This window comes from Erpetoichthys calabaricus, chromosome 17 (assembly GCF_900747795.2).
Source record: "Erpetoichthys calabaricus chromosome 17, fErpCal1.3, whole genome shotgun sequence".
Lineage (NCBI taxonomy): Eukaryota > Metazoa > Chordata > Cladistia > Polypteriformes > Polypteridae > Erpetoichthys > Erpetoichthys calabaricus.
This window is the reverse complement of record NC_041410.2, coordinates 9,382,184-9,526,362: the sequence shown is the minus strand read 5'-3', so window position 1 is coordinate 9,526,362 and position 144,179 is coordinate 9,382,184. Positions and strand designations below refer to the sequence as shown.

General features: G+C 41.6%; 4 protein-coding genes across 4 annotated transcripts in view; 2 read left to right on the top strand and 2 right to left on the bottom strand.

Moving 5' to 3' along the window:
• The window catches only part of LOC114667551 (kinetochore-associated protein DSN1 homolog), a 19,926-nt gene extending 18,977 nt beyond the window's left edge, over positions 1-949 (bottom strand). The window contains exon 1 of the mRNA XM_028822888.2: positions 494-949. Within this exon, the coding sequence (XP_028678721.1) occupies positions 494-564 (71 nt within the window). The 5' untranslated portion in view covers positions 565-949. The remainder of the gene's footprint in view (positions 1-493) is intronic.
• Positions 950-2,589: 1,640 nt separating this feature from the next.
• Positions 2,590-37,595, top strand: mvb12a (multivesicular body subunit 12A). Its single transcript, XM_028822893.2, has 10 exons — positions 2,590-2,793; positions 9,207-9,293; positions 9,985-10,071; positions 16,570-16,666; positions 20,007-20,136; positions 20,970-21,110; positions 26,229-26,329; positions 29,336-29,394; positions 30,122-30,178; positions 36,733-37,595. The coding sequence occupies exons 2-10, from the start codon at positions 9,207-9,209 to the stop codon at positions 36,805-36,807; spliced, it is 834 nt and encodes a 277-aa protein (XP_028678726.1). The 5' UTR covers positions 2,590-2,793; the 3' UTR covers positions 36,808-37,595.
• Positions 37,596-49,293: 11,698 nt separating this feature from the next.
• atp13a1 (ATPase 13A1) lies at positions 49,294-117,727 on the bottom strand. The gene is made up of 26 exons (XM_028823929.2): positions 117,308-117,727; positions 108,990-109,079; positions 103,186-103,376; positions 101,807-101,879; positions 95,019-95,174; positions 92,756-92,825; positions 92,236-92,342; positions 91,925-92,054; positions 90,552-90,607; positions 85,644-85,770; positions 85,403-85,540; positions 85,118-85,238; positions 75,662-75,819; positions 74,857-75,032; positions 72,244-72,354; positions 71,686-71,811; positions 66,063-66,171; positions 65,432-65,631; positions 65,240-65,336; positions 58,352-58,533; positions 55,871-55,985; positions 54,129-54,325; positions 53,291-53,433; positions 52,885-52,996; positions 52,559-52,702; positions 49,294-50,690 (listed from the first exon to the last, which is right to left on the bottom strand). Exons 1-26 carry the CDS (start codon positions 117,683-117,685, stop codon positions 50,580-50,582), a joined length of 3,618 nt encoding a protein of 1,205 aa, XP_028679762.2. The 5' UTR covers positions 117,686-117,727; the 3' UTR covers positions 49,294-50,579.
• A 5,518-nt stretch (positions 117,728-123,245) lies between these two features.
• LOC114667925 (coiled-coil-helix-coiled-coil-helix domain-containing protein 5) lies at positions 123,246-134,018 on the top strand. Its single transcript, XM_028823451.2, has 4 exons — positions 123,246-123,323; positions 125,119-125,259; positions 129,556-129,707; positions 133,837-134,018. Coding segments are annotated over exons 1-4 (321 nt in total). The 5' UTR covers positions 123,246-123,321; the 3' UTR covers positions 133,863-134,018.
• The last annotated feature ends 10,161 nt before the right edge of the window (positions 134,019-144,179 follow it).

Here is a 144,179-nt window from a genome sequence, read left to right as displayed (position 1 = left end):
CCACCCACCTGGATTGGGACCCGAGAGCAGCGGGGGACACCTCAGCAGCACACTGGAACAGTGTACGGTTTTTGACGGTGGCTGGAGTGTCAACCCTGCCACCAGCTCCCAATTTTTTTCTGTAAATTGAGGGCCTTCTTGCAGGGTTGTATGCAGATTAACGTCATACCCAGGACGAAGCAATTGCAGGTTATGAATCCTCTTAAATGCAAACCCAGCGAGTTTCCATATTACCTTGACAGTTCTTTACTTTTTATAGATATTCACCTTGCCTTGCTATCTGCAATAGATGTAATCCTGCCTTTTCATCTAGCTTTGAAAAACATAGGTTCCATTTTCTTATATATTTTTGAGGCTTACGGCTCCAACTGCGTTTCTTTAAGGTACCCCAACGCTTATGCAAGTTGTTACGTTAATGGAGTTTTGGGCGCCACGGTCCAAGTTCACACGTATACATTCACGATTAAAATAAACTAATTCAAAACACTCTCACCAGGAATGTTCACTGCTTTGTGGCGTTCGTGTTGATTCATTTCTTCGCCGCTGTCTCGTTGCCTCAGCCATTCTTATTCTTTCCTCTTCTTTTCAAAGGACGGCTATAATCACGCCCTATTGTGTATTCGTTTTTCAAACTCTGCCCGCCAGTTTATGATTTCCTTATGACGTAAACATCGTCGCGTGTTAATTGCGTCACGGTGCTCGCATGTGTCTTGGGAAGTGTAGTTTTAGCTGCGTTTCTTACACACACAGGCTTACCTGAAAACTACTTATGGAGTAAGATCGCAGTCAAAAAATAACTCGTAATAATTTAAGTCAAATTTACATTTCACACGTCTCAGTTACGCTTGCGCTTCTGAAAGTTATAGTCACACTTCATAACTACTGTGCGGCTTCAGTATTAAACCTTAATCAAGTCTCTATTTTTAACGTTGTGATCATGGCTATCTCGTAAAGCAGGGGTAGGCAACGTCGGTCCTGGAGTGCCACAGTATGTGCAGGTTTTTGTTCCAACCCAGTTCCTTAACGAGAACTCAATTATTGCTGATGAAGCACATATTGCTTACGTGATATTTTAATGCTTCATTTTAGTGGTCTCGCTTGTTAAGGTTCTCCAACCTTAATTGCTTATTTCAATCTTAAACTGCCGCATTCAGTGTTTTAATTGCTCCTTATTAGCAATAAGATGTAAAACAGGGGTAGGCAATGTCGGTCCTGGTGAGCCGCAGTGGCTACAGGTTTTCATTCAACCCAATTGCTTAATTAGAAACCAATCATTGCCAATCTCAGACCTTATTTAATTTTATGGCTTGTTAGTCTGTGCAATGTAAGGCTTTTATATCGTAGATTTTTTTCCTTTCCAAGGATATCATCCAAATGATTTGAAGCCTAAAACAGATCATTTTCAGTCTGTCACATTTTTCTATTAAGTGTTTTATTAAATCAAACCGTGCATGTGAACACACACAGATGTAATTGGAAAAAAGCTAGCTGGAGAACTGCTGGCTGCTTTGTCTTTTACATCTTATTGCTAATAAGGAGCAATTAAAACACTGAATGCAGCAGTTTAAGATTGAAATAAGCAATTAAGGTTGGAGAACCTTAACAAGCGAGACCACTAAAATGAAGCATTAAAATGTCACTTAAGCAATATGTGCTTCATCAGCAATAATTGAGTTCTCGTTAAGGAACTGGGTTGGAACAAAAACCTGCACATACTGTGGCACTCCAGGACCAACGTTGCCTACCCCTGTCGTAAAGCATTACAGACGTGATACCCTCATTTTAACATATGTAAAATGGCGTTACTTTGTAAGATTTGAAAGTGGCCACATTATGCCATTAAACAACAGTTCATCTGTCAAAATCATGGCGTTTAACTTAATAAGAGTAATTTTCTGATGTAAACTGGCAGTGTTAAAACATATCAAGCAATTGCCAAAGCTATCAGAAAAACAAGACAGAAAACGCCATGCCTCTAAAACGATAACTCAAATGAACCTCAAATGCTATTTGATCCAACCGGTGCCCGAATCTCGCAACACAAATACAAAGGCTATCTTGTCTTTGGAAAGAAAACGAGACAGATCTAAAGAAGAAATTCAGACGATTAATTTATTCATCTATGGTCTATCATAGAAATCGCATGCTGCCATCCCATGTTTGATATTTCTGAGTTGACATCGAGAGAAGTCAACCAAAATGATACCTTTTATTTTTCCAACTAAAAAGATTACAATATACAAGCTTTCGAGGAAACTCGGGCCACTTCTTCAGGCAAGATGTAATATATAGACAATAGGCCAGATACAACAATGTAAACGAGCAGGAACAAACCATATTGAGTACAAAAACTGTAGCAGCATTTGGCCACCGTAGTTTAAATAAACGGTAGAGGTTTACCAATCAAAAATTTCATATATACGCCGACACGTACTAAACGTAATCTAACCGGGTAAACTGGATCAAACTTTTGCACAAAAGGAGTTTGGGAATTGTAGTCCATCCTCCTGCGCGCTTGCTTCAGAAGGTTACTGCGCATGCTCGAAATAGAGCATCCTGGACTTTGTAGTTTTTAATGACTGTTTCCGGTTTCCACGTCAAAGTTTGAACAGCCCACCCCCGAAAAAAAAGTGTGACCAGGTAGCTGTACCTACAGAAGCGGTACATCGAGGACGTCCAACAGAGACAGCCAAGGGACAAAACAAAGGAAAGGGGACTGTTTGAGGAAACCGTTTAAGAGGTTTTGGCATCGCAGTTTACGACAAGATCGGATCAAGCGAGAAGGAAACAACGGTGGGTACCGCATAAAGTAACAAAGTAAAAAAAAAAAACTTCCTGGTTTCGAGGAGAGCCTTTACTTTGACTCTGAGTAACTAATGTGTGCGACAGAGGCCGGGTGACAAACACACACACACACACACCTACCTCTGTCGTATCGTCGAAACTACAGGAACCTCGCACACTCCGCCGCCTAAAAAAAAAATAAACTTCAAAAAAGCGTCAGCAAACTGAACAAAAAACGAGACTTTTCTTACTTTGTGACTCGAGATCGTAGTTTTGGACTTTAGGTTCTCCTTTCGTGTAGTTTTGGGACTTGGATGTTGTTGCCGGCTCCTACAACATACACACGTAAACCGGCAATGGTCAAGTGAACGAATGATGTCGTGTCGTTTGGGGGGACATGAGTAGTCTAACGATGGACTTAAATTGTGTTTAAAGTGGGCGGCAAGGCAGCAGAGTACAGCACAGCTGCTTCCCAGATCCACCCGTCCAGGGTTCAAAACCCGATCCGTTCACTGTCAGTATCAGGTCATGTTAATAGGTGGCACTAAATTGGCCATCATGGAAGTGTGTGTGCCCCGCGATGGACTGGCATCCCGTCCGGGGCTGTTTCCTGCTTTGAACCCAGTGATGCTGGAATAGGCAGTGCTGTGTGACCCTTAACTGGCTCAAACAGGGTTATGCATGTTGTTATATAATGTCAGAAATACAAAGTTTAAAATGTAGTTGTTTTCAGATCACTGCATTTCCTCCCAGTAGTGATACTGTACATATTAAATTCAAATCCTTGATGCTTGTCTACAGAATAGTTAACAAGTCAGCACCTATGTATATGCTGGCACTTGTGAGGTCCTATGCTCCTACTCCACCACTCGAGTGTGCTGTTGAACAGCATCTGGTGACACCGCCTCTGTCTGCCATCAAGTCTCAATCCAGACTCTTTTCATGTGTACCTTCTAGCTGGTGGAACAAGCTGACCCCCTCCATTCAAAATGCTGACTTCCTCAATGTGTTATAAGAAGCTTTTGAAGACTCTCTTGTTCCATGTATTCCTGTCTAACTGATGATGGATTCATTAGGTTTATATAACGAAGGAATTCAGTCTAGCTTGCATTTAGCTGTGAGCTCTTCACTTGTGTTATGTTTCAGCCAAGTGTCTCTTTCATGCATGTTTTGTTCATGTTTTAGTTTCTCGTGTATGAATTATATGGAAAGTATTGTAAAATCATTCAAAAATTCGATTCAAATCTTGATGATTTAGACCTCCCTGAGTCCGATTTATTTTCTTGTAGGTTGAGTATTGTAATCGTGCAAAAATCTGATTTTGATAAATCTCGTTGTTTTAGACTTACCTGAGTCCGAATATACCATTTTTGGAATTATGTCTGTGTGTCTGCCTGTGGGTGTTTATGTAAACACGATAACTTGAGTACACTTTCAGTTAGGTCAATCAAATTTTGTATACAAGTATTAGGTACAAAATGTAAATTTCTACCAACTTTTGAGCTATTTCCGCTAGCCGGAAGTGGTACTTTTTTTATTCATGCAGCTGCAGAGTCTGAGTTTAATTTGATTTGTCATTGATGGTTCTTTAATATACATAATATAAAAATATAATCATTGTCTTGTGGTTTACTCTTCAAATATCCATCCCCATATTTGAGTATGCAAGAAAATCCAGGGGAGACCACTCCCGATTTTTATGTTAATATTTTTGGTTATTTAGTTTCTATGCTTTGTCTTTTATGTTCCACATGACTTGTGGGTTGGCGCCCAACACGGGGGGCCACCTTTTCAATCACATCAAGGGACTGGGAAAACCCATAATCTGTTGCAGTTCATTGAATGTGCTCTGGGTGTGGTGTGTTTTGCCAGATTTGTGATTGTTCTTGTGCTCCTGTGATATATGATCATTCTCTGAATTGTGTACTGGGACTTACCTGCCTCTGGTAATGACTTGCATACCTCTGCGAGACATGGGCGCTATCCAGTGACCTGAGATGAAGACTGGACTCCTTCGGTACTCTGTCTCTTTGGAGAGTCCTTGGTCACCGCTGGTTTTGACTTTGTGTTGCTCATGGAGTCCCAAATGAGGCACATGACCTGCATTGTGAGGGAGCGTCAGTTACGGCACTATGGCCATGTGGAACGATTACCTGAGGGTGATCCGCTCACAGGACCCTCATTGTTGAGGACCCGAGTGGCTGGACCAGGCCAAGGGGACACTCACGTAACAACTGGCTGTGGCAGATCATTTCTAGGGGGTGAGATTGGACTGTGTTTCTGCCTGGGGGAGTTGCCAATCAGGATCCCAAGCTGGTTCGTCATGTGGTGGGTGCAGCAATTTGCTGTAACAGTGCATGCTCCCTAACCTGACCTGACCTGGACTGTCTTTCCAGGCAACTCCTTTTGCCACTTGTGCTCCTTGGAGCTTAATTGTACTGCAGAGCATTTTGTGTAAAAATAAATGGCTTTATTTATAAAGATTCTTTGTAACTAGCCAGGGTTTAAAGGTTCCCAATACCACAGTGGGCATTTTTGAGTAATTCTGGGACTTAGGAACACTCTAGTTCATAATAACATATGATGATCAATTTTTGTAACCCTGTGTTGTAGCTCTTGTTCCTAAACAGTCCCCTCGGACTGATATTTGCTTGATTATGCTCACCTCTTTTGTAAGTCACTTTGGATAAAAGAAACCAGTCTGAATTAGCTTAAGTCGGCATAAATTCAGGATGTTCATAAGAAATATAATGATGTGGTAGAAATGCATAATAGACTAGAACACTTATGTCAGATATTAGATATAATATCAGTGGGTAGCGCTGCTGCCTCGCAGTTGGGAGACCTGGGGACCTGAGGTTCGCTTCCCGGGTCCTCCCTGCGTGGAGTTTGCATGTTCTCCCCGTGTCTGCGTGGGTTTCCTCCCACAGTCCAAAGACATGCAGGTTAGGTGGATTGGCGGTTCTGAATTGGCCCTAGTGTTTGCGCTTGGTGTGTGGGTGTGTTTGTGTGTGTCCTGCGGTGGGTTGGCACCCTGCCCAGGATTGGTTCCTGCCTTGTGCCCTGTGTTGGCTGGGATTGGCTCCAGCAGACCCCTGTGACCCTGTGTTCGGATTCAGCGGGTTGGAAATGGATGGATGGATTATTCAAAGTTATTATCTGTCTGTATACCTGCATTGTTATCACTCTTTAATGTAATATTTTCTTTATCAGTATGCTGCTGCTGGAGTATGTGAATTTCCCCTTTGGATTAATAAAGTATCTATCTATCTATCTATCTATCTATCTATCTATCTATCTATCTATCTATCTATCTATCTATCTATCTATCTATCTATCTATCTATCTATCTAATAAAATGTGTGCTTCAATGTAAATGTTCAGTGTCTAAAGATTATCGGTTGTAATAGAAATCTGTCATTTTTCTCTCTCTGATAGATGTCAATACAGGGCTAGATCTCTAGTAAAAGTCAAAATCAAAAAATAACATCACATTCATAATCACTGACCTTCAAATAGTCTAAAACGATGCCCCACATGCTTATATTACGTTTAACCTTCTGGGAGTGGCACTTAGAAGCCTAGGACCACCAATAAAGAATCAAATATTAAAAATATGACCATATTTGTGATCAGCAACCTCAAAATTACATAAAGTGTCACTCCATGTGCCTATAATTTTTTTCAAAGTTTTGTGAAAAAATGTAATTGAACCCCTCGGGTCGGCTGATGTGGCCTGCTCAAATTGAAGTCCTTCTAATCATTTCTGCTGAATACATTTATTGGTTTACTTTTTATCAGAAGGGTGTAATTTCCTGCACAAAATATGGTCCAAAAATGGCATAAAAATGAGGGTCTAGCGCTCCAGTCCTGGAGGGCCGCAGTGGCTGCAGGTTTTTATTCTAACCCTTTTCTTAATTAGTGACCTGTTTTTGCTGCTAATTAACTTCTTTTGAATTAATTTTAATTGACTTAGTTTTTAAGAAATGTTTCCCTGAATTTATTCATCGTTCCTCTGAGTTGCTTCATTTCTTTCCTTAAATGGCACCCAAACAGAAGTGAAATGTGAAGTGAGTGAGCCAACAGGAGACCAACTAAGTCAGGGCCACAAACTCCAACCAATTTCACTCCAACCAGCTGCTTAATGAGGCGCTGAGTCTCGTCGTTCATTAAACCCGTTCTTTAATTCCATGGCTTGTTGCTGCTCTCATTGTGCAATAGCAGATGTTTCCGAAATTATGGATTTTCTCTTTTCTAAGAGCAGATCAGCATTCCTGAGACCTTTATCTTTCTTTATTCCCAGATAGTGTATGATGGTCACAGATTGCTGGTCCTGTTTTGGCTCATTTTGTACCTCATTATTGTTTGGCTGCTAATTAAGGACAAAGAAACAATTGAGGGGGTCTGAGTCTTCAAGAGCAAGTCAAATAAAATTAGCAGCCAAAACAGGTCACTAATTAAGAAAAGGGTTAGAATGAAAACCTGCAGCCACTGCGGCCCTCCAGGACTGGAGTTGGGCACCCTTGGTCTAGAGAGTCAAAAATAGGGGAGAATCCCATAAAGCTTGACGACCTGCATAACTAGACATCCAAAAAAACACATGATTTCAAAGTGTTCATAATTGATTCTTATGAACTCAATAAATTTAGATGTACAGTATATTGCATATTTAATATAAAACACATACAAAGTGCTTTTCCACTACCTTTCAATGCTTTTTTTGCTAAAGCTGATGTCACATTACGCGACTTTTTGTCAGATTTGCCAATGGCAGTCACTGATCTCATCTCACCCTCGTGTCTAATTACATGACTGAAAATCACAGTCCATGTCACATTTACCGACTGAGCACCAATCTTTCAGCAAAGTCGTGCACGCCCCTTTTTCTAATAGCCAATAGCATGCTGCCTGATGAAGCCGGTGCTATATGAAGGGTTAACAGCTGCAGCAAGTTCAGAAGCAGTCTCTGACGTTTATTTCATTTTTTTCCATTCTGTTATGGTATGTAAAATACAAGACTGCTGACAGACGACAACAACAACATTTATTTACATATTGTAGCACATTTTCATACAAATTATGTAGCTCAAAGTGTTTTATAATAATTAATAATAATTCTTTACATTTATATAGCGCTTTTCTCACTACTCAAAACGTGCTCCACACAGGGAGGACCCGGGAAGCGAACCCACAGTCTCCTTACTGCAAAGCAGCAGCACTACCACTGCGCCGCCTGTTTTACAAGATGAAGAAAGAAAAAAGAATAATATAAAAATAAGATTAGGCAATACTAAGTAACAAAGAATAAAGTAAGGTCCGATGGACACGAGGACAGAAAAAAAAATCTGCAGAGGGCTGGAAAAAAAAAAAAAAAAAATTCTGCAGGGGCTCCAAAGCCATGAGACCACTCGGCCCCCACTGGGCATTCTACCTGACATAAATGGTCTAAATCAGTCCTCATGGTTTTCAGGGTTCTCTTCTGTTTGTGAGGCCTGACGGAGCCCGCGCTGTGTAAAGGGTTAATAGCTGTAATGTGTTCAGCTGCAGTCTCGGCTCATTTTCTTTTTTCCATTCTGTTTTACTACATAAGACGAAAGAAAAGATGTGATTCTCTTCTGTTTATGGGGTTCAAAACGCCTACCTTCCTTATACCTCATCACTACAGTCTGTGCATTGAACTTCCAGGTGAGCGTTCATTGGTCGCCAGCTCTCCGGTGTATACGTCCTGCCCCTGTGCCTAATGATAAAATAAAATGGGTTTGCTTTTGCCATAGCCAATCGCAGACTAGTGGGTCTCAGTCGTTGGGTATGTCACATTAGGCATTCGGCTTGACGGGAGAGCGCTGCTGAATGTCTCCGACTGGCTAAAACCATGTATAGGGCGGAGTGGTGGCTCTGAGGCTAAGGCTCTGTGCTGGTATCCAGAAGGTTGCCGGTTCGAATCCCCGTCACTGCCAAAAGAGATCCTACTCTGCTGGGCCCTCGAGCAAGTCCCTTAACCTGTAATTGCTCCAGGGGCATTGCACAATGGCTAACCCTGCGCTCTGACCCCAAGGGGTATGCGAAAACTAACAAATTCCTAATACAAGAAATTGTATAAGGCGAAATAAAGAACAAAAAAAAAAAGAAAAAATGAAGGCTACGACTGAAAATCGCTGGAAAGAAAAGCTGTTTAATGTTGTTAACCTGTTGGTTAGAGAGTGCATCAATAGATCAGACTGTATTTAACTAGCATTCTTAAAAATCCAAAGTAGTGTGAAAAGTAGAGTATGGAAGGCACTATTAATAATCCTTATTAATTATTACTTTTGGTGTGCCATGAATTACTTCACACTAAGACCAATTATTACTTTAAGACCAATAATCCGTTTTATTTTTCAAGTTTTTGAGTCATTGCTGACCACAGACCTTCTCCTCCATAGATGTCAACACATGGCAGGAGCATCCTTCCACTAACTGGTGTGGCATGGACGTCAAATCCTCAGACTTGTCCCAAAGATTACAAAGTGGTAAGTGTTCCCTTCAGGGAATTGAGTTGGGGGACATACAATAAACTGACACTTTTCTATTTGCCTGAGTGTTTAATAATTGCTGCTGCATATTTGGAGCCATTTTGTTATGGTCATTTGTTTATCCATTCTGAAAAGCTTCTGGAATTATTACCGCATTTATTTCCCTTCTCCATTTTTTAATTTTTTATTTACCTATATATATTTCTTCCTTTCTTTTGTTTATTTTTGCCCTATTAAAAAGCCTTAGTTTCCTCCCACAGTCCAAAGACATGCTGGTTAGGTGGATTGGCGATTCTAAATTGGCCCTAGTGTGTGCTTGGTGTGTGGGTGTGTTTGTGTGTGTCCTGCGGTGGGTTGGCACCCTGCCTGGGATTGGTTCCTGCCTTGTGCCCTGTGTTGGCTGGGATTGGCTCCAGCAGACCCCCGTGACCCTGTGTTTGGATTCAGCGGGTTGGAAAATGGATGGATGGATGGATGGATAAAAAGCCTTAAGCAATTCTCCTTTGGCTAAGCTCCCCTTCTTAAGGGTGGGGTCTGATTTGTCTTCAATTCTTTTTTGTTATAAATTAATCTATATGTATGGAATAATTACAATAAAATTAATAAATAAATATAAAAAAAAATGAAAAGCTTCTGGTACTTCATAGCATTGTATATTAATACAATACTTTTTCCTTCCTTTATTCAGATTTCCAATACCCATGATGGATCAAGCGCAAACTTTGGCAAAGGATTTGGGATCAAATCGGGCTATTACCTCTGTTACACCATGACGGTAGGAGAAAGCAGTTTTATTGACTCTGGATCACTGCTGATGTTCTTAATGGTTTTAATCTCTTAAATCACAGGTGTCGAACTCCAGGCCTGGAGGGCCGCAGTGGCTGCAGGTTTTCTTTCTAACCCTTTTCCTAATCAGTGACCAGTTTTCACTGCTAATTAACTTCATTTCCCTCTATTTTAATAGCCCTGTTTTTAATGAGTAAGTCTTCTGAATTGGTTCTTTTCTTCATTAAATGACAGCTAAACAGAAATGAGATGTGAAACAAGCCAACAAATGACCAGCTAAATTGGGGCTTCAAACTCCAACTAATTTCACTCTAACCAGTTCCTTAATGAGAAGCTGGTTGTTGCTGTTAATTTAAACCAGTTATTCAATTCTAGATAGATAGATAGATAGATACTTTATTAATCCCAATGGGAAATTCACAATTCTATGGCTTGTTGCTGCTCTCATTCTGTCACAGCAGACATTTCCAAAACTGTTGCTATTCTATTATTTTCTTGGTGACCTGAGAGATCAGCCTTACTGAGACCTTCACCTTTCTTTATTTTCACATTTTGTTTGATGGGTACAGGTGAGCTGGTCATGTAGAGGCATGTTTTGTGTCTCATTACTGTCCGGCTGCTAATTAAGGAAAAAAAACAACTAAGAGGGCTGAGTCAAGCTAATTAAAACTAAGGCTAAAGAAGTTAATTAGCATCAAAAATTGGTTACTAATTAAGAAGATGGTTAGAATGAAAACCTGCAGCCACTGCGGCCCTCCAGGACCGGAGTTCGACACCCCTGTATCATTACACTCTCATTTATTTGTGTCTTTCCTAAAGTGAGTAGGAGATCCTCCACTCCACTTACTGTAGATAGATAGATAGATAGATAGATAGATAGATAGATACTTTATTAATCCCAAGGGGAAATTCACATTTTAACTTTAATGTGCAATTCCTGTCCAGTCACTGCTCTTTTGACTTGGTAGATCCTCATCAGCATCTACCAAGTGCTACCAAGTAAACTATCGGTGACACCTTCTCTCCATGTATGCCCTCCTGAACCATCTAATGAATTCTTCCCTATCCAAAACATGCACATAAAAACATGAATACAGATGTACACACATGAAGAAGAACAAAGAAGAAAAAAAAAAACCTGTATTGATTGCAGTTTGAAGATATGAGGGCGGAAAGTTCAGTTCTTTTGCTTTAGATCAGGGGTGTCCAACTTCCGGTCCTGGTGGGCCGCAGGGGCTGCAGGTTTTCATTCTAACCATCTTCTTAATAAGTGAGCCGTTTTTGCTGCTGGTTAGCTTGTTTTGCCTTCGTTTTAATTGACGTGACTCAGACCCCTTAGTTGTTTCTTTTTCCTTAATAAGCAGCCAAACAATAAAGAGACACAAAACAAGCCACCACGTGTATATATTCTGCTCGGCACTATCCTAATTAAATGGAAACCACTTTGACTCACCAGATGGGTCAACCTGAGAATGACTGACAAAGTCCCATATTCCTTCCACTGAAGGGCGTTCACCTGCTTAACTGTCTTCTGGGTGGCCACCACCAAACAGCAGCCGCCCCTGGCGTGAAGTTCTTCGGGGTTTTCCTAATTAGCTCAGATAGCTACCTTCTTGTTCTGTCCCCTGCAGTTCTCCCTCTTAAAAGCCGGATTTTTACAGCTAGAAATGCCACATCACTTCCTTTGTTGCTTTGGCAACATGATGCTAACCTGACTTGAGATCCTTCAACTTAGCCTTTGTTTCTAATGCCTGCATGAATTCTGCAAGCCCTCTGAATAACTGTACAGTGACGTCGACCAGAAAGAAGATTAACTAATATTTTCCCTGTATCCCATGTGGCCTTGTCACGCCAGTTATCTAGTGACTTGTATTGTTCCCGTAATGTTAAGGTCACACTATTCAAGGCTTGAACACCTTCACTTGGTAAGAATGGGAAGAAAAGAAAGTTGATCATCTTAATTTTTTTTATATCACTGTGCTGTGGAAAATGTTGATTGGTGGTGTCATGTTGTAGTACAGTAAAACAGCAGTGCAAAAGAAGGACCAATTAAACAGTTGTGACATCTGTTTGAAAAAAATATAATATCTGACATACACAGAGATCTATTCTAAATTCATAATTGCTAATTAAGGAAAAAGAAACAATTAAGGGGTCTGAGTCTTCAAGAGCAAGTCAATTAAAATTAGCAGCAAAAACAGGTCACTAATTAAGAAAAGGGTTAGAATGAAAACCTGCAGCCACTGCGGCCCTCCAGGACTGGAGTTGGGCCTGGTCCTAGCCCTGGTCTAGCAAGTCAAAAATAGGGGAGAATCCCATAAAGCTTGACGACCTGCATAACTAGACATAAAAAAAACACGTGATTTCAAAGTGTTCATAATTGATTCGTATGAACTCAATAAATTTAAATGTACAGTGCATCCGGAAAATATTCACAGCGCTTCATCACTTTTTCCACATTTTGTTATGTTACAGCCTTATTCCAAAATGGATTCAATTCATTTTTTTTCCTCAGAATTCTATACACAACACCCCATAATGACAACGTGAAAAAAGTTTACTTGAGGTTTTTGCAAATTTATTAAAAATAAAAAAACTGAGAAATCCCATGTCCATAAGTATTCACAGCCTTTGCTCAATACTTTGTCGATGCACCTCTGGCAGCAATTACAGCCTCAGGTCTTTTTGAATATGATGCCACAAGCTTGGCACACCTACCCTTGGCCAGTTTCGCCCATTCCTCTTTGCAGCACCTCTCAAGCTCCATCAGGTTGGATGGGAAGCGTCGGTGCACAGCCATTTTAAGATCTCTCCAGAGATGTTCAATCGGATTCAAGTCTGGGCTCTGGCTGGGCCACTCAAGGACATTCACAGAGTTGTCCTGAAGCCACTCCTTTGATATCTTGGCTGTGTGCTTAGGGTCGTTGTTCTGCTGAAAGATGAACCGTCGCCCCAGTCTGAGGTCAAGAGCGCTCTGGGGCAGGTTTTCATCCAGGATGTCTCTGTACATTGCTGAAGTCATCTTTCCCTTTATCCTGACTAGTCTCCCAGTCCCTGCCGCTGAAAAACATCCCCACAGCATGATGCTGCCACCACCATGCTTCACTGTAGGGATGGTATTGGCCTGGTGATGAGCGGTGCCTGGTTTCCTCCAAACGTGACGCCTGGCATTCACACCAAAGAGTTCAATCTTTGTCTCATCAGACCAGAGAATTTTCTTTCTCATGGTCTGAGAGTCCTTCAGGTGCCTTTTGGCAAACTCCAGGTGGGCTGCCATGTGCCTTCTACTAAGGAGTGGCTTCCGTCTGGCCACTCTACCATACAAGCTTGATTGGTGGATTGCTGCAGAGATGGTTGCCCTTCTGGAAGGTTCTCCTCTCTCCACAGAGGACCTCTGGAGCTCTGACAGAGTGACCATCAGGTTCTTGGTCACCTCCCTGACTAAGGCCCTTCTCCCCCGATCGCTCAGTTTAGATGGCCGGCCAGCTCTAGGAAGAGTCCTGGTGGTTTTGAACTTCTTCCACCTACGGATGATGGAGGCCACTGTGCTCATTGGGACCTTCAAAGCAGCAGAAATTTTTCTGTAACCTTCCCCAGATTTGTTCCTCGAGACAATCCTGTCTCGGAGGTCTACAGACAATTCCTTTGACTTCATGCTTGGTTTGTGCTGTGACATGAACTGTCAACTGTGGGACCTTCTATAGACAGGTGTGTGCCTTTCCAAATCATGTCCAGTCACCTGAATTTACCACAGGTGGACTCCAATGAAGCTGCAGAAACATCTCAAGGATGATCAGGGGAAACAGGATGCACCTGAGCTCAATTTTGAGCATCACGGCAAAGGCTGTGAATACTTATGTACATGTGCTTTCTCAATTTTTTTATTTTTAATAAATTTGCAAAAAATCTCAAGTAAACTTTTTTCACGTTGTCATTATGGGGTGTTGTGTGTAGAATTCTGAGGAAAAAAATGAATTTAATCCATTTTGGAATAAGGCTGTAAGATAACAAAATGTGGAAAAAGTGATGCGCTGTGAATACTTTCCGGATGCACTGTATATTGCATATTTAATATAAAGTACATACAAAGTGCTTTGCCACTACCTTTAAATGCTTATTTTGCTAAAGCTGATGTCACATTACGCGACTTTTTGTCGTGGGATATGTCAGATTTGCCAATGGCAGTCGCTGATCTCATCGCACCCTCGTGTCTAATTACATGACTGAAAATCACAGTCCATGTCACATTTACCCACTGAGCACCAATCATTCAGCTAAAGCCTGTGCTGTTTATTGAGGATTCCAGCCATCATAAGCACAAAAAATGTTGTCCCTTCCATGGCCTTGCAGACTCTTTTCCATCATCACACCCCAACACAGTAGATTCTAAAATAATTAGCCCTCCACCGAGTGGCATTTGGCACACATTATCCAAGTGCTGTCCTTTAACACCAAGATTGTCCTGTTTAATGCGTGAGCACGTTATTCCACATGATACGTTTGTGCATTGCTGTATTGCATTCAGGCGGCACAGTGGCGCAGTGGGTAGCGCTGCTGCCTCGCAGTTAGGAGGACCCGGGTTCGCTTCCCGGGTCCGCCCTGCATGGAGTTTGCATGTTCTCCCCGTGTCTGCGTGGGTTTCCTCCGGGCGCTCCGGTTTCCTCCCACAGTCCAAAGACATGCACGTTAGGTGGATTGGTGATTCTAAATTGGCCCTAGTGTGTGCTTGGTGTGTGGGTGTGTTTGTGTGTGTCCTGCAGTGGGTTGGCACCCTGCCCGGGATTGGTTCCCTGCCTTGTGCCCTGTTGGCTGGGATTGGCTCCAGCAGACCCCCGTGACCCTGTGTTCGGATTCAGCGGGTTGGAAAATGGATGGATGGATGGATGTATTGCATTCTGTAGTCCCTGTTGGTAGGTACATCTGTGTATTGGCCATTTTTATTTTGATTTATTCGCCTTTTTGTCTTACTTTGTTTCCGGAAAGAACAAAGAATTTCAATGTGCTAGTTTCGGATGTCAGATAAAACTATAACCTCTTCCATCCAGACACTGCTAGGCTATCAGCTAACATAAATAAGACATGATTTCAGTGCCATCACACTTCAAAGCTGCAGCTATTAATTTATCTATTATCTCAGTAAAACAGACAGATAGCACTTTATTGATCCCTGCGGGGAAATTCACTTGCTCCAGCAGCAACATAAAACATTGGGCAAAACAGTTCAGGAATCTGTTACGTAAGCGTAAGCCTCAGAACTGTTTATTTCTTATACCCAGCGTACCTTTTAATGTGCAGTTTCCCTAAAGAAACACTGTTCCAATACCAGTGTGTCACATAATAGGAGGAGGCATTATACAGACAGCGGTGGGCAAAAAAGAGCCCCCTTAGTGTTGGAATAAGCAGGTGGGTAAAGTTGCTCAAGGACAATGTATCATGAAGAGCTCGGCGCAGCATTGATCATAAAGGTCTCCAATTTTGCCATCTTGTTCTGTTCTGCCACAGTCTCTAGTCACTGTAGGGCCAGTCCTGTAATGCAATTGGCATTCTACTGCCCCCTGCAGACTGCAGCACTGAACAGGACACTTGGCCACTTTGGAATTATGGAACATCTCCACCGTCTTGTTCCACACAATAAAGGACCTAAACAACCTTAGACAGAAGAGCAGTGCTGCTGTACACCTTTATGTACTGCAGGTCTGTGTTGACCACCTGTTCCAGTCTACTGTTCAGATGGACTGTTAAACTGATCTCAGGAGCTCCCTTGATCGCTGCAAGACCAACTTTTTTGATTATGTAACGTTCAATTCCAGGAGTCTCTTCCTGAACAACACGACAGAGTCCACCACCAGACTTACCCTTTTTGTACTCCTTCTTGTTTCCATTGTCAGTGCAGCTTAGTTATCTGGAAACTTCTGTAGATGGCATTAACTAGACTTATACTTGAAATCTGTGGTGTAAGGGGTGAAGAGAGATGTCTAAATTATTGGCTATTAGACGGAGAGAGACCTGAATCTCACACCTATCACAACAATAAATGCATTGTAGAGCTGTGCTATGAGGCACCAGAGCCAATCACCTCTCCTAGAGCAGTGGTTCACTGACTCGGTCTTGGGGATGTCATGTGACTCCTTTTGATAAAGGATTTGTGGATGGATGCACGTGTTATTTTTTTAAGTCATGCCTTGTTGTCCAGTCTACTTTTAAGAAAACAATGAAATGAGTGGATACTGAATTTTAAAAATAATTTCTTTGTTATAATATGCCACTGTTTCAAATACAACAATTACTGGCTTAACCAGGGAGAAAGGGATATTCAGTGTGCAGTGTAGATTTCATTTTGTTTAATACCACAAAAGCAGATAATGTAGTCAAAAGTAATAAGGTTAATTATTGATATTTTAGTTATTCTTTTCAATATGAGTTATATTTACAATTTTAGTCTCTCTCTTCAAAATGAGTTATATTTGCCGTCTTTTTGTTTTTCCAGACCCAGACTCCCACAGTGGTGGGTGACATTCAGCTCATATCAGAGAAGGAAGCCATTCCTCATGGATATACTTACGTTTCTGAATTCCTGGAGAACAGTAAGTTAATCCACGCTAAACTGGATCATATTTTGTTGTTGTTATTGACCTCCCTTGCCATTCTTTCTGGATGTATGGTTGAGTACTTACTGGTGTGGCTGCTGCTTCATGAAACCTCGTGTCAGTCTTCGCTGGTTCTGGCTTTAAAACGTAAGGCAAAAAGTGTCACCTTTAAGTCTGTTTCAATTACAAAGTCATAGGGTTTTCTTAATAGCATCATAGGCCTCTGGGCAAAATCCTGTTTTGATACCAAAATAGAACCTACATAGGCATCAGAAACATCATGGGCTCCTATGCTTCTGGGCCCCCAGTGCCCATACATTAAGATGGCACTGAGTACGAGGTAAACTTTATGGCAAGTGAGTGAGCCAGTCAGTCGGTCATTTTTCTAACCCACTTAGTCCTGAACTGGTTCACGGGGGTCTGCTGGAGCCTGTCCCAGCTAGCACAGGGCGCAATACAGGATGAAGCCCTGGACAGGGTGCATGTTTCTTAAAAAAATATTGGTCATTTTTGGTATTGGTATTTTTGAAGTTGTGTTTTTTTTCACATTTGGGGTCTACATGAATTTGAATTTCAGTTTAACTGGTATAGTTAAGTGATGTTGTATTTATAAATCAAGTGACACCACAACCAACTACGGTGTGTAGGAAAATTTAAAATAATAAAACTCCTCTTATAGCTGTAGCCAGTAGAGCACTAGAAGAAACATTCAAACTTATCAGTAAAACTTATACATCGACTTCAGAAGATATGCTTGCAGAGGCTTCTTTATGAGAAAGCAAAGTCAAGTCAAGTTGGGGAGCATGCACTGGTACAGTGAGTTGCCGCACCCACTACACGTCGAAACAGCTCGGGATCCCGGTTGGCAACCCCCCAGGCAGACACGCGGTCCAGTCCTACCCTCTGGAAATGACCCTCTATCTGCTGCAGCCAGGTGTTACGTGGGCGACCCCTTGGTCTGGTACAGCCACTTGGGTCCCCAACAATGAGGATCTTATGAGCTGGATCATCCTCGGGGAAACGCGCCACATCGCCGTAGTGCTCCCTCACAATGCAGGAAATGTGCCTCATTCAGGAGGAGTCCAGTCTTTGTCTCAGGTCACTGGATAGCGTCCATGTCTCGCAACCATATAGTAAGACAGAAAGCACCAGGACTCTAAAGACTTGGACCTTCGTCCTTTTGCATAGATATTTGGAGCGTCACACACCCCTTTCCAACAACCTCATGACCCGCCCATGCTCTCCCAGTCCGTCTACTGACTTCACAGGAAGAGTCACCAGAGACATGAATATCACTGCCAAGGTAAGTAAACCTCTCAACGAGGTCGACACTCTCTCCGCAGACAGACACACTGCTGATGGCCGTGCCCAAGAGGTCATTAAAGGCCTGATCTTAATTTTTATCAGGACACTCACAAGCCCAGACACTCAGACTTCTCACTCAGTCTCTCGAGCGCCCCGATCAGAGCCTCAATTCACTCCGCAAAGATCACAGCATCGTCAGCAAAGTCAAGATCCGTGAATCTTTCTTCACCAACAGATGCCCCACAGCCGCTGGACCCCACAACCTTGCCCAATACCCAGTCTATACAAGCATTGAACAGAGCAGGAGCAAGAACACACCCCTGACGAACCCCAGAATCAACTGGGAAAAACGGAGAGGTCCTGCCTCAAAACAGAAAGCAAAGCTGGAACTAATTTTATCACAAATTCATCCCACTAACCACTCAGAGGAAAGCGTGCTTGTTCTCTTCTTTGTTCTTAATAACTAGTACAAGATTTGGTTTCAGTTTTCACATCCACTGGAAAGAAGGCTACAGAGCTGATTGGAAGCATCCTGGGGTAGAACATTGTGAACAATGTGAAAGTAAAACGCATCTGCAGCTGTTAAGCTCTAAAATGGCTCTGTATTGTGCATACCCAGGATGAGAAAACAAACAATGAAAATGTGAGCGTCTGGAGTTTATCCTTAAGGTTTTTAGCTTACGTAGAAGCTGTGAGTCATCAGAACTAAGTAATATGAGGCCACATCTGGAGTATTGTGTGCAATTCTGGTCACCGTGCAGGTGCTGCCCAAAAAATGCATTGCAGCGCTTCAAGATGTCTGGAGAAGAGCAACCACGTGCATACCAGCACTTAACACCCATGTCATACTCTGATAGAGTTAGACAATAAAACCTGTTTAGTCTCAGGTTAAGGAAACTGGTGGTCAGAAAAGCAAAATGAGGTTACTGAAAGTTTTGAGGTGAAGGTGAGGCAGTGATGGGGATTTGACGGGGGCCATAATTAGAGATGTGTGTTGAAGGATTGCCCTGGGAGATCTTGCATGCCAACAATCTTCTTTTGATGGCAGAGCGAATTGAATTCCAACCTCTAAAACAGCGGCCATCGGTCCCCCTGATTTGAGAACCGCTGCTCTAAAAGAAGTTTCTCTGGTGTTTAATGGAAAAGTTTATGAAAGCTGTGAGAGAAGCAGTGTACTCTATGGGAGTGAGATGATGAAGCACAGCTGGAAAGGACATAGAGGAGAATGATGAAGGTGGAAGTGTGAAGTATAACAGAGTGAGAGAATGACAAATACTGAGCTATGAGAAGGAGTTGCTGTGGATGTGACAGGCATTGCACTGAGGAGAAATGGAAAGAGAGGCTGAAGACAGAGGATGATTTGGTGATGAGGTGCACCATAATTGGGGTGGAGAAGATGAGGACATGACTGAAGACAAAGAAGAAGCGGTTGGTGGTGGTGTCGGAAGATTTGAAAAGAATGGTCTCATTACAAGGATGCACTGCACCATGAAGTGTGTAAGAAACGTATTTTGCCCGGGGCTACTGACTAACCTGGATAAACCTGGAAATGGGTAATTAAACTGGTGATGATGAATTACTGGCAGCACAGTGGTGCAGTGCAAGGAGGTTCACATCCCAGATTCTTCTCATGTTGACGTGGGTTTCTTCTGGGTGCTCCGGTTTCCTCCCACTATTATGAAGACATAAAGGTTACGTGAATTGGTGACTCTAAACTGCCCCAATAGTGTGTGCTTGGTGCATGTGTGTGTTCACCCTGTGTCAGCCTTGCACCCTCTGCTAGCTGAGATAGGCATCCAGCACCCCCTGTAACCCTAGTCTGGATTAGGTGGGTTAGACTATAACATGACATGATGATACAGAATAACCTTCTATCCTTTGATAAAATAATAAATAAGCTTCTTACCAACATGAAACATAAGAAGGACTTAATGGTGGTTATGGCATACATTTGAAACGTTATTATCCTTAAATGAACCAACTCTTGGCTTGCATTGTGTTCATTTCTTTTACCCACATTTACCTTTTTCAGAAGCTTCAGTTTCCAAGAAGAAACGCCTCTGTGTAAAGCCTGTGCCCGCTTCATGTGCAGATGTGATCGTTGTGGACATCAAAGTGACCGTGAAGAGCAAAATGATAATCCCACACTACACATGTGTTGGGTAAGGAATCCACAAGGCACATTTTGGCAGCTTCACGCCAAGTTGCTAGTAAAAATGGGGGACTTTCCACCACCACTGCTTTGATGAAGGAGGCTTAGGTCTGGTTTATACTTTACACTCAGAATGCTTACATGCACACATCATGGCTGCCACGTGTCCCCAGCATTCTTTTGACGTGTCTTCTGAGCATATTGGCAGGAATTAACGTGTTGCATGCATGAGTTGCAGTACCAGCAAAAATATGCGTTCAAGTTTTGGTACGTGACGTTTATATATCGTTGTTTACTGTCAACATGTGATGGCAAGCCGAAGTGTGGCTACAACAGGATAAATCTGTGTGCTTCAATGTTTGATGAATGGTTCGATGCGGTGAAGCAAATCATCAAACTTAAATGGCAACATGAAAATATTCCAGGTGCTTTTCTTCATCTATTTCTCACATAGGCAGTACAAGCATCGCATATTCCCATTCATAATGACGCGATACGTTTAAAGGTCTCACATCCCATCTTCTGTGTCGCTGTTGCTGTCTTTTTCCAAAGAATTTTTATGTTTAACATCCTTCTTCCCTCAGCTCAGAACACAGTAAAACTGGATGTTGTATTTCTCCCTGTAATGATTTCTCACACTGCCACCTGGTGGAATCCTCCAGATTTACTTAAAGTACACATGCAAGTATATACAGTACACATCACGTAACATTAAATGTATCCCCGGCCTTACTTGCTAAACATCTGACCCATAGTCACGTGTTGTCATCACGTTTGAAGCAGTTTCTGTTTTGTTTACTTTTTTTGGCTCTAAAACAAGTAATTTCCATTTTATTTCTGTAGAGATTTCAATGGGTATGTAATTTGGTGCAAGAAGGAGAGGGTAGCCATTGCAAAACCACTTCCTAAACCTCGTAACATCCATGTGAACATGAAAGACCTGGCCATTGATGGCAACTCCTCATCTATGCAAGAACAAAGCAGGTAAGCAATCTTTTTTGGTAGAACTGGACCACTTTAAAGTTAAAAATATGCTTGCCATCAAACACATTTCATTCTTAATGCCCAATTTTAATGAAATCATCCGAAGTGCTTCAGGAATTATTAGATGCAGTTTCTTTAATGTTACTTTCAACATGGAGAACTGCGACAAGTAAACAAGGCAGACTTCAGATTTTGTACGAGGGACGTTCAAAAAATTTCTGCGCTTTTTTTTTTTTTTTTTAACTCTAGTAGCTGAAATACCCAGCATTGTCTGGGAGGAAAATAAAGTGTTTTTTAATTGTTTTAAAAAAAATCAGAACCGGCCAACTCTATTTAATTTGAAAAGCAACAGGGGCGCGGTGGTGCTCCAACATAAAGAATGCTGGCAGTCACCCCCAGTTCACCCTCTGGTGGTCGTTCTGAGTGTCAACTGGATGATAACGTGCATACAAGATCACCCCCCACCCTACCCAGAAGGGGGTGAGTTAGTAGGGTTGATTTTATCCTTCAGTATTTTTAGTTGACCAATGAGAAACCTGTGTACCAAGTTTCATGAAAATCAGTCCAGCCGTTCGCAAGTGATGCGGGAACATACATACACACACATACATTGACTTTTATGTGTATGTATATATATTGTCACAGGAGGCTGGGGGTGGTACCCAGCCGGGACGCCCAGGAGGACCGGAGGAGGGCTTACGCCTCCCCCAGCCCATGTGGGGGCGACCACCCTGGTGGCTTTGGGGACCACGGGAACAGAGCTTAGAAGATCAACCCTATAGGGGCCCGTGGTCACCACCAGGGGGCGCCCCAATGCCTATGGAGCCCTGGCCTTCCGTACTTCCGCCACACCCGGAAGTGCTAGGGGGAAGAAGACCAGGGACACCCGAAGTGCTTCCGGGTGTGTAGCCGGTACTTCCGCCACACTGGGGAGTGCCGGCGGAGGCTAATCGGGAGGCACTTGGAGCACATCTGGGTGTGTATAAAAGGGGCCGCCTCCCTCCATTCAATGGCTGGAGTTGGGTGGTAGAGGACGGAGCTCGGAGGAGAGGAGTGGAGGCGGACCAGAGAGAGAGAGAGAAGAGGCATTGTGAGGCCTGGACTTTGGGGTGATTGGTGCTGCGGCACTGGGTTGTGTGTGTGTTCCACTTGTAAATATGGAGTAAATAAACGTGTTGTGGTGCTGAAATCATGTCTACCTGTCTGTGTCCGGGCTGTTCCCCACTATATATACAGTGGTGTGAAAAACTATTTGCCCCCTTCCTGATTTCTTATTCTTTTGCATGTTTGTCACACAAAATGTTTCTGATCATCAAACACATTTAACCATTAGTCAAATATAACACAAGTAAACACAAAATGCAGTTTGTAAATGGTGGTTTTTATTATTTAGGGAGAAAAAAAAATCCAAACCTACATGGCCCTGTGTGAAAAAGTAATTGCCCCCTGAACCTAATAACTGGTTGGGCTACCCTTAGCAGCAATAACTGCAATCAAGCGTTTGCGATAACTTGCAATGAGTCTTTTACAGCGCTCTGGAGGAATTTTGGCCCACTCATCTTTGCAAAATTGTTGTAATTCAGCTTTATTTGAGGGTTTTCTAGCATGAACCGCCTTTTTAAGGTCATGCCATAGCATCTCAATTGGATTCAGTTCAGGACTTTGACTAGGCCACTCCAAAGTCTTCATTTTGTTTTTCTTCAGCCATTCAGAGGTGGATTTGCTGGTGTGTTTTGGGTCATTGTCCTGTTGCAACACCCAAGATCGCTTCAGCTTGAGTTGACGAACAGATGGCCGGACATTCTCCTTCAGGATTTTTTGGTAGACAGTAGAATTCATGGTTCCATCTATCACAGCAAGCCTTCCAGGTCCTGAAGCAGCAAAACAACCCCAGACCATCACACTACCACCACCATAGTTTACTGTTGGTATGATGTTCTTTTTCTGAAATGCTGTGTTCCTTTTACGCCAGATGTAACGGGACATTTGCCTTCCAAAAAGTTCAACTTTTGTCTCATCAGTCCACAAGGTATTTTCCCAAAAGTCTTGGCAATCATTGAGATGTTTCTTAGCAAAATTGAGACGAGCCCTAATGTTCTTTTTGCTTAACAGTGGTTTGCGTCTTGGACATCTGCCATGCAGGCCGTTTTTGCCCAGTCTCTTTCTTATGGTGGAGTCGTGAACACTGACCTTAATTGAGGCAAGTGAGGCCTGCAGTTCTTTAGACGTTGTCCTGGGGTCTTTTGTGACCTCTCGGATGAGTCGTCTCTGCGCTCTTGGGGTAATTTTGGTCGGCCGGCCACTCCTGGGAAGGTTCACCACTGTTCCATGTTTTTGCCATTTGTGGATAATGGCTCTCACTGTGGTTCGCTGGAGTCCCAAAGCTTTAGAAATGGCTTTATAACCTTTACCAGACTGATAGATCTCAATTACTTCTGTTCTCATTTGTTCCTGAATTTCTTTGGATCTTGGCATGATGTCTAGCTTTTGAGGTGCTTTTGGTCTACTTCTCTGTGTCAGGCAGCTCCTATTTAAGTGATTTCTTGATTGAAACAGGTGTGGCAGTAATCAGGCCTGGGGGTGGCTACGGAAATTGAACTCAGGTGTGATACACCACAGTTAGGTTATTTTTTAACAAGGGGGCAATTACTTTTTCACACAGGGCCATGTAGGTTTGGATTTTTTTTCTCCCTAAATAATAAAAACCATCATTTAAAAACTGCATTTTGTGTTTACTTGTGTTATATTTGACTAATGGTTAAATGTGTTTGATGATCAGAAACATTTTGTGTGACAAACATGCAAAAGAATAAGAAATCAGGAAGGGGGCAAATAGTTTTTCACACCACTGTATATATATAGATATATATATATATATAGATATATATATATAGATATATATATATATAGATATATATATAGAGATATATATATATACAGTAATCCCTCCTCCATCGCGGGGGTTGCGTTCCAGAGCCACCCGCGAAATAAGAAAATCCGCGAAGTAGAAACCATATGTTTATATGGTTATTTTTATATTGTCATGCTTGGGTCACAGATTTGCGCAGAAACACAGGAGGTTGTAGAGAGACAGGAACGTTATTCAAACACTGCAAACAAACATTTGTCTCTTTTTCAAAAGTTTAAACTGTGCTCCATGACAAGACAGAGATGACAGTTCCGTCTCACAATTAAAAGAATGCAAACATATCTTCCTCTTCAAAGGAGAGCGCGTCAGGAGCACAGAATGTCAGAAAGAAGAGCAAACAAATCAGTAGGGCTGTTTGACTTTTAAGTATGCGAAGCACTGCGGCACAAAGCTGTTGAAGGCGGCAGCTCACACCCCCTCCGTCAGGAGCAGACAAAGAGAGAGACAGAGAAAAACAAACAATCAAAAATCAATACGTGCCCTTCGAGCTTTTAAGTATGCGAAGCACCGTGCAGCATGTCGCTTCAGGAAGCAGCTGCACAGAAGGTAGCAACGTGAAGATAATCTTTCAGCATTTTTAGACGAGCGTCCGTATCGCCTAGGTGTGCGAACAGCCCCCCTGCTCAATCCCCCTACATCAGGATCAGAGAAAGTCAGCGCAAGAGAGACAGAAAAGTAAGTTGGGTAGCTTCTCAGCCATCTGCCAATAGCGTCCCTTGTATGAAATCAACTGGGCAAACCAACTGAGGAAGCATGTACCAGAAATTAAAAGACCCATTGTCCACAGAAATCCGCAAACCAGCAAAAAATCCGCGATATATATTTAAATATGCTTACATATAAAATCCGCGATAGAGTGAAGCCGCGAAAGGCGAAGCGCGATATAGCGAGGGATCACTGTATATAGATATAGATAGATAGATAGATTTATTAAGAATTTCAAAAACAAATTACATCACTTTTCTACATAGTCATCTTTGTTTGTGATGCAATTTTCCCAGCATCGTATCAAAAATTTAATGCCCAATTACTACTCCTCCCAACTTCACCGTTTCCAAAGAAAATATAAATTTTGGAAACGTTTTGAACGTCCCTCATATTTTTGAAAAACAAATTGTAGAATGCATTGCAAGCCAACACGGAGCTTAAAAAGCAGAGAATGCCATTCTTTTGTATTTTTTTGCACTTAGTTTCTCCATTGCAGAGTCACAGTATTGAACCAGAAGGGAATGGGGGCATCAAACCATCACAGGACACATCCACACTCACTCAGCCTGGCCACTTTAGAGTTGTCCGGCAGTATGTCTCTGGGATGTAGAAGGACAGAGACATAGGAAGAATGTGCAGACGCCACATAGATGACGACTGGGCCAGGATTTTAAGCCAGTTCCCTAGTGTTCTGATTCGGTGGGAAAACAGAAAGCTAGGAGCAAAAAGCAAACAAGAGAAAATGAAAATAAACCAAAGCAAACGAAACCCAGACAAGAGGAAAAATTCAAAGTAACACACATTAAGTCGAAAACTGGGCAAGACATGAAAAATAAACACTTGAGAAGTCAAATGAAAATAAGGATTTTATCCGCAGATAGGGTAAGGCTGTGTGCAAAAGGCTGACTTTTTAAGCCATTTGATGATTAAGTCAAGGTCATGACCCTGGAGACCACGCCCCTAGAAAATGAAGGACGGGACACTGATAGTGGTACACAATATGACTTCTCTTAAAGGAAAAGGCTACAAAACATTGATTTTTCAGCCTAAAACAGAGCTGATCACTACACCAGTCCACTGAAGAGCACAATCAATCAGAGCATCCTCACCGGCCGAATTTAGAGTTGTCATTAAACCTAACATTCACATCTCTGAGGGCATCCAGACTCCATAGACTGGAGACCGTGACCAGATTCTCTGATGTGGTGAAGCAGCAACACTTGCCATTGCCCTACTCCAAGACATGAGAAGTTGCTTTTATTTTGTTGAGAGGTCATTTAATGTTAGGCACTCAGAACTAAACAGTTCAGTCTCAATAAAGTAATGTAATATTCCTTTGGATATTCTTTTTTTCCTCCCAGAATACCCTGTTTCATTTAGTAAAAACTGGTCCTAACTGCTGGGCTGCTTCACTGTCATAGTTGTTATAGGACATTTATAAACAATAGGTAGACTCTAAATTATAAGGTGTTATTTTGCAGCAATGATTTTGCGCCCACAGCCCCACCGCTGACCAACCGTCGCAGTGGTTTGGAGCTTAAAGATCCTATTTACAACACATCTGGGATCTACGGCATTTCAGGTAAGTAAATGTTACTTTTCCGTTTTAGATTTCAGTGCTAGATATCAGTGGCTCGCACTGTTTAACGTATTGTTTCAAGGAATACTCTATGTAAAAATATTTTTTTATATGTTACTTATCGCATGTAGTTTGTTGTGATGGCTAAGAAAAATGTTAACTCTCATGTATTAGTGGAGAACAAATGTAACAAAATTTCTGATAGAATGGGACCCAATGGAGACCAACGCTGGACAACAGCAGACAATATCAAAAACAACAGGGATCACACTTTGAATTCAAGGCTCAACTCATTCATTGGTCAAGAATCCTGTCTTCAGTTAAAAAGTGCAACCCCGTGTGAAGGGGCTTCATGTGTGCGGACTCCTTTCACTTTCTGGACTTATTTATTTCACAGCACTTTAGCAAAAAATACACACATTTGGCATGTTGTGATCGTACAACTGGATGACTTAACATGTGGATTATGTGACTCAGATAATGTGAGTTTTTTTCATAACGGTTTTTGATATTGTTTGCTGTTGTTCAGTGTTGGTAACCATCAGGTTCAGTTCTATACAAAAAATTAAACATTTTTCTCAGTCATTATTACAAATTACTTGGGTACACATCATCTTCTTCTTCTTCCTCTTCATCTTTTCCCACTTCTCTGTGGGGTGGAAGCACTTGATCAACCTTCTCCATACAGTTCAGTCCTGTCTTTCCTCCAAGTCAGGCCCTTTTCCTTCAGATATTCTTTCACTTTATCCATCCACCTCCACTTTGGCCTCCCTCACGCCCATCATTCTTTTGTCCACATATTCATTGTCGCTCTTCATCACATGTCCATACCACTTCGACCTATTTTGCTGTACTTTGACATCTTCCCCCACTTTTGTTGTACCTCTGATTGTCTCATTTCTTATTCAGTCCTTTTTTTGTAAATCCATAAGCTCATTTCTGACAAATCCAACTTCTTCTCCTGCATTTCCTTTACTGCACATGTGTCAGCTTTATACATCATTGTTGGTCTTACTACTGTCTTAAAAACCTGACCTTTACCTTTCACATTAATTTGTCAATCACTCAGTACTCTGAGTAGATTCATACCTAGTGGCATGGATCGTGGACTATCTTACACACAGACCTCAGTATGTGCGTCTCGGGAACTGCAGGTCTGACATTGTGGTCAGCAGCACAGGAGCGCCACAAGGGACTGTACTTTCTCCAGTCCTGTTCAGCCAACATACATCGGACTTCCAATACAACTCGGAGTCCTGCTACGTGCAAAAGTTCGCTGACGACACTGCTATCGTGGGCTGCATCAGGAGTGGGCTAGAGGAGGAGTATAGGAACCTAATCAAGGACTTTGTTAAATGGTGCGACTCAAACCACCTACACCTGAACACCAGCAAAACCAAGGAGCTGGTGGTGGATTTTAGCAGGCTCAGGCCCCTCATGGACCCCGTGATCATCAGAGGTGACTGTGTGCAGATGGTGCAGACCTATAAATACCTGGGAGTACAGCTGGATGATAAACTGGACTGGACTGCCAATACTGATGCTCTGTGCAAGAGAGGACAGAGCCGACTATACGTCCTTAGAAGGCTGGCGTCCTTCAACATCTGCAATAAGATGCTGCAGATGTTCTATCAGATGGTTGTGGCGAGCGCCCTCTTCTACGCGGTGGTGTGCTGGGGAGGCAGCATAAAGAAGAAAGACGCCTCACGCCAGGACAAACTGGTGAGGAAGGCAGGCTCTATTGTAGGCACGGAGCTGAACAGTTTGACATCTGTGGCAGAGCGAAGGGCGCTGAGCAGACTCCTGTCAATCATGGAGAATCCACTGCATCCACTAAACAGGATCATCTCCAGACAGAGGAGCAGCTTCAGCGACAGACTGCTGTCACCGTCCTGCTCCACTGACAGACTGAGGAGATCGTTCCTCCATCACACTATGTGACTTTTCAGTTCCACCAGGGGGGGGGGGGGGGGGTAAACGTTAACATTATACAAAGTTATTGTCTGTCTGTATACCTGCATTGTTATCACTCTTTAATTTAATATTGTTATTATCAGTATGCGGCTGCTGGAGTATGTGAATTTCCCCTTGGGATTAATAAAGTACCTACCTACCGTACCTTACCTTACCTACCTACCCACCCCTGATAACCTTCTTTCAATTGTTGCATCTACAATGCACTCCATTTTGGGCTACCAGTGATCCTAGATATTTAAACTTCTCCACTCTTAGCTCTCCCTGCAGGCTGCGTTCTGAATCCTGATCATCATTAAACCTCAGATATTTACTCTACTTCCTATTTGTCTTTATCCTTCTCTCTTCCGAAGCCCTTCTCCATTCTTCCAACTTCCTCTTTCCTGATGCTACACCACACAATGTCATGAGCAAAAAAAAGCCTGCCCCAGAACTTTTATCCCATGACTCAACACATCCATAACCAGATCAAAGAGGTAAGGACTTCAAGAAGACCCCTAGTGCAGACCCACTCTAACTGGGATCTTGTTTGTTACTCCAGCCCGAGTGCTCACTCCCTCATACATATCCTGGACAAGTCTCGCCCACTTTTCTGGTCCTCCTTTCTCTCTAATGCACCTCCAGACCTCTTGACGTGGTACTCTTCTCCAAATCGATAAACACCACGTGCAGACATTTCTGTTTTTTTCTCGATTATTCTCTATCAGTTGTCTCGATGCAAAGACGGCATCAGTTGCTCCTCTCCCTGGCATAAAACCAGACTGACCCTTCCCTCTGTGGTGGTCTCTTCCCTATGCCTTCTCTCTAAAACTCTCTCCCAAATTTTCATTTGCATTTGTGACATCCACTTTATCCCTCTGTAATTTCCACAATTCTGAATGTCACCCTTCTCATTATAAATGGGTTATTATTCTTGGGTAGGTAACATACTGTATACAAATATAATTTCTGAGTGGTGTACTCATTTAAATAGAATGTTTTGTTTTTTTTTCTCTGCCATATGCTTCATGCCTTTCTGCCTTCTGTCTTTTTCAGCCATGGATGGTGTGCCATTTGCTTTGCATCCGAAATTTGAAAGACATTCCAACAACAGTGTAAGTGCTAAACAAAATGTATTGGCTAGAGCCCTGCATAGCCTGGAACAGCATCTTGTGCGTTTTAATTTTCCCTTTCAGGCAATTAAAATACAAATTATATGTTATTTCCGTTACTGGATAATGTTGTTATTGCTTGTGTTTTATATGACACTAGCTGTGTAAGCGGTCCTAGAAACTAAAAAAATTGAAATGTAGAGTTGTCAGGTAATTGAAAGGAATGACTCAGGGCATCGCTCTCCCAGGAGGTTTCGTTTTGCCAATGTGGGACCTTGGTTTTGACGGACAGTGCCATTTTTACAGCACGGTGCCTCTATCACTGGCACTGGGGCATTGGAATCCACATTCAGACCACGGGATAAGCGTCCCCTGCTGGTTTCACCAATAACTCTTCTAGCAGCAACTTAAGCTTGTCCAAGATGGCCTCCTTTCCAAGTACTGGCCGGGCCCAAACATGCTTAGCTAAAGGTGGATGACCTCTTTTGAAGTGCAGGTGGGATGGGTGCTGGCATACAGAGAAGGAGCTGACCCCCTGATCATGACAAATTAAAATTATGTCTAACTTGGAATGGGTGAATGAGAATGAATTAGAGGTGTCTCCCCAGGATTCCAGAAACTGATTAACTCTGCACTTTTGTGAATATCTGAGGAAAGGTCTTTAACCATTTAAGGATGAATCATCTTGATGAGTAACTTTTATTCATTTTTAATCTATTTTTTGTTGCAGGTGGCCGTTTCCAACTTGAACATGCAAATCAAATCTCTTGTCGACATTGAAAATGAGGTGAGAGGACGCTTTCGGATATTGTTATGAATTTTGTTGTTTTGGACTTTTTCCTAATAGCAAGGGTTTTAATGGGAGCATCAGATTAAATCCATCCATCCATTATCCAACCCACTATATCCTAACTACAGGGTCACGGGGAGGTCTGCTGGAGCCAACACAGGGCGCAAGGCAGGAAACAAACCCCAGGCAGGGCACCAGCCCACCGCAACAGATTAAATCCTTATTTGTTTATCTTGTAATCTCAAGAACTGCTTATGTTCCATCATTTTTGTTGTTACTCCATAACACTCAATTGCCAGTGAGGAATGGTTGGAACAAAAATCTGCAGCCTTTTGGGGTTCCACAGCACTGAACATTAAAATCCACTGAGATTACACATAAAGTCTTGTGGGTAGGATAGGGCAGTTTAAAAGTTTAGCTTAACGCAACCGTTGCTAAAGAAAACCTGTGACTGTGAACTCAGAGACCCATGGCAAAAAAAAAAGATACACTACTGGTTAAACGTTTTTCAGTTTTTTTTTTTTTCAAATGAAAATCAGTTGAAATGCAGTGAATGACCTAAAATGGTGAAAAGGTAAGCAGTAAACTGCCAGAGGCTTAAATTTAAAGTTCAGGTTAGCAAAAACTGGAAAAAAAGGAAATTTCAGAATATTACAATTGGGCCTTCTTCAGGGAACAACGAATAGGTTACAACCTACAGATGTTCTGCAACAATTCAAGTAAATGAAGCCTGGCAAGGTGAAGCAAACAATTTGCACAGGTGTCCCAACTTCTGTTGATTACTTCAAAAAACCCTCTGTGTGTCTTAAAGCAGAGTTGGAACAGAATGTGTTACTGCACCCTCTGAAGTACGACTTGGACAATATCCCAGTGATAATGGCAAGAAAATGGCAATTAACAAATGAAATGAGACAGAGCATTATTACCCTTAGAAGTGTAGGCCTTTCATTTAGAGAAACTTCAAAAAAATATCAACATGTCAGTGAGTCCAGTGGTGTCCTACACAAGCCAAAGGCAACTGGAAACTGAAAGAAACTCTGATAGGAAGAGATCTGGAAGAGCCAAAGTCACCAGCCAATCGGAACACAAGTTTCTGAGGGTCACCAGCTTGGTGCCTCACAGCACAGCTTACAGTGCATCCGGTAAGTATTCACAGCGCATCACTTTTTACACGATACAGCCTTATTCCAAAATGGATTAAATTCATTTTTTTCCTCAGAATTCTACACACAACACCCCATAATGACAACGTGAAAAAAGTTTACTTGAGGTTTTTGCAAATTTATTAAAAATAAAAAAACTGATAAATCCCATGTCCATAAGTATTCTCAGCCTTTGCTCAATACTTTGTCGATGCCCCTTTGGCAGCAATTCCAGCCTCAAGTCTTTTTGAATATGATGTCACAAGCTTGGCACACCTATCCTTGGCCAGTTTGGCCCATTCCTCTTTGCAGCACCTCTCAAGCTCCATCAGGTTGGATGGGAAGCGTCGGTGCACAGCCATTTTAAGATCTCTCCAGAGATGTTCAATCGGATTCAAGTCTGGGCTCTGGCTGGGCCACTCAAGGACATTCACAGAGTTGTCCTGAAGCCACTCCTTTGATATCTTGGCTGTGTGCTTAGGGTCGTTGTCCTGCTGAAAGATGAACCGTCACCCCAGTCTGAGGTCAAGAGTGCTCTGGAGCAGGTTTTCATCCAGGATGTCTCTGTACATTGCTGCAGTCATCTTTCCCTTTATCCTGACCAGTCTCCCAGTCCCCCACAGCATGATGCTGCCACCACCATGCTTCACTGTAGGGATGGTATTGGCCTGGTGATGAGCGGTGCCTGGTTTCCTCCAAACGTGACGCCTGGCATTTACACCAAAGAGTTCAATCTTTGTCTCATCAGACCAGAGAATTTTCTTTCTCATGGTCTGAGAGTCCTTCAGGTGCCTTTTGGCAAACTCCAGGCGGGCTGCCATGTGCCTTTTACTAAGGAGTGGCTTCCGTCTGGCCACTCTACCATACAGGCCTGATTGGTGGATTGCTGAAGAGATGGTTGTCCTTCTGGAAGGTTCTCTTCTCTCCACAGAGGACCTCTGACAGAGTGACCATCGGGTTCTTGGTCACCTCCCTGACTAAGGCCCTTCTCCCCCAATCGCTCAGTTTAGATGGCCGGCCAGCTCTAGGAAGAGTCCTGGTGGTTTCGAACTTCTTCCACTTACGGATGATGGAGGCCACTGTGCTCATTGGGACCTTCAAAGCAGCAGAATTTTTTCTGTAACCTTCCCCAGATTTGTGCCTCGAGACAATCCTGTCTCGGAGGTCTACAGACAATTCCTTTGACTTCATGCTTGGTTTGTGCTCTGACATGAACTGTCAACTGTGGGACCTTCTATAGACAGGTGTGTGCCTTTCCAAATCATGTCCAGTCGACTGAATTTACCACAGGTGGACTCCAATGAAGCTGCAGAAACATCTCAAGGATGATCAGGGGAAACAGGATGCACCTCAGCTCAATTTTGAGCTTCATGGCAAAGGCTGTGAATACTTATGGACATGTGCTTTCTCAATTTTTTTATTTTTAATAAATTTGCAAAAACCTCAAGTAAACTTTTTTCACGTTGTCATTATGGGGTGTTGTGTGTAAAATTCTGAGGAAAAAAATGAATTTAATTTATTTTGGAATAAGGCTGTAAGATAACAAAATGTGGAAAAAGTGATGCGCTGTGAATACCTTCCGGATGCACTGTAACAGTGCAGGTCAACAAAAGCAAATCTCAGTTTCTACTGTGAGGAGGAGACTTTGTGCTACAGGAGTGACAGGAAGAAAGCCATTCGTTAAAGGACAAAATAGGGCCATGAAATACTGCAAACTGAGCAAACTCTTATGGGCTGATGAATCCAAATTTGAAATCTTCGGTTCATCACGCAGGGTGTTTGTACGCCGTCGAGTTGGTGACAGGATAGTCCCTCAGTGTGTGACACCAACGGTCAGGACGTGTGATGGTCTGGGGTTCTTTTGCTGGGAGCAGAGTCGGTGCCTTGCACAGAGTGGCTGGCATTCTGAATCAAAAGAGTCACCACAGAATTTTGAGGCACCACGTGATAACTTTCTGGTCTGCATCTAGTAGGTCAGGGGTTCATCCTACAGCAAGACAATGACCCAAAACATACCTCCAGGATACAAGGTCTGACAATTAAGTTTGCGAACTCATCCTAGAAAAAAATGCTACATACCTCATTGCTGAATATCACTACGGTCACCTTCAAAGTACTCCCCTTGGGAAGCTATGCACCGATGCCAGCGCCTTGTCCACCCTTCAAAGCAATTTTGGACGTTTTTTTTCTGGAATGGCCATCAGAGCTGTAGTCGTATTACACTTGATGTCCTGAATGTCATCAAAATGTCTTACTTTTAATATTTCCTTTATCTTCGGGTAAAGAAAAACGTCATTGGGGGCCAGATCAAGTAAGTAGGGAGGGTGTTCCAGTACAGTTATTTGTTTACTGGCTAAAAACTCCCTCACCGATGGTGCCGTGTGAGCTGGCATTTGTTCACTGCTCTAATGCAAACTCCGACATTCCCACGACGGCACACAAGAACATGCAACAACAATAATGAACGTCACTCGGCAAGACACTGCCACACGTCAAGATGAACACAGCTGTGTGACACAGGTATACCAAGGTTATGAAACCTTACCGAGCTGTTTGTACAGTGCTGCCAACGTAAGTGCACGGTGGCAAGTTCACAAACTTAATTGTCAGAACTCGTATGTCAGAATTATGTTCAAAGAACAAGAAGGTACACTTCAAAATCCCCCTCCGTTGAGTTAGTCTGGGTTAGAACTGGACAGAAGGGTGACACATTGGTTGGGACTTCTGCAGCAGTGCTGGGAAGATCTTTCTGACCAATATTTGATTTCCCTTATAGAACGAATGCCACATATGTGGATGTTATATCAGCAGACGGCGCAGCTACTTTGATGAATCAAAAATTTAAATAACGTTTTGCACTCTTAGTGATTCCTTGACTTATTTTGGTTTTTTACTAGCCGTCCCCCACGGCTCCATACATGTAGTAGTGAAACAGGACAGTGAGGAGGACCTTGCCCGGCTCCCCACTCCTGACTTCATGCTTCACCCTCCCCTCGGCCTGCAGCCTCTGTCTCGGATAAAAGCGAATATATCGCTCCTGCAAGCGAACTATGATTCTTAGCGAGATGAGAAAAGTCGCAAAATCAACTGGAATGTTCAAGCAACTTCTAGAAAGAAAACAATCTAAATCCGTTAAGTACCGTTTTTACTCGTGTACCACGCGCCCTCGTGTAAGACGCGCACCCTAATTTTTACAAAGAAAATCGGAAAAACCGTTTTGCCCTGTGTACAACGCGTGTTGTGATTGTATAGGAAGCGTTTAGGGCATGTTTTACGCGAATTGCCCTTCTGTTTGTGTTGCATGTTGAAAGTTTTTCTTTCTTCCGTCATGCGAGCGAGAGAGAGAGAGCGCGAGAGAGAGCACGAGCAAGCAGGCCCAAGCAGAAGAAGTAAACATTACAGAACAAAATTTCCTCGTGTATGACGTGCACCTGATTTTCTAATGCTAATTTTCGGGAAAAAATGTGCGCGTGGTACACGCATAAATACAATAGTTCTCTCGTTCGTTAGCTAAGCGGAGGTAAGGTACATGCCCCGAGGGGGGCGCGTGAGTGAGGAGGGCAATGCCCTCCCCCTCCCCTCGGCCCTCATTGTCTCACTTGGATTCATGCAAATAAATTGGTACCACAAGAAAACTATAATACTTAACGCAATGAGAGAAGCTGCAAAATCAACCGGAATGTTCAAGCAAATTCTAGAAGAAAACCCAATCTAAACCGTTAAGTAGTCCTCTCATTCGCTAGCTAAGCGGAGGTAAGGTACACACCCTGAGGCTGGTGTGTGAGTGAGGAGGTCCCCGCCCCCTTTCCCCCTCGGCCCGCAGTGTGTCTCTCTCTCTCTCTCTCGGATTCACCCATATAAATCGGTACCATACACGAAATATGATACATAGAGATGTCAATGAGAGAAGTCGTAAAGTGTCGGAAATGTTCAAGCAAATTATAGAGAAAAACCCGATCGAAATCTGTTAAGTAGTTCTCTCGTGAGAACTACAGACAGACATTGGATTTTATATATATTTATATACTGTATATAAAATTCTTTTCGCGTTTGAAACGGAAATTACGTATGACCATGCGATATGGAAATTACGTATGAACACAGAACATATTATTGTACAGGAACTAATCACTTCGTTTGTGGACGCCATTTTTATATCGTCTTTACGAATTGTTATTATTTGTGTGAGAGTTATTTTACTGATATTGAAAAGAAGTAAACACAAACACGCCGATCTGTCCCATAGATACGTGATATGGAAATTACGTATGAAACAGAAATCCCATAGAAGTGCGCCCCACGTCGTCCACTCCCAGCCCTCCTCTCTGGACTACAGTGCTGACCCGTCCGCCGCCAGGCGCGTTCTGACAGAGAAGTTTTATTTATTCGTCCACGTGACGGTCGCAGAAACTGCCACATTGTAACTTTTTTTTAGTTGGCAGTACTTGATAGTAGAAGAGAGGAGGAAAACAGCTTTGCATCTTTCTACTTTTTAACTGCGGCGAGCTGTAAACAATGTGCGTGAGAACAAAGTGGACGCTGGGAGGTGCGGGATGTCGGGCTGCTCCGCGGGGTCGAGAGCTTCGCAGTTTTGGGCAGCGTCCTCTCTTCTCACACTGTTTGTGACACTTCAAGTGCCCCATCGGCTCCTGGGAGAGTGGAAATCTTTGCGAATGAGTGTAATCGGTGCCATCGAAGCAGGACTCTGTTTGTAAATTGCCCTGCACGACTACTTACTGTCCCTTAAGGTGAGTTCAGGTCACTAAAACCCCGCAACATTCAAAGTTCTTTTTGTGATGAATTATTTTAAGAAGTAAATCACAGGCACGTAGTGCAAGGTTGTCAGGCATAAATTTAGACGTTCACATAGAAAATGTAATTTCTATACCACAGCGGTCGTGTAGCACCTTTCACAAGGGATCTACTACTGAGAGATAATCCAAATACATTTTAGCTGCTGTTAGTACTACTTACCTGTTGTGTTATAGCGCCTTTAAAATGTAGTTTACACCAAACCACTCCAGTAGTGCTCAATATATCTTTACTTCTTAAATGTTAATGTGTTACTGTTTAATAACTTATAGACTACATTTTATTTTTTTCCCTTGCACTCAGTGAGCGAAGCCACTGGGTAATCAGCTAGTTTATATATATATATATATATAAGATTTGCCATTGTTTACTTGTTCTATGCCTTGATTTCATGAAACATTCAAGACATTAAACTCGGTGCATTGCCATAAGAACTGAAAAGGCTGAGGTGCTCTAAAACGTTTGACCAGTGGTGTATCAGGTTTGCCTTTGAACTGCTGAGTCATTTGTTAGGTCCACTCGTAGACCAATGGACGATAGATACCAAGTGCTCCTGCTGGTGCCATTTTTCTCATAACCCTGTCTTTCATCCTGTAGTACGACTACAGTTTTGTGGTGGAGAAGACGGCAGCTGGTGGTTCTGTGGTGAGAAGCATGGTGGAGTCCTCTTGAAGGTCCTCAACGCCTGGTGACAAATGTCCGTCAGAGGTGTGTTTAGTCCCTTTTCCTGCTCTTCAAGACGATTGAGTTTCAGTAGCTCTAGTTGCCAAGCTTGATACTTGGTACATGTTGTGAAGTAATTTATTTAGCTTCCTTATTTGTGTTTTTACTCAACATCTACAATTCCTCAACATCCTTCACACATCCCTTGACAATATGATATTGGCAAACATTGACATTTGTAGAAGCCAGGGGTGCAACCATAATGGGCCTTAACTAGCGTCTGCATCCTGGTGCCGTGCCCGGCTGGGAGAATGCAAATACGTGGCGTGGTGCAAACATTCGTCATGTCCAGCGTGAAGAGTACTGTATTCCCTCCGAGGCTCCAGCCCAGGGAGACGGCGTCCACTTCGTTACTCTCTGACCCTGAAGGACACTCGGATTAACCTCACTGAGCGGAAAGCTTTGAAGTGCACGCGAAGTGACCGTCCGTGTTCTACCTGATCTCGAAGGCTAAATATCCTTTATATAATAAAATGTCCAGCAGCGATTTCATACAGAGGTAGAGGTTTTTGTAGAAATTGTGGAAATATTTTTAAACAAGTTTTTACTGTGTGTCTGGTTTGAGGCCTATGTTAGGCCAAAGACATAAAACTGTAAAGGGACACGGGAATAACAAACGCGGAGAACTGTCTGCTAAGCTTTAACATGATGTTTATTTAAATAAACTGTATCACTCTGTTAATTACCTTACCAAATGTGGAAAGAAATAAAGTTTTGAATTTTTAAAACCAAACAAAGTCTCCCTAAAACCCTTTTATACAGTAGAATGACGAGTGGCCTTCTGTTCAACACTTACTGTATTGCGAGTCACTTAAAATTGAATTGTTTTTATTTGTAGGTGCGGGATGTGAACGCGAACGTAATGAACCTCCTTAGCATTTCTCAGAAAAAACGTGTAAAATAAAAAAGCTTTGGCTTGAAAAATTTCATCTTTCTATTGTAAAACGTACAAAAGTCAGAAGTGTAGAAAGTATAACAATGATACAAATAAAAATAATAAATATCCATCCATCCATCGTCTTCTGCTTATCCGAGGTCAGGTCGCGGGGGCAGCAGCTTGAGCAGAGATGCCCAGACTTCCCTCTCCCCGGCCACTTCTTCTAGCTCTTCCGGGAGAATCCCAAGGCGTTCCCAGGCCAGTCGAGAGACATAGTCCCTCCAGCGTGTCCTGGGTCTTCCCCGGGGTCTCCTCTCGGTTAGACGTGCCCGGAACACCTCAGCAGGGAGGCGTCCAGGAGGCATCCTGATCAGATGCCCGAGCCACCTCATCTGACTCCTCTCGATGCGGAGGAGCAGCGGCTCTACTCTGAGCTCCTCCCGGATTACTGAGCTTCTCACCCTATCTTTAAGGGAGAGCCCAGACACCCTGCGGAGGAAACTCATTTCAGCCGCTTGTATTCGTGATCTCGTTCTTTCGGTCACTACCCATAGGCTCATGAACATAGGTGAGGGTAGGAACATAGATCGACTGGTAAATTGAGAGCTTCGCCTTGTGGCTCAGCTCCTTTTTCACCACGACAGACCGATGCAGAGCCCTCATCACTGCAGACGCCGCACCGATCCGCCTGTCGATCTCACGCTCCATTCTTCCCTCACTCGTGAACAAGACCCCGAGATACTTGAACTCCTCCACTTGGGGCAGGATCTCGCCCCCAACCCTGAGAGGGCACTCCACCCTTTTCCGGCTGAGGACCATGGTCTCGGATTTTCACACATCATGTTTCATAAATCATAATTTGGGACGGGGTTTAACTCTTTTAGGGCTAATTTTTTTTTTGTTTCTTTTCTCCCAGGGCTGAATATTTTTCCAAAAACTAACATTTTTTAAAAAAGAACACAAAGCAATTGTTTAACACATCAAATCAACAAAAAATATTTCCTTTTGACAAATGTTACTGTCTTGCATGTTGTATGAGCCTGCATACTCTATGATTTCACATACATATCACATACATTTTACACAGCAAAGTCTGATCTCGCTCAAAGCAGCCAATTTCAGTCATTGCCACATTGCACTCCTTACAATATGTGTTGCTTTGGTGCCTATTTTTCAATCGTCTGTTGCTGCACTTTCTCACATATATTGTTAGTGTGTACTGTAGAGAGACAAGTCACCCATTTGCCATCGTGCCATGCCACTGCCACCAAGTTTTCTGCCTGCATGAAAACCGTATTGTCATCTCTTTTCATCTTCTGAAACTTTATGAGCTTTATGTATGGCATTATAGCCTGGCTCACCCCATGGGATTTGCTTCTGTTTATTACAGAAGTGAATAAAACTTTGCAGCAGCACGTACCTAAGCCACCAGGGGACAAAACACGTTTGGACCAATGCTCCCTGAAGTTATATCACCAGTTCTGTCCCATCTCTATTTGTAATGCCACAGCGCGCTTCATCTCGTCTTTCGTTGTGGGTTTCCACTTTGAAAAACGAGAATGTGATGCAAACGCAGCCCGCGATTCAAAAAAAATCTCTGCCTACCTGTTTGTCTCGTCTGACAGTAGCTGAAAAGCAGCATCAGGAGAGAGCAGCCTGAAGTACAGCAGCTGGTGATCTGTCATGTCCAACAGCAAGCCATGCCGTCTTGTAAACTCCGGTAGCCAGATCGGCTCTCAACGGATCAATGTCTGTGTATTTATCCCATGCGAACCTTGCCGTAGATGCATCGGCTGCGCGAAGGCACTCAACTGGCAGCAGATCCGCTGGCGCGGCATCGGCTGGTGTCTGATCAGCTGATGCCTGCTTCTCACTCTCTTGCTCGATCTCCTGATCACTGCCAATAAAATCCGATTCTGAAAAATCAAGAGTCCGACTCCGCGATAATGCGCAAAACATCGTCTGCTGAGTGTTTTCTGCACTTGCTTCGCTGCCTTTTCACATGTCGGTGCCATCTTGCCATTGTTTACATTTTGCAACTCACGCACACGCAAGGTTTAGTTGCCGAGTCAACGAGTCTAGCATTCCTCCAAGCACAGAGGGAATGCCTGTGACGTGACAGTGAGATTTGTCGCCATTAACAGCTGATTGTCGCCCCCTATCCCTGGATGTCGACTTTTGTCGACATTCGCCTTCAACCCCTCCTGTCGACAAAAGTCGACATCCGCCCTAAAAGAGTTAAGCTCATCAATCATCCATTTGACAGTTTGTGTCTGACGTTACTGCAGGGTGTTTCATTTTGATAAACGACCAGCTCATCTCTGTAGAGCAGTGAGTGACAAAGTTCTGCTGTTTATGTCCCTCGACAGCCACTGTAGTTCAGGAAGCAGGAGTGGCGCCAGGCGGTATCAAGTAAAGTTTGGATGTGCGTGCAGATTGATTTGTTTGTGGTGTACAATAAACTGTTTGATAACCTTCAATAACGGTGACAACTCGTCCTTCAACAAAACGAGGAAATCGTCTGTAACTGAGTCTTATCGAAGTGCAGTGAGCGAAGTTAATTGAATGTACATTTAGACGGCACGGCAGAAAGATTTTGTAGACCTGAACCGCTTGTGTCAGGCGGAGTGGTTGGCTCTGAGGTAGGGATCTGCACTGGCAATCGGAAGGTTGCCGGTTCGAATCCCGTAAATGACAATAGGGACTCTGCTCTGTTGGGCCCTTGAGCAGTAAGGCCCTGAACCTGCAATAGCTGAGCTCTTTGAGTAGTGAGAAAAGCGGTATATAAATGCAAAGACTTATTATTATTATTGTGTCGCGGAGAATTGGCATGTGTTTGAACAAGAAGATGGCACGAGGGCGAGTCAAAAATACTCCGCATTCCGATTATATTAAAACTTCTGTTGGCAGCACCGACTTATCAGCGCTCTCCGTACGAGGACCCTGTCTCTCCAGTCACCGCCGTGCGGGAGTCGAATGGGTTACGTCAGGTCATTTGTAACTGCGGTCCGAGATCAGTGGCTGCCCCACTTATGATTTGCATGAAAGAAGAGTAAACGTGCAGCGATTCATTTTTTTGTCATCTGAGGGGGTGCCTGGTGTCGATATTTTATCAAAGATTTTGTGCACAAGTATGGAGAAAGTGTTTTGTCACGAAGATGTGTGGATAAGAAGTCCAAGGAAGGTTGCACAAGTGTCAGCCATGAAGAAGGAGCCGGATGCCCGTCCACGTCTACAGCGGATGACGACATCGAGCGCGCCAGTGAAATGATTCTGTTGAATTAACGAGTGACAGTAGCCGACTTGGAAAATCATTTGCAAATGGCCCTTACCTGTGCAATAATCAACAACAGACTTGGGTTACGAAAAGTTTGGGCGAGAGAGAATGAGCCCACGAGCAAACCCAACCTAAAATGAGTGGAAAAACCAAACATGTCTGGAGATCACCACAAAGGCACCGAGAACCCTACTTCTATGTCTCTATGAAGCGGAGCTTTGCAGTGACAGCAACCAAAACGAAATTAGGGAGTAGACTGGACATAAGGAACACACTTTGGGTGTTTGTGTCTCTCAAGTAGGGAATCCATTCCCGGGAATCCCGAGCTCCTGAGGATGACACGGTGCATGGGCATCTCACATGTGAACGGTTTTAGAACGACCGACACTTATTTTTAATAAAACTACTGCAATATGTTGACACCAATAAAAGACTAATCTTATCTACAAGCAGTTCATGCTGTCAAATAAGTTCATGTATCTAGTTAGTTGCAGTAATAAGAGCGTAGAAAGTGTTGAGTGTGCAGTTGTCCAGGCGAGAGCGCACCTTCGTGCAGAAGTATGCCAGCCGCTGAGAGCCTCCACTGAAGTAGACAACACAGTCATCAGATACTGATACACTTCTTCTAAACAACGCCCGCGCTTGCCAGTGCTCTGAAACACCGCCTTTTACTGATGCATCCAGTTTCTTGTCATCATTCTGTGATGGCAAGTTTCTTGGCACAGATAATGCGGATGCAACAGACTGACGCATTGCAATTTCAAGTTGCTGTTCAAAGCTGTTGCCTGATGAAGTGCAAGCTGCAGCAATGGCGCCACCTTAATTACAGTAATCCCTCCTCCATCGCGGGGGTTGCGTTCCAGAGCCACCCGCGAAATAAGAAAATCCGCGAAGTAGAAACCATATGTTTATATGGTTATTTTTATATTGTCATGCTTGTGTCACAGATTTGCGCAGAAACACAGGAGGTTGTAGAGAGACAGGAACGTTATTCAAACACTGCAAACAAACATTTGTCTCTTTTTCAAAAGTTTAAACTGTGCTCCATGACAAGACAGAGATGACAGTTCCGTCTCACAATTAAAAGAATGCGAACATATCTTCCTCTTCAAAGGAGTGCGTGTCAGGAGCAGTGACTGTCAGAGAGATAGAGAAAAGCAAACAAATCAATAGGGCTGTTTGGCTCTTAAGTATGCGAAGCACCGCGGCACAAAGCTGTTGAAGGCGGCAGCTCACACCCCCTCCGTCAGGAGCAGAGAGAGAGACAGAGACAGAGACAGAGTTTGTTTTTCAATCAAAAATCAATACGTGCCCTTCAAGCTTTTAAGTATGCGAAGCACCGTGCAGCATGTCGCTTCAGGAAGCAGCTGCACAGAAGGTAGCAACGTGAAGATAATCTTTCAGCATTTTTAGACGAGCGTCCGTATCGTCTAGGTGTGCGAACAGCCCCCCTGCTCAATCCCCCTACGTCAGGATCAGAGAAAGTCCGCGCAAGAGAGACAGAGAAAAGTAAGCCGGGTAGCTTCTCAGCCATCTGCCAATAGCGTCCCTTGTATGAAATCAACTGGGCAAACCAACTGAGGCAGCATGTACCAGAAATTAAAAGACCCATTGTCTGCAGAAATCCGCGAACCAGCAAAAAATCTGCGATATATATTTAAATATGCTTACATATAAAATCCGCGATGGAGTGAAGCCGCGAAAGGCGAAGCGCGATATAGCAAGGGATTACTGTATTTTCAACTATAAGTCTGTTATTTCTTGATTGATTTTTAGACACTATATATGCAAGCTTGGCTGTTCACGAATGGTAATCGGGAGCCCGGGAATGGATTCCCTGCTCTCAAGACTACCTGAGATGGGGCGTCTCGTTGAGGGCTCCCACCGATTCCGCATTATCATGACTTGTATTTATTATGCACTTTGTTATGCTGCACGACAAATGGTGTGTGGAAAATGGTCTTACATGAAATCGGTGCATGGTGCAAAAAAGGTTGTAGTAAAGGATCCAATAATTGCAAATAAAAAGAAAAAAAGATCATCGGCCCACCACAATTCCTCCCATAAAAAAAAAAAAAATACATTCATTCCATCCGTTTGACGTTTTTCAAAATACACTAAATTCTCATTCTCCTCAGGGTGGCTGATAGGACGGTCCTTACAGATGGCTCTGCAGTTGTGACCCGCTGGGCTGGCTACTCTGAGCAGTTGTTCAAAGCTGACCCTCTGGCCAGGACGTTGGATATCTCTGGGTCCGCGGCTCTTGAGGCCGATCCTCCAATTAGCTGTGAGCCCCCCACCCCCCCCCCAAGTCTTACTGAGATGGCACAGGTGGTAAACCAGCCAAGGGGGGGAAAGGCTCTGGGGATCTGTGGTATATGGGGGGGTGAACTTCTCCAGGTTGGTGGGCAGGCTGTTCTCCTGGCATTGCAAGCAATCTTTACTTCCATTTACAGTATCTCACAAAAGGGAGTACCCCCCTCACATTTTTGTAAATATTTTATGATATCTTTTCATGGGACAACACTGAAGACATGACACTTTGACCCAATGTCAAGTAGTCCGTGTACAGCTTGTATCACAGTGTAAATTTGCTGTCCCCTCAAAATAACTCAGCCATTAATGTCTAAACCAGACAACAAAAAGTGAGTACACCCCTAAGTGAAAAATGTCCAAACTGTGCCCAATTAGCCATTTTCCCTCCCCGGTGTCATGTGACTCGTTAGTATTACGAGGTCTCAGGTGTGTTAAATTTGCTGTTATCGCTCTCACTCTGGTCACTGGAAGTTCAACATGGCACCTCATGGCAAAGAACTCTCTGAGGATCTGAACAAAAGAATTGCTGCTCTACATAAAGATGGCCTCGGCTATAAGAAGATTGGCATCACCCTGAAACTGAGCTGCAGCACGGTGTCCAAGACCATACAGCGACAGGTTTAACAGGACAGGTTCCACTCAGAATAGGCCTCTCCATGGTCGACCAAAGAAGTTGAGTGCACGTGTTCAGTGTCATATCCAGAGGTTGTCTTTTGAAAATAGACATATGAGTGCTGCCAGCATTGCTGCAAAGGTCAGCCTGTCAGTGTTCAGACCACACACCTGCCGCACACGGCATCAAATTGGTCTGCATGGCAGTCGTCCCAGAAGGAAGCTTCTTCTAAACATGATGCACAAGAAAGCCCGCAAACAGTTTGCTGAAGACAAGCAGACTCGTGGATTACTGGAACCATGTCCTGTGGTCTGATGAGACCAAGATAAACGTATTTGGTTCAGATGGTGTCAAGCGTGTGTGGCGGCAACCAGGTGAGGAGTTCAAAGACAAGTGTGTCTTGCCTACAGTCAAGCATGGCGGTGGGAGTGTCATGGTTTGGGGCTGCATGAGTGCTGCCGGCACTGGGGAGCTACAGTTCATTGAGGGAGCCATGAGTGCCAACATGTACTGTGATAGACTGAAGCAGAACACGATCCTCTCCCTTCAGAAACTGGGCCACTGGGCAGTAGTCCAACATGATAACAACCCCAAACACACCTCAGAGACCACCACTGCCATGCTAAAGAAACTGAGGGTAAAGGTGCTGGACTGGCCAAGCATGTCTCCAGACCTAAATCCTATTGAGTATCTGTGGGGAAGGTGGAGGAGCGCAAGGTCTCTAACATCCACCAGCTCCGTGATGTCGTCATGGAGGAGTGGAAGAGGATTCCAGTGGCAATCTGTGAAGCTTGTGTGAACTCCATGCCCAAGAGAGTTAATGGTGGCCACACAAAATATTGACACGTTGGGCACAATTTGGACATTTTTCACTTAGGGGTGTACTCACTTTTGTGAGATACTGTAGGAGACTAACGTCGTCCCAACTGACTGGAAAACGAGACTTGTCGTCCCTATCTGGAAAGGGAAGGGGGATCGCCTGGAGTGCAGTAACACTGCTCTTAGTGCCAGGTAAGGTCCTTTGCTAGGGTTGTCCTCAATAGGATCCATGATCACTTGCTCACCTACCAGCGACCGGAGCAGTCTGGATTGATGCCTTAAGAAGTCTACCATCGACTGCATCCTGGCACTGAGGGTTCTCATGGAGTACAAACACAAATATCGGCAGTTTCTTCGTAGCCTTTGTCGATTTTCATAAATGGTTTGAGCTGCCTTGTGTCCCCATGGGAGGTTGCTGGGTATCATGGTCGGCCCGTCCCCTGGTACTGTGAGTGCTGTGCAGAGTGGGGGCAGAACCTCTGCATTCTTCCCAGTTGATTCTGGGGTTTGTCAGCGGTGTGTTCTGCTCCTACTCTGGTCAATGCTTGTATGGACTGGGTGTTGGGCAAGGATGTGGGGTATCTGTTGGTGAAGAAAGATTCACTGATCTTGGCGATACTGTGATCTTCATGGAGTCCATGGAGGCACTGATCGGGGGTCTCGAGAGACTGAGTGAGTGCCCTGATAAAAACCAAAGAGCCAGGCCTTTAATGACCTCTTGGGCACGGCCATCAGCAGTGTGTCTGTCTGCGGGGAGAGTGTCGACCTCGGCGAGAGGTTTACTTACCTTGACGGCGACATTCATGTCTCTGGTGACTCTTCATTTGAAGTCAGTAGACGGATTGGGAGAGCATGGGGGGTCATGAGGTCACCATTAAGGGGTGTGTGGTGCTCCTGCTATCTGCAAAAGGACAAAGGTCCAAGTCTTTAGAGTCCTGGTGCCCTCTGTTTGCGAGACATGGATGCTATCCAGTGACCGGAGATGAAGACCGCACTCCTTCACCACTGTGTCCTCTATGGAGAATCCTTGGGTGCCGCTGGTTCGACTTTGTGTTGCTCATGGAGTCCCGAATGAGGCACATTACTTGCATTGTGAGGGAGCGTCGGTTACGGCCATGTGGTGCGAGTACGCAAGGGTGATCGGTTTGCAGGATCCTCATTGTCAAGGACCCAAGTGGCTGGAACAGGCCAAGGGGATGCCCAGGTAGTGTGGCGTAGTGATTAAGGCTTTGGACTTCAAACCCTGAGGTTGTGTCACCAATTGCATCTTAAATGTTGCAAGTCACCTTGGATAAAGACTTCAGCCCAGTAAGTAAATGATTTTTAGACCACTGGGCACACCGACTCGCCTTTAATCACTTGCCCAGGCCGTTCCCACTTGTTTTCTCTCCATGCGTTTGGCAGTATCAGTTTCTCTCTCTCCCTGTAAGCGGGCCTGATCACGTCTCTTGTGTCACTGCATGGTTTTTAGGTCCAATGAAATAAACTTCACCGATCACAGTAATAAACCTCAAAACCTTTGGCTACAGTGGTGAACGGCTGCAAGCACCAGACCCCATCACAAGTGGGGTGCAATGACTTTACCTACGCTTCTTGGCGCCAGGTAGGCACAGGTTGATCCATGCAGCCGCTGAAATCTTAACGGCATCACTTACCTGTTATATGGTTCACTGCTGTGCCAACAAGCCTCTTGGAATTATTTTTTCTTCTGCTGCACATGACCACGAATAGGCAAAGTCAGACCACGGATAAGGGAAATGGGTTACACTTTTGTAATAGCAGATGGACGAACCCGCAAGAACAAAATCCACAGCTAGCAAGCTACATTCCAAAATCCATTAAGAAATCACACTATGGACTGGAAACCGAAAACCAGACGAGTCATGTAATAATGAAGGAGGATTCTGTATTTCAACAGCTCTGGAAAGCTCCACCATGCTCCGGTAACATCTGCTGCCTCCAGCCAACAGAGGGCGCCACGGTCTTCACTGGTTGGACCTGAACGACGCTCTAGCTGAAAAGGCTGTTGATCTCTTATTTGAAAAGTCACTCCGTCGTTAGCATACCAGTTTACCTACCTGATATGATCAAGCATGTCACTTACCACGGGTTCATGTTCATGAATATGCGTGTTACCCACACGAGGGCGCCATGGCATCTTCTGTGCTTCCTGGCTTTTTTCTCACAGGCGTTAGTTACTGTGGGAAATTCTTCACGTTCTACGGAGTCTCAACCTGAAAACCTCCTGGGTAGGCTGACCCAGGAATTCCTGAGCCGAGTTTGTTCACACATTTCCACACGCTGGGAATTTACAGGTGTAGGTGTGTGAAAAAGGAAGTACACCCCATGAAATGTTTCTTCATTTTTGTCATACGATTCGATTTTAATTTAAAGAGTATCTTTAGAGCAGAGTTCCCAATCTTTTGTTTTCACTTGCCAGTGTGAATCAACCCACTGAACCAAATGTGTTCGTCGTTGGGGTCCCGTGTGATAAGCAGAGCGTCAAAGTGTTAGATGAATCAAGGCCAACTGTCAGAGCTTTTACTCCTTGGTGAGTCAAAGTCCATCGTCAGAGCGGTGTTTGGGGAGCTTGTTCAGGATCAGAAATTAGTAACCCTAATCCTAACCCTAACCCCTCCTGCAGCAAAACGCCCCACCACAACACGATGCTCCCACCGCCATGCCTGACTCTTGTTCTTTGACTTGCAAGCCTCACCCTTTTTCCTTCAACCGGAACGATGGTCATTATGGCCAAACATTTCGATCTTTGAGGACATTTCTCCGGAAGGTCAGATCTTTGTCCCCATGTGTCACTGCAAACTGCACTCTGGCTTTTTTTATGGAGCAGTAGCTTCTTCTTCACCGAGCAGCCTTTCAGCTTATGCCGATGTCGGACTCGTTTTACTGTGGATATCGAGACTTGTCTACCTGTGTCCTCCAGCATCTTCACAAGGTCCTTTGCTGTTTGCACTTTTCGTGCCAAAGTCTGTTCTTCTCTAGGAGACACAATGCGTCTCGCTCCTGAACGGTACAACGGCTGTGTGGTGCCATGGTGTTTATACTTGGGTCTTACAGATGAACGTGGAACCTTCAGGTGTTTGGAAATTGTTCCCAAGGATGAACCACATTTGTGGAGATGCACAGGTTTTTTTGAGGTCATGGCTGATTTCTTTTGATTTTTTCCCATCAAGTCAAGCAGAGAGGCCTTAATAACCAATCACATGTTGACTCCAATTACGCTACTTGGCAATCAGACGCTAATGGTCTAACATAATTTTCTGGAATTTTCCAAGCTGTTTAAAGGCCCAGTTAACAAAGTGTATGTAAACTTGCGACCCACTGGAATTGTGTTATGGTCAATAAAAAGCAAAATACTCCCGAGATCTGTGAACATTGTTGGGGAAAAAAAAAGACTTTGCCCTGCACAAAAACAACATGAAAAATGTACAATTACATAACATCTGTGGAAAGGTTAGAAAGTGAGTTTTACAGAATTCACCTCAAGTGTATGGAAGCTCCGGACCTTAACTGTAAATGTGGCATGGCGTTTCTTACCATCGATATCGTTTAAATGAAGATCACATCTTGATAGGTCTAAATATGATACCCAAAAAATAAAACAACATTTCATGGGGTGCACTTACCTTTTCACACGACTGTATATTCTTGGAAAAGCCCGCATCACCAAAAAAGGTCAATGTCGTAGGCTGTCTTGATGCTAGGGGGGAAAGGCGCCCGCAAAACCCCAGGCACGTTGAAACCCTGGAACGACGTTTGACCATTGACACAACATAACCCGTTGTCCAAATGCATCAAAATTTAGAGACACTGTTTATTTAACAAATCTAATAAATACTTCTTGTGTCCTTCCCCCCCACCTTCCATACCTCACAGCGTCCTCGAGTATTATTATTACAAAAGGAGGCCAAAAAAAACAAAACCAAATAAATACTTCCATTCACTGATTTCACGTCTCATGCTGCGGCGTTTGGTCTTCCGGTGGTTAGCATCCTGCCTGTGCCCTCCGCGTTGCAAAGGTTGACTTCTGAATGCAACGTGTCGATTCTGTTTTAACACCACCGCCCCTTTTCAAAGACTAAGCGTGTTATACTTGCTAGACAAACAGCAAATACACAAAACCGGAGATTGTGGAGATGCCAGTTCATTATGGGAAGGGCAGAGATGAGCGAAAACCAACTCCTAGAAAAGAGGTGATGGTGATCCTAGCGACTGATTTGGGGTCCGCTGAATAAAACTGAGTTTTATTTAAGGCAGGAGTGGGCCCACCAATCTGTTCTGGTCCAAAATTTGAATAAACTGGAAAACGTTTTAGGAGAAGGGAAACTACTGCCACCGTGGTCACCTCTCCTTGTGGGCACCAAAAATAATTGAAATGGATTTGGGGGGAAAGCTTTGATAAGCATTTGGTTCTTGTGTCTTGAGAAAGGGGTAGCGGTCTTACATCATCAAAAATTTTAATTCTTATAAAGCCATAAGCTCTGGGGTGGGGTTGGGAGTGTGTGCGACATAGGAAGCCATTCACAGCAGTGCCACTCGGGAGGCTCACACACATTTGGGCTTCAGCACTGGCACGCCTTAACTGCCAGTCTACACAAAGTCCAATTGAAATGCTTTCTGAAAAACACGCACCCCTTCCCCTCACAAAATAGGCAGCCCTTTATAATAAATGCAGTTCCCATCAGCAGCATATTTTTGTCCTCTCCCCTTATTGTTTGTTACAATTCTGTATTTATAAAAATTAACATAAGACAAAAAAAAAAAAAATAACTTCAGTGAAAATTCTGTAATGAGTGAAAATGGACTTACAGACGAGTCAGGGCCTCTGCTTCTTTTTCTCTGTCTCTCTCTCGGTATCCTGACATTAGAAAAATTCCTTCCCCGTCGGACACAGGAGAGAAAAAACAAAAAACCAAATTCACCAGTCGGACATCTGCAGGCAGCAAACACGGCTCTATCCGGGGAGGAGAGGGGAAAAGAAAAACCCAAAAAAGCTGTACAGGTACGTCTCTGGCATTTACAGATCCCAAACTTTGAGTGTCTTGTCTGGCTTAATGCTATCACATAAGGCAGCTCTCATAATACTCTCATGCTTACATATATACATACATTTCTTCTCTCCCTCCCAAAAAAATAGCAATTTCTGCTTAGTTAAAAATTGTCCAGATCATCTTCTCTGGGGGCTGGCAGGATTTTTAACCAAGTGATATTTTTCTGCGTAATTTGCAACAAGTAATTTAAACTCGAGTAATTTCACCCAATGATGCCTTCGCTGGCCAAAGCAGATGGTGATATTGCTTGTGTTCAGTGTTGAGACACTGTTCTCCATGTCAGCATTAAAGAGGGGTAATGGGAAAGTTAAAGTCCAAACCGTGTAATGAAAGGAACCAAAGTAATGCCATCTGTTGCTTGAAGAAGTGTAATGGCTGCTGCGCACCACACCCCCCCTCCAAAATACAGTTTTCCTCCCCTCCCTCTCTTGAGATCTTCACCTTAGGTGGTCAGCCTGGCTGTCCGTGATTCACCCCGTCTCCTCGGGTTCTTTGTCGAGTCCTGAAGTGTAAACAGATTCAAAGCCTGGAGCGGCGCGAGGCTCAGGTGGGGCGCAGTTTGAGTAGAGCGAGAGCCCGGGGTGGATGGGAAGGGAGGGGAGAGGGGGTTGTCTGTCTGGCTGGCTGGCTGGTTTGTTGGTTGGTTGGTTGGTTGGCAATGGTCACCGGCTCTCCAGCAGTACTCAGTTCACTCCAGTTTTATGTCAAAGCACCAGCCGCCACCCTCACAGTGGCAAGTGCTAGAAGTACTCAAGACAGCACTTTGAGCTTAGCGTTGCCTAGCAAGAACTGTAGGAGTCTGTCCACCAGTAGAGCCAACATGAAGTCAACCACCAGCACCTGAGCAATCACCAGCTTGAACTGGGAAAAGAGAAACAAGGAAATGCATTAGGTTTCAAACCTCACACACACACACAAGTGGCACTTGCCGCAGTGCTGGTAGCGTATCTGAAGCTGATTTCCCCAATTTGTACATGAACTCGATGTTAGCACGTTGTTTGATCTATGATATTGCACTTGATGACTATGATGAAGTCTAACTCAAATGGTAATTAAAACAACACTACACGCCAAAACCAATCCAGATAAATATATATATGGTATATATCTACTATATAAAAGCGGTTGGGATTGTCCTTCCGTCCCGCGAATGCAAAGCGTAGCGGTGTTCCGCTTATCACAGACTTAGTACTTGCGGCTTGCGGTACGAAGCGACGTGATGTGAGCAGAGTTCTGGTGCTCCCATCGTTCCCTTGCTTTTGTGCGCGATGCGCTGGAAAAATAGACAAAACTATGTCTCTGGAAATAATTAATATTGATGGAGTACAAATGCCTCACCGCGTAGTAAATATCAGCGGAGATGGTGCTTGCTTATTCTCATCTATAGCTTATTTAGTGCATGAAACTCCGTCTTTAGCGGTACAGATTCGGGCTGACATTGTACGACTTTGGACAGGCACTCGAGGGGATAAAAAAAACTTAGGTTTTTGGGAGATGTTATGAATGGGCACTTTGATGTCCTCATTCCCTACACTTACATGCCTGATGTACACATGGAGCGCACACAAATTGAGGATAAAAGTCAGTCGCCTTAAAAGGCGGGTGAGCCTAGTGTGTATATATATATATATATATATATATATATATATATATATATATATATATATATATTGTGGCAAGCGGCTGGGGGTGGTATCCAGCTGGGACGCCCAGAAGGACCAAAGGAGGGCTTACACCTCCTCCAGACCACAAGGGGGCGACTGCCCTGGTGGCTTTGGGGACCACAGGAACTGAGCTTGGAAGCTCAACCCTATAGGGGCCCGTGGTCACCACCAGGGGGCGCCCCAATGCCTGAGGAGCCCTGACCCTCAGCACTTCCACCACACCCGGAAGTGCTGGGGGGGAAGAAGACCAAGGACACCCGGAGTGCTTCCGGGTACGCAGCCAGTACTTCCGCCACACTGAGGAGTGTCAGCGGAAGCTAATTGGGAGGCACTTGGAGCACATCTGGGTGTGTATAAAAGGGGCAGCCTCCCTCCATTCGATGGCTGGAGTCAGGTGGAAAAGGACGGAGCTCAGGAGGAGAGGAGTGGAGGCGGACCTGAGAAGAGAGAAGAGACATTGTGAGGCCTGGACTTTGGGGTGATTGGTGTTGCGGCACTGGGTTGTGTGTGTGTTTCATTTGTAAATATTGTGTAAATAATATCTGTATCCCACAATATATATATATATATATATATATATATATATATATATATATATGTAATTTGTATTGTTGTCGACATATTGATTTGGCAAAATTTTACACTGGATGCCCATCCTGACGTAACCCTTCCCATCCATCCATCCATCTCATCAGTTATATAGTGCCTTTCCTGTCTGTCTGTTATGTACAAGGTTATTACTTAGACATTGTTTTAAGTTCAAAATATGATGGTCTTATCTGTATATGCTTGATACTTTAAAAATGATGATGATGATGATGATAAGAGTACTCAGGCTCACGTCTTAATGGGGATTCAGTGCAACTTAGCCATCCATCCAGACAGAGCTCCTTGTGTGCTAGTGTATCCTAAAATATATGAAAACATTCCACATCTCCATGATTGGGTCAGGCATAGAACTCATGTCCTGTGACAATGGGCAGTACAGTGAATGTATGCACGACCCGTCTGAGGTCTGAGTGATTTCTCATCAATTTAAAGTACAAACCAGAAACTGAATGTTACCTCAGTAGGAATGTCTACAAGAGCAAACTGCTCATTGAATTCTGGGGATGATCCGCTAAGCAGGCCAACTATTGCCAGACCAGAAACCACGATGCTCCAAAGGAGAGGTTTGTTCTCTCGCAGGCTTTCCATGAACGGGTGGCCCTAAAATAAAGGACATGAACAAAATATAAAGACTAGAGCAACATCAAAGTGGTATGGGTACAGGAAAAAAGTACTGAAAAACTAATGAAAAGAGTTCACATGCTGAAACTGGTTGTGTTTTTCACTGAATGACACAAAGAAAATTAGCGAAGCACACAAATGTATCTGTAAATGGGCTTTACCTTGTAGTTGATGGCAAACGTGGCCATCTGCATGGCCATGGACATGATATAAACGGTGCTGTTTACAAGGCTGGGTTCAAACTCTTTGTAAAGGTCCACAAACTGTTCTTTCCTGTGGAGAAAAGGTACAGAGAAGTGGCGATATGAGAAGGCCAGGCACAAGGAAGGTACAGAAGAAGCACCAACAGAAAAAAATAATATATATAAGTGACCACCAAGACTAAATCTGAGATAGTCAGAATCTGCTGTAAAAGGTAAATTCAGATAAAGTGGAGATCATCGGTTATCCTTAGCCGACGGAGTAAGGAAGAAAATTAGATAAGCCAACTCAGGGTTCACCTGTAACAAGATAAGAAGCCGAGGTGAGAGACGCCATGAAAAGGAAGAACATTTCATAATGAGTTACCTGGGAGGGCTGCGTGACTGGGCTCCTCGATAAAGATAAACCAGGCTGCAGAAATGGACCAGGAACTGCAGCAGCACTGTCAGTACCGTGTACAAGTTAAAGATGTTTGGCAGGGGGCGCTCTTTCGACAGTGTCCTCAAGGGCTACCACAGGAAAACATACAGAAAAACAATGAAAATGTGAAAAGGTATTGTCAATAAAATAAAATTAAAGATAAAATGACAATTATTTAAAAAAAAAAATGCAATATTTGTATGATGTCTTTGTGTCCATGTGAGTCTTATCCAGATATTCCACTTTTCCTATACACCCCAAGGACATGTAAATGTTAGGCTTTGGTCAGGGGGTACGGAAAATAGGAGTTGTCTATAAGGACATTTCATGTGAATGTCATCCACGCTTGTAGGGGCACAATATGGGGGATTAATTTAGCTAAGATATGAAGCAGTGCCGACCCCTCACCTTTTTCAGTGCACTAAATAAATAATAATAATTAGCACAGCCAAAAATGTCAGTGGCAGTCACACTGTATGTATTGTTAGGTGATACCTGTTCAATAAGATTCCGTTATGTTTTATCCCCCTAAAGTAAACTTAATCTAAAAATTGCATTTTGTGAAGATCGTGTAGTTAAATCAACAGCAATATTGAATTTCTCCTAAAACCCACAACTGAAAATGGAGGTGAACAGAACAAATTAGGAAGGCAGGTTGTCGCAAATGGTAATGTGGAAGCAGAATGAGATCAACGGTCAGCTAGCTATTTTTTCTTTTTACTCTTCCCGTTCTTTATCTGGGTTTATATTGCATTGTACAAAAATGTGGGCTCAGCAAACTCACCTTTGACCTGGAGATGAACAGGAAGCACCCAGCCAGCAGGAGGCCCTGCAGTGTAGCTTGGAAATCGCTGAACTTGACGCCCTCCAAGTACAGGACGCTTTGGCTGTATGCCAGGATGAGTGCGTTTAGTGCCAATATCTTGAACATCTGCAAAGTGGTGACAAGGGTACAGCGACCCTGCTTGATCACATGGCAGACTGCAAAGAGACAAGTTAGAATTAAAGGCATGTGGACATCTGCAGCTCACCATAAACATCTCAAAGGTTTAAATACTTCTTGGTTTTCAGGGAGATGTGGTGATACGTACCCTCAGTTGTTCTACTACTTTTCTACGTAAAGGAATTCATCACAATCCTGTGGCTAGTGTGTGACAATATGACTAACTATTCCTTGCAGTAGAATGGAAACAGATCCCTTCCCCAGCTGAACAGGAGTCAATTATGGCTGTGTCTTTGTATTGATGCTTTTCACGGTTTACCTACATGTCATTTTGTTATTCTAATCTCTGACAGCTCTCCCTGTCAGTTTGAATACCAGTTTGGCAGGAAGCTCCTCACTCTTTAATAATGTAAGGCTACAATTCAGACAAGAATCATCAACCTTCAGTATGCAGATGACTTGGCCCACTATGCTAAAGAACTCAACAATGGGAAAATCAAGATCCTCTACCAAATGTCCCTAACAATTGCCATCTATGGAGAACCTCTGGAAGCTGTTGACCACTTTCCATAGTTCTGCTGCCAGTGACCAGGAAAAAAAGTTCAGTACCATATTAGCTGCACAAACACCTGCCAAGACATTCAGTAAGGAAACCAAGCTAATGGTCTACAAGGCCACGTGCAACACTACACTCCTGCTTGACAGCATTTCTTGAGTTATCAAACAATATCCTGGAAAAACTATGACTTCTTGCTTTCAGAAAATGGAGATCACAGTACCAACTAAGATAAAGATGATCAGCACCTAAGCCATGAACCTGTGGAACCAACTCTGTTGGATAGGCCAGTGAATGACCTGACTCCTGCCTCCAAAGGCAAGTCTTCTACTCCTAACAGAACAGATGCCAGGGTGGCCAGAGAAAGTGATTCAAATATACCCTCAAGGCCTAATCTAGTGTACAATAGTCCAGATAAACATCACCAAATGGGAGATCATTGACAAGGAATGCTCTCTCTGATACGACATGCCTTGTCAACCAACATTTCATTTTCAGAAAGGTTCTAATGAAACAAAGAACAGGCAGCTATAGAAGGAGAGGGAAGAGAAGTTAAATATATGGACGATACTCCCAAAGGGAACCTCCTGCCCCCATTGTCCCAAAACTCCGTACATGTCGTAAGATCACACAAATAACCTCAACTTGAAACTTCAAGTGACCGCAGAGTCGGAGAGAAGACAACATAAAGGTAGAAGTGAGAGGACACTCTTGATATGCCACCTAGCAGCCTGCTGTCACATCGTTTACACCATTACAACTGTTTCTGAATACTCTGCACCGTTGAATAGGCTGTCAAAGCTTTGTATAAAAGTAACCATTTACTCAGTATTCCTAATTTGTGGTTAAATGCTGACTTTTGGTTAGGGTCAGTAATAAACTAGAAGAACAAAAAAGATTAACCAAATGTTGGCCAATCAAATTCTCCACGGTATATGTTTAAATGATGTTTCCAGAATACCTCAAAATGGACTGCCTGCTACCCCAAAAGTTTAAAACTCCACATATAAAGGAAGAACGAGCTTACTGCACTGAATGGAGGAGAGTTTGGAGGTGAAGGGTGCTGCTATCGACGCATCTCCCAGCTTGACAACTTGAACCTGATCATCCTCTAGGTCTTTAAACACTTGACTGATTCGTTCCTAGATGTTTAATAAAGAATACAAACATTAATGATTATTTGCACAATCATCAAAAATTTTAAGTAAAAAAAAATCAAGAAATCAGTTTACAGTCAGGGTACAATACAACACAATACAATGTATTTGTTGTATAGCTCAAAATCACACAAGAAATGCCGCAATGAGCTTTAACAGGCCCTGCCTCTTGACAGCCCCCCAGCCTTGACTCTCTAAGACGACAAGGAAAAACTCCCAAAAAAACCCTTGTAGGGAAAAAATGGAAGAAACCTTGGGAAAGGCAGTTCAAAGAGAGACCCCTTTCCAGGTAGGTTGGGCGTGTAGTGGGTGTCAAAAAGAAGGGGGTCAATACAATACAATACACAGAACAGAACAAATCCTCAATACAGTATAAAAATAAACATTTTCAGAAGTACGGACCAGAATTTAACAGTTGAGGATATCACATAATTATGATTTGGATTTGTTTAGAGTCCTGGAGACCTGAGCCATCAAGCTGCCTGATGTTGTCATGGAGGAGTGGAAGAGGATTCCAGTGGCAACCTGTGAAGCTCGTGTGAACTCCATGCCCAACAGAGTTAATGGTGGCCACACAAAATATTGACACTTTGGGCACAATTTGGACATTTTTCACTTAGGGGTGTACTCACTTTTGTTGCCAGTGGTTTAGACATTAATGGCTGTGTGTTGAGTTGTTTTGAGGGGACAGCAAATTTACACTGTGATAGAAGCTGTACACGGACTACTTTACATTGTATCAAAGTGTCATATCTTCAGTGTTGTCCCATGAAAAGATAGAATAAAATATTTACAAAAATGTGAGGGGTGTACTCAGGGCCGGATTAAGAGCTTTGGGGGCCCGTAGCACATTTCAGATTTGGGGGCCCTTTTGGTCTGCATCACCTGAAGTTTAGATTCTGAACAGTTCAAACCGGACTAAATAATTATTTTACTCTCGATTATAATAAGAATCTTATAATATTTATGTGAATTTTATGTGTTGGGCCCCTAAAGTTTTGTTGTGTAAGAAATTTAGTTTAAAAACGTAAAGATAATATTTTTAAAGACCAGTTTTTCAATGCTACACTTTTTCATTAAATATTGGGTCCACCATTTGGGGGCCCCCGAAATTGCGGGGCCCGTAGCATATGCTACATGTGCCTATTGGTTAATCCGGCACTGGGTGTACTCACTTTTGTGAGATACTGTAAAAACAAAGAGGACGATAACATCACATAGCAATAAGGAACAGAGGTTGTAGCAAACCTACAAAGATAACAGGCAGTAACAGTGTTACATTCATAATTGGTATGCCAGTTTGAAGAGATAAGTTTTGAGGGCAGTTTTAAACGATGTTATTGAGTCTAGTTGACGGATATGAGAGGAGGAACACTATGAGAGAACACTCGAGCTCTCATAGAACAGAGTTTGATGTGTGGTACAGAAAGTAGAGGTGCAGATGAGGATCTAAGTGAGCGAGATGGAGTGTAAGTCTGTACGTGATCAGTGAGGTCGTATTGTTTTCGGTAGTAAACAGGGAGCCAGTGAAGTTGAGAGAGAATCAGTGTAATATGTCCAGTGGATTTAGAACGGGTTATTACCCTAGCAGCAGAATTTTGAATAAGTTGTAAGCGATGGATAACTTTTTGTGGGATGCCAGATAGAATAGCATTACAATAATCAATATGTAGGTAGGTAATTGATTACATCTTGCCTGAAGAAGAGGTCCGGGTTGCCTCGAAAGCATGCATATTGCAAAAACAATCACATATTGTTATCACTCTTTAATTTAATATTGTCTTTATCAGTATGCTGCTGCTGGAGTATGTGAATTTCCCCTTGGGATTAATAAAGTATCTATCTATCTATCTATCTTTTTAGTTAGCCAATAAAAGGTGTCATTTTGGTTGACTTCTCACTACATCCATAATGGCTAACACAGTACAACACCCTAGTACTACAAATAGAAACGTTTGAAATTTCTAAAATTCCAACACCACACTGAATTTGAGGTACTGCAATCAAAATGGAACTTTCTTGCCAAATTTCCTTGAAGAACAAGTGTGCAAAACTTCAATGGTATTAGTCAGCTGGCAGCAGAGATGTTACTGAGGCAGATGGACAAATAATGTGCTTTTGCATTTTTATGCAAACAGTCATTAAGAAAGGTAATGAAAACACGGCCTTCCAGTGACTAAAGCTACCATTCTTTCCTTCTTTTATGTTTCTTCACCTTCTAGTCAAGGTAATAGGCTCTCCGGCAGTGCGCATTTCTCACATAATGTGTAAGTACTGAGTAATTTGCTCAAGAGGACACACTTTAGCAGTTTCACTTCTTTCAGGAGGCTACAACCTGCCAATGATCTTACCCTTTGCATGGCAAGCTGTTCTTCCCGAAGGGACATCATTCTTTGTCTGGCAGCCCGCGAGCTTAGCTTCATGTTTCCACTAGAGCCAGGCAGCACGGATGGTTTGGCATCATTCAGTCCTTCCCGCACTTTCTTCCGTCTCTCAGGTATTCTCTCGGGTGCGTTGGCCAACAGCGCAACACCTAGCAAAAGAGAAAGGTGCATCTTAATAATGATACTAACATATGTGACAGTGCTTGGTGCAAGGAGGGAGACCTTACATAGGACTCCAGTCTATTACAGGGCCCATCCACATTCATCCTGGGCCAACTTTGACTAGCAAATTTATCCCAGTGATGGGAGGGCAAATGAACTATCTGCAGGAAAACACCACAAACATGAGGAGAACATGCAGACTCCACACAGATAACAACAAATGTGGGGATGTGAACCCAGGGCACTGGATCTGTGAGGAAGCAAAGTGCTTGAATCATAAACTTTCTTACCTCTTTTCTGCAACGTCCAAAACATGTCTTTTCACTAAAATATTTTTGAGTAAACCGCTTCTGAAAAGCACACACACTCATGAACACGGAAGGAATCCGCGCCTGCACACAGCATGTGAAACGTCAAGGCAGCCAAGTGAATAAGAAGGAGTCCTGACCAACTCAGGTCAAACGCTCACTCACATGTGCATCTGCGTTCCTTCCTCGCTCATGAGCGCACATTCCAGAAGCAGTTTATTTAAAAGTATCTATGAGTAATAGAGACGAGACTTTTGGAAGAGAGATTTTTTCAAGTCCCACGAGACTTTTGCCATGAGATTTGTTCAAGTGACGCCCTCCTCTCAAACATTTTCAAACAAGACCACGGTCCTCTCAACTCTCATTCAAGTGAATGCTTTTGTCAGACACACTTCCTGCGCTCTCAGCTTTTATACATTTTAGCGTTTTCCTCACTTTTAACTTTCCAATTGAAGATGTATTATGTCGAAATCTTATTGAAAAATTTCATCACAAAGGGTTATCAACATAAACAATGAGTGCACGCGCAATCCTAGCAACGAGAAAGAGGAAGTCAAACGAATTATAGCCAAAAATGTTGATTAGTTACACATCATATTGTTTAAATGCGTATCAATAGACTATGCTGAAACAGTTGGTGGTGATGGTGCGGAAGATGAAAACAACAACTTACAATATCTCGAAGAAAATCTACAACCGTTAACAATGTCCGATCTTATAATGCACAAATTACTGTAGAAAGAAGGATGTATCCAAGAAAGATAATGTAGTACATCTTCCGCAGATAACATTAGACAACAAAGGAGATCTTGATATATCATTTGTATTAAAATGTTAACAGTTTCTGGTGAGAATAGCTTTTGCAAAGACAATTAACAAATCACAGAGCCAAACATTCGAAAAAGTCGTTTTATTTAATAGAGAGAAAGAAACGAAATTCAATCACGGGTAGTTATAAGTGCATTGATGCATATGTAACAATTCCCATGAAAATAAAAATCTGTTTAAATTGTACATCCGCATCCCCATACACGAGCGGCAGAACCGCAAAGAGGCTAGCGTGTAGTGCAGGCCAGGGGGGTTGGTGAGCGAAGCAAGCAGGGGGAAAAGCCCTCTAGTTTTAGTGAAAATGCAAATTTTGGACATTGTGAGCAACTGGGTAACTTTGCATATGGATTATGAGATGCAAGTAACATAAGATTTTTTTCATGGAGGTTTTAAAGTTGTTTGGTGTCGTACTGTGTTGGCCCCCTACTGCGACTGTTGAATCATAAAATTTAACTTCTTTCTGCATGAAAACAGGAGATGAAAAATTGTTCTCTCCCGCCACTATAAGAAAATGGGTAAATAACATTTAAGCAAAATATCTTTTCTGGGCAGAGACTGAGGCTGAACTTGCTGTACCTGCAAAAATCTGCACAAGAACTCCTAACCGAGGGACTAGCATTTATCATTAAAGTGGGACCACACCTATCTGTGAGCACCTCTGGCTGACAATATCGTCACTGAGCTGTATCACAAACAAGTTAGAAAGAAGGCTGACTCGACTTTGTCAGACAGTAGCCACGCTCTCTGTCCCCGCCCAAGTTTTATTTGTTGCCATCAGGCAGCAGAGTTAGGTCCCCAAGTATAAGGAGAAACAGATTTAAGAACTATTTTTGTCCCCAGGGCTATAAGCCTTTTGAATTGTAGGAGGTGTACAGATCCTGCTGAATTCTGTAGTGCTGTGTTAGCCATTATGGATGTAGTGAGAACTTAAGCAAAATGACTCCCTTTATTAGCTAACTAGAAAAATTACAGTATGCAATAATCCATTACATTTTGCCTGAAGAAGGGGCCTGAGTTGCCTCGAAAGCTTGCATATTGTAATCTTTCTAGTTAGCCAATAAAAGGTGTCATTTTGCTTAACTTCCATTGTATACTGTTAAATGTAATTATCTCTATTTGCAAAAATCCTGTAGGTGTGCATACTGACTGTAACAATTACTGCCATTTATTGCATCTTGGCTTTTTTTCTTGAATTACTGTAACAAGTGTTGTATGTTTTTTTTAAACTTTCCTGCTCCAGTCATATTTCCTTCTGGGATAATAAAGCCTACCTACCCTGTGCTATAACGTAACATCCTTGTAACTTACTTATCCAGTATAGGACAGCACTCACTCACCCACACGTAAGCTAAAAACAAACAACAAGAAAGGCAGTTTTAGGCCATTTTCTGTGCTTTCAAATGAACGCCGCACTTTCTCAATGTCTCCATGGATTATTTTCAGTGGACCCTGCACAGGAATGGCACCACCAGATGAAGCTCTCACAACCCCAAAGTGGATTAAGTCAACGTGGAGACGTTATGCTAGTAAATCAAATACGACATTTAAGCATAAATACAATAAATTCTGATCATTTTTTCCTGCATTATTTTTAGCTTTATATTCTTGGTTTTTGAACAACTCTCATATTTGAAGTTAATTGAGTAGTGTGGAAAATGTCGATCTTTTTTTTTTTTTTTTTTTTTTTTAATCAATGCCTTCAACGATTTTACAAACTACCTGTCCACGTCTCGGCTTCAGCGCTGATCTTCATTAAAACCCTCATAAAAAATGTAGTGAGTCAATAACATGCCCCTTAGGAAATAAAGCTGTTTGCTTGAAAAAATAAATAAAAACACAATTTAGACTAATTGAATTCGCCCACTGGCTTTAGAATACTTTTTTTTTTGGTATTAACACAGTTACTTTAATGTCTCCTCCGATTTATACACATGCAACTGTGATGGACTGGCGCTCTGCCTTGTGTCCAATACTGCCAAGATGGGATCTGGGCTCTGCATCTCTGAACTGGATTAAGATGGCTTTAGAAAATTATAAGACATGCATTTGGTTCAGGGATTGTGCCTGCCTGATCCCACTGGGATGGGCTGCATCCGCCGAGAGTCTTAATTGAATTAGGCAGATGTAATGTTAGAAGATTGGTGCCCTGTCCAGGGTTGGTCCCTGCATTGTTTCTGAAGATGGTGCAGTCTGTGAGACTTAAGATCTGCATTTCTGATAAGGATGTACGCAACTCTGTGCTCTTCACTCTGTATACCTCAGACTATAAATATAATACCCGATTATGTCATTTGCAGAAATTCTGCACTTATGTGGTGAATTAATAAGGAGGATGAGACAGAATAGAGGTGTCAGGTCTACTCCTTAACATTAGCAAAACCAAGGAACTGGATTTGACTTTTGCAGCACTGAACGGTGTGGATGTAGAGGAGGTCCACGTCAATGACAGGTTGGACTGGTCTTGGAACACAGTGGGACTACTGACGAAAGGGCAGGGCTGGCTCTTTTTCCTTAGGAGACTGTGTTCTGTTAATGTGGGAAGTGATATCCTTCACATTTTCTATAACTCTGTGTGGGTCAATTTTCTGCACCGTGGTGTGCTGGGCTGGCAAAATCACTTCAAGAGAGGCCCACCAAATCAACGAAAGCTGTTATTGGAGGCACTCTGGAAATCCCTAGAGCAGGGGTGTGCAAAGCCATTCCTGGAGGGCCGCGGGTTTTTATTCCAACCCAGTTGTTTAATTAGAAAACAATCCTTGCCAATAATTTCATTCCATGGCTTGTTTGTGCTTTAACTCTGCAATGTCAAGTCATTCTCATATCCTAGATTTTTTTTTTCCATTCTAAGAAAATCATCCAAATACTTTGAAGTGTAAAACGGAGAGGTAATTCTCAGTCCTTCACTTTTTTCTCTTCTCTTTCCTTCCAAGTATTTAATTAAACCAAATAGTGCACGATAAATACACACAGGTGTAAAGGGTAACAAGCAAAATGGATAACTGCTGGTTTCTTTTGTCATTTGCATCTTATTGCTAATAAGGAGCAATTAAAAACCAAGAATGCAGCTGTTTAAGACTTAAATAAGCAATAAGGGTTCAAAATCTTAACGAGGGAGATAACTAAAATGAAGCAGAAGTGTTTCTAGAGCAATTAGTGCTTCTTATTAAGCAATTGGGTTGGAACAAAAGCCTGCAGCCACTGCGGCCCTCCAGGAATGACTTTGCACATCCCTGCCCTAGAGGTTACAGCAAAGGAGAGAATGCAAACAAAACTGAGTGCCATTTTGAAGAATGCTGAACATCTTCTCTCCGACACACCAACACTGAGGACTTTCAGCCAACAAATCATTCATCAGAAGTGTGTCAAACAACACTATGGGGGCTCCTTTATACCAACAGCAATATGCCCACACAGTGCCTCACTGTGACTGTGACAGCCAAGTCAGATGTTTTCTTTTTAATTTTCTTGCTTTTTAGTCATTCTGGTGTGTATTCAAACCATAGTGTGTGTGTGTATTTATTTATCCATCCATCCATCCACCCATCCAACTATTTATTTATTTAAAGAACTTCAATAAAAATCCAAATTTCCTCCTGGAGACTAATAAAGTTTTATTTAGGAGAGTCGGCCATGCATAACCACGAATTATAACAAGCAGGGTTGAGAACGTTAAAAGACTTTCATCCCACCCTGTGTTTATTCTCGTCTTGCACCAAATGCTACAGAAATAGACTCAGGCCCTCCATGACCCTAATCGGGATTCAGTGGGTTTGAGGATGTTATATTAGGTTATGCTCCATATATATTTCTTCATTTCACCTACTGTCTTTTTATTGCTTTATACATTGATCAAATTGTGTTTGCGCTCAAAGATTGTGCTGAGTCATAAGAAGTTCCATCTCACGCAGACACAGAATACTTCACTTTTGCTATTTCTGCTGCACTGATGGCCATGATGCTAGCACTGAGGACTTTCATCCAACAAATTATTTCAGCTCCTTTTTACCAATGGCAATATGCCAGCATAATGTCTCCCTGGGACTGCTTTCTTGTCTTGAGCGAAGTCAGACATGTGCATACATTCCCAAACCTGGCCACTGCAGCTTAGAGCCTACTTTGGCAGTACTTGGTGAAAGCTGGGAGACCATACATTGGGCTCCAGTCCATTACAGTACCCATCCACATTCATCCCATTCCAACTTTGAATAACCAATTATTCATTTACCCCCAGCGTTGGAGGGAAACTCGACTAACTGAAGACAAAATGCCACAAACTTGAAGAGAACATGAAGACTCCACACAGACAGCACATGTGGGATGTGAACCCATGGGAAACTGTGCTAACCATTGTGCAACTCTCGCTGCCCTCCCAATAATCAATCCACCACTATACTGATAGTAACCCTTCTACCTTGATACCAGCACCAGTTGAAGACAGCTAGGTATTGTTGTGGGTTAGAGTTGCTACCCCAACTGCTCTAAGGGCCCATGTCTTTTTTTATTGATGTATTAAAAGCAAGTAACATTCCATACAAACAAGTCAAACTTGACAAAACAAAATGCAATTCAACTCCCACCCATAAAAAAGAGAGGAAGGCCAACAGCCAGAGTAAAACGTTTGAGACTAGTAAAGAGGAAACGGAGTCCTTCTCCCCAATTGAAATGCTTATTCTAAAATGTTATTGATTAGATCCTGCCAGGTTTTAAAAAAAGTTTTGCACAGATCCTCTAAGTGAGAATTTTATTTTTTCCAATTTCAAATAGAAGAAAACATCAGTTACCCATCGACTTAAAAGAGGTCGGTTAGGATTCTTCCAGTTGAGTAAGATAAGTCTACGTGCTAATAGTGAAGTAAAGGCCATTACAGTTTGTTTGTCCTTCTCGACTTTAAGCCCCTCTGTGAGCCCACCAAACACGGCCATTAATGGATTAGGAGTGATTGTGATACCAAGGCTGTCTGAAAAGCATTTAAAGATTTTGGTCCAGAATGATGTTAATTTGGTGCACACCCAAAACATGTCACCCAATGAGGCTGGAGCTTGATTGCAACGTTCGCAGGTTGGATCTTGCCCTGGAAACATATTGGACAATTTTAAATGAGATAGATGTGCTCGAAATAAGATTTTAAGTTGAATAATTGTATGCTTTGCACATACCCATGTCTGACATCAATCCTGATCGCTGTTTTTGCAGAGTTAACATGTCACATTGACACATCTGGTCTACAAAAGAATCTATATTGATTGCAATTCATAACATTCCTGGCACGTTCTGATAATAAAATGTCCCATTTTTGTTTTTCACTTTTTTGTTGATTCTTCAATGTGTGTTTGAGTGTGTTTGTCTGTCATATTTCAGCTTCTGTAAAAAGCTAAATTTCCCTCCTTGGGACAAATAAAGTATCGGCCATCTATTCATATAGACACGACCACACCAGATTCTTCTAGAAGGATCAGTTGGTGAACTCCAGTGACGTCATCTCAAGACTAAATGCAACACAGGTGTCTTAACAGTAAGGTTTTGAATCAAGTAGTAATTCAACAACAAGGTGACCTACCTACGTCTGCATGTTTCAAAGCCCCTACATCGTTGGTGCCGTCTCCACACATGAGTGTGACAAATCCCATTCCTTTTAGGCTTGTTATTACAAACTCCTGCAAAATGAGAGAACATGGCCGGCCGTTCAACTTAGTTCATTTTACAAGGTAATGCAGGAACAGTCAATAAACAGCATTCATCAGCGTCTGACCTTCTGCTTAGGGGCAACCCTGGCAAACACCTGGATGTGTGGGATAAGTTGTGCCAGTAAACCAGAGTCCTGTGCTTTCAGGCAGGACAGTCCTTCACCGGTGACACACAGATCATACTGCTGGACCAGGTCCTTCAGAGATGGTGGGATGAGAGGTAGCTGGACAGTGCAGTCAATAGACTGCCATTCCCACTGTGAGCCTGGACATAAAAAGACAGAGGATAGTCATAAACTGGTCTGACAGTTGGCAGGATGCTTGCTGTTTTTCTCTTTTTTTAAAGAAATGCAAATTAACATTGAGTCCTTAGGTTTGAATAACATCAAAAGTGTTGGGAGGTTTTTGGTGGGCGGTGAAACAATTGTTTGCAAAGACTTTCCCTATAGTTAGCTAGTATATGTTAACCTGAATGGTCCAATATATCTGCTTTAACAACTAAATCCTGCCTCACATTTCCTTGAGATGTCCATTACCACACTTTTGGTAACATTAAACATGTCTGAAAATGAATTGCCCTACAAGACTTGTATGCTAACTGAAATTGACTAAACAGGCTGAAGGGATAGCAGGGAGTTGTGCATCTGTCTCTCCTCCTCCCAGCATGATCTAAAACCAGTGACAGGAATTGCTTACCTGGAGCTTGTGGTGCCTGCAGGATCAGAGTGTGGTCCTTTTGTAGGAAGTGAAGTTCTCGTGCCACGTGGCATGCTGTCAGTGGGTTATCACCAGTGATCATCACAACCTAGAAGAGAAAGGGCACAGAAATAAGCAATTTTTGACATCTTTGGTTATCCAGTACTGTATATATGCTGTAAATTACTAAAATCACTTATACACTAGTAAAATCTCTTTTGTGAAAAGATGAGCTAGGAAGTGTATGTGTGTGGAAAGTCACAATTATATGGTTACTAGGGGGCTCCGCCCCCTGCTCGCTTCGCTCGCCAACCCCTGGTGTTGGGAATGACAAAGAGCGTGATGTATGAATGAGATATAGAATAGTGTGAAGGTGTAGATGATGCAAATAGAAAGCAAACAATAAAGTGTGTGGCACAGTGTAAAGGTTTATTGGAAAATTTCTTTGTACACGCCGTTTAAGTGTAAAAGGTAATTCCAGCTCAGAACTTGTAAGGTCAATGAAGATGTTATTGTTGTGATCAGAGTCAAGTTTGTCAGAGCTTAGAAAGAGTTGTGTCTCTCCAGGAAGTAATGGAATGACTTGGGTATTTATGTTTTCCACATTAATATTTTTTGGACATAATATAGTGCGTTGTGTTAAAAGGGGCATTTGGTCTAATGAGATTGCTGTTCCAAATCTGTCTGTAACTAAGTCGTCGCAGATAAAGGCTTGAGGAATTGTAATAATATGTGGGTGAAGTCCATCTGTATTGGTGAGTGTACCATCTCTCAGTTGTAATAAGCAATTGTTATGATCTGGTTCTGGACATCGTATCTTTTTTACTAACTGTATCTTTTGAAAGCAATGCCAATTGTCTGCGTATTTTAAGGTGCACTGAACAATAGCTGAGTGCATGGTATCTGGAAGAATAGCTAATCACTGTCTAAAATCTCCTCCTCATAAAAGTACCTTTCCTCCAAATCGAATATTATTATTCATAAACGTTTGTAGAAGTTTATGAATGGTGTTGAGTAAGTGACTTCATGCCATTGTACATTCATCAATAAACAACATTTTTTCAAGACGGATGTCACGTGCAGTGCCACTGTTAATGTTCATAGTGGATACCGATTTGTAGGATCTAATGCAGTTGATAAAGATTTCACTTTCAGGTACATCGCTAGTTAGAAGGTTCTGTAGATATTCAGTATATGAATGTAAAGAAGGCAGTCTAATTTGACCCTTTTGACAACAACGTGTAAATGTATTACTTGTATTGCCAGTTGTTTCTTCAGGGAAGTGAACTGAATGACAATGATTGCAAATGACATTCATTAATCCGAATGAATTTTCCTGGTGTATGTTTTGCTTGTGCCGTTTGAGAGGCGCGTTGTTGCATGTGTAGTATTTGGGACGTGTTGTTTTGGAGCTGTAATCGATTTGCCTGTGCTGTGTGAGAAGCCCGTTGTAGCCTTCGCTGCCGTTAACATGTTTTGCTTGTGGTGTTTGAGTGCCGCGTTGTTGCATGTCCATTATTTGTGACGCGCTATTTTTGATTTTTAATCGATTCGCCTCCGCTTTGCGCAAAGTCCGTTTCACTCTATGTCGTGCATTGTTTGTATCGTGCCTTGTCCGTTTTTGTATGTCGGTCAGTTGAGCTTTCTGCTTTTGGAGTCTTGCTTGCTTGTTTTCTGGCCGGTCATATGCGCGTTGCTTTGCTCCCTTTTTTGTATGTCTGAGACGCGAGCTCTTTCTTTTGAAATCGTGCTTGTTTCGATGCAGCACTTTGAGACGCGCGCTGTATGCGTCTACGTTCAATGTGTCTGTTCATTTGGGCACGTCTCTGTAACGGGGTTACTTGAGCTTTGCGTTTTTTGATCCGAGACATTTTTTCTCACGTATTTTCCGAAGCGCGTTGTATGCGCCGCCGTGTATTGTTTTTGTTTCATTCGTGTTCGTGTGTTTGGTCCCGTTATCCGATCCGAATCGTTTTGTACCCGTGACCGTGTATGCATGACTTGTTTGTTCCTCAGCGTGCGAAATATGTATAAGTATTAAGGAAGATCGCACTCACTGTTAATATGGAGCCTTTTCTCCAGTTGAACGGTTAATAGTGCTTTATTTTAATGAGATCCACCTATGCTGCCTAGTGTGAAGGTTTTGAGATGACGTATGTTTAATATGGACGTTTCCTTTAAATATGTGGCTTTGGGTGTCACTTCTTATTGATTTGGGGGGGGGATTGTTGTTGCGCGAGCGTCTTCTTTCTTTTTGTGTTCCTGTGTCTTGTTTGAATCCCCCTCTTTGTGTGTGTCCTGTCCCTTGCTTGTAGGGTCTGTGGGGCAGTTTTGTGTTCTTTTTTTTGTCTTCCATGGGCTTGTTGAATCCCCCTCTTGGTGTGTGTCCCGTCCCGTGCCTGTAGGGTGTGGGGGGGTGTGGTCGTGCCTTGCTGTTGTGCGCTCGTCTGTTCTTCTCTTTTGTCCGCCTTTCTCGGCTCCTCAGCCGACTCTCGCGGACTCTTTTTGTGCCTGCGCAGTACATCTTTTTGCAGCTACGGCCCATTGCCGGATGTGCCTGCGTCCATCATCCGGTTTAGCATTCTCGGTTAGTAATATGGAGCCTGCGCAGTACGTCTTTTTGCAGCTACGGCCCATTGCCGGATGTGCCTGCGTCCATCATCCGGTTTAGCATTCTCGGTTAGTAATATGGATCAGTATATACTCGTGCTGGTCGATTATACAATATGGAATCCTGAAGTGGCTACTCTGCGGAAGGCCAACTCGCCAACTGTTGCAAAGGCTCCATTGTGAGATCATATCTCGAGAAATTTTAACTGACCAAATTTTTGCCCGTTACTTCCCGGGTAATGAAACAGTTATGTGATTGTCTTGCTATTAAGAAATTGAGCACTACGGTTTACCATCCTCAGACAAAAGTTCTAACAGAGTGATTTAACAAGACTTTAAAGCAGATGATCAGGCGTCTGGCTCATGATGACCCGACATCCTGGGACTCTGTGTTGTTATTATCATGTTCGCGGTTTTGAGAATCCCTTCAGGCTTCTACCGGCTTAAGTCCATTTGAGTTACTGTTTGACAGGCATCCGTGGTGTGTCTTGGATATTATTCTTGAAGAGTGAACAGGTGTGCAGACTAATACTCGGGGTTTGAAATTTGTAGATTGGGTTGTTTCACTGCAGGAACAAAATTCTAAATTATCCTCTATCGCAGTGGGGCATCAGCAGTGTCAGCAGGAGACGCAGAAATATAATTATGATAAGAAAAACAAACTCCACAAATTCAAAAAGGGCTATCGGGTACTTGTTCTGATTCCATCTGACCCACATAAGTTCCTGGCAAAATGGCAGGGTTCCTGCTGTAGTAGAAAAGCGGATGGATCCTGTAAATTACAAGTTAGAATACTGGGCTGGTGACAGCCCATTCAAACTTTATATGTTAATCTCTTGAAAGAATGGCACGAACCGGGCAAGGTGTTAACCTCCGCGGTTGCAGTCTCCCAGACTGACATTACTATTTGTAACAATTTGACAGACACTCCGAAAACGGAGTTGCAGTCTTTGATCGGAAGAAACACTGATGTCTTTTCCTCGTTACCTGGCCTCACTAAACTTGCTGAACATAAAATTGTAACAAGTCCAAATGCGGCTAAATTGGTGAGGAAGAATGTAGTACACGATGAGGTGAAACAAATGCTCGAATTAGGCGTAATTCGTGAGAGTAAAAGCAATTGGCAGAGCCCGATCGTATTAGTCCCAAAACTGTATGGTTCGATTCGGTTCTGTATTGATTTTAGATGCTTAACTAAGGTTTGCAAATTTGATGCTTATCCAATGCCATGTAATAATGAATTATGATGTGGTGGAGGCCACATTAGCCTGCTGAAAGAGGCCACTTCCATCAAGGAATACCATTGCCCTGGAGAGGTAATTTGAGGTCTGAAACAATGTTTAGGTAAGTGGAAAGCGTGAGATTAACATCCATACGAAAGCCTGAATTCCGGGTTTCACAGCAGAATATTACCCAATGCATCACATTCCCTCCACCGTTTTTTCTTTTTCCCACTGTGCATCCTGATGCTATCTCTTACCCAGGTAAACAATGCACACATACTCATCTATTCACTTGATGGAATGGAAAACAAGAATCAATGGACCAGACTACCTTCTTCCTTTGATCCAATGTCCAGTTCTGACACTCGTCCATTTTTGGTGCTTTCAACAGGGCACTCTGACTAGCCAGTGGCTAAGCAGTCACATACAAAGCAGGATTTGAAACACTGTGTGTAGTAACACATTACTCCAATAATCATCATTAAAATTATTAGCAATTAGTGCCACAGCAGACCCTTTTTCGGTTTGCATCAAACAAGGCAGCACCTGTTAACCACTCATATCAAGGTGTCTTTGCAACCCAACACCTGTCTTTGGTTTTTCCTTCCTATGACCATTATCAACAGGTACTCACTTTGTCTGACCAGGAGAACCCCACAAGCCCTGTCCCAGTCATCTGGCCCTTATCAAAGTCACTCGGATCTTTTCACCTGCCCAGTTTTCTGTATTTAACACGTCGACTAGGTGAACTTAATGTCAGCTTACCGGATAATATATCCCTGACCTTGACATGCACTGTTGTTACAAAAGAGATAAAGTAATTTACTTCATATAGTACTGGTCATAATATTTTGGCTCATCAGTGTACACACACACACACACACACACTATAAGGGGTTGCAGGAGCTACAGCAATATATGAAATGAATTAATAATGATGAAGCTAATAGTGTATACACTGTCAAAATATGTCTTTTGTGTGGTAGATCTTTGACCAGGAAAACTGCTTAGGTGTACGGTCATTTACCAGACACTGTTCAACATAACAGTTTAGCTCAACAACAATTCATTCCATCGCGTCATCATCAAGAAATAACTTCATATAAGTAAGAGGATCTTGGCTGTCAACATTGACATTTATTCCTGGCTGCCCCCCAGAATCTTAAGAAGGTGGTGCTGGTTTATTTGAAGCAGGGTCAACAGAAACCCAAAAGCGAGCATCAAATTTGGATTCATCAGAATCACTTTTGGTTTCAAATTTCACTGCCTGAAGTCCTTAACATCATTGCTCATATCACTGTTAGGAGTGTGCAACACCTGGGCTGCTGAAAAACATTTTTTACGAGACATCTCTATGAGGCTAGGAGAAGATGCGTCTACACTATTGCTCGGGAAATGCTCGGACCCGACGCTTACGTAAGACACCTATACCGTTGGCCAAGTAATGCTCAGGACTAACACGTTAGCACTTTTACAACCTGAGTAACCCTGGGGTCTAATGCTTATGTGAGACGCGTTTATACAGTTGCTCAAGTGACACTAGGGACTAACGCTTTCAGTACTGTTTTCACAGCCCAAGTGATACTTGGGTCTAACGCTAAGGAGGTTAATTACTGAAAATGTTTAGGCTATTGAGATTAATAATATTTTATATTCAGTACTTTTGTAATCTCAAGTGACTATGCATCTGTGTGGAGTGACTTTAAAGTAATCCTTAAGATATCAATAAAATAAATATGATATATATTTTATAATATTCACTTCTCTGCCCATTTCAGGTAGATACTTACATGATGTGACGCATTCTGAATTTCTTTGATAACTGCTTTGGAGTCAGACTTGAGCGGACAGGACACCACTATGAAGCCAGCAAACTTCAGATTGCACTCCAAGTCATCCCTTGACATTTCTCTCACCTAAAGGGAGGGGAGAGAAAGACAATATATAAGCCACACATTCACAAGCTTATCAAAATATATATTTTTTAAATTTCTCTTTACATGAAAAAGCTGCAAACCAAATCTCTATCCTCTGCCGATTCATATCTTACACACAGAGTAACACTTCTTTCAGTAATGTTTTTCTCTTTCACTTTTTATACCGCAAAACAATTTATAGCTAGAGGGATAAAAGTTTGAGGTTTGGCTTCCAACAGTTTACTTGAAAAATTTCCCACATAAATGAGGGAAGCTATTTTATTAGCATGTTTTAGACATCACCACAAGTTTTGCTTGTTTAGTGGTCACCTAACCCTTACTGGTCTGTCTCCTATGCAGCCTCAACCACCATAACTATCAAAGCACACAAGAAGGAAAAACTTACTCTTTTTTTTTTTTTGCATCACTTACTTGTTGATGGGTAAGGTGTCCTAGCTCTTTGTAACCCAATGCCAACACACGGGCTCCTTCTCTGGAGATCTCTGTATGAACTGAATTGTAATCTTCTGGGCATTCTGAAAACTGAGAATAAAACACAAAAAATATCCAGAAATGTTACTGTGATGTAGTTCTAAGGCTCATTATTACTGTACATTTTGGAGATGCCATTACCCAAATTGGATTACAAGATAGGTGGATTGGCGATTCTAAATTGGCCCTAGTGTGTGCTTGGTGTGTGGGTGTGTTTGTGTGTGTCCTGCGGTGGGTTGGCACCCTGCCCGGGATTGGTTCCTGCCTTGTGCCCTGTGTTGGCTGGGATTGGCTCCAGCAGACCCCCATGACCCTGTGTTCGGATTCAGCGGGTTGGAAAATGGATGGATGGATTACAAGATGAAAATACATCACATTCATTTTCTCACATATTTTTATTCATTTATAACATGAGCAGGATAAATGGTTTGCCCGGTGAGTTAGAAGCTAACCTGACAATGCCGTGGTTTAAAAGTCCAATGTAAATGCCTCTATGAACTACTATGTAATTTAATATTGTGCCTTAACTCTCAAAAGTTCAGTTCAAAGAGATTTAAATGACTTCCTCACATGTGTGTGGGTATCTAAAAGTTCAGACTTTTGGCTTCAAGCTGAAATCAAGAGCCAGTTGGTCATCCAACCTTCAGCATACTGTAGATGAAGCCATAGGAGTGAAACAGCTCAGTAAAATAAGAACAAAAGAATTGCTTTGACAAGGGTAGGCCATTTACACCAATCAGATCAACAATTTCTTTTCACTTCAATATCTCAAGCAAAAGATTGAAATTTGAATTTCAACCAAGTATTACTGTCGGTGCTTAGCACAGACCATATCACCCTGTACTGCACCATAATGCTGGGTGATTCAATGAGATTTTGCTAAAGGCTTAACAATACAGTGTGACAATCCTAGCTGATCAAAGATGTACAGCTCCCCATTAGACTTAACTAAAACATTGAAGAATGCTGAACGTATGAATGTATGTTGAGGAAGGTAGAAGGAAAAAAAAAACAAACAAAGAAATGCCAGGAAAATAATTGGCATTTGATAGTTTTATACCTGAAATGAGAGTCTTTAGTTTCTTTAAAGACAACAGTGTGGATTTTGTATGTTTTCTCCATGTCAATATGGATTTCCTCCCATTGCCCAAAGACATGCATGTTTGGTTATTGACTAACTCTAAACAGGCCCGGGATATGTGAGTGTTCTGTCTAAAGTTGCCTCCTGCCTTGTGTCAATGCTACTGAGATGGCTGCAACCAGACCTATTATTGGATTGGTTGTTTAAGACGATGTATGGATAGATGGATTTACTTTTGACGATTTCTGTCATCTGTACCTCTTTCATGGATCACAGCAAAAGAACAGAAAGTAACAATTAGAATTTTAAAAATCTGTTGATATGCATTCACTGGTATCCTCTTGGTTGCCATTGCAACAGATTTTAAAAAACTATCTAAGTTGGATCAAAGGCAAGATACTTTCCTACCTTACAAAACAAAAACAAAGGATGATTCGCACTTTGGGATGCTTTTCGGCATGTTGTCCAACTGGGGGAGGTCCCAAGACAGTTTAGAAACCTCACATTTTCTTGAATGAGTGCCGAATTAATAGGAATGTTTCTTGAACGAGCATCACTGAACCATATAAAAATGGCTTTTTCGATGTCTTCAAATGCAGCAGTTCGAATACATTTGCAACTCGAGATTTTTCTTCTTTTTTTGCTCGGTCTTTCATGAAAGTTGACCGTGTCGATGGCGAAATTCCAAATTCACTGGCAACATTATTTTTCTTTTTGCCGCAATTGAGATCTGCAAAAAAGTTTTTTTTTTCTTCTAATATGAACTGTTATTTTTAAATGTCTGCCATTTCTATAGGAGGGTGACAATGAGTTAAATTCCAATGGATGTTTTTCAAATGTTGATGAGTGATAAGCAAAAGGTATCACTGAAAACCACAGAAAACAAAAACAGAAAAAAAACAGTACGAGCAAAATATCGAAGAAAGAAATTTTATTTTACAATGTTTCTGTTTCGTGATTGTTGTGCACAACTGAGCTGCGACCACAGAACTAACTGCTCTGTGGATGGTTCATTCAGGCATTTCAATGCCTTTTGGGCACGTCATTGCAATGAAAGTATCTGCTGAATGTACTTCGTAGTAACGAGATTTCTATAGACTCGTGTAATATGGTGAAACTGTCGGGACCATAAAAATACTTTGTTGTAATGAAAATTTCGTTGTAAAGATATTCGTTGTAACAATTTTACCTGTATTTTATTCTGCGTGTATTTGCTGTACAGTAGCAAAACTGTAAGGTAGGTAGTGCCATGCCACCTTCTGAAACAAATTTTAACAACGGACTAATCTGTCATGTAAGTAAATGTAAAAGTTCTTACAAAACAGTATGGAAATTTCCATCATTATGTCTTAGAAGACCTACTTACATATTAAAATACCAAGTAGCAAGACACCCAACCTCACCTTCTAATGTTCCTCCCTAGCATACACCATGTTTGTTAATATTGAAAAAAAATAAAAAAAAGGACCCACCATGCTGTGAAGTGTCTCAGGTGCACCTTTGACGGTGGAGATGTAACACAGGTCGCTTGAGCCCATCTTCTCGTAGGATGCCAAAACGGACATCCTCTTTAGAGCACTGGCGAAGTGAAAACGCTGATGAATCTTCAGACCCTGAGTTTTAATACTGCGAGGAAATACCTTTTCATCTGCAATCAGGCATGGAAGACAAAGCAAAGAGAAGAAAGATGAAGATAAATGCTGTATGTACCTGAGGGAGCTAACATGGTACGAGTATAATCAAGTTCTGAGCCTATACTACAAGTTGTTTTTTTCATTTATAGCACTTCATTTCATGTGCTCTGCTTTGAAGTCTCTTTACTATTGCTTATTAATATTGTCATTTTAAGTCACTTAGATTATAATAATAATAATAATTCATTACATTTATATAGCGCTTTTCTCAGTACTCAAAGTGCTATCCACACAGGGAAGAACCGGGAAGCGAACCCACAGTCTCCTTACTCCAAAGCAGCAGCACTACCACTGCGCCACCTGTGAGGACTGATTGTACGTAGAGCTTGTTTTGCTTACAAGCTGCCTTGGGTGAAGGCTTTTGCTAAATTAAAAATTAGAATAATAATTTAAAATGATGCTGTAGTGGGAAGCCAAGAAAGGTGAAAGGGTGCATCCCTCAGTTTGCTTTCAGAAAATACAACCTGCCTGAAGAGGGGGCCTCAGTTGCCTCGAACGCTTGCATAATGCAATCTGTTCAGTTAGCCAATAAAAGGTGTCAATTTGCTCGACTTCTCAGAAAATACCTTTGAAACACAAGTACCTTTGGTTAGGGTCCAGTCGACAGCTGTAAGCATGGCCTTCTCCAATGGATCACCCACTAATGTCCCATCATCCATCTGCACTAGGGAATGGCAAGTTGCCACCACCCTGTGTGTATCTACAGGAATGTCAGACACTGGCATCACTTCCTTTCCTTCCCTGCAAGGTGAATATAAGGTCATTTATACATTGTATTTCAGCGGCTATGTTGCTCACCAGCCCACAGGAAAATAATACAACCAGGAACACCAAGTGTATGTAGAATTGTGCAAATCTTGCTCATTATGAAATGATCTCTTCTGAGAACACTAATACAGTATACTACACTCAGGACACTATGTGCTGAAGTATGCTTGCTTTATTCTAGTGACCCTACATTGCATACATACCTTCAATAATGAAATATATACAAGATTGAACAGCTGCACTAAGAATCTTTCAACCAGCACACTCAAGTATGCATCACTCATACAGCCTGAATAAGCTGGTGTGTGTCAATAGCCACTCGGCCGCAGCATCCCTACATAGTCTGCAGAAGTTTAGATGTACATCACTCTTCAATCCTGATAAGCAGAATATGGTGCCAGCCACAAAGTGTAGCAGGCATTCACTAGCTTAATGAAATATCAAGGTGGAGAAGGAGGGAGGGGGTAGGGAAGAAAAGAAAGAAATTATTCACATTGGTGGGTCACACAGGGGTTGGATGCAGAAGCAACAAGATCATCGGTGACCCGTCACTCGTCTCCTTCATATCTGTTTGGATGGCGCGATCGGCTGCCAGCTGCAAGGCCTGCACCTGCAGAACAACAATGAAGGGCTTCTTTGTCCAAAGACAGCGTGTTCACTGGCTAGCTTGTCAGAAGGGCCATCGGAAGGCATTTGAGCAGCAGCGGCAAGACAGCATTTCTCCCATCTCCACCTGCACTTGTAGCCCACAAATAAAGATATGGTCCCAAGAATTCTTTTAAGGAGTGCAGAAGGTATTTCAAAAAGGTTTTTTTTTTTCAGCAACACTGACAACTTAAGCATGAGGCTCCTATATATTGGTACTGGGGTGAGAGGTAATATTTAAAGTCACCACTAACAGAGTTGAGAAGCTGAAAGCCAATTGGTTTTACAGGATGATACACCTATCATCGGTACAGGTGGGAGCTGTGATGCACCCATGCATCAAGGAGTTCTGTGGACAAGATTGTAAAAAGCAATCCACCAAATAAAAATGTGACAACTGTCATTGCATAAAAATGGAATTTTAGTAGTAAAAAATACCATACGCCAATCTGAACAGACAGATTCATTTATCAGCTCTCATGTCCACTGTCTCACATCCTGACATACAGACATCACACAAAAATAGACAAACCGTGTTCAGGTATGCCAAAAGTTTGTGAATGCACTAAAAGCTTCAAAGTGACATTTAACGTACGCAAATGTAAACTGTTACAAGTAGGAAGTTAAAATATTTGGTTTGAATGCACAATGGGAAGTCTGAAAAATCTAAAGTACACCTGATGAGAAGGATTTAGGAGTCACAGTGGACTCGACTCTATCAACTGCCAGACAGTTTTCAGAAGCCCTTAAGAAGGCTTACAGAATGTCAGGTTATATAGCGCCATGACGTGTGCAGTACAAATCCAAGGAGGTTATGCTGAAGCTTTACAACGCACTGGTGGGACCTTATCTGGAATACTGTGTGCAGTTTTGGTCTCCAGGCTAACTAACTAATCCTATCCACCAAATTCCCCCAAAATAACATCAAGTCGAGTTTTCAAAGATCCTAAACTTCTACTGTCTAACCACACTACTTATTGTTTTACTTACTCCATATGTCTATGGCTTTCTGTGTGAAGAAAAACTTTAAGATGTGGGCGAAATTTATATGTAAGTTTCCAACCGTGTGTTTTCAACGGTATCCCTGTGTTCTTAATGAACTCATTTTAAAGTATCAACCTGGATCCACTGTACTGATTCCTTTAATTTTAAAAACTTCGCTCGTTACTCCTCCTATACTCCATTTGCTTAAATGGTAACATTTCAACTCCGCCAATCTCTCTTCGTAGCTCACACCTCTCAAACAAGGAATTAGCCTAGTTACTCTCCTCTGAACTTTCTCTAATGCTGCTATGTTTTTTCTTGTAGCACAAAAACCCAAACTGTATGCATTACGCCATGTGAGGCCTCAGTAGGGCTTTATAAAGCTTAAAGCTTAAGCGTAACTTTCTGTGACTTGGGAAAAATTGGTTAAAGGAAACAGGTTAATAGATATTGCATTCAGAGCCTGTAAATGGGAAGCAGATTGTATAAAAAAAAAAAAGACAGATGGATAACAAGCATGAAAAATAATATTTATCCATTCAGTGCTAAATACAAATCAAGGTAGGAGGAAGTTGAAGTCTATATCAAATAACATGTACAAAGATTTTAAGAATTTCAGTAACTTAAAATAGTGCAAATCCATTTTTTATGCTAAGAGTGGGTTAAATTTATCATTTGCGGCAGAAGCATTCTTCCTAATATGAATAGCTTAATAAAATCTTTTAATGTCAAAGCTGTGGGCAGCATGGTGGTGTACTATGTCACAAATCCAGAGCTCTGGGTTTTTTAAGTTCCACTCCTAGTAACTGTATATATCTATCTATCTATCTATCTATCTATCTATGTAGTCTGCCACTCTTCTCAGTTTTTCTCCTTACAATGTCTAACATAATGTAACATTCTCAAACCAACTTAATCCAATTCTGAGTTGCAAGGGGACAGAGCTAATCCAAAAAGCTTTGAGTGCAAAGCAGGAATAAACTCAGGGTGCAGTGCCAGCTCATCACAGTGTTGAATCCAAATTGGCATGATATGAGTGGGCCCTGCAATTGACTAGCTTCCCAAAAAGAGCTGGGCCAAACTTTTAAAATTTAGAAAACCCATTCTATTTCTTTATTAATTTTTCTGACAGTAATATAATTATTATTTGTACAATATTGTTCTAATTTTACCCTTTTTCAAATCCCTAATATTCCTCTACTGTCTTCTTCCCTTATTAAGTAACACATTAGGATAACAGATTTAGATAACAAAAGAGAAAAACTTAATATTTCTCTGGGACCTTAATCATGAACAAACCTCTATGAAAGGCACAAAAGCAATAGATAGGCAAATAAAATTTGACAGTGCATTGTGGAAACTGTCAAATATAAATCAAGAGTAGTTTCCTTCAGACTATATACAGTTAGGTCCATAGTACTAGGGTGTTGTACCGTGTTAGCCATTATGAATGTAGAGAAAAGCCAAGCAAAATGACACCTTTTATTGGCTAACTAAAAAGATTACGATATGTACACAAAAGGTGTCATTTTGCTTGGCTTTTCTCTACAGTTAGGTCCATAAATATTTGGACAGAGACAACTTTTTTCTAATTTTGGTTCTGTACATTACCACAATGAATTTTAAAATAAAACAACTCAGATGCAGTTGAATTGAAGTGCAGACTTTCAGCTTTAATTCAGTGGGGTGAACAAAACGATTGCATAAAAATGTGAGGCAACTAAAGCATTTTTTGAACACAATTCCTTCTTCATTTCAGGGGCTCAAAAGTAATTGGACAATTGACTCAAAGGCTATTTCATGGGCAGGTGTGGGCAAGTCCGTCGTTCTGTCATTATCAATTAAGCAGATAAAAGGCCTGGAGTTGATTTGAGGTGTGGTACTTGCATGTGGAAGATTTTATTGGGAACAGACAACATGCGGTTAAAGGAGCTCTCCATGCCGGTGAAAGAAGCCATCCTTAAGCTGTGAAAACAGAAAAAACCCATCCAAGAAATTGCTACAATATTACAAGTGGCAAAATCTACAATTTGGTACATCCTGAGAAAGAAAGTAAGCACTGGTGAACCCAGCAATGCAAAAAGACCTGGACGTCCACGGAAGACAACAGTGGTGGATGATCGCAGAATCATTTCCATGGTGAAGAGAAACCCCTTCACAACAGCCAACCAAGTGAACAACACTCTCCAGGGGGTAGGCATATCGATATCCAAGTCTACCATAAAGAGAAGACTGCATGAAAGCAAATACAGAGGGTGCACTGCAAGGTGCAAGCCACTCATAAGCCTGAAGAATAGAAAGGCTAGATTGGACTTTGCTAAAGAACATCTAAAAAAGCCAGCACAGTTCTGGAAAAACATTCTTTGGACAGATGAAACCAAGATCAACCTCTACCAGAATGATGGCAAGAAAAAAGTATGGAGAAGGCGTGGAACAGCTCATTATCCAAAGCATAGCACATCATCTGTAAAACACGGTGGAGGCAGTGTGATGGCTTGGGCGTGCATGGCTGCTAGTGGCACTGGGACACTAGTGTTTATTGATGATGTGACACAGGACAGAAGCAGTCGAATGAATTCTGAGGTGTTCAGAGACATACTGTCTGCTCAAATCCAGCTAAATGCAGTCAAATTGATTCATGATACAGATGGACAATAACCCAAAACATATAGCCAAAACAACCCAGGAGTTTATTAAAGCAAAGGTGGAAAATTCTTGAATGGCCAAGTCAGTCACCTGATCTTAACCCAATTGAGCATGCATTTCACTTGTTGAAGACTAAACTTCGGACAGAAAGGCCCACAAACAAACAGCAACTAAAAGCCACTGCAGTAAAGGCCTGGCAGAGCATTAAAAAGGAGGAAACCCAACATCTGGTGATGTCCATGAGTTCAAGACTTCAGGCTGTCATTGCCAGCAAAGGGTTTTCAACCAAGTATTAGAAATGAACATTTGATTTCCAGTTATTTCATTTGTCCAATTACTTTTGAGCCCCTGAAATGAAGGGATTGTGTTCACAAAATGCTTTAGTTGCCTCACATTTTTATGCAATCGTTTTGTTCACCTCACTGAATTAAAGCTGAATGTCTGCACTTCAACTGCATCTGAGTTGTTTCATTTCAAATTCATTGTGGTAATGTACAGAACCAAAATTAGAAAAAAGTTGTCTCTGTCCAAATATTTATGGACCTAACTGTATTTAGATGTTGAACTGCATCTGTGAGTCTTATCTGTAGTTTGGCATCAACCAAATATCCCCTCTCTAAACTCCTGGGGTACAAGAGATTAAATTTGTTTATTTCTTAACAGAAAAGGCTACATGAGGATATGCTACATGTTGGTGGGATAGGCAAAAAAAAAAAGTTTTACTGTATTCTGTACAGGTGACAGTTCTCCTACCGCAACTGAAGATAGAAGTTTAATGGCAAAGTAGTTATACTCCTGAATCATTGCAACAGGGAGTAGCACTTTGATTAGCACTTCACTGGACTCTGTACACAGGAGATTAAGGACCCTATAAACCTATAAAGTTACTCCACCAGAATTCTTTCAATTAAATATTGAACAACATTCCCTGAGACACCTAGTGGATAACAGAGACCAGGAAGCACTCAACACCATTTGGGAAGTAAGAAACAAACTACTACATATTGTGGCTAAAATTACAATTCTGACAGCTTTTAAAAAGGGAGTTTAGAGTTGCAGATCAGCCTGACAGCATGTCTTTCACTGTGGTTGAAAACAGAAGTTTGTAGAATAATACACAGAAACACAGAAAGAACAACCAACAACCAGAAATGGAATGGACGTCTAAGAATCGTGAGATGGTAGGAGCTACTTGCTATAGCACTGTGCTCAACTCAAGGTAGTGTCCTCACAATTAAAACAGAAAAATGTAAATGAGGGGTGAGCTAATGTATGGTGTTTACTTGGTTGTTTGACTAAAGATTGTCAGTTTATAATCCATTTCATAAGCTTAAAGCCTAGAAAACCACTTGGAATCAAACAGTACTGGATGAGGTCCCAGTGTGGCTTAAGGCCATGTTAGTAGGTCTTTGTGGATTGGAACTTTAAGACAATCTAAATCTTTTTTTCTGCATGCTCCAAACATAAATTGTTTCCATGGTGTTCTCACTTTTACCAGCAGATGGCACACCCAACACAGCATAACAGCTGTTCCCCAACACGCTTTTTTCACATTTATATGGATTAGAATATATGGGGTTGGCTAAAAGGTGCCCCAAAACATTCTCTTTGTTCTTGTATCTTTACAACTCATAGTTGATAAAATGCCTTAGCACAAGAGCTTAAAAGTCTTTCACTAAATATTTTATCTTTATTTGGCCTGTCAGTGCAGCCTGAATGAAACCAGGCCAAGGAACATGATGGTTGTTTTTAATTAGCTGGAAACAAGTTAAGTTAAATATGGCCAAATGCACATGTCATAATATTCTCAAACCCTCTTAATCCAATTCAGGGTCATGGGGGACCACAGCCTATTCTGAACCCATCAGATGCAAGGCAGAAAACAGCTCTGGATTGGAGTCCTGTTAATTTTACTATAATGAATATATCCCAGCTAATTATAAGCTTTTACTAAAACAGAGAAAAAAGCAGCACATCATCGAAAAGAAAACATCTTAAAATGGGAAAGAAAGATGAGAAAAGCAAAGGACGTTCTGATAAGTCATTATGCAGGCAAAGATGTGTCACATTTTTTACCTTAATTCCTCCAATAAGTCAAGCATAAAATATCAATTCATGCCTGTTTATTAAAGTTGTGCACTATAAAGTGGATAAGGTTACAAAACAGAAGCAGACAGAGACAGACTCAATTTATTCCTTATTTACCTTATATTGTTTTCTTATGAATTTGTCAGGTCAGATTCCAGGTTCTGCCTTGAAACTTTCAATTTACTGGTCTATTTCTGTTCTGGGTCAATACTGTCACAAATTCAATTCCGATTCACTTTCAAAACTTTTTTTTTTCTTAAATCGGGAGGCTAAGTCCATAAAGACAGCAAAGTGTGTAAGGCAAGAAGCACAACAGATTAGTTGGCTGCACCTTACTCAAACTGGGGCACAGTTCAGTGAAGCTATGCAATTAGAGAACACATGGAGGGAAATCCTACATTTTTGTAAAATAAAAAGAAGAAAAAAACTGAATGCAAGTCTTTGAGTTCTGATACGATCCTAACACACAGCATTTTGAAACATAAGAAAAAACTAAATTTGACTAATTAACTCTTTCAGGGCTGATGTCAACTTTTGTCAAAAGGAGGAGTTGACGATGGTAGTCAACTATAAACTGTGACAAAACCAACCATTACGTTGGACTCTCGTTGCTAGAAGGAAAGTTAGATTCATTGGTTTGACCGAGATTCCCTGAGCTCACGTCAGTAGCAAGGCGCACACAACGGCAAAAATAGCACTGAGATCTGGCAAGAGATCAAAGTGAATGCGAAAAGCAAAATGCTCCGTGGATGACGTCTTGCCTATCATTTCTGAACTGGACTATGACTTGTCGGACTCAGATTTTGATACAAGTGATTGAAAATGAATATTAGGTTCCAGCTTCAGCTGATCGACTCCCAGCTAATAGTGGTACTGACAATGTTCGCCAGGGAGGACTGCCACTTAAAAATGACAAGAGGTTGAATCCAGATTGTAATACACTGCGACCGTGACCGCCACCGTTGCTGTCCCAGCCATGTGAAGACAGCCTGGCAGCAAGCCTGCCACTCAATCTTGGCAAACTGGCAGCCACAGCATGCGGCAGCAGACGTTTTATGTTGATTTCTGTGTGAAAGCATCATTTTTTGGAAAAATATTCAGCCCTCAAAGAGTTAAACTAATTAGGCTATTCACCCCATCAAGCCTATTTGTTTAGTTTATAGCTAAGCTGTCACAAATGTCATCCAGATACATCTTAAACGTTGCAAGGTTTATGATTAAACTCCAAGACTTGTTAGTTTTTCTTCAGATTCCCACAACTCTTTGAGTAAAGAAGTGCTTCCTGGCTTCAGTCCTAAATGCAGTTCACTTTCATTTCCTCTCATCTGTACTTTTTGTCCCTTGGGATTTTTTTAACCCACATTTTACCACTGAGTCACTGTCAACTTGTCAAAAATAGCCCAATTTGGAACAAAGTGGATATTCTACTTGCTGGGGTGCATGTGTATCCAAGACCTGTTTTCATATTGTTTCTATTCTCTCTTTCTTTCTTTACTACATAAGAGATGCAGACCAGGGGAAAATAAGCAAAGCCTGGCATTCAACTGATATTTACATACATACTCCCAATCTCAAATTCCTATCATTTACTATCCTGTCAACATTTGCACAAGACAAGAAGACCCCTCTTGGTGGGGATGTCAGTTACACATACACAAACTCAGATGATAGAAGAAAACTGACAATTGCCTACCACACACAAGTATTTCAGCATGGGATTAAATTGGATCACCTAGAAAAATCCTACACAGACATAGTGAGAACATGCAAGCACCTTACAAATAGCAACTCTGGGTCGCTGCAGCTATATGGTAAAAGTACTCACTACTACTGCATCAGCATATGATCTTAATTAAAATATGACATTCAAATAAAAATTATGTATCCTTGGGAGGTTAGTGGAATAGTGAGGATGCAAGGAGTAGAGTCTACGAAGGTGGAGGAGTTTAAATACTTGGTATCAACAGTACAGAGTAATGGGGAGTGTGGAAGAGAGGTGAAAAAGAGAGTGTAGGCAGGGTGGAATGGATGGAGAAGAGTGTCAAGAGTGATTTGTGACAGACGGATATCACAGCAAGAGTGAAAGGGAAGGTCTACAGGACGGTAGTGAGACCAGCTATGTTATATGGGTTGGAGACGGTGGCACTAACCAGAAAGCAGGAGACAGAGCCAGAGGTGGCAGAATAAAAGATGTTAAGATTTGCATTGGGTATGACGAAGATGGACAGGATTAGAAATGAGGACATTAGAGGGTCAGCTCAGGTTGGGAGACAAAGTCAGAGAGGCGAGATTGCGTTGGTTTGGACATGTGCAGAGGAGAGATGCTGAGTATATTGGGAGAAGGATGCTAAGGACAGAGCTGCCAGGGAAGAGGAAGAGAGGAAGGCCTAACGGAAGGTTTATGGATGTGGTGAGAGAGGACACGCAGGTGATGAGTGTAACAGAACAAGATGCAGAGGACAGAAAGATATGGAAGAAGATGATCCGCTGTGGCAACCCCTAGAAAATACAAAATAAGGAGCCACGATGAATGGGACATTGCTACCTTGCAGTATTCTCACACATATCCTCACCTTCATTCTAGGACAAAAGAAATAATTGGATTGCATAAAACACAAACACAAAAAGTATTGTATAAAGCACCTCAGTGGAACCCACTCTAAAGCATTATAACACGCAATGTACAATTGTTTCCATATTTGTATCATTGAGGAACTGGAAAGTGATCTCTTTGGTGTTACACATGGAGACTGTGACGGGGACTGTTGTTGAAGCCTTATGAATTATAGTGGAATGCCTCAACCACAAGGCCATTTCATCTACTTTTATATGAAAAGTGTGAAATCAGTATAGTAAGTTATATTAATAGACACCACACATCCCTCTCCATCCTCCAATATAGCCTTACCTGAGTCCCGCTACACCCCTCACCACCAAGTTATCACTGGTAAGAGTGCCGGTTTTGTCAAAGCAGCAGATCTGCACCTTGCCAGCAAAGGGGATTCGAAACGGCTCTGTGCAGTAGACATCTGTTAACAGAAGTGGTGGAGACTCAGAGGTAATGTGAAACAATGAAACACATCAGCCTTATTCTTGCACCACAGCTAAATTCTACTGGAACAGGAAAGTACATTAAACAATGAAAGATTATGCCAGGCTAAATGAACACCACAGATGAACTGTCACCACTTACAGAGTTTTGCCAGTGCAATGAGAGACGTGTTGACTGCCAGCGAGAGCTCGATTGGTAACTCAGGTGGCACAACAGAAGTAAGAATCAGCGTGCATTCCAAAAAGAGTTTGTAGCGGTTACGGCTTAGGTCCTTTGTTCCTGTAATGAGCAACATTCCGTAAAGAAATGTTAAGTAAAACATTTGCCGTTTGTAAACAGGAAATGTATAAATGAAAATGATAAAAACAAAATGTATTCTAACCTTCAACCCAGACATAACCAGCAGCAGCAACAGCAAAGATAAGGAGGAAGAGGATGAAAATGAATGTCTCCAGGTTGTTGGCTGTAACTCTCTTTACCCCAAAGAGAATAGTGCGTAATAGCTTGCCCTGCAAAATCAAGCAAACAGTGGCTGAAATGCCTTTAATCAAATTCAAATGTCAATCAATACAAAGTTTCACACAAAATAATCTCAAAATATAATACAGTGATCCCTCGCTGTATCGCGCTTCGCCTTTCGCGGCTTCACTCTATCGCGGATTTTATATGTAAGCATATTTAAATATATATCGCGGATTTTTTGCTGGTTCGCGGATTTCTGCGGACAATGGGTCTTTTAATTTCTGGTACATGCTTCCTCAGTTGGTTTGCCCAGTTGATTTCATACAAGAGACGCTATTGGCAGATGGCTGAGAAGCTACCCAGCTTACTTTTCTCTCTCTCTCTCACTTGCGCTGACCTTTTCTGATCCTGACGTAGGGGGATTTAGCAGGGGGGCTGTTCGCACACCTAGACGATACGGACGCTCGTCTAAAAATGCTGAAAGATTATCTTCACGTTGGCTACCTTCTGTGCAGCTGCTTCCTGAAGTGACATGCTGCATGGTGCTTCGCATACTTAAAAGCTCGAAGGGCACGTATTGATTTTTTTATCTGTCTCTCTCTCTCTGCTCCTGACGGAGGCGGTGTGAGCTGCCGCCTTCAACAGCTTTGTGCCGCGGTGCTTCACATACTTAAAAACCAAACAGCACTATTGATTTGTTTGCTCCTTTGAAGAGGAAGATATGTTTGCATTCTTTTAATTGTGAGACTGAACGGTCATCTCTGTCTTGTCATGGAGCACAGTTTAAACTTTTGAAAAAGAGACAAATGTTTGTTTGCAGTGTTTGAATAACGTTCCTGTCTCTCTACAACCTCCTGTGTTTCTGCGCAAATCTGTGACCCAAGCATGACAATATAAAAATAATCATATAAACATATGGTTTCTACTTCGCGGATTTTCTTATTTCGCGGGTGGCTCTGGAACGCAACCCCTGCGATGGAGGAGGGATTACTGTATTCTAAAGTAAAAAAGAGACAGTTTTGCAAACCTTGTCAATACATGAATGAAGCAGAAGGCTGCACTATTAGTTTCAACACTTCAAATAAACTGCCAGACACAGCTCTAGCTTCACCATTAAATTTGTTGATGACTCCACCATCACAGGCCTGATTAATAACAATGATAAGACTGTTTACAGAGAACAGTATCTGCATTCTAACACAGCTGTGCCAGCAAATAATCTCAACCTTAATGTCTGCAAAATAAAAGGAGTGGTCATAGGAATCAGCAGGCTGTTGAGGATTTTATGGAGAGGACCACCACCTTTAATTTTTTTTTTTTTCAGATTTACCAACACTGATGACCTAAAGGGGGCATAACACATTTTTGCTTTCACCAATAAGGCTTATCAATGTGTTATCATCTTTACATCAAAGGAAAGCACATATGTCTCCATCTATGCTCACCAAATTCTCCAGTGAAATCCACCTTCACTGATAACTTAAGACCCTGGTATGGCATCTTCTCTGCTTAGGATCACTGGACACAACACAGGGGGGAGAACTCAACTCACATCATTACTGACACGCACTGCCTTAGAAAAGCAGAATGTATTACTAAAGACCTGCACAGTTACTTTCTCTTGCCTCCTCAGGTCCATTAGCATTCACACCAGTAGACTGACAAACAATTTTAAGCACAAGTCATAGGGCTGCTCACCAGCCACTCATACTGACTAATGAATGAATGTTTTTTTTTATATGCACCATGTAATGTTGCACCTAAAACACTGTCATTGTTTGATGTTTCTATTAAACTCCTTTAACAATTCTATGAGAGACACAAGTACCCATTTCATTGTACTTTTTACAAATGACAATATATTTTACATGAACTTGAAATTAAAGTAGGTTTTAAAAGAAATCATTACCTTTTTTTCTTATTTAAGCAGTGCTGTGCAACAGCTTGGATACTGTGCATTAAACCTTAAGGCTGCCGATTTAATTCATACCCTGAACAAGTCACGGAACCATCCCTGTGTTCCAACTTTAAAAACTGCTCCTCCGAAACCCCTCTTAAATGGTGATACAATGGGACACAGACACAGGTTTTCTTTTTTTAACCTACTCTTTGCTCGATCAGCTGCTGGCTTGTTGCTGCTGCCGTGCCGCGTGATCTGCATTTCGTTTGGCGCTTCAAACGTTTAAAAACCTGTGCAGCAGCTGTCCTTTTTGTCTCTCTTCTCCCCCTGATATCCTCAAACTCTATTCGATCTCTTTTCGCTGTTCCGTTATTTCACCGAGTAATATTTTCCGTTTGTTGGCGCTAATGCGATCTTCACTCTCATTTCTTTGAGACTTTCGAATTTTCCTACTTCCATTATCTCTAACCTGCTCTGCATATGTATCACGGGACTTGCTTCCAAAGGTTGTAAGTAAGACGTGACTTGACCGTCTCGCAGGACGTGAAAGTGTCTCTCTTCAAAAGATCACGTCTTGTCGCAGGAAAAAAGTTGTCTCATCCCAAGATTTTTCTTTTTATAATAGAGAGAAATGCATTGCATTTGTCAATCCAGTAGATGGCGCATTACAAACATTAACACTGCTTTTACGAATGCCATACCAAATTGCATATGACAAAGGCCATTGTATGGTGCACTGCAAATGTTAATGCCAAGGTCTTTGTTGATAACTTCGATTTCAACCAGTCTTAGAAATCAGTTGATATCCATTAGTTGATGTTTAATCTAAAATAACAGAGAACTACTGATAGGACACTAGAGAGATGAGGTTATTCTCTCAAGATCAACAATGTGTCAGAGACAGACTACACCAGCAAGTACAGATATTATGCTTCACCCTGTGCCATCTTTGTTACAAGTTTACCTTTATAACAAATTAGTATTCAACAGTGGTCCTGGAGGACTGCAATAAATGTGGATTTTTGTTATCACCAATTTCATTAAGTCAATTCCTGCTGCTAATTAAACTTATTTAATCAGATGGCTTACTATCCATCACTTTGTCTGCAATCTTCAAAATTCCCTATAGTGAGTATTTAACTTATTTATGAACTTCAGAGTGAAGCTTAGTACTGACACAAGAGTCAATTCAGTCAATACGTTCCTTTAGTGAACTTGCCTGTTGAAATTATGTATTTTAATTGTTTCACAACAAACAAGGAGGCTTTAGTAGCAAGACCTCCAAAAGTGAAGCAGTTAATTTGACTTAATTTACACAGGAGTGTGTTCACCATAAAATATCAGACAAAATATGTAGAAAGAATTAAAAGGTATAATTGAGAACTAGAAGTTATTAATTCATCCTGGTCCACAAAATGTTCAATGACTTCCTTAGCAAAGTCAAATATATACTGGTAGAAATTTCTGTCTCTGCAGAGTAGCAGGAACAGCAAGCACAACATTTTGTTAGCAGCGTGTTTCTAAGAAACTGGATGGTATGAAAGTAGCTGGCCATTTGTGGTTAGGATTGGCCATCTACTGCTGTAGACCATCTTCATCTTGCGGAATTGAAGCCTGTGGACATGTTTGTTTTGTGTAGACAAACATGAAAATGTGCTGAAATTACAAAACTTACTAAAATGAAAGCCTGTAGCCTTACAAGACTAAAACTAACCATCTCTGCTGTATAATTTACGTTTTCAAACATCTTTTTGGAGTACACTAAGACAGCTTCTTCTTTACAGCTAAAGTTTTTTTTTTTAACAGAGAGAAAAAGGCACACTTATTTCTTAAAATTCACAATGGCTGCAAGTTTTTTGCTGTAATGATTTTCTAAAGTCAAGCCGTTTTGGAAACTTGAGCTTTTCTTTTAATTAGATGGTTTACCTCATCTCTGTCTATTGTTGTAGAAAGTCCCAACAGTGTTAGTTTTGACCATTTAATTAAATTCAGCTCACCTGATATTTTAATCAATTACTGATCAAAACAAGGTAGTACCCAATACTTCTTTGCCACTCCACAACACCATGTGGATTTCAGACCAGTATATCACCTCACAACCAATTTGTAATAATTGCACAAAATTTAGCTTGTGACACAAAACAGGCAGAAGGGCATAGCTCACACAGTGGGTGAGGTTCAACAGCCTTGTTCCTCTAATGGCTCTTTCACATATAGATGTTTTTCTGTTACTACAGAAGAGAACCTGAACAATCCATCAAGTTAAAAGGCAGATGTCACTAACCACTGTATAAAAGGACAGACGGCTATGTCAGAGGGTTTTAAAGGATGGAGTAGTGGAACTTGGAAACCAGGCGCAGTTTCATCTCCCATAAGACAGGTGGCAGTGGACCTCCTGAGGCATCCCAGTTTGGACACCCACAGGAGTACATGGGAGTTGGAGTCCGGAAGTGCAGCCCTGACAGGGGCACTGGGTGCCATTAGAGGGAGCTGTCAGGGGAGGACCTCCCTGGTTTCCACATGATTTGGAATTGCTTCCAAGAAGACACACTATGGCACCAGAAGCATTCCTGGATCAAGTTTAAAATGAGCCCGCTGCCTCCAGACTCTGACTCATCTATGTGAAGCGACACTCTAAAGGAGGAGTGCAAGGAGAGAATGAAGATTCACTTGCTTTATATTTATTGTTTGACTGGTTTTACACACTTGATAATTTATATTGGGTAATAAAAATCCTTTATTTGAATCCATGACAATGTTGGGCAATTATTATATCTGAAGTTGGGGTTCAGTGGCACCACCTTGTGGTCACATCACACAATTATATACCAATTAATAAATTGAGTGGCATAAAATCCTGTAATCAGTGAATGTCTACATAGCCAAGTCCTAGAAATTTGGGGGAAGAAATTCATTTTTCTGTCATACCTGTGAGGTGTAAAATCCAGTCCGCAGCACATAAGCTACACATCCATTGTCAACAGCTAAAAAAAGAAAACAAACAAATGAATATTATTAAAAATAGAAAAGGTCAGACAGATAAGGTAGTAGAGGTCCCATGGAGTACAGATACTTTTAAACCTTAAGGTTCCATAGGTTTGCAAGCATTAAGTAGTACTCTGCTAGTAGAAAAAACACACACATGATGACTTTTGAAACTATTCAACAGACAAAAAGTACAAATTTTACTAGCTCACAAACCCTTTGACCTATTGAGCTGAAATTTGGTACACATATACTATGTGGCGTCTACTATCTGCTTCTGGGGTGATGATTTTTATTACTCTTTTTATTTTTATTTTATTTTATTGTAGAATCAGCTATGTATGTGTGCTGTTCTCATCCCTACCACCTTCACCATCACTCCCCCTACCTCTTCAAATCTTACATCATTCTTGAGGCAGATAGAAGACTTAAGTGGCAGCTTAAGTGAAAAATTAAGAAAAACATACTAAGTAATTGCAACACAAACACTGATTTAATCAGTTTTAATGCAAAAAGATGCCGATAGAAGAAGAGAAGAAGCGGGCCGCTAAGGTGCAGAAAAGAAGAGCTGCTCAGGAAACAGCAATCGCATCAACCTCTGAGCAAACAAATGCTAAATGTACAGAGAAAGAGAATGAAAACTATAAGTCAAGTGTATTCACTGCACACACATATATATATTATATATGTATACACATATCCCCAGTGCCTTCAATACCATCCACACATGCCACTTAAGGGGTATACTCAGAGATGTGGTGGTGGACAAGCCAATGGGGTCCTTGATAATGCATGGTCTGTCATGCAAACTGCAGTTTGTGAGGCATAAGGAATGTGCCTCTGATACAGATGTGAGCAATACTGGAGGGGGTACCACAAGAAAGACACAGGGAGAGACTGAACACGTGCGGAAATCATCGGCGCGTACGAACCGGAAGGGAAACTGGCTTGTTCGTCACCCAAGTGTGTGGTCATGAACAGATGCAAAAGTTTGGCGAACTTTAAGGTCGTAACCTGATTTGTATGTGGTCCGAGATATTCGTGACCCAAGGTTCCACTGTATGCTGTGAACACAACGGCCGCTAGAACACATGAGGCTATTTTGCCATGAAATTTTACCATTGTGTGATCTTATTCAGGATGAAGCAGTTCAATAATTCCACAAGGTAACACAAATGCCGCTTCATGGATCCAGCAAACATGTAAAATATGTTTTTGCCTTATTGTAACCAGTCAGTACATATTTAGTAATTATGTGTGATGAATAATTGTACTTTTATTATATAGAGGAATTAGACGGTAAAGCAATCACATACGTTTCAATCCAGCGCTGGCCTTCTGAGGTGGAGTATGCTGGACTACTTTTGTTCCCCCAGATATCACATGAAGCCGGGAGTCCAGCTGAAGCTCTAAGAGGTGGTTGGGATCCAGATCCTCCACAGGTTCCTGTGAATTAAAAAGAAAAAAAAGAGTGGTATTTATCAAAATCACAGTGTAAGAACTTAACAGGAGAGTGGAGGAAAACTAAAAAAAATATGTTGCAGGTATTGAATTAGAAAAGAGAAGACAGAACAAAGGCGGACAGTGAATATATGGCACAAGTTAAAATTTCAAAATAATAATTTACTTTCATCTGGGGGACAGACTCGCCAGTCAGCATGGCCTCATCCACAATACATCGACCACGCAGGAGCAACACATCACATGGAACTAAATTCTCCTGGGGAGAGCGACCTGCAGAGGGAACATCATTAAATGCACAAGTGTGAAAAAGACATGACATTCACAAACTGAAATTCAGGGCAGCAGTGAGGTCCACAGTCAGCAGTCAGAATCATCAGGTGCAAGGCACGAAACAGCTTTGGAGAGGATGCCAGTCTATTGCATGGCCCACTCACTCACACACACCCCCAACACAAAAAAAAAAACTGGGGCACACTGTGGAGTAACCAATTTAAAAATTGTGCATGTTGGAGGGGATGTGGGAGGAAAACTGGATCATCCAGAAAAAAAAACCTGTGCATACATGGGGAGAGCATATGACCTCCATGGATAGGTACTGGAGTGGAATATGAACTCAAAATGTTGAATGTGACATGACCCCCATGACCAAAACGTGAAAATACACGTAAAGTATGGTAAAATACCTATAGAAACAATGTCTCCAGGAATTAGCTCATCGCTGGAAATTGGCCGCCATTTTCTGCTTCTGTAAACCTAGTAAAAAAAGAGGGAGGGATGAAAATGTGAGAGAAGGAGAAACAGCAATAACAAATGATTCTAATTTTATATTCCTCCTGGTCATTTTCACAGACTATATTTGCAGAGAGGCACCTATAATGGATTACCATTGAGAAATATCAACATTTTCAAAAATTTAGTCTGTAATGAAATCAACAAGCCTCAGAACACCTAAGTTAGTTACTACATAGGGCTGTCTTTCTAATCACAATATAAAGGATTACTCAAAGAGAAACGAGCACTTTTAAAAATATATACTAAACTAATGAGAGATGGGTTACATACCAAGTTAATCAAAAAGAAGTCTGCGGCTTCAATTTTTAAATAAAAACTTAAATTAAGATGTGTAACATTGATATTTATACTGTATTAATTAAAGTTCTGATTCCTGCCATTTCCATATAACTTTAGGGCTTCAGAGATGGTTGGCTCACGTTAATTGGTGGCATTAAGGTATAAAATAAAATTTAAAAATTGCACTTTATAACATGGAGTATTTTAAACAACTAGCCATTTAATAGAGCTGTATTTGTGCCTACAATTACACATGAGCAAAACTGAACAGTGACTTGAAATTCAAAAGTTTTATTTGGCATGACATGTTGAATTTACTAACTTAGTCAAAGTCAGTACGGATTTTGTTTAAGTCTGAGTATAGATTGTATCTGCATAAGATCTGAAAATGATTATTTTTAAATTTTAAAATGAAGGATTTACAGAATTATTAAATCTTAAAATCTGTGACTTTTGAAGACAAACTACTTCAAAATATTTTTTACTTTAGTCTGCTGTTAGAAGTCGTATTTTTCTTAATTTCTTTTGATATCATTATAATTTACTTTTGATTGCTTTTTCAGTTTTTTTAATTCAGTGCAGTCATTTAATTATGTCTTCTTCATGTCTAATAGCTGACAATTAAAGAATAAGATTTTGATTCGTCTCAGTGAACCAGGCAGTCTGTCGGAGAATCGAAGGTTTAATTTTACAATAACAACATGAGCAATCCAAGATCTCAATGTTTGCAATCATTTTCAGCAGAAAACATAGGCACAGTAACTGTATTTCAGCATTTTCATTTTTCAGACTGGGTCCAGTATACAGTGTGTAGATATTGCATATTTTCTACATTTCTATATGGGTTTTCTGCCACAGCTAAAAGATGTGAAATGTATGTTTAATGATGGGATTGGCTCCAGCTCTCAAGAACCTGTACTAGAGGAAACAGATTTGGAAAACAACATCAGAAGGTTACAGAGCTAATAATAGAGACCCCAACTACTCAGGTAAAAGTTATTCACATTTAGCTCATATAGAATCAGCAGACCAAGAGTGGCAATGCTAAAGTGATAACATTACACAACTTTGGAGGGGATGTCAAATTTAACGATTTCAGTTATCGATCTCGTCACCCTAATATGTTCGATTACAAAGTCTAGATTTTACACAATTGCAGAGTTAAATTAGCCAACTACGTAATGTCATCATAAACTTTTAAACATTTCAAAAATATTCCAAGCTTGCCCTTTTTAGTGCTAATAATGTGCTGCCTGATGGAGCCAGTTCCCATGTAAATGGCTTTACACGGCAGCAAATTCAGTCACAATTTCGGTCCCTTTTTCTCTTCTTCCATTGTGTCATTGTAGGTAAAATATGAAATAGCAGACAAATGAACATCTCCTCTGGTTGCGAGATCCAAAATACCCACATTCCTTATTCTTCATAGCTGCCTTATAGGTGTTGAAAATCCAGGTGAGTGCTCATTGGTTGCCAGTTTTCACATGCACACCAATCTGCCCCTACAACTCTGATTTTATTTGGATGAGTCACATGTTAGCTGGGTATTACCATACTCCACAATTTACAGTCACGGGAGAAAACTGCAACTGTCCCTGGCATGCCAAAATTGTGTGAAATTAAGTATACGACTGAAAATTGGTTGAAAAGTCATGTAATGTGACATGGCCTTAACGGACAGCTTAAATTTGTAGAAAAAAAGACTTCAAGCAGTGATCCATAGGTAAAATCAATCAAGCCACCCAGGGACTGGTAGCTTTGGCATCATTTGTTTCATAACACTGACTTGGTTATCTTATTATGTAGAGGATACTTTCTAGATGATACTGGAAATAGTCTGTCTGCTTTCCCATGCCATATGAACAGATTTCATACCTGTATCATGTAGGGTTTGTTGCCCATCTTTCTTATCTCTGACATGTTCCTCATCTGCTGTTGTACAAGAGAGGCCTCAAAGGCTACCAGCATAAAGAGAGTGAAGACACTGTAGTACCAATACTCATCTAGGCACCACAGGCCAACACAGAATACCTGTAAAGAGACGAAAGAGCAAGCACAGTTTACTCATACATACATTTAATAACTGAAGGGTTAATGAGTATTGTTGCATTACTAACTGCAGAGTTTCAAACACATTGTTGTGAGAGACATTCACCTGGCATATACTGATCTATATACAAAAAACATCATTAATGTAAAATGTTCTAGTCAATTCCAGCAGCAGCTTCTTTTCAGAAGTCTCAGCTTCCTTCTTGCTCACTGCCTCACCAACTCAGAGTAACCCTACACAAAGAGATCAGAAAAGTTTGGACACCACACAGAATCTCTTCAAGCAGAGTTCTGCCCCCACAAAAAGGGAAGTCAGAACCCCCCTCTCACCCATCACTACACTTAATCAACACAACTTCCAAGGACAGAGCAGGCCTTATTGAGCGGAAAGGCATCCTCCCTCTTACACTCCTACTTTTAATGCCATCCAGCTGTCTGCTCAGTTACAGGTTGAGTGGCAAGTTGACAACTCTCAGAAGAAAAACTCCCACTAAGTGCAAGCAAACTGGCACAGGAGCTTAAGGTTAAGCAGCACTCAGAAGGTCTAGTTAATATGTCGGAACTGAAAATGAAGGTTCTGTTGTGCAGTCTTTAGCATGCGGGTATATTGTGTGGTTAACACACTGGTCACTGTGGGCAACCACTTTTACAAGACTTATAAATACTCGAAAGTATTCTGTATTTACAGCTAAAGGTTTTACTTCAGGGCGGCATGGTGGCGCAGTGGGTAGCGCTGCTGCCTCGCAGTTAGGAGACCCAGGTTCACTGCATGGAGTTTGCATGTTCTCCCTGTGTCTGCGTGGGTTTCCTCCGGGTACTCTGGTTTCCTCCCACAGTCCAAAGACATGCTGGTTAGGTGCATTGGCGATTCTAAATTGTCCCTAGTGTGTGCTTGGTGTGTGTGTGTGTGCACCCTGCGGTGGGCTGGCGCCCTGACCGGGGTTTGTTGCCTGCCTTGCGCCCTGTGTTGGCTGGGATTGGCTCCAGCAGACCCCCGTGACCCTGTAGTTAGGATATTGCAGGTTGGATAATGATAGATGGTTTTACTTCACATTAACATTACGGTAACATGACAGAAGCTTGATAATCAAGAGAATGCAAAACTTGACAGGATAAAGCTAATAAGCAAATACTGAGCAATAAAAATTATATTTAAATGACCAGTGGTGAAACCTCAGAATTTTAAGTGACTTCTTAGATTTTGCCCAGGACTGATTTCTGCCTTGTGTCTATGACTTCCAGAATATGCTCCAAATCCCAAGAACCCTGTAATGGACTAAAGAGATTAAAAAATGCACAGATACACAGACAATTTTCAGGAATTCCACATTCCCTAGGGTACTGTCCCTTTAGATTTCACACCCTCCAAAAGCCTTCTCATCACTCACCATTAATTTCACACAAAAAAAAAAAAGTTTCCATAAGGAAACTGTTCACCTACATGTGATCTTGCTGAGAATTTTTGACTTAAACACAGCTTTTTCCAAAAAAACATCTCATATTAAGGGCTTCCACTTAAAGTTTTTTTGGCATGGTGTCCATATTCATTGTAGTGTTGTTAGGTAGCCCAGTATTTGGCATTGGTGCATCACAGAGTACGAGATTTGAAAGCAGCCTGAATAATATCTATGTGTTTTTTTTAATGTATTTCCATGTCTTTGTATAAATCTCCCTTCTACACCAAAGTGTAACTGGCAACTCTAACCTGGCTTGGTGTGGATGTGCCCTATGACAGACTGGCACAAAATCCAGGGCTGGTTCCTAATTTATGTCCAGTGCTGCTGGTTAAGCACTAGTTCTTTTTGCACCTGAACTACAGAACCAGGGTAGAAATCAGGTGAACATTATAGGTTTCTACATACAGAACAAGGTATACACAAGGTGCTGTGTATCCTTAATGGAAAAGCACTAATCAAGAATAAACTGAAAAGGAATTGAAACTAATACCCTTCCCTGTCAGACTGCCATGCTTTACAAGTCTTTCCTGCTTGCTTTTGTCTCTAAACTGAATCTTGAGCTATTAATTGCCTTGACCGGTGCCAGAAAAACTCCATCATCTGGAACTACATACACAGGGTTGAAACCACGATGAGATATTTATACAGACACACATTCGGAGGTGGGAGTGCATTTTACAGTGGAAAAAATGTTTGGTATGTTTTATGACTTTGTTTTTGTACCAAGAATGATAAAGCTGTTCTCCACAAAAACCATTACTTACAACCACTGATATGAGTCAGTTTTTTTTTTTGTTTTGTTTGTTTTTTATTTTTTTAAGAAGATGGCATCTATTTATCATCACCTTTTTCATATCGGTCCTTTCGGGGAAGGATTTCAATTTAAGATATTTGAGATCAGTGCTGCTACTGCCTCACAAGACCTGGGTTTGAATTTTAGTCTGGGCATTTTCTATGTGTAGTCTGCACCTTCTTATAGTATCTGAGTTTTCTTCACTTCTTTTCATTTTTCCTCCTTCACTCAAAAGATGTGTGTCATGTTAACTGGTGACACTGAATTGATCTGGAATAAATTAAATTTCCTATCAGTTCAGGAGGAGTTCCTGCCTTACACCCTATGTGGATGGGTCTTACTTCCTATTTCCTTATAAAGGACTGCGAGTTCAGAAAATGAATGTAATATTTTATTTTGTGTCTATTTATTCAGTGGAGTACTCCCACTCCCAAAGACACAAGTGTGTGGTTACTGGCATCTTTAAATTGATCAATTATAAGGATGTCTAATTTAAGTTCAAAATGATTCAAAATGGAAAAAAACTAGTGTCGTAGTGAGAGATTTTATCATAAGCGGACCCTTACAAAGTCAAATGTATGAAGATCATAAGGTTTAAACTCATCCAAACTCCCCCATACCCACCTTTGTTAATTCACATTTAAAACATACAAGATCTTGTGTGTGTTGTGTTAATGAATCTTGATCTCCTCTTTTTTGACTCCTAGTAGATATCTTAACTTTTCCATGGAGGTAACATGATTGCAATTATAGTGATGTTAATGTTTTATAAGGGAAAAATTCTGCACATTATGATAAGGATCATCACTATACAATAATGGCATACAAAAGAAGGAGTCACTTTATATGCATAAAGAGCACTGGTCAGGTGCCTATTACAGTAGCTGAAAACCATGGTCAGCTAAAAATGTTACATGCTATATCTATCTACCAAAATATTTCTCTAAGGATTGCTGCTCCTAATTTATCATCTTGTTTGACAGTCTGGCCTCTCCTGTTCTCATTCTGCATCATAATTTAATTCACAGGTGTCAATTTTATTTTAATGTTTACTTTTCAGTTTTTTCTATCTTACTGGTTCCCTTAATTGTATTAAAATAGACAGCAGACAAGAGTGCCAATATCAAAGGATATTACACAGAAGTCACTGTTTTGGAGTTATTTCCAATCATGATGAACAACAGTAAGCAAAAACAAAAATAAAGAAAGGAAAATCTAATCATGCTTATTAAATTACAATGAAAAATAAATAAACCCCATTGTGCATTTTTAATTAACACAATACAAAGATATAAACAAGATTCTCAGTTTAAGTCAAACAAGTCCAAAAAGAATGCAGAAACTGGAAGGAATGATAGCCTAAGGCCATGACGGTACTTCTATACCAGGACAGGGCATCTCAAGTCTAAATATTTGCTATTATTTGACACTTGGTTTGGTATTCCTAAATTATTACTAAGTTAGGAGATAATGAGGCTTTTTTGCATTATTTTCTTCCCCAGAAATTGCATTTCTGCTCATTGGTTATTTGCAAAGTGCATCCTTTCATTGCCATTATTCAGATTGTGTTATTATTAGGTGAATGTGACTCAAAGAGGAGGATAAGATTTCCATATGTTTAAAATATACAATTATAAGAGGGTGTCCTAAATTTCTTACACAGCAATGTACAGTGGTGTGAAAAACTATTTGCCCCCTTCCTGATTTCTTATTCTTTTGCATGTTTGTCACACAAAATGTTTCTGATCATCAAACACATTTAACCATTAGTCAAATATAACACAAGTAAACACAAAATGCAGTTTGTAAATGGTGGTTTTTATTATTTAGGGAGAAAAAAAAAATCCAAACCTACATGGCCCTGTGTGAAAAAGTAATTGCCCCCTGAACCTAATAACTGGTTGGGCCACCCGTAGCAGCAATAACTGCAATCAAGCGTTTGCGCTCTGGAGGAATTTTGGCCCACTCATCTTTGCAAAATTGTTGTAATTCAGCTTTATTTGAGGGTTTTCTAGCATGAACCGCCTTTTTAAGGTCATGCCATAGCATCTCAATTGGATTCAGGTCAGGAGTTTGACTAGGCCACTCCAAAGTCTTCATTTTGTTTTTCTTCAGCCATTCAGAGGTGGATTTGCTGGTGTGTTTTGGGTCATTGTCCTGTTGCAGCACCCAAGATCGCTTCAGCTTGAGTTGACGAACAGATGGCCGGACATTCTCCTTCAGGATTTTTTGGTAGACAGTAGAATTCATGGTTCCATCTATCACAGCAAGCCTTCCAGGTCCTGAAGCAGCAAAACAACCCCAGACCATCACACTACCACCACCATATTTTACTGTTGGTATGATGTTCTTTTTCTGAAATGCTGTGTTCCTTTTACGCCAGATGTAACGGGACATTTGCCTTCCAAAAAGTTCAACTTTTGTCTCATCAGTCCACAAGGTATTTTCCCAAAAGTCTTGGCAATCATTGAGATGTTTCTTAGCAAAATTGAGACGAGCCCTAATGTTCTTTTTGCTTAACAGTGGTTTGCGTCTTGGAAATCTGCCATGCAGGCCGTTTTTGCCCAGTCTCTTTCTTATGGTGGAGTCGTGAACACTGACCTTAATTGAGGCAAGTGAGGCCTGCAGTTCTTTAGACGTTGTCCTGGGGTCTTTTGTGACCTCTCAGATGAGTCGTCTCTGCGCTCTTGGGATAATTTTGGTCGGCCGGCCACTCCTGGGAAGGTTCACCACTGTTCCATGTTTTTGCAATTTGTGGATAATGGCTCTCACTGTGGTTCGCTGGAGTCCCAAAGCTTTAGAAATGGCTTTATAACCTTTACCAGACTGATAGATCTCAATTACTTCTGTTCTCATTTGTTCCTGAATTTCTTTGGATCTTGGCATGATGTCTAGCTTTTGAGGTGCTTTTGGTCTACTTCTCTGTGTCAGGCAGCTCCTATTTAAGTGATTTCTTGATTGAAACAGGTGTGGCAGTAACCAGGCCTGGGGGTGGCTACGGAAATTGAACTCAGGTGTGATACACCACAGTTAGGTTATTTTTTAACAAGGGGGCAATTACTTTTTCACACAGGGCCATGTAGGTTTGGATTTTTTTTCTCCCTAAATAATAAAAACCATCATTTAAAAACTGCATTTTGTGTTTACTTGTGTTATATTTGACTAATGGTTAAATGTGTTTGATGATCAGAAACATTTTGTGTGACAAACATGCAAAAGAATAAGAAATCAGGAAGGGGGCAAATAGTTTTTCACACCACTGTATCTTCTTTGATTTTATAACCATGTCATAAAAATGTATGCGGCTAATGAATTTATCAGATTAAATTTCTAAAGTTAGAGGAAACGAACTTAAAGAAACTAGATATTCTTACATTACTGCACTTAATGAATGCTTAATCTAATATTGGGCTGTAGAATGGCAGATTCTATGCCAGCAGTGTTGGGTGGAAGAAAGGATACAACACTGGACGGGAGTTTCTGACTGACAAATCCCGACTGGTCCAATTCACACTTGTCTGTTAATCACAGCAGTGCTACCCATTACATTCTACTCCAGGGGTGTACCGGTCCTGGTGGGCCGCGGTGGCTGCAGGTATTCATTCTAACCATTTTCTTAATTAACTTGTTTTGCCTTAGTTTTAATTGACGTGACTCAGACCCATAAGTTGTTTCTTTTCCCTTAATGAGCAGCCAAACAATAATGAGACACAAAACAAGCTGCCACATGACCAGCTCACCTGAAAATAAAGAAAGGTCAAGTTGGTCTGCTCAGGTCACTAAAACATCTTGACGGTGGTCTTAGAAAAAACATAAAAATCAACAGTCTGCTGTGGCAGAATGAGAGCAGCAACAAGTCATGATATTCAATAACGGCTTTAATTAACAGCAAGAATTGGCTTCTCATTAAGAAACTGGTTGGAGTGAAATGGACTGGAGTTTGACGTTCCAATTTAGGTGGTCATCTGTTGGCTCGTTTCACAATTCATTTCTGTTTGGCTGCCATTTAATGAAGAAACAAATCAATTCAGAGGACTGAATCATTAAAAACAGGGCTATGAAAATGAAGGGAAAAGGAGTTAATTAGGAAAAGGGTTAGAATGAAAACCTGCAGCCACTGCGGCCCACCAGGACCGGAGTTGGACACCCCTGTTCTACTCTGAAAAGAAACTATTCAGCCAATGTCCTCTCCTAGGCACATGGAAAATTCAACTTTAAAGGTTAGCCTTCATTGATTGTTGAATGTTAAAATAAAAAACAAGGACCTATTATGGCAACAGAAGCATGTTTACTAAGATGCTGGTCAGTACTAGCTCAAACCAAAAAACAGGTAGAAAGATACAAAACAAAGATCACATTCCAACCTGAAAGACAAAGAAGGGTGCTGTGGCACGCTCCTTGAACAGCTCCAAGAATTCTGGTACCATCATTTCTGCCCTGGAAGAGAGGAGAAAAGAAGAAAAAAAAAAACTTGGTATCAAAATGGGCTGCAAAGATGACTTCTGATTTCAGATCAGCATCAACATCAACACAGTATTACACAGAGTAAAATAGCTAATCGGGGAGGCCACCAACAATGTAAAGTCACATTTGAAGGACCTACTGGCATTTAGTCTAAAAAGCAGTTAACATCCTATTGCTACCTCCCCAAGTATGGCAGGGAAGCATTAAAAAAACGGTAATTCATTGTAGGATGAGTGGATGAATCCATAGACGGACAGACAAAATTAGCCAACAAAATTTTCCTGTAAGTGTAAAATATTGTTTGAGAAATTTTCCTTATAGGATTTTTGCCAAAAAGCTCCATCCTTACAAGTAAAGCATGACATAGTTAGCATCCTGTTACGCAGATGTTCACTTTAGCAGTAATAGGGGCAACTTATTGGGGGAAAAAGGATAACCAAATGGAGCAACATTTACTGTACAAAAGAAGACCTGCTTATCCTCTGCAACAAAAATGGAAATTGGGAAGTTTCTCTTTCAGCATGACATAGCCCAAAGCAGCAGTGACTTTGAATTACCTTTGGTGTCTTGCTTTTACTTATTTTCATTTATGGTTTTGCATTAAGATCATCCCACCTGTCTATATCTTTTGGGATTGCAGTTATGTCTTTTGCCCCTCTACCTTTGTAATGAGTAGTTTATATCAGGGTCTCTTAGGCTTTGTGAAGCTTAAGAGATGAAGACAGTCCTTGAGGATTTTATCATAGAAGTCTGAAGCTACCACCACATTCAGGAGACATTCACAGTCATAAGAAACTACTCAATAAGTGGCATTATTAACTGCATTTTCCTTGTGTCCGCTGCAGTTGTGCCAGACTGCAGCAAAAGCACAGGTGGACTTTCTTGGGTAGCAAATCAGTTCCATAAACTATAATGCGCCAGAAAGCCATCAGTTGGATGAGTGAATGCAACCACCCTCCTCAGGCTGGACTAATCACCTTAGTGCAATGGGCTCTAAGCTAATGTGTTATTCAAACCTTTTTTGTTTTCTCATTTAAAGCTATTGGGATTATGATGATTTTGAAAAGCCACGTACATTTTCTACTGAGATTTCAAAAATAGAAGAAAAATTCAATGAGGCTAACTTCATAGCTATCTCAATCTTGCAATATCTAATTTCAAAATGAAAATCCTTCCCCAAACTAGAGAAGAATCAGTGTTGGGACTGTACGTTATATTTGACACAGTGAACAAAAAAATTGCATTATTGGAAACCATTATGAGAAAGGAATACGCTTACTTGTTGTTCCCATATTTCTTTTCTGCCATGCGCAACTCTGCCTCTTCTTGGTAGCCTTTCCAGTTTTGATAATAACCAAATGACTGGTCAACAGGGAAGGCCACGGGTATGAAGCGATTTTTCTCGTCACAGTCGTACCAGTAGCGGATCTTCTGAAACTCGAATGAGATAACTTCCCGCCCGTCCTCGTCCTAAAGAAGAGGCACATTTATATTGTTTGCTAGCATAAGGATATTTGCTATTTTGATGAGCAGATACAGATTTGACAGAAAAGTTACTACTAGAAGGACTTGCTGCAAATAGCCTTATATTTAACACTAAAAACAAACTTTATATTATTCAGTGCTTTTTCATTTGTAGATATTATCCTGGAAATGTTACAGGTATAGTACTAGTTTTTCCTTGTTTCTGCAATGGCACTTAATCAGTGTCACATGTGGAGTCTTTTAATCAAATTACCATTCAGAGACACTTTATACGTTTACAGTTGGTTTCAAACATCTATAATTGAAATCCTGAAAGGTAAAGGGAAATGCTCATTGTCACAAAAAAATAAAAACAAACTTTTATTTTTGGAAAGTGAAAGCTATCCTAATACTATACAGAACATTTGTTTCTACTGTTTATATTATCAAGTGGAGCTCTGACAGGTTAGTGAACTGTTTGAGAACAAACATTCAATCAATCAGTCGTCAGGATAGAACTAATCGTCAGTTAGGTGCTGGACAGAAAGCAAACATTTAAAAACAAGTATATCAAAAATCTCAAACATTAATTCAACAAACAGATACATGCTCATCAGCTGAATTAAACCACAGCTGATTGCTTTTTATTCAAGACCAACACGTTAAATGCTTTTCAACATAAATGTCTGAATATTCAACCTTCCACTCAAAAACTGATAGAATATTTTTCAGTAAACTGAAGCCTGGCACAAAGGATACTTGATTTAATAAGCACCAGGTTGAAGCCAATCAAAATTGGCAAAGGGGATTCTGAATACAGTGTCTTCTTTAATGTATATTCTATACTAGACGTCCCCCGCGGCTCCACCCGCATAGTAGTGAAACAGGACGGTGAGGAGGGCCCTGCTCGGCTCCCCACTCCTGACGTCATGCTTCAACCCTCCCTTTGGCCTGCAGCCTTTGTCTCGGAATTAGTGTGAATATATCGCTCCTGTTGATTCTTAGCGCAATGAGAGAAGTGGCAAAATCAACTGGAATGTTCAAGCAAATTACAGAAAAAAAACCTGACCTGAATCCATTAAGTAGTTCTCTCCTTTGCTAGCTAAGTGGAGGTAAGGTATGTCCTGAGGCTGACGCGTGAGTGGGGAGGGCAGGGGTCCCGCCCCACTCGGCCTGCTGCGTGTCTCTCGGTACCACAAGCAAACTATGATACTTAGCACAATGAGAGAAGTAGCAAAATCAACCAGAATGTTCAAGCAAATTATAGAAAAAACCCGATCTAATTCTGTTAAGTGGTTCTCGCGTGAAAAGCGGATAGACATACAGACAGATGTTGGATTTTATTTTATATATATATATATATATATATATATATATATGGGGAGAGAGAGAGACAAGACCAATTGTAGGAGTTTACAACATAGTCTTGGACATTGCAGGATGAGGAGGAGTAATATGAGGTGCTCCTGAATTATTTTATGAAATTATGTTTATCCTCGTTTACAGAGGCATGCAAAGTTTGGTCACCCTTGCTTAAAATGTCTATTACTGTGAATAGTTAAGTGAGCAGAAGATGAACTGATCACCCAAAAGTATACAGCTAAAGAGGACATATTTCTTTAATATTTTAAGCATGATTACATTTTTATTTCCAAAATTCACAAAAGTGCCTAAAGCAAAAGTTTGGGTACCCGACATGGTCAGTACTTTGTAAGACCCCCTTTGGAAAGTATCACAGCTTGTAAACGTTTTTGTAGCCAGCTGTCTTTCAGGTCTAACTTGGGAGTATTTTCGCCCATTCAGCCTTGCATAAGGCTTCGGACTCTGCAAGATTCTTGGGTCGTCTTGCATGCAACTGCTCATTTGAGATCTGTCCAGAATTTCAACGATGTTTTGGTAGGGGGACCATGAGGGCCATTGCAAAACCATCAGCTTGCGCCTCTTGAGGTATTCCATTGTAGATTTTGAGGTGTGTTTTGCATCATTATCTTGTTGTAGAATCCAACCTCTTTTTTAATAGGTGGTGTGATGTTTGCTCCAGAATTTTCTCTAATTTATTTGAATCCATTCTTCCCTCTACCAAAGACATGCTCCCTGTGCCACTGGCTAGTCCAAAGCATGATTGATCCACCCCCATACTTACAGGTGGAGATGTGTTCTTTCCCTGGAATTCTGCACCCTTTTTTCTCCAAAATGCATCAGGCTTGTTTATATCTTCATTTGCAAACTTCAAGAGCTGAATTTTTGTGGTTAGGACACAGGACTCCATCATGAAAGTCATATTTGTTCAGGTGTTGGAGCACAGCGGAACAGTGCACCATCACTCCATAGTCTGCTAAATCTTTGTAAAGGTCTTTTGCAGTCAACTGGGGGGTTGGGGTTGGGTATTTGCCTTTCTAGCAATCCAATGAGAAGTTCTTTCAGGAAGTTTTCTTGGTCTTCCAGAACTCAACTTGACCTCCACCATTCCTGTTAACTATCTTCTTGTAGCCTTCTCCTGCTTTGTGTGCATCAATTATTTTTCAGAGTGCTGGGCAGCTGCTTAGAAGAGCCCGTGCCTACTGACTGTTAGGATAAGGTATGAGGAGTCTGAGAATGAATACAGCTTTGCACTTTGCATCACGTGGGGTTTCCTAACGATGACTGAACAAGCCATAGTCCTAACATGCTAATGAAGGTCTGAGACCTTAGTAAAAGTTATCCAAGACCTCAAATATCTTATGGTGCTCCTTTCTTTTTTTCACTGTGCAACTAATATGGCATAAAATACTGAAAAGAAATGAGCCGTCTTTAACTTTATGCCTTTTCATGATCAATTCAACTTCTGCTCACTTAACTTTTCACAGTAACAGACATTTTAAGCAAGGGTACAAAAACTTTTTTGCACGCCACTGTAGATCTGTGTACAGCACATATAAAACAAAGTTAAATCAAGTGCATGGATGCCTGATGATTTCCTATAGCAATCTCCTGCTCAACTGGAAAAACGTGGCTGCTTCTTGCTGGGTTTCTACTCCTGTGAACTTCTACAATTGCTTTCTGTCACCAGCCTTAGAGATGTGTTCAAATGCCAAATCATATTTCTACAGAAGCTATGACATCTTTCTATCACCTGTAATACACTGTCACAAATCACTTTTCTGATATAGAAATATTGTGCCTTAATCATTTCTCGATTGGATTACGGTAGGTCATGTTTTGATGGCCTTCCTGCTCACATTACAACTGATTACAAGTTCAAAATATCAATTGCAGTGTTCAGACACAGACCACGCGTAACACATACACTCATCTAGACTCCTTAAAGTTTGATTGCTTGTAATTTACCAGGTATTGATTTATCTTGTCTTTCAACTTCTTTCAATTATAGTTGTGTATTTCATAAGGTGTCTTTTGATAATTTGGCCTATGAAGGATACTGTACTCCTGCTGAGTCAGTCTACCACATTAAGCAATGTTACCGTCTTGGGTCAGGCAGGACATACAAATTTTTTCTGGCCTGATCAGTGCTCTAAATTGCAGAGCAAAATGTTGTTCACTTTTCTGATTTAACCTGAATGTATGGAGTCTTATGAACAAGAGACACTGTAACATTTCTCAGTATAATTATTACAGAATTTCCCTCAGATAATAATCTGAGCTAAAACTAAATAATGAACTACTACTTAAATGTTCTATATCACTTATTAATTTTTATTTTCTTCCTTGACACTGAAATTATGCTCATATAAAATATTTATATGCGGCCTTAGAAAATGTCAGATATGCTTGTTTTTATGTAGAATTCATTTCCCATTTCTGGCTTTCCTGCCTGAATCCTCTCCACCAATATTCCTCTCTCACCCCAAGGCTCCATCAACTTGGATCTCTCTCTGTTCTTCTCTGCTTTTCTCTTTGAGCAGTATTATGGGCAGGGTGACACTGGTCTCTTGCAAGGACTCTACCAGTTTCCTCTACTCTATTGAAGTCTCTTTTCTACGATATAGTTCTTGCAAACTTTATGTATCATTAAGTAATGGGTAATCCACTTTCAATATTAAGCTGCGGTTGGTTGGAAACTGGATGGTCGGTGATCATCCTTAACCCTTTCACACTTTGCTCTGTGGATTTTTAATCGTTAGTTCCAGCAAGAAGTCTCCTGTTCTCGGTCTGTTGCATCTCCTAGTGATGATGTGGGTTCCACTCCATGCTCCCATCCAGCTTCTGGGAGCTCTGAACCTGACACCGTCAGTAATGTGACCGATAAGCTAGGCAGTGAGGCACAACAATAAAGCAAGGGGATGGTGCAAAAAGTGCAAAGTGCTTTTATTAAAATCAGCAAAATCAAGTCTTCAAATAAATAGTGCAGTCAGTCAAATAAGTAATCCAATAAAAGCTGGGGAAAAACGTGGAGGTTAAAAATCCAATAAATAAATCCTTTTAAAACATGAGGTTAAAACAATGTCCTTTTTAACAGAAAGCTAGGTGCATTCTTCTACTGGTGACTCCCCTGCTTCTCCCATCCAGGCTATGCACCAGGGGAGCCACCCTACCTGCAGCTGACCTTCTTCACTTGACTGGTCTAGAAGCTTTTTGGTCCCTAGCTCCATTCAGCTCTCACTAGACCGAGACTTGGGCTCCCCAGCGACCAGGATGCTCACGCTGGGGCTTCCACTTCCCAGGTCACTGACTCCTGCTGCGGCGAGCCAAACTTCTCCCAACAAATACTCAGCAGGTATGACCACTACAATCGGCCCTGGGTGTTGGCCATACACCTGCTAGGGCTCGTCTCTCCCAGCTGCCTGCTTACATCCGCAAGACTGTGAACGCTCGCTCTCACCGGCTTTCTCCGTTCTGCTTCCTGCCGCCTTCCTCACCCTTAACCTTCATTCACGTTCTTTTCTTGTCTTCCCTTCTATCTGCCTTGCGCTTCTATTATACATTATGGGGACGTGGATCAGGTGTGGCAATCAGCGGCTCCCGGCAACAATTACGGATGCAGACAACTCCTCACCTGTGCACTTAAGCGAGGACCGCCCGCATCACGAATTCCCTGGGAACCGCTTCAGGACTCACTACCAAGCCCCCTCTCTAAGCTGTGAAGGTGGTGATTATTTATTTAAAAGGTGGCCTTTTTGACATGAGCTGTGGACCCACTAAACCACACTTCTTATAGTACTGGGGTGTCTCTTGACTATACTTTTTGATGCAGAGTTTTATTCATTTCACTTTTTGAATTTGCATCATTCAATAAAAATTCCATTACAGAAAATAATTTGTTCCATTGACGTAGATGAACAGCCTCAAAGCTAAACACAGTAAGTTCATGGGTGAATAAAATAAAGTAAATAAAATCAAAGGAGCCATATGGCTGAGGAATTTTAATAAAGAAGAGATCAAAATAGCTGCTAATCAGCACAGTGTAATTAACATGTATGTTCAATTATAAGAAAAATCCAGCAGCCCACCAGGACAACACTTGCAAGTTTATGTTTTGGTTACAAGTTCTTATTTTTTATGTAATTATAAGGTGCTTTAAAATACAGTACCATTTTTTTTTTTCTGTAGATGCGAAGGACTACAACGAAAACTTTTAAGAAATGCCAAAATGGAAAAACAAAATATGAATGAAGATCTCACCATATCTCTCTGAAGAACAACCAGCTCAGCAGATCCATTATTAGGAGTTGGAACCACTTTAGCTAGCGTGGCCTTTTGAGGGTTTGGCTCCTGGAAAGCAAAAATAAAACCTTTTTAGAAATAATGTGTGTAGCCTGCAAAGAACAAAAACTAACTTCAAAGCACAGTGCTCAAATTTTCCAAAATAAATAAATAAATTATATATATTTATTTTCACATTTGCAAAGCAGAGTAGTAAAACAGATGCTTGTTTATCTCCAGATATGTTTAAAGTAGATGATGCTCTATCTCAGCAGGTATTTCTAGTAACCACAAAAAAAAAAAAAAACGTCATTGCTGGCCAGTAATGAGAAGTCAAGCAAAAAGGCACCTTTTATTGGCTAGCTAATAAGATTACAATGTGTAAGCTTTCAAGGCAACTCAGGCCCCTTCTTCAGGCGAGATGTAATGATAATAATTACTGGCCAGGAAAGTTTTACATTTCTCAAAAAATAGCAATAATACATACATATTTATTTGGCAACAGAAAAGAAATAGCATGTTCAAAGTATTTTAAAAAATAGAATAAAAAAGCTAAAAGGATGACGGATCATGCAGTGCCCGTGCTGTGTAGGGTACAACTCTTACTGCCACTATAGAAAAACAATTGTGTGGCCATACTCGGTATACTGTATGCTATTATGGTTTTGTATTACAAGAAGGAGCAAAAGAAAGACCTGAGCAAAGCAACTAGACCAACTGTAAACATCTGCAAAACACGTCCCCTGCACAGGCTTTTGGCAGTGACCCTACATCATGCCCTCTTTGCAAATGAACATATATAAACTCTTTAGCAGCATATTGCTTGTTCTACGCATGGCGTTATACATGAGGCCCCTGGAGAGCCACAGTGGCTACAGGTTTTCATTCCAACCCAACTGCTTAATTAGAAACCAATCCTTGCCAATCTCAGACCTTATTTAATTTTATGGCTTGTTAGTCTGAAATGCAAGGTTCATATATTGTAGACTTTTTCCTTTCCAAAGATATCATCCAAATGATTTGAAGCCTTAAACGGATAACTTTCAGTCTGTCACATTTTTCTATTAAGTGTTTTATTAAATAAAACAGTGCATGATGAACACACAGAGATGTAAATGGAAACAAGTTAGATGGAGAACTGCTGGCTGCTTTGTCATTTACATCTTATTGCTAATAAGGAGCTATTAAAACAGTGAATGCAGCTGTTTAAGATTGACATAAGCAATTAAGGTTGGGGACCCTTAACAAGGAAGACCACTAAAATGAAGCATTAAAATGTCACTTAAGCAATAAGTACTTCATCAGCAATAAATGACTTCTCATTAAGAAGGTGTGTTGGAACAAAAACCTGCAGCCACTGTGGATCTCCAGGACCAACACTGCCAACCTCTGCTCTAGACTGACCTTGAATGAAACCATGAGTGCCTATGCCTTGCGATGGCCTGTCACCACATCCACTGTTAATTTCTGCCTTGCATCAGATGCTGCCAAGACAGGATCTGAACCAAGATTACTATAGGCCTGCTTCAGCCAGACTAATATAAGGTTTAATTTGCAAAAGAAGATGAAGCCAAAGTTGTAACACTTTACAGTAAGAGCTATCTTGGTGCATGTATTGGACTTAGTCTTAGTAAGACTTGATGTGATCAAAGACAATTTAAAATAGAGCCTACCACATAGTGCATCTTTTAGTCACTTTCCATTACAGGACAAGACCTTAGAAAATACATTTTTGTCTTACAATGCCATAAAGTGACCAACAGATGCACTACAGAAATCCCTTGAAGGACCTTTTCTCAACATTTTACTGACAACACATCGGAAACTGTGTGTCAAAACGAACACACCAAGAAAATGACTTCTGATTACACAAGGAAAAGTTATTTATGGATCAGGTTTTATGTAACGCCATACCCAAAAACTGAATTTTAACAAAAGGAAAAAAGGATTCCATGGCTATGATCTGCGATACTACTCATGCAACATATATGCAGGTGCTTCCAACATTCTAGATATAGTGAAAAAGTGTAGAAACAAAGTAATATAACATTGCCAGATATGGGATGCTCTATCGACCCACTGGAGGTAGTAGCAAAGGTAAGGAGGAAAGCAAAGCTGAGTGCCATTATAAACAATGTCGCACTTCCTCTCTCTCTCTCTCTCTCTGACATACTAACACTGAGGACTTCCAGACAACAAATTATTCAACAGAAGCGTGTCATGAAACGCCACTGGGGCTCCTTTACAGCAATGACAATATCCAGATGGAGTATCGCCACAACTGCTGAAGGTCTGTGCATCGGAGCTGGGGGGTCCTCTACAGCGCATCTTCAACCTGAGCCTGGAACAGGGGAGAGTCCCGACGCTTTGGAAAACATCTTGTATCACCCCAGTCCCAAAGGTATCACGTCCTAGTGAGCTGAATGACTTTCGGCCTGTTGCTCTGACATCACATGTGAAGAAGACCATGGAGAGGCTGCTGCTTCACCACCTTAGGCCACAGGTTCAACACGCCCTTGACCCTCTGCAGTTTGCATATCAGGTGAAGGTGGGAGCGGAGGATGCCATCATCTATATGCTACACCGATCCCTCTCCCACTTGGACAGAGGCAGTGGTGCTGTAAGAATTATGTTTCTAGACTTCTCTAGCGCCTTCAACACAATCCAACCTCTGCTCCTTAGGGACAAGCTGACAGAGATGGGATTAGATTCATACCTAATGGCATGGATCGTGGACTATCTTAAAGACAGACCTCAGTATGTGCGTCTTGGGAACTGCACGTCTGACATTGTGGTCAGCAACACAGGAGCGCCACAAGGGACTGTACTTTCTCCGGTCCTGTTCAGCCTATATACATCGGACTTCCAATACAACTCGGAGTCCTGCCACGTGCAAAAGTTCGCTGATGACACTGCTATCGTGGGCTGCATCAGGAATGGGCTGGAGGAGAAGTATAGGGACCTAATCAATGATTTTGTTAAATGGTGCGACTCAAACCACCTACACCTGAACACCAGCAAAACCAAAGAGCTGGTGGTGGATTTTAGGAGGCCCAGACCCCTCATAGACCCAGTGATCATCAAAGGTGACTGTGTGCAGATGGTGCAGACCTATAACTATCTGGGAGTGCAGCTGGATGATAAATTAGACTGGACTGCCAATACTGATGCGCTGTGCAAGAAAGGACAGAGCCGGTTATACTACCTTAGAAGGCTGGCGTCCTTCAACATCTGCAATAAGATGCTGCAGATGTTCTATCAGACAGTTGTGGCGAGCGCCCTCTTCTACGCAGTGGTGTGCTGGGGAGACAGCATTAAGAGGAAAGATGCCTCACGTCTGGACAAACTGGTGAGGAAGGCAAGCTCTATTGTTGGCATGGAGCTGGACAGTTTAACATCTGTGGCAGAGCGAAGGGCACTCAGCAGGCTCCTATCAATTATGGAGAATCCACTGCATCCACTTAATAGTATCATCTCCAGACAGAAGAGCAGCTTCAGCGACAGACTGCTGTCACTGTCCTGCACCACTGACAGACTGAGGAGATCGTTCCTCCACCACACTATGAGACTCTTTAATTCCATCCGGGGGGGTAAACGTTAACATTTAACATTATACATAGTTATTGTCTGTTTTTTTTCACCTGCATTATTATCATTCTTTAATTTAATATTATTTATTGTATCAGTATGCTGCTGCTGAAGAATGTGAATTTCCCATTGGGATTAATAAAGTATCTATCTATCTATCTATCTATATCAATTTTAATAAAAGAATAAGTGTCAGTCTGTGTGTCTGCGCAGTTGCTATGACTGCTCTTATTTATCTGTATCTGTAAACTAAACTTGAGGTAAAGCGTGCACGCCAGGTTGTATATATGCACAGATGCCAGAGGCCATGCACAATACAACCGCCGGCTGAACACAAACGCGCACAGCACCTCATATACAACCTTCGTTTAGTAATGTAGATCTCCAAGCCCGGATCCGCCGCCATGGTCACTTCAGCACGCGAATCTGCTGCCGTCACCATCAGGGAACTAAGTGGCGCCGAAACCGCACCCGCACAGCAGCCCAGAGTCAGACCCAGCGGCTTCCCAGAGTCAGTAGGTGGCACCCAAACAACACAACACAACCTGTAAACTAAACTTGAGGTAAAGCCCAGCAGTCAGCTACTCCACAGTGCCAGCAGTTAGTATTCACCACTCCACAGTGCCAGCAGCTACTCCACTCCACAGTGCCACCAGTCAGTGTTCTCCACTCCACAGTGCCACCAGTCAGTGTTCTCCACTCCACAGTGCCACCAGTCAGTGTTCTCCACTCCAAAGTGCCACCAGTCAGTGTTCTCCACTCCAAAGTGCCAGCAGCTACTCCACTCCACAGTGCCAGCAGTCAGTGTGCTCTAATCCACTGTGCCAGCACTCAGTGTGGCAGCTGTCAGTGTGGCTTATTTGAATCACATTAAGGTAATTCAGTGTTAAAAGTAAGTTCAATTATGATTCCTAACGACTTCTAGCTAACGACAGAGCTGTAGAAAAACAAAAATGAGACCGCATGGATAAAGACAATGAACGAAGGCGCCTACAATGCGCTTCTGAAACACCAGAACCAAAGGAGTCACGGCTCCAAAAAGAAACAGCTTTAGTACAAATATATTTATTTAATTAAATGAAAACTTTCCCAGGATGCTCCCACCCTCCATGATTTTCATCCCTCCAAAGATCGGAAGGAACAGAAAGTGATTGCCATTCTTGGATTTGCGATTCTTTTGAGAATCGGGGGTTTACAGGTATCTATCTAACTCAGACACAACTTATCCTGGAAGCATCAGGTACTATGCAGGAACAAACCGTGGCACCAGAAAACCAGCCCATCATGGGGCCCACCCACACACACATGCTTCCAATTTCAAATCAGCAATCAAACATTCATATCTTTGAGATGGTGGAGAAATATCTATAGTGGAAAAACGTAAATCACTTCATAGACAACGACCAGATGCCTGATTGGAACCAACAATATTAGATCTGTGAGGTATCAGCACAAACAACTATGTTATTGCACCACCCACTCTTAAAATTATAAGGAAAAGCACAACAAATATTAACTAAAATTTGTCAAAAGGCACTTGGGAGAAAGAAGTGTAAGAAGATTCTATGGTCCGACTAGAAAGAATATCCATCCATCCATTTTCCAACCCGCTGAATCCGAACACAGGGTCACGGGGGTCTGCTGGAGCCAATCCCAGCCAACACAGGGCACAAGGCAGGAACCAATCCTGGGCAGGATGCCAACCCACCGCAGAGAAAGAATATCTTTAGATAAAATGCTATCTACACCCTACAGTATGCTGAGCCCAAGCATATGACACACAGTGGTTACCTCATTAAAAAAATAAATAAAACACAATTGCAGAAAACATCCTGGAGGTAAACCAGTGCCTCAGTAAATAAAAAACATATGGTCCAGGCGAACAAGTATCAAATACAAAAACAATAATACACAATATTCCAAAATGGTCCACTCAAAGCCCACACTTAAATTCAAAGATGAGTAGGTACCAGAGGCTGGAAATGCGCTGCTCAGCTACAGATCCCAAGTAACAGAAAGAAACATGAACAAGGGCATGAAAAAACTTGTCAGCTAAAAATGGCTGATACTAAGCCAGTCTAGACTTCTAAAACGGGATCTTCAACAAGAACTGGTGAAACGAGGGGAGAATATTATGGAACCAGCCATTTGCATTTTTAGGTATGTTTGCATATAATGCGAGAAACACCTATTACATAGCCACGTCTGTCTCTGTCTTTCTGCAAGAAACAACTAGGCCACCTGAGGGCCAATTTTGTTGAAATTTGGCACATTTATTCTACAAAGAAATTTGTAATAGTACAAAAAAGTCACTGCTCTGGAAATGAATGGAAGAAAGCAATTATAGAAAGATAAACAGTGCAAGACTGGATTGATTGAACTTGATGTAATATCTGCAGGTTAGTAATGTAAAGAACAGATGTTATCAACCTGCAGCTACACTATGTATGAACAAATTAATTACACAAGAAAGTTGTATGCCTCGCAGTTAGGAGACCTGGTTTCGCTTCCCGGGTCCTCCCTGCGTGGAGTTTGCGTGTTCTCCCCGTGTCTTTCCTCCAGGTACTCTTGTTTCCTCCCACAGTCCAAAGACATGCAGGTTAGGTGCACTGGCGATTCTAAATTGTGTGTGTGGTGTGTGCACGCCCTGCGGTGGGCTGGCGGCCTGCCCGGGGTTTGTTTCCTGCCTTGCGCCCTGTGTTGGCTATTATTGGCTCCAGCAGACCCCCATGACCCTGTAGTTAGGATATAGCAGGTTGGATAATGGATGGATGGAAGAAAGTTGTAGCTCCCATAAGTGATATAAACATACTTGGATAGGTTTAGAAAGGGAGCTGCACTTGATCTGCAGGCAGAAGACTGGGCACGCAACAAGGACAGCGCCATTGTATACAGTTACTACGGGGCATGAAGAGGCCAAGGACAGAACTACAGTTAAAATGTGCTGAGAGAGTTGCTACTCAGCTGTATAAAATACAACAGACTAAACTGGGATTGCCTTCTGTCAGAGCCGATTTTCCTTCCATTCGTCTTCAGACTGGAGTCAAAATCTTTAACATAATTGTCACCTTTGGCAATTCCTCTTATACAACAAATCAGTTCCTTTCCATGTTCTTAGTTATTTATAAAATTTTAATGAATTATGGGGCTTAAACTAATAGTAATAGTCAGATGGGGAACTTATTTCAGTTGCTTTTCTCCTTTCATACAGTAATATTCATAGTGATTTTAGTATTAGGCATTTTGTATTCAGATATTTTTTATTTGGTAATTATCAGGTACTATCCCTGCACCACTGACACACATCAATTGAAGCCATTTTTATATCACTTCAATTGGAATCTTCTGCGTATAAAAGCTGTTGAGCCACCACAAGCCTATTCTGGCTCCATTTTTAACTCCATTGTAAAGATCATTGAAAAGCACACATTTAACATAGTCTATCTATTAACACCTGTTACTGCTGTCATTTTTGAATATGTAAATCTCATTTAAAATCAAGTATGTAATGTAGTCTACTAATAAATGCAATTGAAATCTATTGTTGCGGTTACATTTCAGTATGACTCATTGCTACAAAAATACTTACCAATATGTCATCACTGACTCCTGGATGAAGTGGGAAATGCTCCAACTTAATTTCAGTTAAACTAGTCACTGAACACACCTGAATGTTATGCCACATGTACATTTTCCAAATTGTTTAACACAGCCAGCCACTTTAATATTATTGAGTCAATACTAAAAATACATACAGTAAATAACCACAATACATTAAAATTCCACAGAGTGCAACAGAAGGGGTTTGAAACTCACTTCCGTGAGGTGTCTGTGAAGGTTCAGCACAAACTCTATCTGTTTACATGGGGTTTCTCCTGCTGCATCCCAGATATGTGCAGGTGAGGTTACCTGGCGATTCTAAACTGGCCATATGTGGGTGGGCCTTGTTATACACTGGCACATTGCCCATGGTTGTCTCCTACTTTGCATCTGATGCTGCCTTGTTAGGCACCCAGAAATGGATTAGTTTTGTTATTTTATGTTACGGTTCCAAATATGAATTACAGTATACAGTGGTAAAGACAGGACAACCACCGACCACATCATCATCCCAATTCATCTATGGCTATTTTATTGTCTTCATGCTGTTGTGAGCTTATAAAAAATGACTCGTGGAATTAATGTTCTCTAAAGGATAAATGATGAAAACCGATCAGTAACGGTAATGCTGCCAGATGAAGACTCCATGTGAGAGAGCTTCACGCGTCAGCTTGACTGATTCGTTTGCTCCCCATTATGGACTTCCTGACCAGACTGGTTCCAGTGCTCAATGAAGTGCCAGTAGCTGGTTCACACTGCCCCTTATCATCACATCAGAAGTATCCTACTCCTCATCATCATCTGCTGCCATATGTTCAGTGCCCATTTGCCGATACAGCTGCCACGTGATTCAGCGCAGGGTACCGGAAAAGTTTGCACTTTTTGGACTTGAAGTGTGTTTTGGGACTTGTAGTTTCACGACTCGCACGAACGTAGCTAAAACACTTCCAGTTCACCTGCAAGCACAGCGTGGACACAAAGTATTCCGAGGCGACAGCAACTGCCAGTAAGCATTCAGCATGTTTCAATTTAAACTCCATGCCCCTCAATGCCCGAAATACACAAGCAATCACATCCACCTCTCCCCCCCAAGCAAACCCGGTCGGTACCTTGGAGCAGGTGAGCCAGCAGTGCGCGTCCACAGACCAGTGACCCGACAGCGCAGTGAGGACGTGCGCGATGCCGATGACCGCGAAGGAGATAAGGCCGGCCTCTGGATATTCTGCTGCTCCATATACGGCCAACCACAAATAGAGCCAGGCCGGGTAGAGCACGGCGACGAAGGGCAGCACAGTGCCGTGCAGTATCCGGGGCCGCCGGCGGTAAAGCGACACCGAGCTGACTAATTCGTCCGTGGGCCTGGGGGATGAAGCAGCTCCGCCACCACAGCAGTCTTTTTGCGGCCGCTCCGGCTCTCCAAAACCGCGGTCTTCTGCCATCTTCTCTACACTACTAGCCCCCGGACTGAGGGAGGGAGACAGGGCCATGTAGCGGCCGGCGCCTTCCGCATACGTCAGCGCGCAGCGGCACTTCCGGCCCTGAGTCACCATGGCAACGCAGCCACCACGGAATATCATTAGAAAAGCTGAGGCAGGGAACTTGTCGCTTCGCTTTATCACAGACGGTGAGCCCGCGAACATTAAAATTAGGGCTTTTTAGTTTGTACGTGCGCATGAAATTCTTACTTTATAAATCATTAGGTGTTCCATACGTTGAACTAGCGTGTGCGTGCAACCTGTTCATATATCATCCGGGGACGCTGAGGAGTTGCGCCGTTAAAGTTGATCGTTGACTTGGAACCGCCAGGCTGTACGTGCGTTTGGTAATTTGAGTGATCGTGTGGTGCACTTCTGTCCAGGTATGGCCAGTGCCCGATTCACCTCAAATTGAGACATAGGCATGGAGGATTTCTGGGCACCGCGATATTTCCTAATGCATAACTATTTTTGCATCTAATTATAAGCTGGAGTGTGAAAAAGGACTGTGCCTGTAAATATGTATTTTTAAATATATATGTTATTCATTTTTATTGTTGACATTCCGTACCCGATTTCACTGAAAAATGGTGTGCTAGTTTAAACAACAAATGTACATCAGTTTCACATAATAAAATGCTTTTTTAAACAAAGATTTTTAAATTATGCTCAATATACTTCATTACTATGCTGAAACAACATATTTGTATATAAAACAAATGCATTTTTTAGTCAGTCAGTCAGTCATTTTCTCACCCACTTTGTCTTGAACAGGGTCATGGGGGTCTGCTGGAGCCTATCCCAGCTAGCATAGGGCACAAGGCAGGAACAAACCTTGGAATGGACGCCAGTCTATTGCAGAGCAAACACACACACACACATCCACCCCAATGGGGCAATTTAGGATCACCAATTCACCTAACCTGCATGCCCATGAATACCCAGAGGAAACCCATACAGACACAGGGAGAAAATGCAAAGGACCCAGGATGTGAACCCCGGACTCCTTACTGCAAAGCAACAATGCTACCACTGTACCACCGTGCCACCCTAATGCATTTTTAATGGTCTGTTAAATTAATTATCTTATAATACGCTACCATGGCTGTCTGTTTGTCTGCCCAGGATTTTAAATCACCTGTAGCTCACAAACCCTTTGAACTATTGACCTGAAATTTGGTACACATATACTATGTGACATCTGCTATCCACTTTCAGGGTGATGCTTGACCTCCAAAGTTATTCCTCTTTTTATTTTTATTTTATTTTATTGTAGAATCAACTCTCGGCAGCAGCCAGCAGGGCAGGCACCTTTCTCATCCCTACCACCTTCGCTGTCACTTCACCTACCTCTTCATATCTTAAATCATTCTTGAGGCAGATTGAAGACTTAAGTGCCAGCTTAAGTGAAAAATTAAGGAAAAATATACTAAATAATTGCCACATAAACACTGACTTAGTTTTAACGTGAAAAGATGCCAACGACAGAAAAGAAGAAGTGGGCTGCTAGGGTGGAGAAAAGAAGAGCTGCTCAAGAAGCAGCAAGTGCATCGACCTTTGAGCAAACGAATGGTAAACGTACAGAGAAAGAGGATGAAGACTAGGAATGCTCAAGTCAAGTGTAATCATGCAGTGCGCCGTTACTGGTATTACATAAAACAACATGACTCAGCAATAAAACAATATTTAAACAAGGTTTTGATATTTTTTTTTTTTTTATAAAAATTTCACATTACCGAGTTATTTAGCTATAGCCTATTTAGGTTGTCTATTATACTTGTTTCATTGTACTTTTTTAAAACTGTCTTTTTCCAGTTCATGTTCAAGGTGATAAATAAGAAATTTGTTTATGCTAATAATTCAGTTGTATAGGTGGCAAAGATGCTTTTCTGATGTAGGGTGGGCAACAAACTTCCCGTGTATCAAAATAAATGCCGTAAATCAGCATCCTCCACAATCACACAAAACCCACAGCATTCATTAAAAAAACTACCAAAATTTAACTTTCTTTGCAATTGTACAAAGGTGTGGAGATGCCTTGGACCACAATGCAACAACAGGGTGGATCCTTATGCCAATATAGGACAGCCACTTATAGAAAATTTGTTTATTTACAATAAATCAACTTAACCCTGTATAGAAAAATGGGAACTGAGAATTCATTCATCCATCCATCCAATCCGCCATATCCTAACTACAGGGTCATGGGGGTCTGCTGGAGCCAATACCAGCCAACACAGAGCAGGAAACAAACCCCAGGCAGGGCGCCAGCCCACCGTGGGGCACGCACATACACACCCGGGACAATTTAGAATCGCCAATGCACCTAACCTACATGTCTTTGGACTGTGGGAGGAAACCCATGCAGACACGGGGAGAACATGCAAACTCCACGCAGGGAGGACCCGGGAAGTGAACCCAGGTCTCCTTACTGTGAGGCAGCAGCACTACCACTGTGCCACCACAATTCAGAATTTTAGAATTAAAAAGTTTAACTCAACATCAAGATTAACATAAAATAGGTGATTAAAGGCAACAATCCCTGAGGTTGATTATGCTTATGTTAAAAGAAAATAGTTTAATGGTTTTGTTTCAGCATAATAGACCCCGTGATCATCAAAGGTGACTGTGTGCAGAAGGTACAGACCTATAAATATCTGGGAGTGCAGCTGGATGATAAATTAGACTGGACTGCCAATACTGATGCGCTGTGCAAGAAAGGACAGAGCCGGTTATACTACCTTAGAAGGCTGGCGTCCTTCAACATCTGTAATAAGATGCTGCAGATGTTCTATCAGACAGTTGTGGCGAGCGCCCTCTTCTACGCGGTGGTGTGCTGGAGAGGCAGCATTAAGAGGAAAGACGCCTCACATCTGGACAAACTGGTGAGGAAGGCAAGCTCTATTGTTGGCATGGAGCTGGACAGTTTAACATCTGTGGCAGAGCGAAGGGCGCTGAGCAGACTCCTATCAATTATGGAGAATCCACTGCATCCACTAAATAGGATCATCTCCAGACAGAAGAGCAGCTTCAGCGACAGACTACTGTCACCATCCTGCTCCACTGACAGATTGAGGAGATCGTTCCTCCCCCAAACTATGCAACTTTTTAATTCCACCCGGGGGGGTAAATGTTAACATTTAACATTATACAAAGTTATTGTCTGTTTTTCACCTGCATTATTATCATTCTTTAATTTAATATTATTTATTGTATCAGTATGCTGCTGCTGAAGAATGTGAATTTACCTTTGGGATTAATAAAGTATCTATCTATCTATCTATCTATCTATCTATCTATCTATCTATCTATCTATCTATCTATCTATCTATCTATCTATCTATCTATCTATCTATCTAATTTAATTGTGTTAATGTGACAGCTAAGAAAATCACATCAATATAACTAGAAAAAGCTACGTAATTTCAACAAACATTATTATTTTAATATATATTTTAGTTCATTTAGAGCCTAAGAGAAGGTTTATGGATGTGGTGAGAGAGGACATGCAGGCGATGGATGTAACAGAGCAAGATGAAGAGGACAGGAAGATATGGAAAAAGATGATCCGCTGTGGCAACCCCTAACAGGAGCAGCTGAAAGAAGAAGAAGAGAAATAAAGTAAACATCCCCGTTAGTTCATTTTTTCAGTGTTGCTTGTGCACAAAACCATAAGGGCTACCGTATATCTTGTTGCACATAGTGAACTGAATGACAGCTGCTGTATATCAACAGCTGTAGTACAACAAGTATTAAGTATCGATTGACACAGACTATTCAAAAATGTTTTTACTTTTTAAGCAGGTAATACCTAAAAGCATTTGCCTTTCAGTTTTGCTATTTAAATGTGTACAAAAAGTGACAACAATAATATGCTATAATTGAGGCCCACTCAGGTCGTGCCTCCCTAAACCCGGACTTGGGTATGGCCCTGTGCAACCGCGAGAAGCTCTGTCTGTCTGTGAAATTTGAGTAGGTAAAGAAACAACAAGAAAAATGAATCTCAGGTGTCATGCAAAAACTTTTTGAAGCAAGACACAACGAAAGATGGATGATTTTGTTTTAGAAAATGAACAGCTGATCGTGAAAATGAGTAGGTTAATTTTATTTCTTTTAATCTAACAGTAGCAGTAAATTGAAATACAACTTGCAAGGACAAAGCCATTTACAAAAAGTGAAATATCGATAGCTCAGTGTCATCATCTGACATCATTCAGTTACGAAAATGATCCAAAGTACACTAGGAAATCCACCAAGGAATGACTCTGAAAGAAGAAATGGAGGATTATGGACCGGCCTAGTCAAAGTCCAGATTTGAATCCCATTGAAATGTTGTTGGGTTTGGGGGTTTGAAAGGGGCAGGACATGCAAGAAAATGTACAACCAACTTGCAACTGAAAGAGTCGGTGTCAAAAATACATATGGCAGGACTAGGGTTACCACTTTTAATACAAAAAAATAAGGAACACATACTGCAGCGGGTGCCACATCTCAGTGCCAACACTTTGCAGACTCTACTTAAAAGACCCGCCCTCCTCACTAGACAGTTAAAAAGACCAATCAAACTAACGATGACATCAAGTATTACCCAATCAAAAGTAGGAAAGGAGGCATCTTCATAAAATGCGTGTGGGATGATTTGCATAAGACGCTGCTTTAAAAAAAGTGATAAAAAAAATACGGGACAAATCCCGTCCCGTATTGATTCAAAACGGGACGCGCAATTTCATTCTCAAATACGGGACGATTCCGTATTTTAAAGGACGGGTGGCAACCCTAGGCAGGACTGTAGCAGGGGCAGTTATGCAAAACACCTACAAGAAGTCATTTCTGCTAAAGGGGGCAATACCAGCTTCTGAGACCAAGGGTAGACTTGCTTTTTCCCTGATAAACTATTCCATGCATTAATATTTTTGTTGAATAAATTATTGAAAAGGCAAATTTTCCTTGTGTTTTATTCAAGTGTACCACCTTTATCTATAGGCACTGTCTTCACGAAGATATATTGTTTGCCTGTTCAAATATGTTAAAAAGGCAATACTTTCCATGGGCTGTACTAACCTTTTCACAAGATTGCATTTGTATATGTGAATAATATATCTTCTGTAAATATATTTCTATTCCTTTGTTCATAATGCCAATACTTCTGTAGTTTAAAACCATTTTGCATCAAATGAAAATTAATTTCGGGCTCTGGAAACTTCCATGGTGGAGTATCTGCCAAAGCCACTGTTGAGCAATAATTAATACCCACAATATTGTATTCCTGAACTAATATGTTAATTATCCACCAAAAATTATTTCCAACACTAGAAGGATATTCCCAACAATTGTTACCTCTGATTGAGTCCAATGTTTCCCCTTAAATATTTTTAAATATGTCCAATGTGTTAAATACACATTTGCTCTCCAGCTGTCAATTTGAAATTGCGACATCTTTAAGGAGCCTCTTGGCTTTAAGAGCGTGACATTTTACCGGGGAACGTCACAGAAAAAAGATTGGCACCACTGAGAGCAAAAGGAATTACAAGTTGAAATGATTTCGCCAATCAGAAATTTGAAGGCGGGACTTCTGCGTGACGTAAAGGAATTGCGGAAGCTGCCGCGTGACCTCTGCCGAGCGCAAGAGAGGCGGCATCTTCGCAGTAATGTAAGTTTTTTTAGTGTACACGTGTTTGGTTGTCATAGGCTTTCAAAATGAGATTCGTTTTAAGTGGTTTTATTTTAGCTAGCGGACTATTCAGTATATAAAAAATGCGACGGTAGTCCAGCTGAGTTTCATGCTAAACAGGTTGTCAATGTGTGATATCATTTTAGACTTAAAGTTGCATGTATATCGTTCTGATTCGTTGCGTGTGTAGTATGGCTTGGATGTAGACGTGGCTTGTACTTTGACTACTTCCTATTCATCGTGTTCACCAATCACAAATATTTTTCATGTAACTCATGTGAATAGCAATGCATTCTGAAACTTTTTTTTTCCTTCTTTCTGTTCAGCCCTTTTTTAACAGCTTGAAAATATTTTGATAGGTTGTCAAGTGCTATGTCACATCAGATCTTATTTTAAGTAGCGCAGTTTATATTTACTTTGCATGTATTTGTTTAGCGGACGCTTTTAACCGTAGCGACTTACAAAAAAGGTCACCGTAATCGAGTAAACATTAGCCAGGGGGACTGCGTGGGATCAAGTGTTGAAAGGAAAGGTGACAAGATTGATTACCACAAGTGAACAGCGCAGAACAAAATGCAAGCTCGTTAAATTTCATGGTTTCAAAAACCAAATAGCTAATATCAGACAGGAATTCACCAAACAAGAGTCTTCAGGGGCTTCATAAACACATCGAGGGAGCAAGTATTTCAAATGGAGGTGGATGACTCTTTCCACCAGCTAGGAGCTACACACAAAAAGGGTCTGGATTGAGATTTGGTGCCATGCAGAGGTGGCATTACCAGATACCCCAGGTACCCATCATCAGCAGACCTCAGTGGGCGAGAAGGAGTATAGGACCAGACAGATCTCTCTCTCTTTCTCTCTCTCTCTATATATATATCTATCCACCCATCCATTATCCAACCCACTGAATCCGAACACAGGGTCACGGGGGTCTGCTGGAGCCAATCCCAGCCAACACAGGGCACAAGGAGGGAACCAATCCTGGGCAGGGTGCCAACCCACCGCAGGACACACACAAACACACCCACACACCAAGCACACACTAGGGCCAATTTAGAATCGTCAATCCACCTAACCTGCATGTCTTTGGACTGTGGGAGGAAACCGGAGCGCCCGGAGGAAACCCACGCAGACACGGGGAGAACATACAAACTCCACGCAGGAAGGACCCGGGAAGCGAACCCCGGTCCCCAGGTCTCCTAACTGCGAGGCAGCAGCGCTACCACTGCGCCATCGTGCCGCCCTATCTATCTATATATATATATATATATATATATATATATATATATATATAAATATATATATATATATATATATATATATATATAAATAAATAAATAAATGACCAAGTATAATATTTTTGTCTCATTTGTTTAACTGGTTTCTCTTTATCTACTTTTAGGACTTGAGTGAAAATCTGATGATGTTTTAGGTCATATTTATGCAGAAATATAGAAAATTTTAAAGGGTTCACAAACTTTCAAGCACAAATGTAACTTGCATGTGTTTGGGATGGACATGGGAGGGGGAGAACAAACGCCACACAGGCAGTGACCAGTCCATGATTCTAACCAAGAACTTTGAAGCTGTGAGATTGCAATACCAACACCTTTCTTCTCTCTCAGAAAAGTAGCTTCCCTCAAAAGCATTGTCTCTTTCAGTCTTATTTACTTTTATATACTCGTATTTTACTCTGGTGATCTTGGATGCTACTGTTAATTATTAAGCTGCGTGTCTGCTAACCATTTCTTTGTTTATTTTTGCTTTGTAGGCAGGCTGCAATGGAAATATCCCACAGGTACTGTAGCAGTGAGTTAGAGAGCTACGGCAGTTGCGTGTCTTCTCATCCATCTTCATGGCAGCATGACTGCCATCACTTGAAAGTCCAGGTGGCAAAGTGCACCTCTTCTCAGTAAGTACCACAAGCATGATATTCTGTTACAGTACTTAATTGTTACAAAGAGAGTCAACCATAATGTGTCAAATCTGTTTACCTGGTCAATGCTTGCTACCATTGGAAAAGCTGTGGACCCCCATCCCCAAAGGTATTTCTGACACAGGTGAGCCATTTACAGTTTACCTTCTTGCACCTTGGACATTTATAAGCATAGATAGTGGATAAGTCGACCAGCTGTTGCTTCTTGATGTTTAATCCAAACATTGGTGCAGACCCTGGCCATCACTGTAATAGGGAGCCCACACTGTTTAGTGTCAATCAGCATCCTTGTGTTTTAGATTAAAGCAATCTGACATCATAAGGTTAAGGAGACCACATTAAGATGATCTGAGATTAACTATTTCCTTAAGTAAACTAAAACAAAATTATCAGTACTTTTTTCACGAACTTTGCAACAATCTTGTAGTATCCACTACAGAAGCCTGTGTGTTTTATGTAGAAATTGTATAAGAGAAGGTCACTGACCTCTTGTATCCAGTAGAGAGCGTTAGCTCCCTGGGAATGAGTTCTTTTGTAATTGCGGTATGTTACATAACCTGAATCTATATAGATATAATAAAGGGTGGCGCACGAAAAACTGAACCGTCTCCAACCGGCTAGCTTGAGCTATTATACAGGCGGGTGCCGTCATGATCATGGAGCCTCATTGTCGCGATGGGGTCAGCAGCCCCAACTGTGCATTAGTAAGAAAGCTGTGAGCCAGTGGGTACAGACGTGCGTGAAAGAGATCCGGAAGATGTATTCTCTGCAACAGAGGATTGGAATAGTGGAGGCGTATGTGTCTACCGGTTCATTTAAGGAAATGTGGGACATTTTTGCACAGAAGTTTCCTGGTGTAAACCTACCAGCAAAGAGCATTATTCACGAGTTGGTGAAGAAGTGACGTAAGACTGGGTCAGTTGCAGACTGCAAAAAGAGTCGGGGCCCGTTGCTCATTTCGTGTATGGGCTAAGAAACATACGTTGTCGTTGGAGTCGGAGATGGTTCAGTTTTTCATGCGCCACCCTGTATAAAAAGATGATACCCCTCTCTTAGTAATACTGAGGTAAGAAATCACATAGGAGAAATAACAGCTTTCTTTAATGACGGCTTACGCTGCATAACAGACGATGGAAGCCAATGGCAAGAACCCAGTTCGGGAGTAGGGGTGCGATGTGTAGAGTCTGTCATTTTCGCCATGCAGTGAAAGGATTTTCAGGATCGGATGACGTTATCTTCCATCCGTCCGTCGGCTTCTAAGGTGTACCGGGCAGTGTTCCAAGGCTTTATACTCTTTCTTCATGTGCAGTTGTTCCTAACTGTCTTGTCTTATAATGATTGCCTAGTGGTTCTTACATGGTGAACCCCTGTGCTAGATCTGGCTCCAAGTCAACTGTGCATGTGAGTAGAAAAAGGCAGATTTATAAAATATGTTTGCACAGAGCACAGTGACATATTAAACTTATACACATATTACACCTCCATTGTAAGATATACAAGACTGAAGATGATCGAGCTGCCCAGCAAAAAGCCATTCCCTTGTAGAAACAAACAGTCTCAATCTCGGATGCACTCACTTTTCTGTATTGAAGTGACGAAAGTGTCACTGAGAAACAAGAAGAGAGTCACATATTTTTCACCAAGCCATCCATCCCTCCAGATCATAATCTACTCCAGTGGTGGCAATGTAATGAACATCAATTCAAGGGGCTTTGTGTACCTGCTATCTCTGTCCTCACTGAGTGGGTGTTCTCAATGACCAGGATCATCCTCGGTATGCTTTGAGCCCTTCTCTCCCTAGAAGAACATGTTGGTTTTTCTCATTAAGAATGAATGAAGATTGCTGAGCCTGCCGGTGATGCAGATTTTGTTGCAGCATTGTTTGCACTTAATCATTTTTTAGAGTTCTTGTTTTTGTCTCTTTCCCTTAAATCTTAATTACATGATTGTTTTAGAAATGAAGATTTAGTTCATTATTGATTGCACAATGCAGATTCATCTAATTCTTGAATGTCATTAAGGCTGTGTAGACTAATTCAAATTCAACTCGGAGTCCTGCCACATGCAAAAGTTCACTGACGACACCGCTATCGTGGGCTGCATCAGGAGTGGGCAGGAGGTAGGAGTATAGGAACCTAATGAAGGACTTTGTTAAATGGTGCAACTCAAACTACCTACAACTGAACACCAGCAAAACCAAGGAGCTGGTGGTGGATTTTAGGAGGCCCAGGCCCCTCATGGACCCCGTGATTATCAGAGGTGACTGTGTGCAGATGGTGCAGACCTATAAATACCTGGGAGTGCAGCTGGATGATAAATTGGACTGGACTGCCAATACTGATTCTCTGTGCAAGACAGAAGGCTTAGAAGGCTGGCATCTTTCAACATCTGCAATAAGATGCTGCAGATGTTCTATCAAACGGTTGTGTGGTTAGCGCCCTCTTCTATGCGGTGGTGTGCTGGGGAGGCAGCATAAAAAAGAGGGACGCCTCACACCTGGACAAACTGGTGAGGAAGGCAGGCTCTATTGTAGGCACAGAGCTGGACAGTTTGACATCTGTGGCAGAGCGAAGGGCGCTGAGCAGACTCCTATCAATCATGGAGAATCCACTGCATCCACTGAACAGGATCATCTCCAGACAGAGGAACAGCTTCAGTGACAGACTGCTGTCACCGTCCTGCTCCACTGACAGACTGAGGAGATCGTTCCTCCACCACACTATGCGACTCTTCAATTCCACTCGAGGGGGTAAACGTTAACATTATACAAAGTTATTGTCTGTTATACCTGCCTCGCACTCTCCACCTTGCACCTTTTAACTTGCACTGTGTTTTTATCACTCTTTAATTAATATTGTTTTTTATCAGTATGCTGCTGCTGGAGTATGTGCATTTCCCCTTGGGGATTAATAAAGTATCTATCTATCTATCGACCGACTGACCTTCCATCCATCTATCTATCTATCTTGTAAGTGCCATGGAGGATGGACAGGCATTCTGGCCAGGACAGAGGTTGATACCTTGCTTGTCAGGGAGACCGTAATGGAAGGACATGGAGACATAACACGGCTGGGTCACCTTACAACCCTCATCCCGGTTGGAATAATAGAGTGGTGGATGGACTAGCAGAAGCTGGATGCCGACAGCGGTTCAGTTCCGCATACAATAGGAGGCAGTGTCCTCCTCGAATAGTCCCATTATTGGACAACTGCAGGGATGCATGGAACTTGGAGTTCAGAAGTGTAGCCCTACCTCCCGAGGAGGACCTCCTTGGTTTCCATACGACCCGAAAGTGCTCCCAACAAGCCAGACCATCATACCAAAAGCATTCCATCATTCCAGTTTCCAGCAAAGAGATTTCAGAGAATTTGTAATAGTGATATTATTGGGCATGCACACTTGAAAGGTGCTGGAGTTAAGTAAAAACCCCTTATTTATACCCAGGGGAGTGTTGGGTGCTATTGTGTCTGAGGTTTGTGGTTCCCTGGCGCCCACTTGTGGTCAAATCCTCTGATAGCGTTAGGTGCAGCATGTGGTGTTTTGTGTGTCTCTACAGTCCAAGTACATTTTAAATTAATCTGAAAGAAATTAATTCTGTTCTTATTTATTGTCATCAATTACTAATATTGTGTCTCTAAAAAAGTTCATGCAGTATTATATGGTAGCCTTAAAGATAGATTAGTTTTGTTTAAATAAGAAAATATGTTCAATACTTCAGCAATGAGATATTTTTATGCACATAACTAGCTTGTATGAAATGCTTAAATAAGACAACATAAGTAAGATAAACTGATGTTTGGTCAACCCATGACATTTCAGATTGTGAAATACTGCAGACAAAGAGTACAAATAAAAGGAAAATACCATGGAGAACTGTAGCCCTTTCAGAAAAATAACAAAATCTAGTGGGCTAAGGCAAGTCACATTTTAAATATTTCTTTTAAAGAATTGGGCTGCACTGACATGAACCAAGGTAGACAGTTTGACACTGTACTGTATAATAATTATTTGCATTTATATAGCGCTTTTCTCACTACTCAAAGCGCTCAGCAATTGCAGGTTAAGGGCCTTGCTGAAGGGCCCAACAGAGCAGAGTCCCTTTTTGGCATTTATGGGATTCGAACCGGCAACCTTCCGATTGTCAGTGCAGATCTCTACCCTCAGAGCCACCACTCCGTATATCAAACCGTCCTATATCTCTATATTGTTGTACAGCGTAAAAAAATGCACATTTTTGATTTACTGTTTTTGTTTTTCTGCCTCTTTTCACAGTCCTGTTATCCAAAAGATCCGGACAGACTGCAGTCAACCCTTTTCTGCTTTTGAGCAATGTCTTAAAGAGAACCAGAACTCTGTTGCCAACTGCTCAGATCATATCAACAAGTTCTTGCTTTGTGCAGAGTCTGTCAAACATCCAAGTTTAGGTAAAACACTTAAAAAAATAATTTAAATTACCCTTGATCCTGCATACACAACAAAATCAATGCATGGTTATTGGAGGAAGGACATTTACTCGGCTAAGCATTTTTCAAAGATGTGTCCCTGAGGGCAGTCTCGGAGCAGAGATATGCAGATTTTAGAAAATCAGCTTTTAAATCCAGGCTCAGTATATACTGGCAATGATTACTTCTTTTATATATGAGATGATGTGTGTGGGGATCTCAAAATATTTCCATCATAATATTTGTGTAGACTATCTATCCATATTACTGACCGAGAATGGTAAACCGGATGGCATGGACGCAGGTACACGGCGATGGGACCATGAGACGTACTGCGCAGGCACGTACAGCGCGCATCCCATAAACCGCACGCGAAGTTGTATCCACCGCGCACGAAGGAGTCACGGCCCAAAAACGAAAGAGCTCAACTGACGTGAATGAGAAATGAAGCAACAACATGCCCATAGCTAACTACTACCGACAGCCACACAAAAAAGAGGACTCTGCGCTGCAGCCCAGATTCACATGGAAGAGGCTACGGAGGCCCCACGGGTCCATAAAGTACGGAAGGCGCAGGCGTCAGCACCATATTGTGAGTGGCACTACTGCGGAGTGAAGGCACAGGCGTCACCGCCATACTGTGAGTGGCACTACTGCGGAGTGAAGTTAGGAATAATGTTCTGCTTGGGTCGACTAATGTATTTCAGGATACCCAACGCCGGGGGTAGGCGAGCGAAGCGAGCAGGGGGCAGAGCCCCCTTGTATACATATAATTCACTAAGTCCATGGCAAGCAAGACTGAGCCCCGCCCACCAACAATTCACTAAGCAGCCGACCATGGCACACGCACTACAGAGCCAACAATTTGCGCGATAGCGAAAGCATTTGCCAAGAATGTTTTCATTAATCAAGAACGAAAGTCGGAGGTTCGAAGAAGATCACATACCGTCGTAGTTCCAACCATAAATGATGCCGACTGGCGAACCAGCGGCGTTATTCCCATGACCCGCCGGGCAGCCATTACTCCCACTGGCATGCCTCCGCATAAAGTCAAACTTAAAATTGGTTCAGTCGTCATGCTTCTCAGAAACCTCCTGCCAGCAAGAAGTCTCTGTAAAGGCACTAGACTGACTGTTCTCAGCATTCACCGCAATGTACTGGGGTGTAAAACAATCGCAAGTGCTACCTCACAAACTGTCCATATTCCCCGGATTCCCCTGACCCCATCAGATTCAAATTTGCCTTTTACTTTTACACGCAATTTCCTGTTAGATTGGCCTTTGCAATGACAATTAATAAGGCGCAGGGACACACTTTCAAAACGATATGCCTGTATCTGCCAAAACCAGTTTTCAGTCACGGACAATTGTATGTTGCTCTCTCCAGAGTTCCATCTTTTCATTCACTCACAGTCGTATCCTCAAACCCACCCCATTTGGACAACTGTGTCTTTCAGGAAGTGTTCACCCATCAATACATAATTATGCAGCGTATGCTACGCCGCAGGTTGGCTAGTAACAGAGTATTTTTCTTATTCTATGAAATCACCACGGTACAGAACATATTCTGTAAACTACCAAATGCTATTATAGATTTGCATGTTACACAATCTGCAGATATTTTTTGTCATGCACATTATTGACAAGTTCCATGCACCAGTAATAAAAAGCCAATCTGAAAACAATAGTTATTTTACATTTACATTAGTTATTTTTTATTTAATGTACAATATTTTATCCCTTTTTTAATTATGCACATAGCATGATGAGAGTGCTGTATTAACAAAATGGTTTTAATGGTATACTGCACCCAAAAACAATCATTTTTATGTTTCTTACCCCATCTACTCTGTAGTAGTGGCCAAGAAATTTATTTTCCTGTAAAACAGAGAAAAAGAAGTTTACGACATAACAGAGCTCAGTGCTGGCCAGGACTGTACAATGACAAATAATGAGAAAATGTCCATTGAAAAGAAAAGAAAAAAAAATACTCTTGTTGCATAACCCACATGTTTGTTATAAAGTCGCTTGCTCAAAACATGCAAAACACTTTTTTTTTTGCTAAAATATTATTAGTTACTTCTGGACTTGTTAGTGCATACATTAATAGGAAACCCAAAGACTTGTGTAAAGGGCTTTTTGACTTGAAGACAGGGCTCTTGACCAATGAATAGAGTGTCCTCTAGTCCCTATTGTGATTGACTGTACAACATAAGATCTTCGGTTCATTCATCAGCCCTGACTTTCTCCAAGTCCCTGAACAAGTTGTAACACCTTGTTAATGCGTTTGTAATTTGCTACTTGCTTTGGATACTTGCGTCAGTTAAATATAAATATCAAAATTCTTTTAACAGAGACCTGTTGTTTTTATTTTCTGCTCGACATCCATATGGTTTGACACCATGGCAGGTCCAGGTACTCTGGTTTTCCTTCCACATCCCGAAAGGATATGCATGTTACGGTAATTTGCTGATTCTAAATTGGTCTTGTGGAAATGTGGGGTGTGTGTGTGATTGACACAATAACCGTCAGACATATTCAAATATACACTTGCTCAGTGTGATTAGACTCTTTGATAGATTGGAGCCTTTGGCTGATGGTAAATGTTTTATGCCCAGTGCTGCCAGGATCACCTATGACCTTCAGTAAACCTCAGCAGGTTTAAAACAGGTTTAAGAATGTATGTTATATCCATGCTAGCTGTGCTTCCAGACTAAGCACAGCACAGCTAAGACAGCTTGAAATCTAAATTATCAAACTAGACCTCAGAGTTAATGTTTGCAGTGCGCCATACCATGTTTAGTCTCTGTTACATGCCATTTGGTATGGGATTCATAAAAACAGTGTTAATTCTTGTGATGCATAATCTAATAGAAGGACAAACACAATGCATTTTATTACTAAAAATGTTTGTGATGCACCATCTGTTGGAATGACACATGCAGTGCGTCTGTCTCTGTTATATGTCATTTGGTATGGCATTCATTAAAGCAGTGTTAGTTTTTGTGATGCATAATCTAATAGAAGGACAAATACAATGCATTTTATTACTAAAAATGTTTGTGATGCACCATCTGTTGGAATGACACATGCAGTGCGTCTGTCTCTGTTATATGTCATTTGGTATGGGATTCATTAAAGCAGTGTTAGTTTTTGTGATGCATAATCTAATAGAAGGACAAACACAATGCATTTTATTACTAAAAATGTTTGTGATGCACCATCTGTTGGAATGACACATGCAGTGTGTCTGTCTCTGTTATATGTCATTTGGTATGGGATTCATTAAAGCAGTGTTAGTTTTTGTGATGCATAATCTAATAAGAGGACAAACACAATGCATTTTATTACTAAAAATGTTTGTGATGCACCATCTGTTGGAATGACAAATGCAGTGCATCTGTCTCTGTTATATGTCATTTGATGTGGGATTTGTAAAAGCAGTGTTAATATCGGTGATGCGCCATCTGTTGGAAAGACAAATGCAAATGCCTCTGTTATATACAATTTGGTTTGGGATTCATAAAAGCAGTGTTAATGTTTGTGATGCATCATTTTTTGGATGACAGAGACATAGCAAATGGGCGTAGATGCATAGATAGACACAAAGACACCTATCCTTTTGTTAATGTGGATTAATTACATTCCAGTAGATACTGAGATTCAATTAATATAGGCTTAGGGAGTGAGATTCTGTTAGTATAAGAACTTTATCTGCCTGCCTACCATTTTGTTTATCTGTCTCGTCTGCTTCTTGTTCTTCCTCTCAGTCAGGCGTTTCCAAGGTCATTTTGAGATGTTGCTCATTTATACAGAGGGTCATCAGAGATGTAACCTGAGACATCCCAACTCGCACAATTGCAGAGTATTGATGCATATAGTACCTTAACTATCACTATAAGGATCGGTATCAGCATGGCAATGGTGATGTTTGCAAAATGCTTTTCTTTGAGTTTCTGAGAGGTCAAGCAAATAAAACTGGAGTTCATTGTCTTTATTTTTTCAATGCCTCTCCTCTCATTTTCTGAGGCTGTGTCAACAGACGATTATTCAGAATTTCATGGTTTAGTACGTAAAATAACAGAAAGCTATTTGTGTTTCCTCCTCTACAGGGGATGCCGTACCACCTCAGGCTTAGACCTCTTCCAGGCTCTTCGTCATCATCTGGACACTGGTGATTTCAATATTCATAGAAAAAACATATTGCATTTTACTTTGGGGACGTTATTCTCTTTGGTTTATAATTGTAATATTTATTCACAAGGAAAATACATGTTTTTCTAGAGAAACAGAATTGCTCTGTGTTTTTTTTTTTGTGATCAGAAAGCAGAATCTGCCAACCGAGACTTAAAAGAACACTTGGGTGTATGTTATGAGAAAATGAAGTTTTGACAAATGAAATAAATTAAAATTTTAGGCCTGGATATGCTGTACTGTATATTCAGGAGTGATTCTTAGCATTTGTAAGGAGGTGCATCAGGTTGCTTTAACTTAGAATTATGCAGTTTATAAACTCGTTTTTTCTAAAATAATGCTTTGATAAGCACTGGGAGTGAACAGCTGCTCATAGTTTATGTCACAGTGAGTTTAATGTTGACCTGGGGTCCCCAAACCTGGTCATAGGTACCCAATGTGGCTGAAGGTTTTTGTTCCAACAACGTTCACAGTGATAATAATAAATAATAGCTGATCTCATTTAATTAGCTGGTCTTTGTTTCCTTCTCTTTATTCTGCATTCAGAAAAGCACAGCAGTATGATTTTTATATTTGTAAGACCTTTAGAAATAGATCTGTTTTTTGCTATAGCTTTACATGCTCAGCTCTCTTTTGTTGTTTTCCTATTATTTTTCCCTTTTTCTGTATAGTTTGCGCCTTTCATTGTACACTAATAATGAGAATTAAAAGCAAGCAGAGTAAACACCCAGGCAAACAACACGAATGATGAAAGGCTGCAACTGCTTCACCGTCAGACCCACTAATTAGTAAATAATGGATTAAATAACCAGAATACCATCAGCATGTTAAAAACTAAAAGTAAATTACACCATATAACTGCATACACATTTTAGTACAACTTTGCCAAACTTAGTTTTGTAATTTCAACATTGACCCCAAAACAGAGAAAATGGAAAACTGCAGCTCACTGAATTAAACTTGGAGTCCAATTAAAAACGGACGTCAGTTGAAACAAAAATCTGCAGCCAAGTGGGTCCCCAGGGCTGAGTTTGGGAACCACTGATGTAAAATATACAAAGGCTCAATACCTATTGGGAGCCACAAATTCCATTTTCAGACCTGTTAAGAAAACCATAACAACCCGGCTGCTCTAGTAGCAGTCTGTCTGACCAACGTACAACTTGTCTCCACGTTCCAGTGCCATGACAGACAAGAAAGTAGTAAAAATATGAGGGGGAGTCAAGCTAAAGTTAGAAAATGGAATGAACCTTTACAAAACTGATCACGTCATTTCTCAGTGGGGTCTCCACTCTTCTCGATGCACTTGTGCCACCAGCCTGGAAGTTCCAGCAGAATAAAAAGTTTGGTCTTGTCCTCGCAGCCACTCGTGCACTGCTTTCTTCACGTCCTCATCTGTCTTGAATCAACGACCACCCAGATGTTTTTTTAGTGGTCCAAAAAGTTGGAAATCACACTGCGGTGCCAAATCTGGTGAATAAGGAGGATGTGGCAATACCTGAAATTTCAGTTTGTCCGGACAAGCCTTGGTGTTCTTTGCAGTGTGTGTGTCATTGACTTGCAGCAAAAGGACACCTTGAGACAGCAGTTCCCACCGCTTGGATCGAATAGCAGGCTTCACAGTGGTCTCCAGCAAGTCACAGTAACTTGCATTAGTGACTGGAGTAGAGTACCCCTCGGCATGTCGTATTCGACAATAACAAGTAGTAGTGAGGACAAAAGAAAACTTTCTATTCTGCTGGAACTTCCAGGCAAGTAGCACAAGTGCATTGAGAAGGGTGGAGACTCCACTGAGAAATGACATGATCGGGTTTGTTAAGATTCGCTCCATTGTCTAATGAATCCCATTTTCTAACTTTACCTTGACTCCCCTATATATATATATATATATATATATATATATATATATATATATATATATAGATATATATATATATATAGATATATATATAGATATATATATATATATATAGATATATATATATATAGATATAGATATAGAGATATATAAACATATAGATATATATATTTTGTGGCTGGTGGTGTTACCCAGCCGGGACGCCCAGGAGGACCGGAGGAGGGTTTATGCCTCCTCCAGACCACGAGGGGGCGACTACCCTGGTGGCTTTGGGGACCATGGGAACTGAGCTTGGAAGCTCAACCCTATAGGGGCCTGTGGTCATCGCCAGGGGGCGCCCCAATGCCTGGACAGCCCTGGTCCTCAGCACTTCAGCCACATCCGGAAGTGCTGGGGGGAAGATGACCAGGGACACTCGGGAGTGTTTCTGGGTACGCAGCTGGTACTTCCGCCACACTGGGGAGTGCCGGTGGAAGATTATCGGGAGGCACCTGGAGCACATCCGGGTGATTATAAAAGGAGCCGCCTCCCTCCATTCGATGGCTTGAGTCGGGAGTGGAGAAAGACGGAGCTCGGGAGGAGAGGAAAGGAGGCGGCCTGAAGAAGGAAAGGCATTGTTGAGGCCTGGACTTTGGGGGAGTTTTGGGGTTGTGTGCACTGTAAATATTGAAGAGAATGATTAAATGAGTGTTGGGTGATGAACTATCGGTGTCTGTCTGTCTGTGTCTGGGCCAGTCTCCACAATAATATATATATATATATTGTGATGGACGACCGGCTACAGACTCCGGTCGCCACCCCCAGGCCACCAGGAGGAGCCCTCCGGACAGCATGATCGTGCCCCGAGTTCCAGCAGGGCCTCATGGACTATGTAGTTTGTATACACAGCCCTGCTGGATACCTTGGGGACCACCGGGAGTCGCTGTAGGGGGGCTCGTGGGCTCTTATGTGCCCTATAACCCGGGAGTACGTCACAGTCACGTGACAGGAAGGAACGACGTGCTCCCAGGGTGAAGAAAAGGACTGTTTACCCTGACCCGGAGGGAATAAGGACTTGTGGGTTTGGCCAGGAACCACTTCCGGGTCTGGGCATATAAAAGGACTGTGGGAAAGCCCAGACACTGTGCTGAGCTGGGAGGTAGGGTGGCAAGTGTCTGGGCGAGGAGGAGAGAGTATTGTTTAGAGCAGGGGTAGGCAACGTCGGTCCTGGAGTGCCACAGTATGTGCAGGTTTTTGTTCCAACCCAGTTCCTTAACGAGAACTCAATTATTGCTGATGAAGCACATATTGCTTAAGTGACATTTTAATGCTTCATTTTAGTGGTCTCGCTTGTTAAGGTTCTCCAACCTTAATTGCTTATTTCAATCTTAAACTGCTGCATTCAGTGTTTTAATTGCTCCTTATTAGCAATAAGATGTAAAACAGGGGTAGGAAATGTCGGTCCTGGTGAGCCGCAGTGGCTACAGGTTTTCATTCAACCCAATTGCTTAATTAGAAACCAATCATTGCCAATTTCAGACCTTATTTAATTTTATGGCTTGTTAGTCTGTGCAATGTAAGGCTTTTATATCGTAGATTTTTTTTCCTTTCCAAGGATATCATCCAAATGATTTGAAGCCTAAAACAGATCATTTTCAGTCTGTCACATTTTTCTATTAAGTGTTTTATTAAATCAAACCGTGCATGATGAACACACACAGATGTAATTGGAAAAAAGCTAGCTGGAGAACTGCTGGCTGCTTTGTCTTTTACATCTTAGTGCTAATAAGGAGCAATTAAAACACAGAATGCAGCAGTTTAAGATTGAAATAAGCAATTAAGGTTGGAGAACCTTAACAAGCGAGACCACTAAAATGAAGCATTAAAATGTCACTTAAGCAATATGTGCTTCATCAGCAATAATTGAGTTCTCGTTAAGGAACTGGGTTGGAACAAAAACCTGCACATACTGTGGCACTCCAGGACCGACGTTGCCTACCCCTGGTTTAGAGAGAATAGTGTTTATATGAGTGTGGTGTGGAGAGTGCTTTGTGCACGGTTTATTTATAAAAAATAAATAATATTTATACATTCACCTGGTGTTCAGAGTGGTACCTGAGGGTTCAAGAGGTGGACCACACCTCTATCTGTTACAATCTATATATATATATAACTTCATTTTATTTAGTAGAAGAGGCAGCAAAACCATAAACAGCTTTTGCTACATTTTGGAAATAGAGGCAGCTCCCTACCACTCCTCCATTGCCACTTCCTGAGACTGGTGTCTCCTGAAAAATTTTCTTCTGGTACATATTCACCACTTAAAGTATACAAATAGCCTAATGGGCACTTTTTATTAATACAGTATTTTTATTTCTTGTTATTTTCCCTTTCCCCTGTAAAGTACCTCTGCAGTGCTGTGCCAGCTTTGTGTCCTTTTTTTTTTCCTTAGTCGACAACGCATACTTTCAGACAGGATCTAATGCTATCTAATACCATATTTATCTGCCTTTAAAATAGAAAAAAACTGGCTGGTCATCTTGCCAGTCTGCTGTGTTTGCAGTGCTGTCATCTTAGTCAATAACAATCACAGGGCAGAACTCTGGCGTTTTCTCTCTTTAATCATTCTTTACTCTTAGTGCTCGGAGGTCATGTTCTAGGTGTGCCAGCTCATAAGATGACTTCACACGGGGTCACCTGAGTCATTCAGTGAGGACTGGGTAACCATTCTTGTAGTGTCCCCTTGTATAGTCCATCTTATGAGGTTATCAGATAATATTGTCAAGGGCAGTTGTTGTGATTGCCTATGCTATTGAACACCCTCTGTGGCTTTTGTGCACGCTGATTTGGTTTTGAGCTCATTTACTGTATATTCAGACTCAAGTTTATTGTCATGTGTCATTCTGTTGAGATCAACCATTTTGTACAGTTTATAGTCAAGGACACATGTGAGTGGCCCAGCCAAAGCTCTGACTTGCACCGCATAGAACATGTGAAGAGAGACCTGAAGATGACAGTATACGGACGCATCTCACCAAGTATAACAGAGCTTGAGAGAATGTGCCAGGAAGAATGGGATGAGCGGCCCAAATGCAGGTGTGCAAAGCTTGTAGAGACTTAGCCAAGAAGACTCGAAGCTGCCAAAGGGGCTTCTACAAAGTACTGAATTAAGGGTCTGAATACTACAAATGAGAGATTTCAGTGTTTGATTTTTTTAAAATATACAAACCTTTCTGAAAACATGTTTTCACTTGTTCTGGATTATTAAGTGTAGATTGATGGGCAAAAATGCCAGATTTATCCAATTAAAATAAAATCTACAACACAATAAGCTGTGCAGAAAGTGAAGGAGTCTGAATACCTTCTGAATCCAAAGCTTACATACAGTGTATATACTGTATGTATTGCCCCAAACCCCCAGACACAACTGCACAACACAGTCCTGGGTTCAAACACAAGACCTTCTTTATTTACAATACCTCCACTGTCCTCCAAATGGTCTTCTGCAGCAACATAACATAACAATAATTCTCTTTCCTCCTTCTACTCCTCCTGAATCTGACTGCCCATGTAGGAAACTCGCCTTCTTTTATTTCAGACCCTTATTCCAGTGCCATAGCACTGCATACCAGAAGCACTCCCGGTTCAGGCAGAAGTCCTTTAAACTCCTTTATAGAGGTTATAATGGTCCCCTGCAGCTCCCCCTGATGGCAACCAAGAACCCCAACAGGGCTGCAATTCCCAGCCTGCCCTTCAGCTATTCCTATGGATGGCCCACCACTGGGATGCTGCCACCATGTGTGCAGGAGGGATGAGAATATGACTTTAGGAGGCAGATATCCCCTTGTCATTCCATTGTGACCTCTCATCCTGGCCAGAAACCAACTTCCATAGTTCCTGGGACAACCCTCTGTCTAACACAGCATTCACAGTATATATATACTATATATATAAAATCCTAAGCCTAAAAGTGCAACTATTTTATGTGACTTTTTTGTCACGCTTTAAATCGGGCTTATTTTAAAACCTACATACTGTATATATGTATGGTATCATTCTTTTCAGAATTTATCAAACTTTAATGTGATGTTGTTAGAGTGTCAGATTTTTATTCCGTTTTTAAATTCTAAACTAAAAAATATCAAGAACTCACATCCCGCGAGATGAGACTTTGTGTCAAGAGATTTAACTAGGCCTGGAAATAAAACACAAAGAGTAGGACAGTTGCTGTACAGTCTTTTAAATGTTTGAAGCACCGTGCGAGATGTAGATCACGCGGCACGGCAGTAGCAGCAGCGAGCCAGCAACTGATCGAACAAAGAGGAGGTAAAAAAACAACTGTATTTGTTTCCCATTGTATCACCGTTTAAGAGGGGGTTTCGGAGGAGTGACCGTGTCTTCTTGGGGTGCGTTCAGCCCCCTTCTTCACAACACGAGTGGCAGAGACGTGAAGTGGCTGGTGCGTAGCGCAGGCAAAGCGGGTTGGCAAACTAATCGAGCAGGGGGTAAGCCCCCTAGTATATATATATATATATATATATATATATATATATATATATATATATATATATATATACTATATATATATTATATATATTGTCCTGCGGTGGGTTGGCCAGGATTGTTTCCTGCCTTGTGCCCTGTGTTGGCTGGGATTGGCTCCAGCAGACCCCCGTGACCCTGTGTTCGGATTCAGTGGGTTGGAAAATGGATGGATGGATATATATTGTCGCAATAACGAGACATCACACAGATAAAGGTTTGGGGCAGCCACCCGTATAATGAGGTATCCTGGCTGCAAAGTCGTATGTTCAAAAATAAAGAGCACTGATGTGCTTACAACAGAGTCCACAACAAGACTGACACATAGGGGAAACGGTTAGACTTTTAAAGGGGAAGACAGGAAGTGAGGTCATATGGGTCTGGCTCAGGTTCATCTGCCATTGGTTCAAGCCCGGAGGTGACATCACAGGGGCCGGAGCCGGTGAGGTCGTCTTCTATTGGCTCGGTCCCAGAAGTGACATCATGAGAACCAGGTGAGATCTCCCGGGAATGACCTACAGGCAAGGGAAAAAAAGAACCCGTGCACTCTGCCACATCCCGGCATGCCTCAGAACTGCCTTCCCTCGAGCCCTTTAGCTGCCTCCCTTGCGCACGTGTGTGACGATATATATATATAATATATAATATAGAGAGAGAGAGAGATATAGAGAGAAAGATATAAATAGATATATATATAGATAAATATATATATCTTCTTTTTTTTTTAAATTTTTTGTCCCAATCTCCTGGCTGTGCATACTGTGGTGGGATGTCTCATTTGTGGAGAAGTGCTGAGGCCAGGCTGCTGAGAATTTCAGGCTGACCCACACTCTGACCGCGTTCATGCAGCACACACAAGTGAAAGCCTCTCGGTTTGTCTTCTTGCTGCTGCTGCTCCTCTTTGTCTCTTTTCAGATGCAGACACAATGGCTGTATTGCAGTTCTTGAACTCTGACCACCGTTAAGCCCAGTAAGCCAAAGTTATCAAGTGACCCCGCAGGTGCGTTTGTTTTAACGTCTGCTGTGCCCGATGCTCATTAAATGCTATGTTTGGTTTGGAGTTAAATCAAAATAAATAAATGAGAAAATGGAGGGACCAAAAAAAAAATTGTTTTACTTACTAGTTATTCTAATATAAGCCTGGAGACTTTTCTAAATTCAGGAGTTTTTTTTTTTTTTTGAGAAGATGTGAAGAATTAGTATTGCATTTGCATGTTATTGCTTATGGTGTGTTAAACACATTGAAAAAAAAAATGATTGTCGCCTTCTGTTATATCAGCTGCTGAGCTCTTGGTATTGTACGGGGACGCAAATATACACTATAAATATTTTTATGTTAAAAACTTTCAGCGCTTTACCTTTAAAAATGAAACAATTCCTTTATAGCGTAATGAAACTGTTGTCTGGGTGAAAAGGGTTAATCAGAATAGGAGAGCACCTTGCCAGTGTTGGCACCTAAAGCTGAAATCCCCCTGTGGCATCCTTCTGTCCCCTCTCCCCCCCATCTCTCTCCGTCTCTGCCACCTCGCCTGCCTTCAATGCTTGTCACTCAAACGCATTCTAATAAAGTCGTGTTTGGAGAGAGAGCTTTATTAAGATGCAATAATCTGCGCTGAGGTGTGTGTGCTTTTCAGGCGCTCCTCGGCTCCAATTGAAATGTCAGCGCGCTGGCGCAGAAAGCCTCTTTTTATTAAAGTGGACTTTGCTGTTCCCCCCCGGGTCCTGACTTTGATCAGGAGTCTCTCTCACTCTCTGGCTCACTCCACAAAGCAACAATCCAGATTTGCATTAACCCTTTCTCAGCTGGGTGGAGACAGCAAGCTGCTCTTCGGTTTTGAAAAGCCTTTTTCTCGTTACTCTGTATGTGTGAGTCAGTCGGGCACTTGCTCTTGACCAGTGGTCCTCGCACTCCATCCTTGTATGCTCTGTGGTTGCAGGTTTTCATTCCAACCAATCCGTGATTTTTACTAGATGATTATCTTGATTTACCCTGCCTATTATTTCCTAGTTCAGGGGTGTCCAACTCTGGTCCTGGTGGGCCGCAGTGACTGCAGGTTTTTAATTCTAACCCTTTTCCTAATCAGCAAGCAGTTTTCACTGCTAATTAACTCCTTTTCCTTCATTTTAATAGCTCTGTTTTTAAGGATTCAGTCCTTTGAGTTGATTCTTTTCTTCATTAAATGGCAGCCTAACAGAAATGAGACATGAAACGAGCCAACAGATGACTAGCTAAACTGGGATTTCAAACTCCAACCAGTTTGTTAATGAGAAGCCAATTCTTGCTCTTCATTAAATTGATTAACATGACTGGTTGCTGCTGTCATTCTTCCACAGCAGTCTGTTGATTTTCTATTTTTTCTAAGACCACTGCCAAGATGTTTTGGTGACCTGAGCAGACCGACATGACTGAGATCTTCACCTTTCTTTATTTTCAGGTTAGCTGGTCATGTGGCGGCCTATTTTGGGTCTCATTATTGTTTGGCTGATAATTAAGGAAAAAGAAACAACTAAGGTGTCTGAGTCACGGCAATTAAAACAAAGGCAATCAACATCAAAGACGGCTCACTAATTAAGAAGATGGTTAGAAGGAAAACCTGCAGCCACTGCGGCCCACCAGGACTGGAGATGGACACCCCTGTCCTAGTTGTTCTCCTTATGCTCTTGTAATCAGGTTTTCTTTGCACAGCCCTGCCGTCAGCGGCTATCTCTGTTGCTGAGTGTCCAGGACACACACTCGGGTCCTCACTCCACACAAAAAGCAACTGTCTTGGCCAGTGGTCTCAGAAGAGACATCACATAATTCAGTAACTAGAGAGGCCTCTGACTGCGAGGACGTTATTGTGTTCATAAGAATTACTTCTATACGCTTTGAAATCACTTCAGGGTTTGTTGTCCAATGCCTCCTGAGTCACCAGTAGGAGAAGACCCCTACATATGATATACAGTCCCACTTGTCTTAATGTTTAGTTATGCAAGCTATCATTGTTTAGCAAAAACTAGTTGTTTTTATCATGTTATTATTAGATTAGGTAAACTGTATTAATCCCAAGGGAAAATTCATGCATACTGCAGCAGAAACATAAAAGAACAAAGATACAGATTCACAGGACAATAATACAGCCAATCAAAAAATCAATATGTAAATAAAAATAGAAGGTGTGATAAAAAATATGGTGAATGTTTAAACTAAAAAAAAATGATTACAGTAAGTTCAAGTTCAAAGTTTATTGTTCTATGCACAGTAAGGACACACGTTTCCCTGTACAATGAAATTCTTTCTTTGCTGTCCACACCAAATGACAAAACCAACGTATAAAGATAAACATAAATAATAAGCAGATAGATAATAAGTGATGGAGGCAGCATAAAGTATAAGAACAGAACAGAAATATAAAGTGTAATGTGCAGGTAGGTGTGTGATGGACAAGTCCAATACAGTTGTGTGAGGTCGATAGAATGAGGTACACCATGGTTATAAACTCCAGTCAGTTATTTAGGAGTCTGATGGCCTTGGGAAAGAAAGAGTTCTTTAGCCCGGAAGTCCTGCATCTCATACTTCTATACCCCCTGCCTGTTTGTGATGGGGGTGGGTGGGGTCCCTGAGGATCAAGGCAGTCCTCCTGCGGACTCTGCAGTTGCAGATGAGGGCAGTGGGGTCCTGGTGATCTTCTCAGCAGTCTTTACCACTCTCTGCAGGTGTTTGTGTTCCATAGCAGTAGTGTTGCCATACCACACGGTGATACAGCTGGTCAAGATGCTCTCAACAATGCAGCTGTAAAAGTTGCTGAGGATCTTAGTCGACGTACCAAACTTCCTCAGCCTCCTCAGAAAGTATAGCCTCTGTTGAGCCTTCTTGACCAGCTGTGTGGTGTTAAGTGTCCA

What these genes read in the sequence shown, in the direction of transcription:
- LOC114667925 (XM_028823451.2), top strand. An exon ending in GCAAAGTGCACCTCTTCTCA is followed by an intron (nt 125,260 to 129,555) that starts GTAAGTACCACA and finishes CTCTTTTCACAG; the next exon opens with TCCTGTTATCCAAAAGATCC. An exon ending in TGTCAAACATCCAAGTTTAG is followed by an intron (nt 129,708 to 133,836) that starts GTAAAACACTTA and finishes CCTCCTCTACAG; the next exon opens with GGGATGCCGTACCACCTCAG.
- mvb12a (XM_028822893.2), top strand. Translation starts at nt 9,207, where the DNA reads ATGTCAACACATGGCAGGAGCATCCTTCCACTAACTGGTGTGGCATGG. An exon ending in GTCCCAAAGATTACAAAGTG is followed by an intron (nt 9,294 to 9,984) that starts GTAAGTGTTCCC and finishes TCCTTTATTCAG; the next exon opens with ATTTCCAATACCCATGATGG. An exon ending in CCACACTACACATGTGTTGG is followed by an intron (nt 20,137 to 20,969) that starts GTAAGGAATCCA and finishes TTATTTCTGTAG; the next exon opens with AGATTTCAATGGGTATGTAA.
- atp13a1 (XM_028823929.2), bottom strand. Translation starts at nt 117,685, where the DNA reads ATGGCCCTGTCTCCCTCCCTCAGTCCGGGGGCTAGTAGTGTAGAGAAG. An exon ending in CACCCTTCTTTGTCTTTCAG is followed by an intron (nt 95,175 to 101,806) that starts GTTGGAATGTGA and finishes GTCTCTTTACAG; the next exon opens with GTATTCTGTGTTGGCCTGTG. An exon ending in GACACCTTACCCATCAACAA is followed by an intron (nt 71,812 to 72,243) that starts GTAAGTGATGCA and finishes CCCTCCCTTTAG; the next exon opens with GTGAGAGAAATGTCAAGGGA.